Source organism: Argentina silus (genome assembly GCF_951799395.1).
Source record: "Argentina silus genome assembly, chromosome: 15".
Classification (NCBI taxonomy): Eukaryota; Metazoa; Chordata; class Actinopteri; order Argentiniformes; family Argentinidae; genus Argentina; species Argentina silus.
The window spans coordinates 3,433,595-3,560,608 of record NC_139669.1 but is presented as its reverse complement, the minus strand read 5'-3'; the positions used below and the strand labels follow the sequence as shown (position 1 = coordinate 3,560,608).

Here is a 127,014-nt window from a genome sequence, read left to right as displayed (position 1 = left end):
GCAGGAGGGGTATCGAGACATTTAGCAAAAAGATGAGAAGGGGAGGAGGGTGGGTGGGCAGGGGCACTTGCTGCTTGACTGAGACATGGTAAAGGTGGAGGGGGGGGGGGGGGTATTTGCTGCTTGCTACACTGGGACGGGGTAGGTCACACGCCTGTCGGACCTGATCGATTCCAATGTTCAGAGAACTGCTTGCGCAGAAAAATAGGATACTTTTTTCACAAAGGTAGGGGGAGGCGGGGGGGGGATATGACTATGGTAAGCTCCATAGCCAAGTAGAAAGTGAAACGTTTGCTCTTTGTAACTGGAAAAAGAGTAGGGTAGGGTGGTAGTTGGGGGTTGGGGTGACAGCACAAGCTACTGCATAATTTATTATGACTGCAGCAACAGCAACAATTTAACAAGTCTTCAACGGAATCTATGCTTTGATTGAATTATTTAGACTACCAATACAATGTATGGAATCTTATGGTTTGATTAGCACAATGACGTAATGCGATGACATCATCACAACCATAAGACATACATCATCTAGATGTCACAGCAAAGCAATTCCAATCATTCTTGGCTCTGAAGCATGCAGGTAATGGCTTACAACATAGGTGTCAAGCATTTGATCTCAGTTATTTAATGGGCTATGGTCCAAATATGGCAATTTATACACACAAAACCTGTGTATTAGGTCTGATGCTAGTAACAAAAGACAGGTTTTACATAGTAATTCAGTGCCTGCAGGGCTTGTGTTCACAAGACAGGGAGGACCAGTCTTTATCCCATTAATAACAGGTTGAAGGGGTATAGGGCCTGGGCAACACCATGTAGCCTAAAGTGTGACAGCATAGGGAGAGTTTACTTGTGTTCATTCATCACCAACTGGTTGGAGGAGAAATTGGAAATCAACTGCCATAATTGTACCTACTGTAGGTGGGAGAAATTAAATATCTTCCATTCAAACTGTCTAAGTGACTATTGCAGGACAAGCACTTAAGGGCTTGTATCCATCCAAAGCTTAGGGTTCCCTCAAATAATGATGTTGTACTACAGTCCTTCTAGTAGAAAAATGAACTTCGATTTTACTGAACACTTGGTCCTTAAAAAATAGCAGGAGGGGCGGGCATTTCATTTGAGGCATAGTATTTCATCTAGGCTGGGTGCAGACAAATGGAAACTGCGATCGATACAAATCAAACGGACTCCAACTCGCCCCAGGCAAGATGTCTAAACTTTGAGCACCGCTTCGCCCTTCAACAACAAACCGTCAGCGCTTTGATCATGCTTAAGACACAACCCAGCTTTTTCGACACATCTCCTTAACCTTGTTGTCAAACAAATGCATATGAAACGTCATCAACTTTCCCATACATCAGCTGCCTTTACGTACGGCCCTCCTGGATTCATTGGCATGACATAAGCAACCTGTGGAGTCATTAGTAAGGTAAACACATCAGTTGTTAACTGTGTATTCAAGCCGCTTTGACCTTTCTGATATAAGCAGTGCAAGTGTGTTCTTCCATAGAATGTAACATTAGCGGGCATAAGGAGGAAATAATGGGTGGCTTTGACCATCAGTTTCTGAAACCGCAGTGATGTGACGAAGACTGCAGACAATTGCCTGTAACACTAGATATGTCATACTCTACTAATCCAGCTATCATAAAACCGGTTTATGTTTGCAATAACTATCCAATACAGTGTCTAATGGCGTGTTCTGTCTGATAATCTCATGACACATGCATGTGGTGTGATTAGCTAGAGGTAGAACTTGGATTGCTTGCGCTGACAACTGTGTCACAGCACCAGGTTTATTTTATCTTTAGCTTAAAAATTAGCTTATTTGCTAACTGGCTATCCTCCTATTCACAGTCACCGGTAAGGATAATACCACGGGGCCATAAAATCGAGAGGACCTTTCCTGACATGTTATCAGTGACGAGCACAACCCTACGAGCGCATGCACGGCATCCTGCAGTACTCACCCTCCACTCGGGAGCGAAGATCGGACACCGTCCTCTGAACGGGCGGCATCTCTCCCCAGAGCCGAGCTGTGGCACCTGTCAAACGCGGCTTTATGCTCCCCGTTAGCGTCCTCTTTTCACCCGTCTAGGAATTTCAGAATCTGTCTACATTTAACGAACTAACCTCTCTCGGACGGACGGAAATCGTATCTATAATATCTGACAAATGTATTTGGTATAAACATTCATCTTAGTATGAAAAACCATGTCCTCACATTTTAGCAAGTTCCTCCAGCATCTCTGTAGACATTGGATTAGTGGAAAAAGACAGTGTCTTGAATGGCAAGTAGCGAAACGAGCTCCTGAACTGAAACGAGGGGGCCGATGCCGCTTCGCAATATGGAATGTACCATCGTAGACGCAGGGGGAGGAGGAATATTGATTAAACCATATTTCTGTGTTGTTTACCTCAAATTGAAAGATCAATTTTTGCAACGCTGGAGTAACGTGTAACAAAACATAACATTTGAGTATTTTGTATGAGATTATATATGTTAGGTAAAATTAAAGAAGTAGTTAGTACGAAACATTCCCCAACATGCCAGATGCATTAGCGATTCCTGTGGAGATTCCCCATTGCAGTTCAGTCGTTGGTTGGAAGTGGGGTTGCGGAGAAATAATGACTCTTTGCAATTTCTGTGTTTTAAATGCTCTTAAGCTGTCACGACCATTTATTGTGCCATTATTCTTATGTCGATATTGAATTTTATGTATGGAATCTAAGTGTTGCAACAGTTAATCCACTGTATTTGCTTTATAGTTGCTTAGCTCTGGTCCAGGGCGGAGTGTAGTAAGTCATGCAAATATTCTATTATATTCTATTTTTGCTGTAGGTCATGGCCTATTCTGCACAACTTAAATTAACAGAGTCTTGTCAATGAAATGAGAAATTAAGGATATAATTCATTGCTTCATTAGGCGACTCAAACAAACAACAACAACAAAAATACCCAATTGATAGTCCAATTGCCCCCTTACCTTGTGTTGGTGAAGCGCTCATACTTCGATTAATTGATTACGCTACTACACTCCTACTACATTATAAGCATACCTACTATACACTGTAGCATTGGTGTGCTACAAAATAAATCTTCTACTGACAGAAAACTTGCTAAACACGGACAGAATGAGTAGTACCGTAGTAGAGTTTCTATAGGCTTTCACTCAGGCAAAGTTTGCAGCATGGCTATCACACGAAGGGAATTAGGAGTAGTAGTAGTAGCAGCAGCCAAGTTATTAGGTGATTACCGTCTAGAGAGATGCTTAGTAGACTGTCTAATCCAGGGTGACTTACATAGCTTACACAACTTCCCTTAAACCTTTTGTCAATATCTGTGGCTGGACACAACCGAGATCTGTGTAGCCTCTGGAGATATGAATGAACCTATGTTATGTGCAGTCTATGTCACACACAAAATCAATATACTAGACAACACTCTCACTGTTCTTTGCATGCAGCCAGGAGAAGGTCTCAGGGCTAAAATGTTGTTGTAATGAAGCGTTTCACCTTTGTTTATTCAGTCTCTATCAAAGGCTACAATGAAACATGATCTCAGGGATTGTGTTTCTGTTTTCATCCTAATCAAATACAATTATTGCTTTATGCTGGATAGAGGAGGAGGAAGCACACACATGGCCTACAACCATATATGCCTCCTGTCAGCCCTCTGATCTATGGGAACCATGTTTGGGCTGGGGGGGTGATCCTTTAAGTAGAGCGGTATCTCTGGAGGTGTGTGAGCCATGCTAAACGTGTGAACAGGCTCTACTTCAATAGACAACATATCCACCTAATTGTCAAATCCATGCGACCATGATATGACATAAGGTTTGTAATGTGAATAGATTATCTGAATGGTGTCTTCAGAAGGAACAAGAGAAACCGTACTTACTACCGCGCATTCTGTAGGCCTACGACACGGGGACCTTGAATTCATGTAAATAAACACTTAAGCAGGCTTCTCCAGCCTTTCGAGAGACGGATCTCTCCCAAAGATTTCCTTTCTCTCGTTCTCTCCACCTAATTCAACATCAGCACACCACCACGGGGATTTGGCTCTATGGCTCCTGAGGTTGCTTAGCAACAGTGACAAGAAGCCTGCCTCTCCGATTATGTGTTCTATGTTTCGGCGCATATCAGTGTCACTAATGACTCACCCTCCCTTCTGCATCTCTCCCCCTCTGTCAAATCAGCGTGAATTACACAAGCCATGAATCCCCACTGTAATTTTGTTGATTAGTTGGGTTTTGCCATTATCACGGGAGACTCCCACTAAAATGGCCATGGGACAACATTACAAACCCTTTGCTAAGGGTTAACCGAATTAGACATAGGCCTGTAGACATATTGTTGATGTTGAGTGCACAGAGCATTAATTATAGGATAGGTATTGTAATGACAGTATTGGTTGGATTGGTTGACAAAAAAGATAGTATGGAGTATGGAGCAATACAGCTACAACACAAATATTGATATATTGCCTTGGATTCAGTTTGCATACTCCACAAAAAATATGATACGATAGGCTCATGCCAAGTGATATACAGTATCTAATATCACATGTGTAACAAACCATTATCGAAGGTCATCGGCTGCAACCTGCCATCTCTCCTGGACCTGTTCCACTCCAGGACCAGTAAGAGAGCAGGAAAGATCATCGCTGATCCTTCCCATCCTGGTCATCACCTCTTCCAGAGACTTCCATCCGGCAAAAGGTTCCGGTCAATCAAGTGTCTTCCCCATGGCAGTGGGGCTCACAACCAAGCCCCCTGCCTCTCTCTGACCCCCCCCCACCCTGTCACACAAACGCATTGACAGTGTAATTTAGAATTATTTAAAATTATTCTAATTTATAGTGTACATGCCCCACAACCATTTCACAGGCTCTTGTGCCTACAAGATGTATTGTTCTGCTGCTCTTTTTTGTAAATTTGTAAATTTGTTATTTTTGTCAATATTTGCTATTTGTTTTTTTATGTCCACGCACCAACCTCACCAAGTCAATTTCCTGTATGTGCAAATATACATGGCCAAATAAAAGAATTCTGATTCTGATTCTGATTCTGATCTGTTATGATCCCAGAGATTAATATCCAATGCTTGCCATATTGCAAGAACAACTTGAGCAGAGTACTATTTTAAGATATGCTCTGCTCATAAATGTTTAATGTTCACTTCAGGCAATAACAAAATGGCAATTCAGAAGATAATAGGGCGACTTGATTGCCAAAAAGCTTGGAAAGAGTCAGTATTGATAAACATGAAGACGTTCCATTGCATGAGCTGCACCACAGGGACCTTATCTAGTAGTTTTGCCTTAATATCCTCTTTTGAGATCATCAAGAACATACAGTCATTTTGAGAAGAATAGGCCTGTAGATAAACACAGTCACCATTCAAGCAGGAGCTTCTAGGGCATCATATAATGGTCACAAGTTAGTTGAGAGGCTATCATGGATTGGCTTGTTTCATGGCTTGTTTCATTAATATCACATAACTGCCCACAAATAATATAATATATGCCATTTAGCTGATGCTTTTATCCAAAGTGACTTACATTGCAGTGAGTGCATACATTTCAGTATATATGTTCCCAGCAGGAATCAAACGCACAAGCCCACTCTCTTTGTAATGGGGTCTGCACTTTTCTTTGCCTGCAGGCAACTATGGTCAGAGAGATCTGTGGTCTGAAAGATGGGCAGTCTTGCTTCTGACCCCAGGCTAAGACAGAGCTGCCGACAGTCCATCTGACCACACAGTTATTACTGGAGATCGGAGAGATCACAAACAAACCCAGGCCTAAGTGCTTTTGTGTTATACGTAATATATTTTTGTTAAATTATTATTATTTATTTACTGTATTTATCAAGCTCTGAATGTACATACGTATGGGGTGCTGTAGAACAATGGAAACTATTTTTGACAGGATAACACTTAATATACAGTATATGATTATTTCTGTCAGAGACTCATTTCATATTTTCTATTCTGCACTCATTGAGATTTTCTAATTATGCTAATAGGACACATCAGTTACAAAGGCATCCTCTTCTTTATGTATTTCCCCTCGGTGGAAGGTGCATTGTCAGCTGCTTCTAATTTCACAGCTTGTTCTTTGATCAGATAACGGGAGCATAGTCAATTCCGAGTATTGAACTGAAATAATGGAAGGAACACATGATCTCGATAAAGATCTGAATACTAAGAGGACCTGAATGAAAACACCTCAGCTTCCATAGGTTTTAGGAGGTGGTAACACGATGCGTCCAGTTGTTACAATCTCTGGCATCCTGGTGTCTTCCTGAGTCAGGAGTATGGCTGTTGTCTGTTGTCGTCTCTGGCTGAGATGTAGTCCCATTGCTCCTGTTCAGTGAGTTTGAATGATTTTCTCATTGAAGGAGATCGATCTCTTGTGCAGCCCTGAGGCCTGAGCTGAGCCAGCTCATACTGTACTATACGGCCATCAGTCATTGTCTCTGCCCCTTGTAGAAGTGATGGGGCAGGCTGACAGCTCACTGCAAATTGAATTGTAGCCTGCCCTCTGGTGGACGTTGTTCCATTACCTCGTTCTAGGAGGATGAATTAGTTTGATTTCAATGCAAAGGGGAACGCTTGAATGGATGAAAATGGTTGGAGTCCTTTAGCATGAACCACCTAAGACCAGTGAAATAGATCTTGTAGTAACTGATGTGTAATCAAATCGTCAGCTCTAAACACTTGAAATATAAACTAATTAATGAATGGTGTATCCTAGATTGTCGACATTGTCCCTTGGATACAATGATTATGAAACTTATGCTTATTATGGAACTATGGATCTCACAAAAGCCCTAAATGAGGTGAGACACATCTGTTTAGTATTGTAAGTTCATCAACAAAAATGATCATAATTCAATGATGGAATTGAGATAAAAAGGGGACACTGAGGCATCCATACAATTAATAGTGCCAACTGTAAATGTTGAAAACTTGCTGTCCATCTGAGTAGCTACAACTGTGAAATTGAAAACATTTCTCACACAGTCTCTTCCAGCTTTGTCCAGTCAGCAAGTATCTGCAGGCGTGAGAAACGGCGATCAAATTAAAACGGCACTAAACAAACCATTATCTATAATAATGGCCGCTGTAATGGCAGCTGAGGGGACCAGCTAGGCTACATTGTTGCCACTGATGAAGAACGCCGAGAGGAAGAGCCTCTAGGTCAGAGATGCCACACTCACAGAGGCCTCTTATCTGAATCTGCTCAAACGAGAGAAAATGGCCCCTGACTGACTCAGCAATGCAGGTGGGTTCCACGGAACTCAGTGACATGTCTGTGATCCTCTGTGGCTCATTTGGTAGAGCATGTTGTTAACAACGCTTAGTTGTGAGTTTGATTCCCGCCGGGACCGTATATACTGAAAAATGATAGCACTCACTGCAATGTAAGTCGCTTTGGATAAAAGTGTAAGCTAAATGGCATATATATATTACATGCCAACGCATGTATCTCAGAGGTCTCTATGAGGTATCTACTTCTTCATGTGATTCTTTTTACTAATCTAGAGTCATCTTGTTGAAGCCTTGAGTTTAGGGAAGACCCGCTGTTGGTTGTGTTGTGATACTTGTCAACTGCGCCCAATTGATAAGTTGAGAGGTCCAGAGGTCCTGACTGTAGTTTGATGGTGAATTCGTCTCATAAGAAAAGGCATGATCTCCAATTCTGTGTCACCAAGAGAAGCAGGCTTCTCTAGGTGACTCAAATATGACGCAAGGAAGAGTACGGAAACTCCACTACCATGAACACTTTGTGTCCTATAGCAACATCACCTGAAAGAACACGTGAACTGCTTGCACAGTAGTAACTAAACAGCCTCACAGGCAAAATAACAGCTCCAGCTTTACTTCAGCTCAACTATACAGTACTGCACGCAATGTCGTTGTCGACCGTCCAATTCGCAGTATGTGGGATCTAATCCATGAGACGCATGCTGTTCTTGTCACTATTCCATGTTGGCTTCTCACCATTTTATATTAGGCACTAAGTTGCACTGAGAAGCCTTAACATGCAACGGGCCTTTGCGTATCATATTCTTAAAAGCTGCTTCAGTGCTCTCATTACAGGAGAATGAATGAAGAAATATCTTCTACGAGACAATAAGAGCCGCTTTCGATCAATAGGAGTTGGCACTCGAGCCAAATCCACACTATTGAGTCTGAGAGGTGCCAGTAAATCTTAGTTTGAGACATGAGACTTTTCCTTCCTGTCTTTTCTCCCCTTGTCAGCAACAAGAAAAGGTGGAGAGGCGGCGGAGGGGGCAGGCCCTCTGTACCTCAGTGGCGTAACTGTGCCACTCAAACAGAGTGGTATTGTCACAGCTGCAGCTGACGTGTCGCATTTCTAAAGAGACACTTCATCACCTGTGACACAATAACTGGGCAAGGTGTCTCTGCGGACAAGGTATTGTGTGCCTGTGACACATTATATGGTCTGGTCCACCTCTGCTGTGTGGCGTTCAGTGAACACCTGTCCTTTCTACCTGCCTCCTGGTCTACGTTGGCTGTAATAGCAGCTTTGCTTCACTAGAGTGCACAGGGAGGGAAGTGTAGACCCATGAGAACAAAGGATACACATCCCCTTATGTCATTCATTCATGTCCAGCAGGTGTGTTCATGTAGTCACAACACAGACGGGACGAGGCACTTACTGCTCAGCACAGTGTTCCTCCATGCAATTCAAAATGGCCATTCAGAAAATGAACTTGACTGCCTTGCTGATCTACTGTGCATTTTTAGACAGTGTTAAAGCTTGCAATGTGTTTGCTTGAAATATATTTGAAGTTAACATTTCATCGAGCTTATGATTATAATGAGATACTGTATCTCTGGTTATTTTGAGTCGCAAAAATGCAATGTTAAAGTGTGCTTTGATCAGAGGAGAGTTACTGCACACACTGTTGGCAGATTAGAAGCACTACTGTGTGAGACTGTGGAATAGATAGTGAGTCAAATTCATCAGATTGTTTTGAAGTATCACTTAGTTATCCTAAATTATTTTACTAGTCCACCCTACAAAAGAAAGAGAGATGTGGTTGTTAAATTGAATGAAATAAAAAAAGTTGTTCAAAGCTGTTTTGTCAAAGCTTCAGAGAAAACAGCGCAAAGTGTGATGAATTATTCAACTGGAGCTATCGGTTTACTTAAGGTTGGTTTCCTCAGTTACCATGGTAGAAATGCATTCATTATTTACTGGTTCTGGGACTCTGACAGTAAGGCAGCTTAGGCTTTCCGTCTCTTTTAGGACCGTTCAAACTGTGAGGATTACACCCTCGAGTAATCCATGAGAAAAAATAGTTTGTCTCAGGTTTACAGTACGTCCACGTGCGAGTGAGAGACGGGGACTGCAGAGTACAGTTCTGGACCATGTAATCTACCACTTGTTTTCCAATGGAGGGGACAATGTTGACGCCGGGAGAGGAGAAGCCACAGAAGCGGGTGAGGTTCCGCGTGGCTTCAGGGAACAGTGGCCGGGTTCTAAAGGAGATGTTTAAGGATGAGGGGCCTTCAGACTCAGTGGATTCAGACTGTACCAGCAGCTCGGACGCGGACCGGGCCAGCACCCCTTCTACCAGTGGAGATGTGAACGGACACCTGTACGGGTTCCTGGGCTCTGAGCTGGACGACAGTGAGAGCGAGCTGGATGACCTGCTCATGCACGTGGGGGCTTCTAAGGACCGAGTGTTCAGCACCAAGAGGGTCAACATCCTTAGCAAAAACGGAACTGTGAGGGGGGTCAAACACAAAGTCAGTGCCGGTCAGGCATTATTTGAAAACCTCCCCAACGCCAATGGAGTAAGTGTCCTTGGTGAATGTGTGATTGTGCCTCAGTTACCTCTCTGTTACGTTTTCTTCCGTTTTCCATCTAATATTTGTTTATTATTTCGTATTTTCTAAGTATTATAATGCTTAATGCGTCTCCTACTTGCAAATGGCAAAACTACTGCAATGATCTGTTGTTGTTACTGAAATCATACATGTGATTATGGAGTCTGCACTAACTTTGTGAAAGGTCAGTACCTCCTGGCTGACATCTGCTCAGAGGTATTCTCTCTCTCATGCCCTGAACAAATTAACAAAAAGGAGGACAAGGTCACTGCCTGGACAATTAAAGATTAATGATACATTTCGTTAAGTGTTTCTAGCCAAGCTAATCAGGTTAATGAATTCTCAGGACTTCGCTTTCTAGTAGTTTCTGTCTGTTTGTTGTTGTTAGGTAACAAGTAGTAGGCCTAAAGTATTCACAATATATGGGTATTCTGAGTGACATACTGTGCAATGGAAACCTAGCTGAGTTTTACAATAATGGACTGAAGCCTGCAAATACCCCAAACTGAGACTAGATAGTGCTGAAAGGCACCAAGTAGGATTAAGTAGTTATTCAGGAGTGCAGTCAATTTCCCACTGGTCAAGGCTGGCTGTAAAGTCACACACAAACTGCCACAGAAATAAATGACTATACCTGCTTATGCATGGGCAAAAACAACTTGTATCTTTTAGACGTTTTCAAACAAAGTGGCTAGAATATAAAGTCATGTCAATTTCACTTTTAAGCCTCGAACAGAGAGATTGATGAGGGACCAATGGTAATGGTAAAGTTGTTTTTCACCTCCATAGACAAAAAACTGCTTTTAAACATTGGTCTGGCTATTGCTATGGTAATCAGATGGGAACCTTGGTTGATGCGGTTAAAGGGCGGTGGAATTGGTCTCACAACTAACGAGAGTAAACAAAAGAAAAAAAAGAACAAAGCTCAAGGCCAAAGTAAGTCTGATCAAAATATTATGCATAATTTATGACATTAAACTTCTGTTGAGAGCGAGGCAGTCTGTCAATTGATGCAACCAAAACCTGCAAAGAGAATTACATACAGTTGTATCTAATTCCCATGTTCTTGTTTCTGTCTCCCCTAGCCAGAGCTGACACTAGAGTTTGGGAGGATAGTAATTTACACCACAAGCTTTCGTGTGGTACGGACCACCTTTGAGCGGTGTGAGCTGGTCCGAAAGATCTTCCAGAACCACAGGGTGAAGTTTGTGGAGAAGAACATCGCCCTGGACATTGAGTATGGGAAGGAGCTGGAGGAACGATGCAAGCGGGTGGAAGAACCGCCTTCGCTACCTGTTGTGTTCATCGACGGACACTACCTTGGAGTGAGTGTTTCACATACGGACAGTTCATTTTTATGTCATCAGTTGTATGTTTCAAACTGCTATACTTGCTGCTGTAACACCTCAATGACTTTTAACATATAATCATACATCTTGAGCCTATGAGGAAGTGCTATGACAATGTATGCAATAGTATGACATTTTCAGATGAACATGTGATCTTACTCTAATAATTGATACCTGTCACCATTTTGCAGGGTGCTGAGAAAATACTGGATATGAATGAATCCGGAGAGCTTCAGGATCTTCTGACCAAAATTGAGGTAAATGTTCATGTATCAATCTACTTGATGTGACTCCTAGAATTGTGTTTCGCTCTCGATACTTAGACTATTGGATTTATTTTAATTGTCAGTAAAACATGAAACACTACAGTACATTGTCTTGATCCCATTGAAATAATGTATTTGTTTGATTTATCTGAGATGTAGAAATATAAATATAGAATGGAGCAGCCCGGCAGTGAAGAATGAAAAATAAAGTTATGGCATCAATTATGCATCAGTAAACTGACATAAAAGATGCATGTGCATCAATAAATGTCCATCAATAATGGAAGACCCATTATTGATTCTGCAACCAACACATTTGTGAGGTCATAATGCTCAGTGGTGCAAATTTAGAGTGTGTGAACTGGGCTTTTTCGATCAAAGGTGAGGTAATGGCAAGGGAATAATGCTGCAATAGAGGGTCCTGTATTAGTGTATATTTAAGCCTACCTCACAGAAAACGTACAGGGAAACAGGAACAGAATACAAGGCCATGTCAGCACGCATGCCAATTAGACCTATGAAGCACGCAAACCCTCAAAGGTCATACATATAGTATTATGCTAATTATAGTCTCAAATACAGCCAGTGACGTGTGTGTGTGTGTGTGTGTGTGTGTGTGTGTGTGTGTGTGTGTGTGTGTGTGTGTGTGTGTGTGTGTGTGTGTGCGCGCGTGCGCGTGCGCGTGTGTGTGTGTGTTTTCTTTTCCCAGAGGGTACAGCACCCCCACACGTGCCAGATCTGTGGGGGCTTTGCCTTCGTCCCGTGCCCGATGTGCCATGGCAGCAAGATGTCCGTGTTCCGCAACTGCTTCACAGACTCCTTCAAAGCTCTCAAGTGCACTTCCTGCAATGAGAACGGCCTGCGGCCCTGTCCAAACTGCAGCCACTGAGGACCTCCAAGTGCCTGACCTCAATATTCCCCTCCCCCAGGCGCTTATGGACCACATATTGGTGCATCAGAGACAAGGCTCTGTACACACACACACACACACACACACACTAGCTAGTCAATGGAGATTGTGAAAGACATTTTGCAAGAAAATGTAAGTAATTGAATGGATTATGGTTCCTGCCCCCTCTACTGTTTTTAATACATATTCATCTTTGATACAATTCTGTTGTCTGTCTCTTGAATATTCATGAAGTGAAATTAGTATGGCGTCAGGGTGATACCCCAGCCCTAACAGTGAAGGTTTGAGGCAGATTACCATCAGTCCCTCAACCCAAGCTAGGACTGTTCTCTGAGGTGTAACACAATCTGTGATATGTAACGGTGTGGTAGAGTACTAACCTCATCTCTAGTGACCTGAAGCTTGTTAGATAATTACCACGGAAGAGTGTCCTTCATTAACAATGCTTTCATCACTAATCCCGCTGCAGCCAAGGGTGAGGGTGACAGACTAGAGAGGGAAAGTAGACTCCTCTATGTATAAAGTACGCAATTGGGCCTCTCCTCTCAATATCAGCTAACACAAAGGTGGATGACCCTAATCAAAACATAGAATGTCAAAGTCGGGCATCAAATACACTTTCCTCATAGTCTTGAAACCCATGGAGTAGATGAAAAAGTAAAAACAAATGTTACTTCAATGGTTAAGTATTTAATCAATGCTTTGACACTTGGGGAACAGCAGATTTTACATACAGTACAGGATATAGGTTCTTACAGTACTAAGAATAAAACCAGGCTTCTTCGTAAGAGGCTTAATAATGTATATGTTACCTACGGATTTATACAGTTAGGTTTCCATTGAATTATTCAAGGCATGAGAAAGGCCTTTGACTGAAACATAATCCCTTATAATGATGAGAAAGGAGAGGAACCCATATATACTGTCTCTCCTTCAAATGTCTTTGTGCCTTGTGTCCATATTGGCACAGCACTGCTTCCGAGAAAAAACAAACAATTCCTAGTAATTCAAGAGTAGCAGGGTTAATACAAGCTGCACTATTTCACAACCATGACCAAAGTAGAAGCATCAGAACTCCACTGTTGTTGAGTCTGCTGCTGTATTTCTTTTGATGGGGGGTGATGTCATTCTCTGGCTGGCATCCAGAGTGTCAATGTAGGCAGCAGGCATCTCTGTGGAGGAGATCTCTATGCTGTCATAGCCCTGTACAATGCTGCTTGAACATGATTCTACAAGGCAGCACTGTAAAGAGGCTGAAAGCATAGAGCAAGATGCATCACTCGCTCTCATCCTCGACTGTTAACTGGACAGACAAGGCAGCTACAGTCATACTGTCATACTCACTGTTCAATAATGGCATTTACATGTTCCTGTTTCAAATGCACAGTAGGACTACAATGCATCTGCATACACCATCAGTGATATCTCATTAAACGACTTAATCATAACCAGAGCGTTTTAGAATGATACTATAATAACGGGTTGAACTGAAAGAGACCCCAAAACATGCACAAAAGCGGTCAATTGCGCCCCCAACTGTACCTTGGACAATGGACAAGAAACGGAAACACAAAATACACGCTTGAATAAAAGAAAAAAAAATATTTTAAAAATGGCATCAAAGCCATGATCTCTATTATATGCAAAATGCAGTTTCCTCTTAACGGTAGGTGCAGTTGGGGAATAGCGTTCACAGCGCAGCGCAGGTGATAATTAAAATATTGTGATATTTTCAAGATGCGTTTATAAGCGCGCGCACGCTCTCGACAATGTTTTATCCTCAATGGTTTTGCAATATAAGACATAGGCTATCATTCAATAAAGTCGAGGTTCATCACGCATAACAAGCGCCTGATATTACCTAAGGGAGACAGGGAGACATGAAAGGAAACGACAAGATGGGCAGCGGCACAATTGACTTGGGAATGATATGACGAGACATGACACTGAATGACTGATGCCCTCTTAACACCCTGTGAAAATGTGTTAGACAACATTTAATGACGAAAAACCTGGAACGAACGAAGCGCGTCCTTTTTCAGCATATTTCTGCGATGGAGAGCAATTGTTTCAATCGGTAACGGTCCCTCTGCCGCGATGCTGTGCGTAATGTTTCTCAATGGTTGGTCAATGCGCAAGCTGGTTGGAAATGACTGTTTTTTTTATTGACGTCAGCGCATAGGCTACCGTTTTTCCTCCTCATCCCTACAATTGCACCATCTAACGGTCTACCTTTACATTCTTATTATTTAGATTTGGAGGTGGACGAAATCCCAGATTAATTATATGAGTTTCTTTGGTTATTTTCACATTCGGTAGCCTATATTGAACATAGTTCAATAGCTTCAGCAAAGGTCTCCTATATCCTCCCCTGTCCATACCCCTTAGAATTGATTTCATCCAAATAATTTTAAGAGGGCTTAACCAAAAATCTACGAGAACTATATGAAACTATGGGCAATTCATACTGTAGCGTATGATTTATACTACTGTATGAATGCAAGATGTATGAAAGCGTAAGAGTCGTGAAGGCCACGCTAATGCCAACACACCTTTATCCTACCAAGGGCACATCAACCTGCACCTCTGCTCACCCGTCTTGCATTCAACAGTGAGTTACACAATGTATAATATATAATAACATATGCCATTTAGCTGACGCTTTTATCCAAAGCGACTTACATCGCAGTGAGTGCATACATTTTTCAATATATATGGTCCCAGCGGGAATCCAACCCCCAACCTAAGTGTTGTTAGCGCTCTACCAGCTACCATGCTCTACCAGCTGAGCCACAGGACCGCATTCTTCTTCTCCTTGCACGTTTTTTTCTGTCCCTGTCCTCAAACCAAACCTATTACAGGAAACATTCAGATGTCAATGTAAAATGGCATCATTAAAACATCATGACATTGCAAAGAAACAAAAGACAAAAGATGATTTAATAAATTAATTGAAATTTATTTAAGTCCTTCAGCAGTACAGTCATTCGATCACTCTAACCAAAGGGAAATCTTACATAATCAATAGACGCCTTTAAAAAATATATATCCCCCCACCCCCCACAAAACTGAACTCTGGCCCACCTCTTAGTAAGCAGCGTGCTAAGGCTAAGCCTGCAGAGGGGTCCCCTGCAGCGGACACCGGCCTGCCTCCAGTCTGGAACATCAACACAGACGTTGTTAGCGCAGAATGAGAAGAAAAGCACAGTCACTGAATGCATTGCAGGTTTGAGTTAAAATATCAAGCTGGGTAGGATGACTATGGGACAACTGCTGTACATACATCACAATCTTTTTTTTCTGAATTGTCAGAGCATACTTATTCCACGGACTACTGAATGATGGACGTGACGTGCCATACAACTGCTATGACTCTGTGCTTTATACTGTAGGGCCCGTGCTCCTTGTTGATAAGATGTCTTTACACATAACTGTTCAGCATGAAACTTGAAGACAGAGTTTATTCTTATGCATTTCACATTAGGCTCAGAAACAAAAATGGCCGCCCACAGCCCACTATTATTTACACTGGTGAAGCCAGAGGGCGTTCGCTCTGTCGCTTTGTCCAAAGAGAACAGCTACTTCATCTTTGGAGCAAAACATTACATACAAATCGGTCGTCTACTGACAAGTCGCTGAGACAGCGAACAGAGTCACCCCTCTCGTGTTTGTGGAACGCCACAGCGGCGTTCCGACGGAGGTCAGCGGCGGTACTAGCGAGGGAAGAGAGAGGTGAGGGTTGGGAACACCGCAGCCTAGAGTTACATCGGTGAGATGGTGGAGATGTACTGTATCTGTATGGACGACTGATAACCACATCAGGGGCAGAGCACGTCTCTGTGAGCAGCCTCTCAGCTGCTTCAGGAATTCACACAATGGCAAATACATTAGTTAACATTGTACTCTTTGGAATTTCTACTCCACACTATAAACAAGTGTTTTTAAGTGCCGATTTTGATATTGGATTGGTCTACTTCTTGGAACATATGCAAATTGTAGAAGTACAGGACTGTATTTTCTCAGCCATTTCTCAGGATTGGCTTGATGTTCATTAAGTGCATTCAACTGTTTTCAAGATCAGTCAAATCAAACATTCTTATAATATCTTTGAACATCTCTTCTCTCATCACTGGTCTGCTATTGAAAACTGTTATTGTAACATAATCTAGTCGTCATCACAAATTCACAATTCCATCCAATGAACTGGTAAAATGCCAACATGCCACCTTTTTCTGTGCATAAGTACCTTTTCACAATATAAGGGAGAAAAAACAAAACTCTTTCTAGGTACTTAAAACCCATACTCACAAGAAAACTCTTCTCTGCTAATTTTGTGAAGTGTACTGGTAGTTTTTGTTTGCGTTGGGTTCGGGTTAGGGAATAACTGCAGAGGTTGTATGAAGCTTGATAGCTTTAACTGATAACAGATACTGGTCCTCTTTGACTCTGAATAGTCCAGACATGATTTGAACTGACTTGTTTTTTACGTTCATGCAAGAAACATGAACAGAAGTCATCATATGAACTATACTCAAAGTTAACTGTACATTAACTGAAAACACAAAGAGACCAAGTCCCATAGAGCTTAGAGCGAGACAGTCAGTGCTCAGAGCACTCGGTCTGCATTGACACACCAGGTTTGTCTGTGACAGCTCTGCATTTCTATTTAAACCACTCCGAACATGGTAATGGCATGATTAAATCACTAAAACAAAATAAGGAAATATAAACACTGTCCCAGCTGGTGTGGCTGGCGCTGATGTGATGTCAGACTACTCTACAGTAAGACTTCTTCTGATGAGCCGGTTGGAGTGGGTGAGGATGAGAGACGCTGCTGGGAATGGGAGGCAGAGGTCAGGGGTCAGGGGTCGACTAGGCCCTCCTCCACGTCCTCTCTCTAGCTTCCTTCTTGCTGCCGCGGGACATCCCCCGTATAGAGCCGTAGTGTTATAGAATCTCCAGATCCACGTGGCGAACCTCTGGGTTCCGTTGCTGTTGAGGGACAAACAGGATTCATGCATGGAGGTATGAGGATACTGTGTGTGTGGCGGAACTGCAGAGAGGTACAGTAAGAACAGAGCATCACATGAGGAAGGAGAACCTCTCTACGGTACCTTGAGCTCTTTCTCCAGGCGGTCCACCTCGGCCCCCAGGGTGTCAATGATATTCTCCCCGTGCTTCAGCATGAAGCACTCCAGCTCCTCAGGTGTCTTCACCTGCTGGATGTCCTATGTAACAGACAGAATAACCAGTGTCACTATTATTTTACTGCAAAAAGAGAAAAAAAGTCCTACACAGCCCGAATTACAAGTCTTCAAATATATAAATCAGTTGTACTGACAACTGCTCCCTTACAAAACAATGCAACGACCATACGAGTGGATATCTCTAGTCTATCCGCCTGTCCAAGACAAAAGGGCAATTGACAGCAAGGTAAGATCTAAGCCTCCTTGTGTCAAAGAAAACCTGGCACTTAAAGCTTACACTGAGGAGCTGATCGATGTCCTGCTTCTCCAGGTAGGACCGCGTTACCACCCTCCCATCGAAGTCAACCTCCGCCTTGAAGCGCACTTTACTTAGCCCCAGGTCTGTGGCCTTCACATCATGGATGGCCCTAGACACAGACAGAGTTCCATTCCTCTTATTCACAACATATATTTGATTCAAGAGCAGTCCTGGGTGGATTGAAGTGATTTTAGTCCAGGAGAGGGCTTCACCTGGGTTTGAGAAACCAGCCAATTATAGTACCAACTGCAACCCGACTGCTTCCCTTTCGGGTTTCACACAAATACAGTACATAGACAGAAAACAGAAAAAGCGCCACCACACTCTACGGTGAATAAAAACCTGCTTTAAGACAACTACTTGTTTGTTGTGTTATTTTTTGTTGGGGAAAGTTTAAATGAATGACTTCGGCAACCAGAATACACCACTGCCACAGGGTAAAACTGAAAAAAAAAAAATCTTCTGGTGACTACATTTACTTAATTTCAACTTTCTGCAACGACAAACAACACAACAAACAAGAAGGATATCTAGAAGCAGGTTTTTTTTCAGCGATAGAGTGTGGCTGAGTGTTTTTTGTTTTCGTCTATGTATTTACCCGAATGGGAAGTTTTGTTGCAGTTGCAGCTAGTCAGCTATATGTATGGAAGCAGGTCTCAGATCTTCGCATTGGCGTCCTTGGTTCAACTTTATGACAAAACGCTTTCAGGCTTAGCAACATACAGTCCTTGGCAGAGTGACAATACTTCCCCTTCAGACTTCTTACAGGCAAAGCATGTACAAGCATGCAGTGGAATAAATACCGGGGGCCATTTATAGCCCGTGCTAATGCTTTAGATCAACATTATCAAGGTGTATAGGGTCACCGTGCTCAGGGTGGGGGCGTGCGGGAACAAAGGCTGGGGGCACTGAGGTCGTGGGAACGAGGGAGGAGTCGGCAGGGTACGTCACTGACCTGACGGCGGGGTCGTTCTCCAGGAACTCTGTGAGCTTCTGCACATGCTCGGCCTGGATAGAGCGTCCCAGCAGGGCCTCTGTGTTAGTGTAGATGAGGAAGGCTGACACCGTGCCCAGGAGGGTGCCCACGCCCAGGGAGCCCAGGCTGTCATAGTATGGGTTACCTGGGGGAGGGAGAAAAAAAGGGAGGGAGAGAAAAAGGGAGGGAGAGTCAGTGCACTATGAGCTGCAGACTAAATAAGGCGAACAAAAGTAAATAATATGCCCAGAGACTCCTGGGTTAAGATTAGGGTATCCCAGGACTACATCTGTAGTTGATTAAAAAGGTAAGGAGGAAAAAACAGTACACAGTGTGGTCCTAAAGGACTGAAGTTGCGCAATGTTACTCAACTAGAGGGGCCGTGTTTTTAAGAGTGCTTGTTTACTTACATATGTAGGAGTGAATAGTGCCTGTGTGTGTGGGGTGTGTGTGTGTGTGTGTGTGTGTGTGTGTGTGTGTGTGTGTGTACCTGTGAGTGAGGTGAGCCCCATGCAGCTTGCAGCCATGATCACTCCCAGCACAGCAGCTGCATCCTCCAGCAGGACCACGTTAGTGCTGGGGTCCCGACTCTGCATCACTACACATTAGACAGACATACATACTAATACACACTGTACAACGGTACACAATTCAGCAGCTTGTGCAATTGCTCAAATTCAGAGTTTCAATATATAATTGGATAGGCAATGAGTAGTATGCCTAGTTTGCCTACATTGATTAAAACATACGCACCATATTCGTAAAAGGACACATCTTGCTCTTTGGCACTCTTTTTGATCTCATTGATGGCCACCAGCAGTGTAGCTGAGGAGGGAAAAGCAAAAAGAAGCATTTAAATCTTGGGTCCGATAGAACCACACACATACAGTAGTACCCTATTCAACTTGTACCTCACCAAAGCCATTCTCAACCTGATGAGCCCAGTCTGTATAACCTACCTCCTTCAGAGACCAGAGAACCTGCCAGAATACAGTAAGCCTGCAAGAGAGAAACACAAATCAGCCATTAAGAGACCAGGCATTAGCAGCGCATGGTTCCATCAGAACGAACACAGGGGAGTAATTGGTGTCCTGATGGTCTTTCCTCTCTTCCTTACATCCTCTCTCCTCTCATTCTCAAGAAGCATCTCTTAGGAGAGGAACCTAGATCTTCCCTTTCAGTGAGGAACAAAGCATAGGCTACGCACCCATAGTAATAACACCAATCCCAGACGGTCAGTTGTAGCCACTCACCCAAAGCAGAGACTCCATTTGCTGCGGATGCAGCAGTCCCATGATGCCGTGGTACCAGGAGAGCCCCGCCCCCATCATGAAAATGCCCACCCCGCTGATGAGGGAGGCGATGTAGCGCATGTTGGAGAAGCCATACCTACCAGCCAATGACAGCACCAGGTGGTGGTGTTACGTGAGAATGGACATGGTATCAACATCTACATTCAAGACAGTTACAAGTAAGAACTAGTGTTTGGAACATTGACAGTGACTGGCGGTCTCTTCTAAGTTACAATCACTCACTGTGCAACTCTGCTTGTTTTAAACCAGTACTGCCTTTTTCAATAACAACAGTTATGAAACTACAGTAATAACAACAGCTGACAATGTTGTTGAAACGGTGTTCTGGTCCTTACGGGTGTACAGCATCAGGGTTCCGGATAGACTGACTGATGCCAAGGGCAAGAAGAGCCTGCAGGAGACAGAGAAATGGAAAGTGATTATTATTATCTAATCACCCTAAAGGTCACCCTGTGACCTTTAAAAACCCGGATAGGCAAGGGTGTGGGTGTGGGTGCGGGTGTGGGTGCGGGTAGTGCCGTGCCTCACCTGGTTGCAGGTGTCAGCCAGCGAATGGATGGCCTCTGAGAACATGCTGGCTGATCCAGTGTACACCCAAGCCAGGAGCTTGAAGAAGAAATTCAGTCCATTGCTGAGGGCAGAGAGAGCAACACAATTAACCTTTATAAAGCTAAAAGAAAACCACAGATTTTAATCAGAGGGCATGTCGTCAATTATGCAAATCTGCAAACCTGATAAAGCAACTACAGGTGCATAAGGAGTGAATAAACGTATGAAAACTGTAAAGGAAATCTCCATGCAACACTGCTAACAGTACTTGTATCAGAGGGCATGTTAAAAGCTCATCATCTTTGACATAAAAATGTTCATGTCAATGCTACTGAACAACTGATGAGGCATCCAAAGGCTCGTACTGTGTGACTGTGGTGTAAATGAATTAAGTCCCATACTTCCTGGCTGACACGGGAGGTCAATGTGAGCGCAGCCAGTTGAGAGGCCTGGTTTGGCTCTCCTTCATGTGACTGGCACATGCCTGCTAACTCAATAGGCCCTAATCCAATAGCCTCCTGACACACGGTCTCGTGTGAGAACGACCTTGGATCAACCACTAATACATCTATGCTGTCTTTACTTACTTCCATTTAAATCTGACTAAAAAAAAAACTTGCAATATAACGACAATTATTTTGAAAGGCATAGGTTTTTCATGATTTTATAAGTTTCATAATGACTCGGGATTAACAAAAAAACAAGTGTTTGGGCTCCAGAAGAAGAGAGGGAGCTGTACCAGGAGAGACTTACATGCATATGGCCACCATCACCACCTTCCCTGGCCCCTGTAGAAACACTCTTTTGCCTGATCGGGGCTACACCAGACACGAGAATGGAATAGAATGATCAATCAATCAATCAATCAAACAAACAAGTATGGTTTCAGGTGTTATCACAAGTGATTAAAATGAGGTGTCTATCTAATACAACAAATTAACAACCATACAATTACCAGGTAATTATAAGACCTTATTTTACAAGGGTTATAATACAACAAAAACACTAAAATCCACATATTTCATTTGACCATAAAAGACTCTCCTACAGCTAGCTAGGTCAAATGTAGCATGTTGTAACACAAAAAGGAAGCACAGTATAGAATTCACCATAACATGCTTGTGGGGGAAGGGGGGGGCCGTGTTATAAAGGATCATTGAAAGCAGACCAGCGTAATACAGTTCAGAGGCACGGTGTGAATGACATTGTCATGTAGATGCAGTGCTGCAGGGTAATGAGGTCAGAGGTCATGTGAGGACACTCTGGTGCTGGGTAGCAGGACAGGGAAAGGCACTTTTTTCTGTGAATGTCTCAATCCATCATGCAACGTTTCTGTTTTAGATTCTTTCTGTCTAAGTCTATCATACAAAGTTACTGATGTGACTGCAGCTTTTATGTGGTAAATGGAATTGTGAAAACACAGAAATTCAGAGAAACTCAGGTTAATCGGTGACAAACTATCTCCAAAGAATAGCAAAGATTGAGGGTCTTCCAAAGGGGATACCATTGCACTGCTTTGGGGTCACAGAATGGTGCTCACCTTTGTGTTTCCCCAGAAATCTTTGTATTCCTTCAGCAGCTGCTGATTCCGGAATATATCTGGAAGTGAAATATGAAAAGGGTGATGAGAGCACAGTCTGAGGCAGGGGGAACAAGCTTGCAACTCTCTCCCCTGTGATTCATCTCAAAATCACAGGACAACCTTTGAGGAACCAGTGAGCTTCAACCAGGTGAGCAATAATGCAAACAAAAACACAGCAATTTCACAAAATAGGTTGGGTTTGGTTACTTAAATACACAAAGCATGTAAACAAAGCACACGCCTGTAAAGGCAATCCCCCTTGTTTTTCAAGTTCAGTCACTTAGTCAGTCAGTTAATTTATTACGTGCAGTCAGACAGTGTCAGTGAATAAGAATGCTGTGCTGGGGGACACCTACTTTCTTCGTACTGTCTCTCCACCTCTTTCCTGAGTTTCCTCTCTCTGTCCAGGGCTTCAGTGCTGCCCCACACATCTAGAGCTCTGGGGGTCAGAAAGAGATGGAACTTAAAAATCTGTCATAAGAAGATTTAAAAAAATCTTCTGACCAATGGAATCACGCTGCACAAGGATGGCAATGTGCTTGACTGTAGCTGCTGCTGCTACTACTACTACTACTACAGTTGTGTTCTAAAAAGTGCTTTTAATGGCGTGGTGTGACAAAAAGTGGAGTCAGGGAGTAAAATGTACTGACTTGGCCTCTACGTCTGATCGCAGGAATACAGTGAAAGCTTCTGTGTCGTCGTGGGGACTGCGTCTGCGGATCTTTCTCAGCTGCTCCAGGTCACTGAGGTCAGACAGCGAGAGAGAGAGAACGAGAAAGACATAGAGAGAGAGAGAGAGAGACAGAGAGAGAGAGAGAGAGAGAGAGTCACCACAGCCACGTTAGCCACGCTTAATATGATAATCACAGCAGTGTGTTTACTCATTAGCTCAATAAAATGCCTGCAGAGATTGCTAAGATAGCAGCGCTAGTAGGTTCTGGAGAGATATACTAGATACAGAGAAAAGCACAGCTCCATCATCTGCAATACGCAGTTATAGCAATGATTTAACTAGCTTTTGAGAAGGGGGTAACCAGTGTATCCAGTTACCTTGGTTTGAGGCAGAACTCATTCATGGCTCTGACTGCAGTGATAAAGTTGTTCTGAGTGTACTTGGATCCATAGTCCCTCTTCTTCAGGACAGCCCGCACTGAGTACATAATCACAATGTGTAGGTCTAAATATCATATTCAAAAGGGATACTCAGCATAATGCCTGTATCTTCAACATAGCCCGTGGAGACAATACTGTACAATGTGTATTGTTTGATCATTACCTTTCACTTGGATAGTCTCAGTTTTAGTCAGGCCCTGAGGTGTTGGCGCTGAGATCAAAGAAGATCACAGTGACTATCAATTTGACTGCTTAAATACAGAGTATCCAAAATTAATAAGTCAGCATAAAGATATAGCACAGTGCATTCTTACCAGAGCTACCCCCAGCTGCTCCTGGGGTCAGGGGTGAAACATGTTTGGGGAAAAGACGACAGGAAAATAACAACATTAGCTACAACAATCAGACTGCTTGTGGCTAATATGCTGCATGTCCTGTCCAGAAAGTAAGAAGGCTTCAAGGACAAATTCCTCCCCATACCCAGTGAACCTGAAAAGGATACAGCCATTCCAGGAGAAGAATTGGTCACAGCCTACCTGATGAGTCTGCGGGGGGCTGGACAGCCCCTGCTAGCACCTGCTCTGCTGTAGGTGGACTGTCAGGGCCTTGCTGTGTAGAAGGAGGGCCATCTTTACTGCTGCCCGATGTAGAGTAGTATTGGACCTGGCCCGATGCTAGAGAGGCTACACGACAGTCAGGGAGGCTGAACCACAGACTGTGCAGCCCTCCACTCTGCCACCCTATAGGGAATGCAGGGCAACAAAAGTGGTTCAAATTCTACTACTACTACTACTACTAATAGTGTCCTTGGATAAAACTAAGACTCCAACATGTGATCCTTACCATAACATGGTCGGGCAACCCTGGGGGGCCGTTGTGACAGGGGGGCTATATTCTGCAGGTAGACCCTGCAGAAGACTTGCCAAGGTCTCTGGGCCAGGCCGGGGAACATCCTCGCTGTGGAGGGGCTTGGTACTAGAGCAATGCTGGAACTTGCTGTATGATCACAAGACAGAGCTGTCAGTCATTGAGCACCGGGTACCGGTTGGGGCCTAAAAAGTCAGAGACGTCTTTATTCAGTGTCGCTAGCTAGCTAGCTAATAGGACATATGGCTAGCTAGGCATCCCACCACAATAACAAGCAACAAATCACCACCCTGCCAAAGGAGAAACAAACGTGTACCACCTAGAATGCTCTCTGACAGGTAGCTGGCTAGCTAGCTAATGTCATGATCACCAGACCAGATAGCCTCATTTGTGACTAGACTTACTAGTTCCCACTTGCCGGTTGACTTTCTATCAAAACTTCGAATGACAACACACTACTAGCCTGACTTATCTTGCAATGACAGCACCAAACTAGGCGACACTGTCTGTGTATAGGCACGATAAATAAAAAAGGCGACCAAATGAAAAGCTAGGTAAGCTAGCTCACTGACTTGGCAAGCAATCGATGATAAAGCCTCCGGACGGAACGAGGCCAAGCGGGTTTGGAAACGGCTAGCCAAGTAGCTAGTTACGTTACATTAGCAGACACACAGCTACCCCGGCAAGCTAGCGATCTAAAGAAGGAGCCCAAATACATGCGTACATTATGCATAATACAATCGCTTTCACATACATAACACGTTATTTTAGTACAGCCATAGCTACCTTTCTAGGGTGATGTTTGCTCCTCATCTCAGTCCATTTTGAGTGCTGTCAGACCGCTAGCGAACCACTGTGCGACCATCGCGTCAGTGACACAAAAACACATACAAGTACAAGTGACGCTGCTCTCGCGAGAGTACGGTGGGTTTGATGAAAAAGGCACCAGAAGTTGCCTCACATCGCGAGTACGAAGTTAACACCATGTAAACCAAGGTCACTATTTTTTTTTTTTACACATGTTTAATGATGTAACAACATGACATTATTTCTCTGAGATTATCACCAAGTCTATAGTCATCAAGCCTCTTTCAAAGGAACCACAGAATATATTACTCGATAGAAAATATCTGGTATCACAGTTCAATTATCCTCATCATTTGACAGCAAACTGGTCCACACAGTAGATCTGAAGTAGACAATAATCCATTTATTATGGGGGTTTTCTTTAGGGGTAAGGTACACCTTAAAAATGTATCTACCTCAGGGTATGTGGTGAATGGTTTACCACCTTAGTGGTGATAAGCTACAAAAATAGAGGCCCATAGCAAGGCTCCTAGTTTCAAAATATAGTCAATAGGGTGGTAAAAGAAAAACAACATAGGCTTTATCATCCTGTTAAAATGTATTGAAAGAATTAAAAATGTATTTTAAACAAAGTTTGATTTGACATAGGTACATTCTTTACTCAGCATTTCCATTTAATTAGAGCCCAAACGGATTGAAGGATTTCAATGCATCACTGCTCTCTTCTTGCCAAAGTTGTGTATTGCACATCAGTAACCTGTTATCCCTCCCTTCCCTTCATTCCAAGTTGTATCAATTAGCAATACATTGTACACTTATTATTGATTTCAATGTGCTCAATTCATAATCAACATCATAATGCAGATCTACTGTAGTCACCGTATTTTACAACAAAATATTTTTTAAAAAGGACAGAAACAATATCAAATGAGTGACAATGAAAACTTGATACAACGCATAAGAAAAACTGCAGGTTTATTAAATGTATATTACAATACAGTAGTGAAATTGTGACCTAGCAGTGGTGGTAGGTAATTGGGGGGCAGCGTTTGCTGTTTTCTTAAACAATGACAGACAACTGAGGTTATACTGTACATACACAAGGAGAGAGGTTTCTTAACTCCCTACGCAATGACTTGACAACAATGCCTGTAGATCCATCACTTCCATTTCACAATCATTCAAACAATCCTGCATGTGTAAGGAATTGATGATCACTACTTAAACACCCACAGTACAATTCAAGAAAGCAGTAACTCAATTGTCTTGGTCCATCTGGGTTGATCTGAAAAATATTTGTAGAAAAAAAAAGCGCACAAGAGAGGTCACTTAAATGAAAGAAAATGGAAGTAGAAGGGAATTTCTTGAACATTGAGTAGTCAAGCTGTTGCAGAGGAAGATCACTCTTTCCTGGTATGGTGACCCTTGCTGGTGCTATAGAAGAGGAAGGTAACAGAGGTTTTGCATTGAGTTAACGCATCGTAACCAGCTCCTCAGACGAGGTGGGGTGAATGGCAATAGTCTTGTCAAAATCCTCTTTGGTTGCGCCCATCTTGATGGCAACTGCGAAGCCCTGTAGCATCTCGTCACAGCCCAGGCCTTGCATATGAAGGCCAACCACCTGGGGGACAGAGAGAGACATGGGTCAGATGTAACAGAGACACAAGCTAGCTAACCGAACTTAAATAATTTGCACACTGAGATGGCACACTAAGTTATGCAGGCTTTTGTTCCATTAATTTACCATAAACACACCTGACTTAACCAATCCAAGGCTGGAAGATTAATTGAATCAGTGGTGTTGGGCTAGAACAAAAGCCTGCACTGCACTCCCTGTGAGTCTCCAGGACCAGAATAGAACTTCTGCTGAGTCCAGTTTCAGAGGGCTCTTACCTTCTCCTCCTTGCCCACACACACCAGCTTCATGATGCACTGAGTCTTTTTGGTGGTAACGGCGTGATACATGGGGGTGAAGGAGGTCTTGTAACTCTTGACGTTCTCCTTTCCCCTGCTTTTAATGGCCTCCTCTGTAAAGCAAGGGCACCAATAGTAAGAATATAATCTATATATAATCTATATCAACTTCTTAACGGAAATGCAAGTACAACTGTGGTACAATATTGTAGTTACTGGGTAAATTCACACAAGAACATGCTGGTTATGCAGCATTTGTCCGAAAGACTGGCAAAGGCACACCGACTCCACACTCTTCCCCAACTCAACTCAGTGGAGGACATTTTTGTTGAGGGCACCACCCACCTGAGGACATCTTTGGTAAGGGCGCACTCACCTTCCGTGAGGCCCACCGTGCCGATGGGTGGGTGGCTGAACACTACCGTGGGAATGTTGGAGTAGTCCACCTTGGATTCCGGCTTGCCCTCAAACAGTCTGTGTGCCAGCTTTCTGCCCGCAGCAATGGCAACTAACCACACCCAACACAATAAATGTCACAATGGAGACTTGCAACCCCTCAAAACAGTCAGAGATATTGAATTACACAGCAAGACAACACTAAAGAGTAACAAAATGTCCTTTCTTAGCCATTATATCATCTATACAAATCAAACTAGCAGACAGGATTCGAGGTGAACTTTACAATGTGTAGAGGGAATAAATAAAGCCTTTATCTCAACACGAATACAGTTCATACTGTCCAGACAACCCTAATGACTGCCAGGCCTTAGGTGAACATGCAGGCCTACCAGGTGTGAGCAGGGCCTTCCCACACACGTCCCCCACAGCATAGATGCCTTGGCGGGTGGTGTTCTGGAATTCATCCACCACGATGTGGCCTTTCTCATCTATATCCAAACCCTGTCAGAGACAACAGACAACCAGCCTCCAGTCAATAACCTCATTACATACACAAACACAGAGAATGACTGTAGTATTGACAGCAAAACAAGTCAAAGATGTTGCTAAGCACTCAGGCAGCGACATGATCCTTACCATCTGGCTGAGGTTGAGTCCAGTGGTGTTGGGCTCTCGACCAATCGCCCACAGCAGACAGTCCACTTCCTGGATGGTGCTGATCTTTTCCTCATCATTCTTCTTCTCTGGGTCTTTGGTGACAAGTGTTACCTCCAGGCCCTTGTCTGTCTTACTCACTGATTTTACCTGCCAGCCGATAGGGATACAGCTAGTAAGATATGAACAACAACAACAAAGAATAGACTACAGTCTGTTTACATGCACAAACATTTAATGTTGATTAAAGATGTATTCAAAATCATTGTGTTGCTATTACTAATCAATAACAATGAAAAACCTAGCAGTAGTTACACAGCATCAACATAAACTGTGCTAGCACAAGTAATGTTTTTACCTGTGGCCTGGGGGGGTCCAGTGGTCTAGCACCATGGCCTACAGTGCACACATATGCCCACGTCGGCATCAGTTAGAATCCGCCCCATGCCCTTCTGACATACCCTCTCCTCCTTAATTTCCTGTCTTTCTCCACTATCTCTATCCAATAAAAATGGAAAATATAAGAATGTGACTGCCCAACTAAAAAAATAATAAACATAGTAATGTTTTACCTGAGTATTCTTACACAACTCTATGCCAGAGTTAACCAATTCTTTGGTGCAATTTGAGCTTATCAATGCATCAAAGTTCCTCAACACCTGTGGGGAATAAGTGAAAAGGATAAGATCTTGTGTCTGCTGCTTTTGCATGGCGCCACTATAAAATATGAAAATCATCACATTGGGTTGTGGTGTGTGAATATGACCCATTGTCTTCTTACCCCTGTCTGTCGAAGGATGATGGATGTTTTGGAGCCCAGTGTGGACAGGATGCCAGCCATTTCCACTGCAATATATCCTGCCCCCACAATGACACTGCGTCTGTTGGAAGCAAAATTGAAATGTTTAGAACACAGACCTATTGCTTGCAAACAAAATACTTTTTTGAAGTTGTATGATTTGAGATAAACCTACTTAGGAAGGTTTTCGAGTTCAAAAAAGCCATCACTGGTGATGCCAAGACTTGCCCCTAGAATTACATCAACAAAGTTAATACATTTTCGTGGACTTGGTTTATCTATTGACTTAACTGATGCAGATAGATTAAATAACACCAGATGCTAGGGAAAGGGAAGCCTGGGACCTGTGGTCACCAAGGTCAAATTCCATTGCAAGTGTATATATTTTCTCTGGGAGATCAGACTCCCAGAGAGAGATAACCTGCTAACCTGAAACATCATTTCCATGTAACATCGAATAAAGTACCCTCTCCAAAAGACGTTGACCTTCAGATCTCTTTCAAGGACAGCACAAGTTACATTTACGTTTTACTTACCTGGAACATCATTGTCACTCAAGATGGAAGGGCGCCCTCCTGTGGCAATGAGGATGTGCGGTGCTGTGTATTTCTTTCCATTCACCTCAACGGTGGGTTCAGGGTCATCAGTGAAGCTAGCGTGACCTTGAATCGTCTCAATTTTAGCCTGTAGGACACCAAAGGTTAACATTATTCTACCTGGAGAGAACATGTGGGCTCAGGCGATGAACAAAAGCATTACATCATACATTTGTGAGCTGTATGGATATTATTATGGTGTAGGTACTACTGAAGCCTGCTGCTTGCGCCAAACATGATGTACAGCATGATGTACATGATTTTCGCTTTGTCATTCTGGGGTATTGTGTGTGGATTGATGGCAAATTATTTTAATTTAAGCCATTTTAAATTGAGTCTATAACACAACAAAATGTGGAAAAAGTGAAGGGGTCTGATCACTTTCCGAAGGCACTGTATATGAACTGATTAGGGCATACAGTACCTTGTCAAGGTTGTTGCGGTAGATGTGATTCAGCCTACTAACATAGGCATCCCTTTTGGTCTTAAAGAATCTGCACACAACAGACACATAGGTTAGGGGATTGTTTAAAGAAGAAAATCTCAAATAGTCACACAAATAGCCAACAAACAACCTACTGTTCTTTACTTTTAACTTCCCACTATTTACTCTGTTATACTGACTGAGGCCTCCCTAGGAAACACATGTCCAACTGTTTCCACTGGCCACTCCTTCCTCTACCTTATCACCGCCAATCACCTTGAGTAATCCATGGGTGTGGAGCGGGTTGACAAATACCAAGACAGAGAAATGGGCTAAAGTGAAGCAACAGAATGCTGTGTAAGCTGAGTAGGAGGACTGGTGTACAAAGTATCTGATGTTATCACAGAAGAATGACTCTGTCAATGCCTTGTCACGCCTTATGAAAACAAAAGAGAAATGCTACCTTCCCTAAAAGATAACTGACAAAAGTATGAGAACACACAGACACACACACACAGACACACACAACTTACTCCCAGCTGAAGTGAGCGTGTCCACCTTCAAACCCATAGTCAGAATGATCATGGAGATACTCTGCATGTACAGCAGCATTCCACATAACCTGAAGAAAATAAGGGACAAGAAAACACTTTACTGTCTAGACTACATACTGGACATTTCAACAAACACACAAACTGTGTGTTAATAATATGCCATAGTTGATTCAGAAAGATCAGTGCTACACAGTGAAAACTATTCCATGTGGCTACTGTATAAAGTATACTAGGAAAAGACATAGATAGTCGGACATTGGATATGAGAATGACTATTCACTGTGGACATTCAGTCTCAAAAGCTTTTCTCAGAACAAGTTTCCTGTAACCCAGGAACATCCCGTCCCCCAGGACTTAAACAACAGGTCTGTCTACTATGCCCTTTCTTTTGCTTTTCATATGCCAATTAGCACGTCAACCCCCGCACACATGCCCTTTAGGGATGGAAAGAAAACAGTACCTTCTTAGGTACACAGCCCACATTGACCTGAAGAAGAAAATAACATCATCAGAACAAAAGATAACAAACATATTGCGGAAGATTGTGATAATTGATCAACTGATTATTAATGCTATATTCATACTTTCAATTAATAATATGATATATTGGATATTGATCATTTGACCTTTATACATACATATGTACAGTGAACTTTTGACTTGAGACTCATATTGACTTTTTCTGGCTACTGTTGCAATAACACATTCCTGTATTCCATATGTAGGGGTGAAAGGTTACCTATGATTTGCATATGTAGAGGTGAGAGGTTACCTCTTCTGAGTATATGGAGAGGCGAAAGGTTACATCTGGTTTAAAGATTGAGAGGTGAAAAGATGGGAACAAAGAGGTGATTTGGGAATAAAACGGCTGCCTACAGAGGAGATGTTTGAATTTCTCTCTGCCCTGTTGTCGTGTGTAGAGCATCTCTCTCTGTGCATAAGATTTCGGTGTATTAAAAAGTTTCTGTCAACTTGGCATAATAAAATGAGCTCAGAATTAACGTTGGTTTCTTGATCACAGAATATGTAGTATGCTAGATTGTGACTAACCATAAGAACTCAAGTTTGGAGGGGTTTTTCTCCACAATATGATATGGCATCACAACAGCTTCAAAAACGAATGCACATCTTCATTGTCTTTATCATTTAGGAGATCTGTTACTCCGATGGAGGAGGTAGAGGAAATGGAGGGTGTTGAGGGAACTAAACAAGGAGGAACCTCATAGGCTCTCTCTCTTGTGCAAGAATACTACAACTTCCTCAAATTGTATTACACAATCTGGAAGGAGAACTAAATCATGTGAAGAGCAAACAAACGCTACTTTGTACTCATACTGTACACCACGGAAGTGAATTTGATTTGGATGCCCAATTTGGATTTAACCTACATGAAGGGCAATGATATGGATGTCGGGATAACGAGCATGCCTTACATGACAGACATATTTGTATAGGTGCTCTGCTTGCTTAAATGTTAACTGGGGTAATGCCACTACCTGCAGCCATCACACTACCACCTGTTACACAAAACTGAAAATGATTATGTGCCAGAAGAATGCTTATGCACCCTATCCGTGACCACTGCTTTTAACAAAAGTGACCACTGCTTTTAACAAACCACAACATTGCGCACAAAAACATTCCACAAAAAGAGGATGGTCTCGAGGCTTCGCTATGAACCCGTTGTTAACTACACGTGACAGTTAAAAGGGAGCAGAGATGGAGACAGTAGGAACGGCGATGACATTTCGTCGTTACTGTTGTGAGTAATCAGACAGTGGCTATAACCAGGATAACTTTTTACTCACGCAGGTACCTCCGAGTTTGTGACTCTCGATCACGGCGGCTGTGGCCCCGAGCTCCGCCGCCCTCCGTGCACCGGCTAGTCCCCCAGATCCACCACCAATAACCAGAAAGTCGAACCGGGTTGCCGAGTCTGAGGCCATACTCCGACGGATAACTTTATGTCTGTAAGGAGGTGAAAGTGATAGCCGGCGTGTGATAAGTGGAGCCTGGTTCCGGGTAAACTGTATTATTATTGCCATAACCAGGAAGCCCGCACACAACCGGACGCTCTTTTTAGGCGAATGGGAGGGTCAGTCCCCCAAGTAGTGCTTAGTCATTGTGAATTGCAACAATGGTCTGTAAATCCCAGAAACAATTTTAACAATAGTCATAGTGATAGCGCCTATAGTGACTTTTTAGTATTATATCAAGGCCTCCTGAGAGATGAAATACATACCAAATTATAGAATTAAAGCATTCTGGATTTACTCTGCAACATGAATTACTGGACGCTGTCTCATTCATCATGCGGGATATCCTCCGGCTAGTAAATGATTGTGGCATTCACACGTCTAAGGGATTAGTGAACTGTCACAATCTGTTTCACATACTGCAAAACACGTCAAGTGTTCAAGGAATCAATGAGTCACTCACCTAACTGGTGTTGTTGTCAAAGTCACATGTAGGCCTGCTGTGGTTGAAAGCGACTGTCTGCACATTCTGACATACTGCATGATTAACCAATATTATGGTCTGGGTAGCCTACTACCTCATCTTTATATGAATAATGTGTTCACTACTATGCTACCTATCCGTTGCTCCTCTTTTCGTTTTTATCACTTTTGTGCCATGTAAACACGTTATTAAAACACTTCCTGTGCCCTTGTGGAGAATATTTCAAATTAAAAGCCCTCCTGCAAACGAATGTGGAACATATTCATTGCCAGCATTGAGAGAAAATGGAAAATGATATACGGGCCAATTGTGCATGTGTAATGCTTCCCAAAATGTGCAGTCTAAAATGCTGGTCGTCTTTGTTGGTCACCTAACGTTTTTCTTTGATTCATGCAAGGGGTTAAATTTCTTTACCACGCAGCCAATGAAAACCTGGCAGGTCCTTTACGCTATCGTTACGCACGACGCGTATGAAATAGTCCACTCCCTAGCTTGTGTCGCTACGAGAATGCGATTTTGCAGAAAAGAGATTTAATCAGAAATGTAGCACCATTAAGGCTTCTGCATTTGTTGTACAACGATTCATAAGGGGGTTCAACTTGAAATCCGCTCATCGACTTCTAGAAGACTAGTTGTGTGAGCGTTGCTGGTAGAAGAAACATGGAGGTCAAAACAAGCGTTGACAAAGGTTTGTCCATATTTTATTGGCCCAAAAACGACATGAACGCCAGGCGGACGATAACATTGCCGTGGGCCTACTAAACCGCTACATGATCTTGGATGTGTTTCTCCTCAACATTGACCATTTTTTCCTTTCAACGTTTTTCTTCTATGTACATAGACCCACCAGTGCAGGTGACCGTCGTCGTATTATTCATTTCGTTCAACTTAACGGTGAACGAAGGAAGCAATACGATGAGAATTGATGCAAATCCTGTCATCATCTCACACACAGGCTAAATTTCTGTCACATTGCTCTGTTTGTGGAATAATTATATATTATAAATCAAGATCCTCCAAATCACTCATGTTTTCTCTCATTTTCTTCTCTACACAGACAAGAAGACATATAAACTCTACCTCTGACACAGACGGAAACAGGATCTGCATTTTTTTCGCCAGAATTGAGTTTAATTTTCCACTAAAGGAGGGAAGGACCTCTACCACATTGATAACAGAGAGGTTTTTAACAGGTGGACCTATCCAAGATGAAGCAGACTGCATGTCAAAAGGCTCTCCCAACATTCTCAAAGGATTACAGGCGTGAGGAGTTTGACTTGCAATGTGTGGTGAATTCATCAAAAGCATGGCAATGTGAAAAATGTGACTTTAGGGCCACAGACTTTGCCCAGTTCAAGAAACACAAGTTGCAGCATGATGTACAGCTGATGAGATTTTACTGTTTCTATTGCAACCATGTCTTTTGGAGCAAGGAAGAGTTAAGCCGTCACATAGAGAAACACAACAGATTGTTCCCTTTCAAATGCCATTACTGTGACTATGCAGCTGAGAAGGAAGCCTATGTTGTAAGGCATATGAAGCAGAAACACAATGCACCCTCTGACAAAAGACCCAGTCAACAAGTCAGTGGAAAACTGACAACTGCTTTGCCTCGAGAACCCAGAACTAGCATCCACATACCACCAGTGAGTCCAAATCCAAATTTCACACCAAATCCAAGTATCACACCAAATCCAAGAATCACACCATTACGGACGAGGAATATCATGACCAGAGTGGGTGAGGAAGGACTTCGGGTCGGGACAGTGGCTAATGCAGAAATGTTGCCCAAAGGCCAGATGGAGCTGTTAGCCCCTTTGAATGAACCACTCCAATACAACAGGCCTTTGACTGTCTCTTTCCCGGACGAGGTGAGCATTCCCCCTGGCTGCCTTGTTGAACTTGTTGAGGTTAAAACTGTGAATGGGGCAAAGGAACTGAAGCTGAGACTACTCCCACCAGAACTGGATGGGTCTTCAGTGAAAGACTGCAGGGGCACAACCTCACAAAATGCCACCTCAGGAAAAGCGTCATCCAGGTCTGTGTCTAACATATCTCCACACAGATTAAAGCTAGTGAATGACGGATCTTGCACAGCCAACAGATCAACCCAAGAGTCAATGAACCTGAATCAAAAATGTCCATCAACTGCCCCCTCAACAAATAGTGTGCAGTTGAGAGAAACCTCCAATGAATCGAAGCTGGTGAGAGTGAAGGATGAGCCCAAGGAAGTCAATGTGAAAACCAAGGGCAGCGCCAGTCAGCCATTGGACGTGACTCGCATGGAAGTAAAAGAAGAGCACCGTGGTTTTGAGCAAAAACCACAATGCTTGACATCAGTCTCTCCTGTCTCAAGTGTGTCTGTTACTGTGAATGTCCAAGGTACGTCCTCCTCCGTAGTATGTAAGGAAGAGTCATCCTGGGTCCTCCCCTCCACCGCAAACCAACCCAAGAAAGTGGAGAAGAGCATTCATCTTTCTGACCCAAAGACATCTGTTTGGATCCAGGCTGAGGGATGGAATGAGAGATCCATTGAGTGTGAAGGTCCAGAATCCAAAAGTTTCCCAGTGATTTCATCTGTGTTTTCACTGAGTCAGCCACCCGACGGAGGCTGCCCTCCGACCTTGATGGTGGCTCTCCGGCGCATAGCAGTGGATGGAGGTATGTCCTCTATCAGGAAATCTGTGGTCCTTGACAAGATGACAGCTGTGCTCACTGGGCATGATGAGAAAGTAAAGGCAGGAGAGACTGAAAATGTGGCCACAAACAATATGTCCACTATTCACGAACCACAAATGACTCCACAGCCCTGTAACCAGGTAGAGACTGAAAATACTGTTAAGTGTTCTCAGCACACCCAAACACTGACAGAGAATCCTCTGAACGTCAAGAATGAAAAGCCCAGTTTCACCATAAAAGTGAAGAAACCTGCACTGAAGCTCAATAAAAGCAAGATGAAAACTGAAAGGTTTGTGCCCACGTCAGTTCAGCAAGAGGGAACACCTAATAATACCCCTCACACAAATAGCTTAGTGGCTGAGTGCATTACAGCGTCAGTCCCAAGCTATGCAGCAAACAAACAGGATGTTTCTACCAGACTCTCGTTCTCTCTGAAGCCCTCGCTGAAAAGGTTACGTTTAGAGGATCAAAACAGTGGAACACAGACACACAGGCAGGAATGTAACACACCCATCTTAAACATCCAGAAGAAAAGGAAAAAGCAACACAAGGTACCGGTAACAAAGACACTCACACACATCTCATGTGGTGTGACGGCGGTTCTCTGCCCAATCCCTCTGAAAGAGGATCAGCTGGTGAAGCAACCCGGCCCCAACCAACCTGTGGTTGTTCTCAACCACCCCAAACCACAGGCCCCGAGGGGGCAGGCAGGGGTCCAGACTGTCACAAACAGACCAGCTTCTCAGGAGGTTGTCCCCAAGTGCCATATCATGAAAATGAGGTTGAGCAAAGTCATGGGACAGAAGTATGAGGTGATTGGATGTACTGTCAGGGCCACGCCATAGTTAGGATGATGGTAAAGTATCATCATGAAAGAAAAACTACAGAAAATGAATGACGGGAAGAGCACAATAGAGACGAATAAAGTATTGCCACTTGTATTTATTTCATAAGATGTGCAGTTTCATTTGAACCTGCATTAAAGAAGTGTTGCTTCTGCGATATCATCATTGGGAGCACAGATGTACAAATGATGACGTATGTAAAAGGACAAATATTACATTCAATGTTTTAATCTTTCAGATTATTTATCTTGAAACATTGTAACTACTGTCCTTTTGGAGAGGGCAATTGTACAGCATATGCCAGTATTGCCATACCACCATTTGTTTATTCTCAATTGGGAGTTTGTGTTAGGGTCCATGTCAAGACCTTTTTAAGTATTCTTGAGCATTTATTTTAACTCTAAAGCATGGTGAATATAATGTTTACAACTTTCCTTTTGAATTCTGACTGGTGCTTTTGACATTGGTGTATTAGAAGAAAGAATGCTAGGGTATTAGCTTTTTCACCCTCATAGTCTCATGAATGTTGGTGTTTTTTCCACAGAACAACACAATAATGGTAAAAATACAAGAATAAGGATTTTAATCTGTGGTTTTGCCTTACTTTTTAAAGACCCAGTTATTACATAGTCCTAGAAATATCTTGAACTTCTCCCGAACCATCTCTCCATCATCTTTTAAAAAAAAATGTTTTTATCATTCATGTTTTCAATGTTTTACAGTAGACATGGTATTTGAATTTATTTCCTTAAGCCTTTTTCTATGTGGTGGTTATTTTAGTTTAATAAACAAAGAGAAAAATCTGTTACATTTCAGATGTTGATATACAGTGTTCTCGCTCATGTTCTGTACTATATGGTATTGTTGTAAACTATGTTAATCTCAATGTGCCCTCTGAATAAGAAATGTTGATTCATGTCATTTCTGTATCATTTCAACAAGTGTTTTCTTTTATTCCGTGCATCCTTTTGAATAAAACATTTATAAGAAGTGAGTATTATTATTATTAGCAAGTTATCATGATGCGCAATGTACTGTGGATACAGATGTTCGTTCTCTGTGGCTAACCTCAGCAGAGTGGATAAGTTAGGAAACATGGACACATCATTCAACAGACGGTTGAAAAGACAAAAGAAAGTACACAAACAAATCTAATAGATTAACTCTGAAAATGTAGATGTTTTTTATTCACTTCAGTTCCACATGCCTCTCATGCCAACAACAGGCTAACATCCTCTTTTGTAATTGGGTACGTTAACACGCAGTTTCCCTGATATTTGTTAGCTGATATGTTCCTCCCGTCGATCAGGACCACCGGGAATATAGAGTGGAATTTGATGATGTCTGCCACAGTGTCAAACATCTGAGGGAAGAAAAGTGAATATCATGTCATGAGATCCCCAGTTAGTATGCTTGGCAAGAGATACTTTAGAAATAGGCCAGAAACCATCCCTATGTCATTCTCTTTAAGCACTTCGCAATATTCCAGATCTAAAAGGATTGAATAGCTATAAGCAAGATGGTAGCCATCTCACCCTGCCCTCTAATAGGCTAGAGGGCATTTTGGCCATCTTGCTTATATCCATCCGATCCTCTCAGATCCACACAAGAGTTGAGTAGCGGCTGGTTGTTTCTGTACAGGGCTGTAGTTTATTGTGTCTGTCTACTCACATCATTAGATCGTTGCCTGTTCCCAAGTACATACTTGCCGGTGCTCTCAGTGAACCGAATTTTCACATTGAAAACTCTCTTGTCATGATACACTACCAAGACAAAGGGCTCACTGGGAGTATTCTTTGAGCAATCACGCACCAAATATGCCCCATCCTGTTAGTGAGGGATTATAAATATATAGATCATCACAAACAGTACTAAATACTGAGGTCATATAGCCTACTGTACAGCATGTCAATACAAATACTTTTTGTCTCCATTCAGTTCAATTACTCTATAATAGTAACTCTCGACACGTTACATAAGCAGAAGCAATACCTTGTTAACTAAGTGTAAGGCATGTTCAGCCTCTGCTCGATCGCAAGGTCCTATGTACCAGTCCTGTGCATTATACGTCTGTGAAATAGAAATTATACTGGACTGTCATTACAGTAACAAGCAACGCATGTTGTCAGTCAATGCTGTAAAATTACGTCACCCATGTGGAGATGTGTGTAGTGTATTCAGGTAGCATACTGTACCTGAAACGGTTTTGCCATGGCAACAAAGTCATGTTGGTTAACATCATCTTTGGTCTGAGGCCACTCGTGGTTTTGAGGCCTCGTTGTGGTTCTCTCTGCATCGCAAAAGATAGAGGGCCTTTGAAATGCATTTACACATGCAATCAATCAATCAATCAATCAATGATAGAGTGGAATGTAAAAAGGAGATGAAGTAGACTTTTAACATATTGAGATAGAAAGTCAATGTTTACCTGTAACATTGTTTCTTTGATGTAACCTAACAAAGGATCAAATAGTGTGTTCACATAATACAACACAGACACACACTGTACATGCAAGCCAAAGCGGCTGAAAGGGTCTTCACAACATTTTAACAGATATCCTCACATTCTTACAGTGACTGTATTACTTACCTTTCTGTGTCTTGTGGACAATCAAGGTCCAGAGAATATCTTTGGGTATGGTTAGGCGGCTCAGTGTTTGAACACTGTATATCTAGAATATAGTAGCATGTATCTGGTTATTACTGTTGGAAAGTATGTGGCTTACTGTAAATGTTGAAATTAACCAGTACTAACCTTCAGAGGTAGTAATGCTTGCCACCTATAGCGAATAACCAATGTGTATAATGAATACAAAGGGTTCATTTTTACAGGGGTTTCACAGTTTTTAGCCAGGACCTTTTATTGACTGGCACACGGTAGCAATGGCCTATGTAAAGAATCAGCATGAATTAGGCCTAAGCAGGTTACTCAGAAGGTGCTGATTTTTGCATTGTGTAGGTAAATCCACCACTTACATTGTGTGATCCCCTCTGCCTGCTGGAGAAGGAAAGACACAACATTTGCATTATTTCCATGACATTTGCATTGGTGCACCCTTTATGGGGTGGGTGATCACGATGGAATCACATTTGACCAAGAGGTGGCACTACTGAGTCCCCCCAAAATGCCACAATAGAACAGTTCTCACTCTCTTCTGGAGGGTGTCTCTAGGTCCAGTCCAGACAGGAGGTTCTGCAGGTCCTTGGTTAAGAACTGAGGGGACCTGAAATCAAACAGGATTTATTCTATGGAGGATGCACAGTCACAACGTACTGTGTACTTTATAAGTACATTGGAAGTACTTTAGTAAACCCTGCAGACCGTTACCTTTGTGAGATGTGCATGTTCTGTAAAGAGGCAAGGTAGATAACAATGAATAACATATGTTGACAAATGATTTGCTGATATTCCTTGTATGTGTTGTGTTCAGTCATTATTTTCAATTTTACAAGACTGCATGTTTTTCGTTTTGAGGACCAATTTATATTTTGTACCTGTTTTCTAGACTTCATGACCTGTGTCCTCTCATCTGCAAAAACAAACATATTTCAATTACTTCATACCCTGAGTATTTTTTATGTAAATAAAGAGTTACCGTAGTTACCTATTGGAGTCCTCGTTGGTCTTCCTGGCTTCAGTTTGCGGTTGATAGCAGGTCCTGGGTTTCCTGTTCAAGAATAGGAAGTAACTGCTCCAGAAATAACACAAAACTTGACTCAAATTTTACCATATCTCTATCCACAAACAAAGTAGAAGTTATTGGATTATAAAATACAACCATGGGACTAGAGACATGACCATGTTCTAATTTCCAACAAAGCAATTTATCTGAGTTTCAAAGTGTTTTTTTATATGTTTCATGTCCTAGATGATCTGTAATCAGTCAGTTACCTGGGATACAAGGGATTGGTCTTCTGGGCTTTGGACAGGGTATAACAGGGCTGCCCTACAAGGTAAGACATAACACATTAATGTAGCTTTTAAAGAGTTGTTCTGAAATTTGCATTGATCCTAAGTGTACAGAGACTCTCTTTCTCGTCAAAGAGTGAGCCACAAACTCCAGGTGGGCTGTGTGTATGCGGACTGCACTATACAGTGCCTTCGGAAAGTATTCAGACCCCTTCACTTTTTCCACATTTTGTTATAGACTCAATTTAAAATGGATTAAATTAAAATCAATCCACACATAATACCCCAGAATGACAAAGCGGAAACACGTTTTTAGAAATTTCAGTAAATTTATTAAAATTGAAATACAGAAATACCTCATGTACATAAGTATGCAGTGTGTAATTGATTCCTATGCAAATCAGAGACCCTATGAAACAAAGATATTAATTCAAAAATTACATGAACTATAATCCTTGCATTAAGATGGACTCAATTCAACTTATTGAGTGATTTGTTGATGACATTATTTGCGTTTCAGCTAATTTTAAGAGTTTCATAGCAAAGCGTCTGAATACTTATGTACATGAGCTATTTCTGTATTTCAATTTTAATACATTTACTGACATTTCTAAAAACCTGTTTTTCGCTTTGTCATTCTGGGGTATTGTGTGTGGATTGATGGCAAATTATTTTAATTGAATCCATTTTAAATTGAGTCTATAAGACAACAAAATGTGGAAAGAGTGAAGGGGTCTGCTTTCCGAAGGCACTGTAACGGGGAAACTTACATTTGAGCAGAGACTCTGAGTGGATGAGGATCTCGGAAGGTCCCTGTCTTCAAAATAAAAGGAAATACCATTATCAATATCAAGACTAGTTGTAGTAATTCTGGTGGTAGATGAATTGGTAGTAGTAACAATAATACTTTGGATATCTTGTAGTTCGTCAAAAAAAAAAAAAAGAGCTCCCCAGGCAGAGAATGCATCATACGTAAGAGATCCCCTGAAAAACGAATACACCGCCTTTACCAATCCCTCTGTCACGAAAAGGTATGCTTAGTAAACATCATCCTGATACCATGGCCAGAAATAGAGGATACCACTCTTGGGCAGACCGAATCCGGCCTGATACGACCAGCTGGCAGATGCAAGCAGCCTCTACAAGCCAGAATGGCCGAGATAGCGAAAGAAGCAAGAAACCGCTCCACATATCTCCCCTACGGAGTGAAGACTCGCCAGGTGATGAATTGACCTTAGCCATCGAAGCCATTGAGAGCCCATACTCGGTTTCAATATATGCACCGGACCATGAAGATTCATATTGAAGTAGAAGGCGTAAATTATTACAACCACGTTGTACTAAGGAGCGCTACAAGACTGCCTGCCGCAATGAGACTACAACTTAGATATATAAGAATATTATTATTATTATTATTATTATTATTATTACTACTACTACTACTACTACTACTACTACTACTAATAATAATCGTAATAATAAAGTGACGCTTATGATTAAGATTTTGTAATCATTATATGTATACACAACACATAATTGTGTGAAAACCAGTGAATTTAAGAATCTAAATCATTATATACGACTCATAGTTGTGAAGGTATTTGTGAGTTAATGTAGAAACTATAATCAGAAGTAGCCTGTTTTGTGTCTCTGAGTAACAGGAAACGCTCTGCGGCGTCAGCGAACAGGAAACACCTTGCGACGCCAGCAGGCTGTGCTGCAGATCCAGGAGTGACCGGCTCGCTGAGAGAGCCTCGGCTGCAGGAGCGCTACGACTGAAGAACACTAACTCTGAGCTGATAGGGAGGCTAGGCAAACTAATCAGCCCAGCTTATCTACCCTCTCTCCAACCATTTGTATTATTTTTACAGTTTTAAGAATAACTTTTTTTTATTTTTTTATTTTAATTTTATATTTTGATCCAGACAAGCTGTATCACTGCTACCACAGTGCAACCACATCAACAGACATCTCGCTTAGAGAACAGCCGCAGTTAACTGGGGTGGCCTTGGGCACCATATCCGGCTACGGGGAAGGCACCGGGACGTAGGTCAGAGGCTAGACGAATCAGCCTTTGTTATGTAAAAAATGAGCCTGTTAAATAGAGAGCTGAACTGGGGCCTTGTACTGGGTCTACCGAGAGACATTTTGTAGTAGTAGTAGGTAACAGTTACTAAGGAGCTCTTGCACTCCATACGGTCATTGAGAGTTACACCAACAGATGGAAGTAGTGCACTATTCCAACAACATAACAAAAGCGCTCTATCTGCCTGTACACTGTAATCTATAATAACTGTCAAAAAAGTGTACGTAGACCAGCCACAGCAGTAGGGCCCTTCGCTGTGATATAACTTCATACCCAGAGGAACATATAAGGTGTTTATTCACTCTCCTCATGTCTTTAGTTTCTGGATAATAGTCTTTCTCCCACCGTGTGGGCTGGCCAACAGATGATCCCTAGAGATTCACTCACAGGCCTTTCTCAGCAGCATGACGTCTCTCTCACAACTCCACACTCAGTGCCACTCTGCTCTCCTTCTCACCATGGCTTCCAATGGTACCGCCAATTTTTGCCTACGCTTCGTTTTTTCGTTACCTCTAAATTAGTTTGCTCACAGTGGAGCATCTGGTTGGGTCTACTACTGTGTTTGAGTATTTTAGAATACACAGTAGATTTAGCTCTTAAAGTAAGATCAGGAGGAAGAAGAAATAATGAACTGTAAAATAATGAACTAATGCTCAAGTTACTGTAGCAGATGACAGGCAAAAGAGATTACTGGGAGTCGTGTGTGGGTGTCATGACTATTGACTAACCTTACTTTTAACTTAAGTTAGAAGGAGTATAGAGTAAGTCTATTTCTATGAGATAAATCCCTATTTTCTACTTTTTATCTCTGTTTCTCAAATTCGGTGCATTTCTATTAAGAGTGACTAGAAATCCTACCTGCATATTGTCTATCAGATTGTGTGGGTCTGGCAGGGTGAATGTTCACTTCCTCCTGGTCTTCTGCAACATGGTACTCGGGCTCCTCCACGTTGCTATAGCGACCATATCTCTGTTTCTTCTTGTTGCCTCTCTTGCAAGGTTCCTGTGGTTAACAACAAGCAAGAGCCTCTTACATGTGTGAGAATAGACACAAACTGCCTACAACTCGTGGTGAGAGTTTAGATTTTTCTTAAGATACAGAAAGATTAATGTAAAGCACCAGACCCAACCTTATTTTTACAGTCTATGGACCCAATATTAAAACTCCAGTATTGTCTCCTACCAGCCCTGCTCAAGCAAAGCTATTAATCTGTGTCCTTATGCTCTGTCAGACACTTCACTGTTAATCTGCCTCTGTCTGTTCTGATGTGTGAGAGCTGGTGTTAGCTAGGTCATGTTTTGACATGAGTTAGCTGACGATACCCAGAATGAGACTACGAGTTGTGTCTGAGCACGGCTCACCGCCCTCTCTGTGCGTACTCTGCCACCACATTATCACCTCACGCCCACTTCACTCTGGCAATGGCTGCAGGGTTGGTGGAGGGCCGGGGGGCAAAGTCCGCTAGCAGAAGCCATGAGGAATACTAGCGCTGGCGCTATTGCGGCATTGACCAACGAAGCAGTGATATGTCACACAAAGAGTTGCTGGAGTGGAGTTTGAGAGAGTTTGTGCTCAAACAACAAGAGTAGAGATAGCACCTTATATTACACAATCACTGCATTGAAAGGTGAGATGCAACACTCTCTCCGTAGAAAAAGTCGGAATGTTATTGAGCGGTTCTTGTTAGAAATGTGATGTTTCGGTCGGCATGATCAGACACACCTGACCTTCATCCGCGTCACTGCCAGCCGTACAGGAGCTGTATCAGCCCTCAGCCATTCACTGATATTTGTAGAACACAATACCAGTGAGACAAAGACAGCAAGAAGATAATAACACATTCAAATTGAATGGTAAGTTGGACTGCAGTCTACAGTGAATCCATTTGTCCTTGAACGTCTGCGTATCAGTATGCCTTATGTGTGCCTCGAAGAGGACGGAACAGTGAAGAGGTAATTACAGAAAGCGTTGCGAGCTCTTAAACATTCCCCCTCGGGAACGATGATGTGGAACCAACAGGTAAGAGTGTGGACACAGGAACCATTACTCACCATTATCACTGTCGACTCATAGCTGTTCCCTCTCTCTTGAGCTAATGAGATGGCAAAACAAAAACGAAAAAACATCATTAGCTTGGCATTGAACGCAAGGCTGCGGATTCCAAAACAGGGCGCTCTTGGATTCTTTTATCTACTGAACACATGCAGAACTGGGAGGTTTTGTGTTTCTAAAAAGGATTTTTTCATAGGCCCCATGCTGTTTCTTATGACTTGTATTCCATGTCTTTAAACTTTACACAAACACACAAAGCCAAACTGCCTACAAAGTGTGAATAACAGAATGACAAGTTTAGAAATTAGCATGCACCTGTGTCGTGAAGTTGGCCTCCTTCTGAGGGATGGGCGGCACAAGCTGTGGTGGAACAGTTTCTAAAACACAAATCAATGACTAAACAGTGAATACTGTATGACATCATAAACTCCCCACAACATACTAGGTGTAAAGGCAGAGGCAAAGGCTATTTTGAACAGGATGCACATAGTAAATGGCAGTTCTTTGCTGGCAAGTTAATATGAAAGTCAGGGATGACATTGCTTAGAGATTTCCAGTCACGTTTGGTATCAACAAGCTATAACTCAATAAGTCCCACTTCCTGCATGGTTCCCGCCAGAATGAACCCTAATCAAGGCTGACATGGAGTTAATTGAGTGGCGAACAGAGGACAGCTACATTACTGCCTTGCTTTTGACCTTTTATTGCTGCCCTCAAGGGGGAAAACAAACAATTAAAAGCTGTGCTTTGTTGGGGTTGTAGCCATCTAAATTGGTGTTGTCGACTTTTGGTCAAAAGAACATTATTTGGAACTTTTATGATCAAGGGTGAAATCATTCAGGTTTTTAAAAAAGGCAGCTTAAGTATCAATAACGATTTGTGTCTATATGGTTTATTTGGATTTCATCACTGATGGGCAGTTTAATATCTGTTCCTCAAATAATCCACTGAAGCTTTCATTTACTGGGAAAATACCATAGACCTCAACAGTGCCATGTATCCATAAGGCAAACAGAGGATAAAGTGAACATTGCCATTGTCATACATTTACAAGTCACTTTTGCTAAACGTCAGCCAGAAGCAAACAACCGTGAAGGAATGAAACAGAGCCCTCTGCTTGTACAGGTGATTGAGATGGTAGAGCATCAACAAGGACAATGGATACGAGGGGAAAAAAACCCATATATTAAAAAACAAACACTTTCAGTGCTCAGCAAAGTTGTTCTCAGATGTAACAGCCAGGACTAAAAGCCCCGGGTTGCACATTTTATTTTTCTGTGAGTTTCAAACCCTCTCTACTCTCTTTGTATCCACATTTATTTTCCACTACAGCCCATCAATTATGTTTGGCTAGGCTACAATGCTGCTTTTGCATGTTCACCAAATTAGACAATGCTGGAAAACAGAAAATAAGAGAGTCAACGTCATCTATTAGTCAATAACAAACTTCCTCTACCTCTGAACATGTTTACAATAGTAGAACAACCACAATATGAGTAAAACTGGTGTGTATTTATTAAGTTTTATCTGAAACTAACTGTAAAACAATTAACAGGGAATCAACTGTACATACCGATAGGGTTTCTTACAGCCTTTTCATGATTTCTGAAACATTACAAATACGTCATTCTTTGCAAAGAAGTCTACCTGAAAGCTAAATTTAGCAGCCCACTGCAACAGCCACATAATACTTCCTGTCGTGGTGATCATTTCCTTCATAGGCCTACACTGAGAAATGTCAGACTGCAGACACATGGGCTAAGGGACATCCGTGAGATGATGTGGTCGAGGTAGACTGGTTTGGCCTCAATACTGAGAGCACTCAGAGTTCTGAACAAAATATAGCGACTGTATATGATTTTCTATTTGAGTTGATGGATTTAACAAGTACATGTTGCAGCCTTTTTCGGGTGCCACACGATGCTGTGGGTCACAGCTGAATGTTATGGTTTAAAACTGCTCATCAACAGTTACTGCCATGCTACCATGACGGCACTAGATCAATAATCACAGACACTCATTTCTCATATGAAACAGACAGTGTTGATCACTCATATCCACTCATATTTCTGAAATTATAATGTACCACTCTCAGTTATTGAGGTTCAAAATAGATGGGCTGCAAATGTCTTCCCTCTACAGGTATTGGTCTTAGGCTTAATTTAAGCCGGAGCATCATGACATTTCAATACCTGCTCACCAAGAGCAAAGGGGTGACATTTACTGTTTTCACTATATTTACTCTCCATCTGCGCTGACTGGTATTTCAGAAAAAAAACCACTCACACCGATGTATGAAGAGAAATGTATATTCAATCTTAGAGATAAATTGTCATAAATAAGAGATACCACATATACCACAAAGCCGTGCCCTCAGACCTCCAAAACAAGTGTTACAGAAAAGCTTACCTCACAAGTGGGGCACAGAACACCAGACCATTACCATCCAGCAGTAATAATCAGTGATCTGTCAGTGCTATTTAAATGTTTGTTGGATTTGTTTTTGATGAGAAAGGTATTAGGACACCGTGCCTTCCTGTCTAACCCAAAAGCTGTGCAGCTGCAGTAAGAGGCAAGGCATGCGCTGCAGTACAAGGTCAACCTCTCTCCTGTGGTTTCCTCTGCTATGGTATAGCCTCACTTCCTCTGAAAGAGATTACCATCTGGCCTCTCATATTCTCACTGATGCTTATCTGTGAGCTGTGAGCACCCCCCCCCCCACACACACACACACACACCCCCTCCACACGCCACCCTCATCACCCTGTCAATCTGGCACCTCATCCCATGCCCTCAGCCCTCCAGCAAGAATTTTGGTCAGGTCTGATGTGGTCTGGTGTCGGGGCTCTGGCTGCTGTGTGCATTGAGTTTGATGTCAAGAATAGAACAGAAGCAACAGAAGCAATAGAAGGAATTCTGAATAGAATAGCCCATTCGGATGAATATTTGGGCCTAGTGAAGTTTGCATACCCAAAAGCAAACTGGAACCCTTATTCTAGTCATTTCATCCAATAGAGTCAATCATACAAGTCTCAAAGGTAGTTTGAGTTGATGCTCAACCCTGAACAGGATGATGTATATGATAAAAATGATAAAAAAACACACATCCACTTTAAGATTTAAGTCTAGATAGGAAGAGTTTTTTTTTTTATCTACCCAGTTACAGCGGAAGCATACAAACTCTTCAGACTCAGTCAAAACCCTCTATAATTTAGATGTGCCATAGCATTGATGGAGGGGGTTCAACTGAGCCGTCTAGATGCTGTACTGCAAATAAAGTATTGAGAAACTCTAACACTCTACTCTAACGTGTCTTCTGAACTTGTGCCTAAAGGTACTGGGTTGACCTAAGATCTACAGTTTTACATTAGTGAGAAAGTCTCACAGGAAGTTATGGTTTTGGGTTAGGTTGGTTAACTTAATCACAGGTAGTTTGGTATGTTACTCATAAGCTGCCCAGGAGTCGTCCTTCCCATGATCTTTGTATATGTGCACAATTAGAGTGTGTGTGTGTGTGTGTGTGTGTGTGTATTGGGGGTAGGGAGGGAGTCTGGGCAGTGAGTTATCTTCTCTGATAAGAGTGTGTGATTCAGCAGTGTGAATAATTAACGCTGGGCAGAGATAGGGATCTGTAGACAGACACTGGGGTCGGATGCTGCTGGTCTGGATGGATATCAGAACACAGGGCCCTGAGGCAGGGCCAGGCTAGGGGGGAGGTGGCTGCAGCAAGCAGCATTACTCAACCCCAGCCCCAGCCCTGGGCACCCAGACCCAGACCCAGGGCACCATGGTCAAGGTCAGGGGATGATGGATGGACGGACAGACGGACGGACGGACGGACGGATGGATGGATGGATGGCCAAGGCTAACCCAGCATCTCTCACAGACATAGAATCTGACTAGATGACATGTACATGCATTATTATTATTATTATTATTATGCATTATTTCCTGCCCAAATGCAGAACCAATGCTGAAGATATCATCAGCTACACTATTACTTAATTCACGATATGACTTCAATTTCAGACATTATTATTATTATTATTATTATTATTATTATTATTATTATTATTATACATTTTGCAACAAAGTAACACTCCAAGGATCAATAGGAAGTAAACATACAGTAGTTCACAAATTGTTGCACACATAAGACCTATAGTTCTCAGATTCTTCAGGGCTCTCCGAAATACAGCCATGACCAATGGTGGATAATTATATTTGATGACTAGGTGTGGTTGTACATTGCTTTAAAAACACCTGCTGACATATATTTTTCAGTTCATGATAATCAAAAAATTACCTTCCATTACATGTTTTTTTGTCTGAGTGTTTTTGTTCTGTGACTGTGGGGTATGAAAGAGAAGTACTTAATACTTAAGACTATAAAACGTAAACAGAACCCTTAGCTGCAGTACTATTTCCTGAAATGGCTTAGATGGCTGTAATACTAATGCATGAATGAAATAAAGCACTCAGTGACCTTGTTTTGTGTTTTGACAAAATAACCAAAACACATTTTGTATTAGGGTTCTGAGTTAAAAGTTTGCTTACCCCCTGTCTTCTGGTCTTGATGAATACATCAGTGAATACACCAGTGAGTGCCATATCCAGCAGCAGGGTAGATTGGTGTTTGGATTCAGCCAAAATGCTGTGTTCCTCTTGATATTAGAGAAGCCTCTTGTATCTCTTGTCTTCAGAGCTATTACTATTTTGGGTTAGGGTTAGAGTTAGTATTTGAGTGTGTAGTTTTTCACACAACAATTGAGTGGAACTATACTTAAACCACGAAAGGGCTATTAAAAGACATCAGGGCTATTTTATTTTCATAGGAGAGACGTATCAGCTTCCTGAGGTGGATGTGAACACCTCAGAGAAAATTCTACTTTCTCCATCAACATTTTGTGAGCTTATGCAGCAGACTAAGAACACATGCAGCTACTAAACCCACAACCACACTTGAGTGTACATATTGAAGTCTCATCCACTTGCTATGCATGCTGTGTCATTACTAACATTGAAAAGGGGAACACACACCTCAATCTAAACCTCTAAACCACGCAAAGATTCCTAACATGCGGGGACCAACATGCTATTTAACCCACAACATGCATTGTTACATTCATATGCCACACACTCTCACTACACCCATTCATGGGGGTGGTGGAGGTTTTGTGGTGGAATAACCAGCACGTCAGCTTGGAGCCTGTATCCAGGTCATATCACAGCCGGAAAAGACTCTCTGATTATCCCCCCTTATTCATCCCAGTCATTCCTCCTGCTGTGGTGTGGACTCCCCCGAAGATGTGCCTGAGAAGAGCCAAAGCTAATGAGCTACAGTGTTCCAGAATGATGCCGATAGCTAGCAGGGTGTAGCATGGTCTACAGTGGGCTAACTGTTAGCAGCACTCATTCAAATGATAATGCCCAGCATCTCACTTAGCTGCTGCGCGCTAACATTAGATCACGACTCTCTGTAATGCTAATGTAAGGGGGGCTCTCCTAATGTTTTTATTCATGTGTATCTTCACACCTGGTACCTGGTACCCGCAACTCAGGTATACGCAGCTACAGGCTAAAGGGTTTTGTAGGCTGTTGCTCTCAGCAGCAAAGTGGCGGATGGCAAAGAAATTAGATGTCTAAACTGGGAAATGTCAAATGCGTCTCTTGAGAAATGTGAAGGGTTTTGTTGCTATGATGACAGAGCGTTGGTGCTTTCCTTTGCTCTTTAAAACACCAGGCTTGAACAGTGACAATAGTACACATTCATAATGTAAAGGTTGCTATTCTGTGTCATCTTGAGAAGAAAATAAAAGGTTGCTTCCATGTAATTAGAATGAGTAAAACGGACATGCTTATGAACCCATGGTGGTTGTGCCCGACAGCCATCTTTGGTGTACAATTAACATTTTAATAAAGCATCATTAGCAACCAACTTAACTACTCATTCTAATTCTATGGTTGTTCCAGCCATGGGCTCTATATATGGAATGGAGCTCTCAGTGGAGTGTCTCAGAAATGAGAGACAACAGGCCTACCCTCAAGAGGAGACAGTGACAGTGGTGCCCCAGTTTATAAACTGTATTCATATGATCTACTGATAAGTCAATACGGTTGCATTTTAATACATTCATAATGCTGAGTAGCTCTCTGAAGCGTTTTATGAGATGAGTGAGGTGTGTGATGGTTTGAAATATGTATTCCACTTTTGCTTGCCGTATTTGAGCACAGCTCTTGAGTTGACATATTTTCCTCCACTCGAGTGCAGTAAGTGGGAAAAAGTAGAACAAATAACTTTCTCATACATATTCATGCATGAACACCGCCTACACACACACACACACACACACACACACACACACACACACACACACACACACTCAGCAATTATTATCCCACTCATCTCTGGTATAGTAACTGTGAGTTAAGCAGACTGCTCAGCTGATGCTCCATTGATTTCATATGAGCAGGCAGGTATCAGCTCAGCTGTAATTGATGTGGATGCTGACCCTTAGGTTAATGACTGTAGCCTGCGCACCATTATCTACCCTACCCTGCTCTTATCTTTACCTGCCTGGCTTGGCCTCGCCTCGCCTCTCCCATCAGGTCACATGTGAAATAGGATGTGTGGAGTAGTCGTGCATCTGTCTCTCCAGGGTACAGCGGGCGGCGCAGCGTCAAGTAAATGTACCTCTACATCACTCTGGACCTAATCCATCTACATTAACTTCAGGAGGAATGGGGTATTCCCCATTGCCCTCAGTGTCTGAGAGCTGGACAGCCATTCAATTAACAAAAGCCATGCGTTTGTGGCCTGTTAGTGAGGTAGGCTTACAGCTGTCCTAAGGCCTAAAGATATAGGGAATGAAAATGAATGGATGGGAATGTGGTTATAATGACTTGATTGAAATGAACTCGCATGTCAGATAGAGGGAGGCAATTAGCAGGATATGTGGTGTATTACAAGGGACATCTGTAACATGACACATCAGTCACCGAATAATAATAAATTAAACTCGGTGGATAGACTCAAATAAGCCATGCTTGCTCATGTGCCCTGGATCATTTGTAGAGCACAACCACCTGTGTTATGAGTGTATATTAAATTATTTCCACAGATACAGACATAGCAGAGGACCCCTGTTGCCAGGTAATAAGTCAGGCTGCAGCTCCTGGATATCCCCTACTGTGTAAGACAGTCTTTTTTTAGTAGTTAATAACTTTTTTGCCATGTAGCAGTGTGGTGAGCAACTGTCACAACTCAATACATCTCAAAATAACAAAAAATGAAATAGGAATTTAACTATAATTCCAGCCCTTGAACTTCAAATGTTGCTACCATTTCTTCTTTCACTGCTTCCTGTCTCCCCACTTTGCTCCACTGTCTTCTGTCGTACGAACTGGTTCCTCTGTCAGTAACGGACTGGCGTGTGTTGGACAAAGCAGTTTCAATGTAGTGAAGTATATTTTCAAAGTACCGTCAGTTTGACAAACAATATTTCTCTCTTCAGTGTAGTTCAACTTCTTTCCTTGTAAAGTAATTGGTGACTTTGTTAAATACATTTTCAAAGCAGCCTCCCAAACACTGAAGACATGAATACACATAGGTGTCAGCTTCACCTTCAGTCTCTCCTAAATGGATCTGAGAGGACTGCCCAGCCTCTTCTCTTTAATGCATTCCCTAAGGTGTTCTCCATTACAGCAGAGTGTTGTGTGATATGTTTTGATCCTCCTTTGCAATGGCGTCTTTGTTTTCTTTTACTACTCATAGTAACCACTAGGTGGCGCCACTAATCACACATCCTTGCTCTCTGCCAAGAAAAGATACATTCTGGCACTTTAACACTTTATTAACAGACACACAGTATATAGATACTATAGATAAACATAGCCAATCAATGTTTCCGTTCCAAGGTAAAACGTATCCTTTCGCCAAGGCCTTGAGCTACCTTATAAAAATATATATATGTATTGCTCAGCTGCAATAAATGTAACATTGTAAAGTTGATGTTGTCAAAAGAAAACAAATGCCTCAGTTGGTCAGTTTGGGGCTTATGTGTTTTCTGCAGGCTTATGATAGCTACAGGCAACTCTATACTACAGTGCACATGTCCTCAATTTCTCAGTCTGAACATGTTTAGAAAACAATAAAGTTCCCCTTTTCAATCATCCCCTGAGAGCGTACAGAGCTGAATTACACAGACCATTTCAGAATTTGTTGGGCCAACTTTTTAACACTGGTCCCAAGCCTCCAAAGTCATATGGACAAACCATGAGAATCTGCTGTTTGAAATGGGAAGCTCAGAGTCTCTGTAAGCCAGGATGATACCATCTTTGAACTGGGCTGTTTAGACTGACCTGAGATTAAGCTTCCCCTCCTCTGAGGAGAAGAAGGACTGCCAGGAATGAGCACCATTAAACACAGTACACATGTGTGTGCGCACACAGGCATGCACACACACACACACACACACACACACACACACACACACACACACACACACACACACACACACGCAGACACACGCACACTTTCCTGCAAAAGAAGTTGGCTGCCCTCACAGACAGTTTGTCACCTTTGAAACAGCTAAGGGACTTGGAGGCCTAGTGATTTAAAAATGGAAAGGTTTCGCTGTTTTTTCCTTTGCTCTAAGGTCCATTGTGGTGCAATTCAACCACAATGTAAAGTTTAGAGTTTGAGGGAAAAAAATGACTAATCACAGTTGGATGTGTCTGAAAGCCAAAAATATAAATTCCTTTAGCATGGTTCAATGCAAACTCTAACTCTTATCCAAAGAACTGATCCACTAAATATTTAACATGTGACCGCCTGGTATAGAACCCAGGAAGACAACACTCTGCATTCTAAAGTCAACCTTTCATACCACAAGATTGAAATATTATACTTCCACCCCTGGAAAGACATTTGACTTCTTAGCTGCAGGAATGGTTACTTATCACCTGAGGCTTCAACTCGGTGGTGCACAGTGATAAAAAACGTGCCCTGAAAAATGTATGCATTTTCTAGACTTTGAATGGTTTTATGAAATGCCCTCTCAACATGAATACCCTCATGTCTCTATCTTATTGCTCTCTGTGACATGTGGAAATACATTAAGTTGTAGCCTACAACATGGCATGTGTGGGACAGATGAGGTTTGAGGGTGCATCGACCCAGCGGAGGTTTTCAAGAAAAACATTGTCCTTTCAGTTTGGAACCTCTCACAGCAGAACTGTGAAATTATTACATCAAACTGAACGCATCACAAAAACATGCGGGTGCACTCATCTTATGTTGAAGGGCACAACATTTTGATACTTCCATTTGGCTCCAACAACACATGCGGTGCCTTACTAGGACTGCACTCATGAGGCCTCACTCATTCTAAAGGTGGAAGGGGAAAGCAGGTCAAAGGTTAGCTTGGACCCCTTTCATCAACGGTCCAATGGGCTGGGCTGCATTCTTGTACTACTTCTCCAGACAGCTTAAGCGTAAGCACTGCTTTAAGTAACTGTGGAACAGTAACCTCCTCCTCCCAAAAAGAGAATACACAGGAGTAGAACGAAGCTCTCCTTCTGCCCCTCTAATCCAGCAACACCCCCCCCCCCCCCCTTTCATCTCATCTCCCCATCACCACAGCATCGGTGGAATTCGAAATGGGTAGGAACATTTTTTTTTTCCGCCTGTTTTTCTCTCAGCGGCATTTTAACAATCGCATCGTGCAGCGAATGGATCTCTGAGGTTGGACCCGACCTTCATTCCTCTGTGGAGGGCACGCGGGTAAATCCATTTCTCTGGCGACGCGGTTCGCTGAATAACAAATCACGGGGGCAGACGCGGCATTCCCTCTGTTAAAGAAGCCGATTGTAGAGGCCTCTCCCCTCGCAGGACGCCGTGGCGGTAACACTGTTGGTTTATTACTGGTGGAGGAGGAAGACAAACACAGGAGACACGCTGCCTGAGGGGACATAAACACAAACATAAATACATGTTTTGCAGACACACACACACACACACACACACACACATACACACACACACACACACACACACACAAACACACACACACAAAAACACACACACACACACACACACACACACACACACACACACACACACACACACACACACATTCATGCCTGTAGTTCTCAACATGAAGTCACATTATAAACAAAGACCCTGCATGGAAGAAATGAACTTTGGATCCATCTACAAGAGAAACACATTAATGTTGATATTCAGCACACCATGACCTTGACATTTTCTCAATATCATGTAGGGAAAATTCACAACACTATTCCGCCCTCATATCTCAGAGTACAACAATATACAGTATATCTGTTTCTCATTTCCTATGTTTTCTCTCTAACCTAATCATTTTTATGGAATATCAGCCAGCTGTCAGAACCTGTCAAGGCTGTTCATATTTTATAAAACACCATATCTTGTTTCATGACCAACCTAATGTTATTTACACCCTGCAAACAAAATGGCTACAGCTTTGTCGATCCTGATAAGAGGCTGTCTTGCACAGGAACAAAACCCTGATAACCAGGCTGGTGATTTAGCTTATTTATTCCTGCGACCTAGAGGAATACACTGTGTTTCATTACACTGCGTTGTTCCATCATGTACAGACATTCTGATTAACACAAGTACGTCTATCTACAACGGTGTAAGTGCTTCTATAATGCATTATGTTTCTCTGGTGATGTTGAAGAAACATGTGTATTGCTCTGATTTTGGATAGATTGTCCCAACAGTTTGAAAGAGAAGAAACTCTCTATATTTTGTGAGGGAAGTAAATGGTGATCATTAAACGATGAAAGCAGACTGTGTTCTGTCTGAATTCTGAAAAGTTTGGGAAACTAGATATAGAAGGAAACAGTAAAGGAGTATTGATTTGAAGGCTAAGCACACATGGGATGCTGAGGTGCTAAAAGCCTTTTAGAGTCAACGTAGGATCACTGTCTCTTATGCTCTTTCCCTTTCTCCCTCTGCCTCCCCCCCCCCCCCCCTCTCTCTCTCTGCCTGCCCTCCCCCCCCCCTCTCTCTCTCTCTCCCCCCCCTCTCTCTCTCTTTCTCCCCCCCTCTCTCTCTCTCTCTCTCTCACACACGCACACACACACACACCATTTCCAGAGTAATTCTGAAAAGAAAGAATGCTCTTTTGTAGACTTTTCAGTGACACACACAGTGACAAATGCCCACACACAAGGAAGGATACACACACACACACACACACACACACACACACACACACACACTTTATACCCACTGCTGCTACAAATTCTGTATATTCTGAATAATTTATTTAACTGTATCTACTTACTACTGTTACTACTTTTAGTGTTTATATTTACTTTACTTTTTACTTATTACACTGTATTGTGTCGTTGACTGATGTTGTAGAGCTGCTCTGCCTTAAGCATTTTGTTGCATTGTGTCCTTATGTGTGAAGTGATGACAAGTAAGCTTGAACTATGAACTCACTCACACACGGATGACTGAGAATGGGTCACGCATCAGGTTAATAAATAAGTCTTACAGGGTAAAATTAAGCAGTGTGGGGGACTTATAAACTCACCGTCTGCAGGGTTGGTGAGGAGCCAGCTTCACCATAAGCAGTCAGTCACCGGGCCGACTCAACAGTGTGTGAAATTAAGAGGGAAATAGAGGAAGTGGACAGACATCTAGCCCCCCTCTCACTCCCCCTCACCCTTTCACAGACCGCGTCAGACAGTAGCTTATACAACACCCTTCAGAACCACAGACTACTGCTATCACAAACCAACAGGGTTGCATGGAGATCCACTATTTGTCATTCGGTCTGTGACACTAGCATGTATTGTAGACAGACAAAGTTATACTTAATTTCATGACACATAGCAAATATATGTAAGCCTTTCAATGAATAGATCTTGTACCGTCTTATCCTGATAACATACAGTACATGTACTGTATTGCATAGCTTTATATGTTGCATTAAAATCGGATTAATACTAGTATACAGTTACGGGTGAAGTTATAAGTGAAGATCCCTTTTGTAGACCATCATCAAGTGTATTTGATTTAGATTTTTTATTATTTTCTACATTGTAGATTAATATTGAAGACATCAAAACTATGAAGGAACACGTATGGAATTATGTAGTAAACAAAAAAGTGTTAAACAAACCAGAATATGTTTTATATTTTAGATTCTTCAAAGTAGCCACCTTTTGCTTTGACGACAGCTTTGCACACTCTTGGCAAGGTGTGTCCCAGCCTTTGACTGGTACTGTACTCTGTAACTACTCTGCAACTACACTGCGCCAAGATATGTTACCCTGGTACAAGGCCAATACATTTTAAAATGGAGCTGAATGATTGACACAAAGAAGAGTGGGAGAATAACCTAAAGGGAGGTGCAATTAAAGTGTGAAAATCCAAGGTTGTGATCAATATCAGGACAACACTGCAAGATAAATACTGTATCAGTTGTTGACTTGAGTCTTTAGAAGAACACTCACATGTCACTCGATATACAGTGCTGCTTGAAAGTATGTGAACCCCTTGTGCAATTATAGATTTTTTTAGTTTTTACCATGAAATCTTTATTTAATCAGAACTAGTCTTTTTTGTCTGACATAACAGGTTTATATTTACCAATTCATATGTTGGTTTAGAAGAAATTATGTGTGTAGTAGAAAAACTAAATTATAAATAAATTAGTGCAGGTGCATAAATAAGTGAACCCCAAGTTGCATTGGTTAAATCAAGTAGGGAAGTAGGAGGTGGGTAAATAATTGTCTGGGGAAGGCTATAAAATCACCTCAACAAGATTTGAGCTCCATCAGTCCACTGTGAGGCAAATCATTTACAAATGAAGAGGATTTAACATGACAGCAACTTGGCCTAGAAGTGGACGCCCTTCCAAAATATCCCCAAGAGCCACAAGAAAGATAAAAATCAGGTAAAAGCCAACCCAAACATAACATCTAGAGATTTGCAGACCTCCCTTGCTGCATCTCAGCTAACTGTGCATGCTTCAACAATAAGAACACTGAATCAAAATGGTATTCATGGGAGGGTTACTCGGAAGAAGCCTCTGCTCTCAGGACCTGGACGACTCCACATCATTAAGGGAACCAGGAATTCTGAGGTATACCAGGAGATTCTTGAACAGAATGTCAAGCCATCAGTCAAGGAGCTAAAGCTGGGCTGAAAATGGGTCTTCCAACAAGACAACGACCCAAAGCATTCAAGCAAATCTACCAAAGAATGGCTCAGGAGAAAGAAGGTTTGTGTTTTGGATTGGCCAAGTCAAAGTTCTGACCTAAATCCAATCGAGATGCTATGGCAGGACCTGAAGCGGGCAGTTCATGCCAGACACCCCTCAAACCTCACTTAATTGGCTGAATTCTGTAAGGAGGAGTGGGCAAAAATCCCTCAAAACGGATGTCAGAGACTGATTAGTGGCTATATGAGACGTTTACTCCAAGTTACCACTGCTAATGGAGGTGCCACAAGCTATTGACTGAAGAGGTTCACATATTTTTGCACACATGAAATCTGAGTTTTTGTTGAAAAAAAATATATATTTCTTTGTTTGTGTCCTTTATTTGGAATGTTTTTATTACACATTGGGGTTTAGATAAGATTTTATAAGTTAATTTCAATATTTTATACAAAAATAATGACCATCCCTGTAGGGTTTGCAAACTTTCAAGCAGCACTGTATTTACAATCAGGAGAAGTGTAAGATATTACAGCAATCAAACTATGAATAGAACATTTCACTTCTAAGCAGCAGAGAAAGGAACTAATCTCTATAGCCAATAACAGTTTGATTGCACTCACTGCAAGGTGCATCCTGAGCATACTGATGATATAGTATGTCCAGTTTCTTTTACAGCTACAAACAAATACATCAACAACACATTCTAAGAGTAACATTAAAAAACAAATGTTGATGTCTGATGCCTGATAAAATATAACTATAAACTTTATAGACTCCTGTCAACACAACACTACAAATGTTCACTGGGGAAGGGAAATGATGATGGTCTACACACGGTACCTTCACTTATAACTTCATTAGTAACTGTATACTAGTATTAATTAGATTTTAATGCAACATATAAAGCTATTTGCATGATACAACGTATGTAATAACACTGCAATAAAAATAGACAACTTTTGTCAATGTGTCTACTTATGTCTACTCTAAATGTTATTTACAACATCTCAAATACCTCTTCCACGCAGCTTAGTATGTTAATATGGGGGTATGTTTGTGAGTTGGAAACTAAATCCCTCTTTCTGGGACCCTAGCTCTATGAATGAAGGGAGGAGCTACATTTACATACGAAACGTCTGGGATCGAATGAAACTATTATTAAAGACATTCTGAACAGTAGCCTAATGATAAAAGAGGCAGTTGCCAAGGTAACATGTAAAATAGTCAAACTGTGAGAACTGTTGGAGGAAATGGGACTTGACTTACGGGCACAATAGAAGGGAATATAAACCTTTTATTCATTATTTCATGATGTATTACATGTTTTGTTTAGTTGTTAGATGAAAAGTGAAATATTGTGAACCGTCCAAGAATACTTATTTTATTGGACCTCGTCTGGTATAGGTGTCCATTAGTGTAAGCAAATACAAGTGAAATCAAATAGATGGTCAGAGCAAACATAGAACAATCCATTACTGGCTATGGATAGATTGCAAAGGCAGCAGCATATGACCATCTGCAAAAGGGAATTCATATGGAAATTGCAATGAGAATATTTACCGTAGAGGTGAGGTCATACATATATATCACACCATATACTGTTCTTTTCTCTATGGTTGAAGCTACATAATCACTCCTTTGGTGACAGATAACAATGTTATTGAATTGGGAGTGGGACCTCGAATCAGCAACATAACCCACTAGCGGCGCTAGCAGCAGTCTTTACAACACTCAGCATGACCTTGCAGTGAAATCAGCAATTTCAGTATTTTTCTTTTCGAGAACTATGACTAAAACGCAACAGTGAAAAGTAACATTCAAACTGACTTCTCAAATAAAATCTTTCTATTTTAAGCAATGAAATTGGGACAGCGGTTTTCCGTAGACAGACAAGGGTGCACAGTGGGCCCATAAAGGCCAGGATGAGTTTGTGTTATGATTCAGCGTAGTGCGAGGGAAGAGCCCATATAAAACCACATAGTCCAATCCCATTTTCTGAGAGACAATTGATGTCTCTGAGTTAGCGGGCAGATGCCTTTGCTGCTGGTTGGCTGAAGATCCCCCATTGGCTACTGACAGTACCATATGAAAATAACCCTATCACTTCAGAATCCCTTGAGATGGAGGGATATTGACAGAGGAGAAAAACGAATGGGATTCTATTGACCTATGGCGAACTGTATAATGTTACAAAATCAGATCAATGTCCTCACTCTTTCTTTGCTTGTCTCTGGGGGCTTTTAGTTGGAGCCAAGAGTCAGTAGATAGAAAACATTGACAGATGTGGCCAAAAGTGTTCTCAAACACTTCAGTGCTAGCAGTTGAACATTTTGACCTGTAAAAGCAAAGGACCTCGAGTCACGCTGACATTTGTATATTGATAATTTCGCTTTGAATTTACTGAGGGAAAACATCCAAGAAATAAAACCATTGCATAATAGCTTTACAGACCTTGCTGGTGGGTTCTTCTCAGGGTTTTACTTTCAAAAACATGCATAGCCATTTTGTAAAGTACCCACCTTATTAATAATACTTAGATGTTTCACTTGATAAAGAAGTGGACCTGGGTCGAAAAAGTATTTGATTTTTTTCAAACACTTTGAGCATTTGCTTGGGCCTGCCTGGAGTGCCAGGTGGATGAGGTTTGGAATTGTGAAACTCCATTCCATTAGCTACATTCCGCCAGACAAACTCAATTAAGCACAGCAACGTGGAAATGCTACAACACAGCTCATACAGATCTCATGTAGATCTCATGGACTTTTACAACATCTGAGTCCAATCAAATCCAATGTTAACAAAGTATAATGCAAGTTTTAAACAAAAGCATCTCTATAGTCTTACTCTGTTGAGCATTTGTTTGTAGGATGTCCAAATAGCCACGGGCTTTGAATTATAATGTTGTATCTGCTTTGTTTGGTTGTAAAAACTCACAGCATAATCCTTGTGGATAAGTGCTTCAAGCTGAGAGTTCTCAGTATGACATTGTACAAGAGTAGAAACTGTACCAATACATCATTTTGCAAATCATGAAAATGAAATGAAAACCATACTAATCACGGGTTGTGTTCAGAGGAAAGCGTTCACAATACATTTGAGTAATGTTGTATTCGACTCACAATAATTAAAAAAAAAGATACAAAATGCAGAAAGAGGTGAGTATGGGAATGACAGCTTTACCCTGTGCTTTTACCACCTCTCAATTGTTATGGGTCAATTAGCGAGAAGATTGAATTACCATTCCTCTGGTGGGAGGTGATATGTAAATATTACAAGTCATTGGATCTCAAGACTCTTGGGTGAAGGGCTATCGTCAATCTTGAAACCAACCAACTGATTTTCCTCCTCAGGGAACCTTATGGTAGGGGAAGATTATTTTTTCCCTCAGGTACCTGTGATTTAGAGCTCACCAGTAACGAGCCATCCCCTCCCACCTGTTTCCCATTTCCTTGATTTGACATTTGAGGCTATGAGGTGCTTTGGAGTAATGTCTATGACCACATACGTGCTACCAACTTGTGGCTCGACAACCAGAGTTATTAACAGCAGTCACTCCCTTCACTTCTTATTCTGCACATGCATGCATACCAGAGGGGAGGAAACGCTGCTGTGTGTATGAGAAACAGGACTTCCTCCTCAATGAGGGTACTGCACAATCTTGAAATAAGATAGCCACTGACCATCAACTACCAGGTGACCTAGTCAACTCCAGTTGTCATACACACACGCATGGCTTTTCTCATTTGCATAGTAACTGAAAAGAGGACTGACAACCGGATTTAGGTGTAATGTGTAAAGCAAACATTGGAGACTCAAGTTGAATTATAGGAACATAACGGGATGATCAATTATATGTTTTGGATTATATTACACTGTATATACAGTACATTGTTATTGTATTGTGTTGTATTTCGACTGAAGTTTCTTTTGGAAGCATCAGGCTTCGTAAAAAGTTGTTGGACTGCTGTAAATACAGTAGCCCTACAGTACCTCAGGCACAAAGTCAGTTTCAGGGAGTGGCTGGCAAACACCTCTCACACAGCGATACTCTATAAAGCAGAGAAGGGGAATGATGAAAAGATGTTTTCAGGGCAGAGTGAACAGACCCACTGCCAGCTGCTTTAGCTGCTGAAAACCCTGGACACTCTAAATGTGGCTGCGTATCCCTCACCCACCTGGAACTGAAGTGTCCCCCTAGCACATGTTTTCAAGACCAAAACAAGGCTGTTTGAGGACATGCCATGTGGTTCCAGTCAGTAGTAGCTCTACAATTTCAAATAAAAAGACAAAAAAGGACAGAAAAAAAAGAGAGGAATGTTTAACTGTGTTGGAATGCTGTTCACGAGTGGACTTGCATCACTGTGCTCTTTATTTTATCATTTGTCATTCAGCTTTGATGGGAACCAGATGCTACATGAAGAGCCAGTATCTCCAACCATGTCTGTTTGTAGTGGTAGCCGTCTGGACATGTTTCATTGACAATAGAACCACGCTTTCTAACAAAGAGTTACAAATAAAATGTAACTGTATAAGGAATTTGCAATGTCCAAAAAAACTCTCTTGTAAATGTCTAAGGCAAATAAGACCATGTCTCTCTCCGCCGTTTGTCTCTCTCTGCCGTTTAAAATTACAGTCCTTTAAAAGAGGCAATTTGGGTTAATCTAGGCCCTAGCAACTATTAAGACTTTGTGAATTCCTCGTAAGTCCAATCAACTGTGGAACTTATTAAATCCAAGTTGTACAGTCGCACATTTCCTTTAACATTACCCAATTAATCCGAGAGACATAATTAATTTGTCTTTCGGTCCTCCGTGCTGAGAGGGGGTGGTACACCAGCAGAGTGTACACTAGTGCCAAATAAACGGCGCTGGCACTTTTCCTGGTGCGTCCTCCCCGCCAGATTCTATGGTCTCACTCACTTGGGACTTTTTCCCTTTTTTTAGCCACATCACACGCACACACGCACACACGCACACACACACACGCATGCGCGCGCACACGCACACACACGCACACGCACACACACACACACACAGCCCCCTGGAGAGAGTGAGCCCTAGCTATCTGTGGGCCCAGTCATGCTCTACACTGACAGAGGTGTCTGGTAGCAGCGGGACTTATCCCTGGCCACGAGGGCTTATTCCTCAGCCAAGGAATGCCATGCCAGGGAATGGCTGATAACAGAGCCCAGCAATGACTGAATCGCACTGCAGTCTGACTGTGCCAGAGATGAAGGAGTGACTGCAAATACATACATACATCATAAGCTGCGAGAGCTCTGCCTTTTGCCTTCGGTAATGACATATCCATTTATGTTTCATTAGTTCTAAAAGGGTAAATAGGATTGAGAAGACAGCTCAGAGAAAAAACGAAACCACGTTTTCTATTTAATGCGTGTGTTATTTGTTGTGATGTCAAGTTAGGAAATGAAAATGCTCAAAGATATAATAACCATGCAGGGAAATTGATGATTTGTGTGCAAATCCTGTCTCCCGCAGGAGGAAAATAACTTTGAGCTATGGGCTATATTTAATTAAGGTGATTTCATTTATATATTAACCTAGTCTCATGCCAAAATAGCTATCTGTGACTACCTGAATCAGAGGGAAATATGGTAGGGGGATCTTGAATCCTCCTTGAATTTTTGGAGTCCAGTGGACTGGGCGGTATGCCGAGTTTCAGTCAGTGATGACAAGGTTCTTACCGGAATCTCCAGTCCCTAATCCACCAACTGTTTTTCCTGGGTTCCCACAGCAACTGGAGGAAGATGGGAGTCTGAACATTCCCAATATGTTCTTTGAAATCCTATTGCATCGCACTGCATTTGACTGCGGTTACTGAGAGCGTAGGTATTCTCATCTGCAGTAACGGCCTGGGTTAATGCAAATAAGTGGCAAGTGTGAGAGGAGAGGGGATGAATGAGCCAAAAATAAGGGATAAAGAAATTAAATAAATCAACTGTGCTATCATGTTTGATATAAAGAAAATGTTTATAGTATGGTCTTCAGTAATTCCTTTCTAGTCATTTAGTAAAATGCAACAGTATTGTCATTACAAAAGAAATATCCCTTGCCTCTTTGAATGATGTAATTAGTTTTTCTTACAATCAAAGAATTCTTCATCTACAGTAATTACTTCAATTACTGTGATTGAAGTTCACCATCTGATCTCTTTGCCAACTTTGTTCAATGATGCACATAAAAGCCACAGATAAGGGTGAGAATCTTCTTAAAACTTTTCATTGGGCGACTGTCCTCATCTCAAGGTTACCCTTTCTAAGCACAGCTCTGTCTTTGTTGGTGAATGTCACTATTGAATATGGCTCACTGAAAATGCTGTTCCAGAGTGGTCGATTATTTTCAATGTTCCCGTAAGATTAGAACTGCTGTGTCTTTTCACTGAGTTTTCCATCTGAAGGGTATTATGAGAACTGCTTTGACATTGGTTTGAGGACACACAGAATGATAAGTAGCAGTTCATATGGACTCTTTTATGTTCTCAAGAGTATGAAGTTATGTGACAAATTAGGTCTTTCTACAGTGCATTCGAAGTATTCAGACCCCTTCACTTTTTCCACATTTTCTTAGAATAAGTTACAGCCTTGGATTCAATTAATTTTTTTCCTCATCAATCCACACACAATACCCCATAATGACAAAGTGAAAACAGGTTTTTAGAAATGTTTGCCAATTTATTAAAAATAAAAAACTGTAATATCAAGTATTCTGACCCTTTGCTATGACATTCGAAATTGAGCTCAGGTGCATCCTGTTTCCATTGATCATCATTAAGATGTTTCTATGACTTGATACCTTTGATTGGCCAATACCATCCCTACGGTGAAGCATGGTGGTGGCAGCATCATGCTGTGTGGATGTATTTCAGCGGCAAGGACTGGGAGTCTAGTCAGGATGGAGGGAAAGATGAATGGAGCAAAGTACAGAGCGATCCTTGATGAAAACCTGCTCCTGCTCTCAAGACTGGGGCGAAGGTTTACCTTCCAACAGGACAACGACCCTAAGCAAACAGCCAAGACAGGAGTGGCATTCAATTGAACCTTTAGCAGACTTTGTTGGATATTTTGAAGCTGGCAACTGTAAGCACTGTGCTATTATCTGTTGCTATGTGGCCTTGCATCTTAAGGAGGAAAAGTAGCAATAAACATGACCCTTTTGTTATGTTTCTCTCTAAGGAAACATAAAATGGTGAGAAAATATAATGGTATAAACAGTCAATTCTACTTCTTATCGAGCTGTGCTTCTAAATCCCACATTGATTTAGTTGGTTGGTCTGACCCACAAAGTTTGTGTGTGTGTGTTTCTTACTTCTGCTGGGCTGGGCCTCACACATTGAATGGACAAACAATCTATTCTAATTAATCTGCATCCCTAGTTACCAGAGAAGGGGGTTGCGCTCCATTGGATCACATCATCCTATGAAAGGTCCAGAGTGGATGATTGTAATTCAGAGGAAACAAGCTCTTCAAAAACAGCAATAACTGACTGGCAGTGAAGAGCGGGGGTGGGGGGAAGACGTTATCCAGAATATTCCATGGTCAGCTGTGCCATGGCAGGGAGGATGCACCAGGAAAAGTGCCAGGCCATTAATTTGGCACTAGCATACACGCTGCTGGTTTACCACCCTCTTTCAGCACGGAGGACTGAAAGACAAATTAATTATGTGTCTCGGGTTAATTGGGTAATGTTAAAGGAAATCTGTGACTGTAAAACTTGGATTTAATAAGCTCCACAGTTGATTGGACTTACGAGGAATTCACAAAGTCTTAATAGTTGCTACTTTAATGTTCAATAAAGTGTGAGCTTTCAGAGTTACAATGTGGCAAACTGCCTTAAGACTTGTTCTCAACAGAGTGTGAGAGAAAGGTTGAGCCAGTCCTTGTTATCATGAATAGTTTCGATGTCAAGGTTAACCTCCCCTTTCTGAGAGCACTTTGCTCGGTAGGCTAACGTTTTCGTAGCAACTGTGAACAAGCTCTTTTCTCAAGTGGTCCCCTCTAATGGGTGTCCGATGCTTGTCCCTCAATGACACCTTTCATTCTGGAGACCCTTTCAGTGACCAGAGGAGAGGATTTTTACCAGACAGGAGAGTCCTCGTTTGACCTGGTAAGGTCACTGATGGGAGGTCATCTGCTGGAATTTCCAGGGGGAGGGGCATCTGCTGGATGCCTTCTTCAAAGAAAAAACAGCTCGACTGAAAACACAGTTTGCTAAAGCTTTCTGCCAATGCCCAATGGCAAACACAGTGAGCTGATAATCTTCTACAAATATCCCCCCCCCCCCCATCTCTCTCACCCTCTCTCTTTCTCCCTCCCTCTCTCTCCATCCCTTTCCCCTCCATATCACTCTACCTCCCCCTCCCCCATGTCTGTGACCTGTCCGAATCATGGCTGTTGATAGCATTTCTCAACACTATCCACAAAACCATATGTGACCCTAAAGGAAGTTAGTGAGGGTTTCATCCCCACTGTGACAGTGAAGAGGGAGGAATGCTTTGGTCTGCATTAAGGGGGCAATGAGGTCACCGGTCTGTCTGCAAACTCCTGAGAGGGTTTGACATGAAACTAGGCCACAATCACATTCTGAAATAGCTAGTTCTAGGAACTTAAAATCATTGAGAGGCGCCAGTGCTGATCGTTCCATAGTGCCACTGCCAAATACGATTTGAATGAAATTTAGTGTGATCGCACCCTTGGACATAAACAACTTCTCTTTCGATTTAACACAGTTCTTATTTTGTTTACCTACCTATCCTTCCACGCTCATTTTTCATTATATTTGCACTCTTTTTACCTCAAATGTAGTATGCCATAATTTACAATACAGTCATGATTGTCTTCATGATATCTCACGTCGGTGGAGTAAAAGAAGCAACAGCTGTTTTGCTATTTTGTACATTTTTTGTAAATATTTTTTCTTACATATTGTTTTTTATGTCCCATGCACCAACCTCACCAAGTCAATTTCCTGTATGTGCAAATATACTTGGCCAAATAAAAGAATTCTGATTCTGATTCTGATTCTGAAACAACCATCTATTCTACCCCACTACACTCAGCACCTTTTACAACAGAGGCAACTATCTAGAACTATCTTGACAGCTGTTGAAGGGTTCTGCTTCAGCACTGGCTTGGATGTGTGCAGTGTGGCTGAACAGGACACATAAGTCTCACACGTTATGAGAAAAAACTCATCTCACCACATGTCGAAAAGGTTCAAGTTATTAACTTGGTGGACATCTTCATCTGATACCGCACTGCCAACTGTGTGACAGCAGTACAGGCTGTCTGTCGTATCAGTCTAAGTTGGATCATCTTTTACAAATGCTTTCTTCTTTGTTTAATTATGAATTTGAGGCGAAATATATGGCATACCATGAACAACAGATGTAGAGATGAAAATATATGGTTATTGATCAGCAACGCAGGACAAGTAATAATAAAATACATCTTTATTACTATGTTAATCCTTCACTTTAAAAAATCTATTTTTTTACAGTATACACTTCACAAATAGTAACTCATGATGTGTACATAGCATGACCATAATACTTGTTTGACCCTTAGTTTAAGGATCTGTTGAGTAACAAAAAGAACACATTATATCGTATTTACTCTGAATGAATGTGCCTGAAAATGAACAAACAAAATATAGCAGCAAATAGAGACCCTTTAAAACACTGAATCACTGTCAGACAATAACTGTCTGTGTTACTGTATTCATCAGGGCCATTACATTTTCTTCGTTTTTATGGTCAAATGAGTGTTCAAATACAGTAAACCAATTCAGATGCATTTAACATATGCATCTGACACATTAACACTGTCTGACCTTTGAATACCTTTATCAGTGATCACTGCATTTCTTTGAACGGATTTCCAGCCTAATAGCCACACATGTCTTCCATTAGATATACAGAGCGGTGTGGACACCAGGTTAAGAGCCATATGAAAGACCAAATTAAGGGAACATTTCACAAGATGTTCACCACGACTCAACAGCAAGTTATAAGTTGTCTTTGTTGACTAAATAGCCAGGAAATATAAAACAAATTCATGCAAATAACTGAGAAAGTAGCCTTTTATCGGACCAGGAAGTAATATGCAAGAATGATGAAATCCTACGATGGCCATAGTGCTTTGCGACTCCCAGCCAGCCACGGAGGCGTGCCTAAGCTAAGATGCATGTTAGTGTGATGTATGTGCTAGTGCAGTGCTTATGGGTGTAAACAAACCAGGCAGTAGCTAATTCTGGAACGGTAAGCTCACTCCTCCCTAAATCTCCTTGCAGTTTTCAAAACCCTGTAATGACCCATAAATACGTCACTCAGGGTGAAATCCTGAAAAAAAAAACTAGTGATAGCTAGCTTTTGATCTACAGAACGTAAGCTGTTTTCATGGCCACACGTTCGTAAGGTGATCTGGACAACAATTTTGAGGTCAAAAATTGGTGAAGTGTCCCTTTAACTTGTACCAACATGCGATGAATGAAACCCTCAACCAAAACTGTCTGTCCTGATGTTTTCCCGACCAGAATGCCGCCACATGTTCTTCAAATAATAAAAAAATATATCTAGCTTAAATGTCGCTTTAATAGTTTACATTAGATTCAGCCTCGGTTAATTTACATGAGAAGCAGAACTGCTTGTTAATACTAACCCGACTGAAACAGACTCTGTTATTGTGTTATGTATGCAGATACAGCCTGAAGCACAGAATCATCAGCTCCCGCTCAGTTCCAGTTGAACGTTCGGCCGACCAGCTCAAAAAACTTCCTGTTAGGTTCATGAAAGAAGCGATACAGTTTGTGGAGGATGGCAGGGGCCACGTGCGGGTGGGCCCTGCCTTTAGAGTCGTGTAAACAACGCTCGCGTCCGTGGTCCCTCAGGCAGTAGAAGCCTTTGGTCTTATTAAAGTAGAAGTTTGAGGCGTTTATCTGCGGCTCCAGTTTTAAGAATCTCTCCACCCTCTTCATCTCAGGGAACGGATCCCTGATGAGCTTATCCCCGTCAACGACATGGATGCTGTCCAGGGGGAAGTAACGCAGCCAGTTCTGCATGTGTAAGTAGTACAAACTGCGGTTGAGGGCTTTGTATCCCAGGTTGATCTCCCCATCCTTCACCAAAACCGACTCGATGGGCTGGTAGCGCTTTTGCTTCTGCAGGCGGTTGTAGAAGACCTGGGTGTAGTCCGACAGGACCCTTTCCGTGGGGTCTCGGAGGATGAGCAGCAGCTTGATGTTGGGGTTCAGGTGGTGGATGCGCTCAGGGACCTTACTGGAGGTGAAGTAGGCGGGGGTCTTCTCCACTGTCAGCTGGTCTGGGAAGGCGAAGGGCATCTGGCTGAGGTACCAGGGTAGCCCCTTCTGGAAGTGGCTCTCCCAGTCGAAGAAGTGCACCTCGTTCTCCGCCGCCGCCACCGTGCTGTGGAGGCTCAACATCTCGATGAGTGCCCGCGTCCCGCCTTTCCTCACCCCGATGATGATGATCTGGGGGAGCTGCTGCGAGGTGCCGTTGGGGTGGCCCGTGGCCCCCGTGTCATTGAGGAGCAGTGGCGGGGACGGGTAGATGGGGGGCAGAGGGGGGTCTGCGGGCCTGGAGGGGTAAGGGGGGGACTGCAACGCGAAGAGGAGCAGCCCGAACAGAAAGGCCGCCATGAGGGAGGTCCTGAACCTGGTGGATTTCAGCCTGGCGAGAGCAGCAAAACTGTATCCCACATTGAAAGAGCAGCTGCCGGAGAACTACGGTCCAGGTGAGAAAGAATGAACTGTGCCTCCTCTCTGTCGATTACAGCAACACTGTAAGGGGAAAACAAAACAGAGGTTGCTGATGTCTGACATAGTAGCTGATAAACCAAAAATAGCTAATAATATTTCTGCCTGGTACAGTGAAGACTATATAAAAAATACAGAGTATATAACACTATGCCTTAGATTAGAATATGACTGCATGTTTCCACAAACTAAAATTCATCACCAGTGTATGCATGTGTTTCAAATTAGTCTAAGACAGCTCTGTAATTTTGTCCGCAATTCTTCGTTCACAAGTGATATACCTCTCCAATGTCATAATAAAACATGTTCTGCAAGGCTAAATAATTATTTGCCTACGAAATCAATCCATATTGCTAGAGAAATGATAATTAAATAACGCAGAATGACTAATCATGTAGTGTTAATTAAGTAAGCATCGCAAAATCAAAGTCGCTGGAGGAAAATAGAGCTGTATCTATAGACGGAACGTCAACTAAAGCACATCTTGATGTTGTTGCATATGCATGTTAGACAAATAAAGACAAATGTGAGAACATGGTCAAGTGAAAATAGCTAGAGAAGAAATGACACTGAGTAAATAAAAGTTGGCAGGAGAATTCACAGAAATACACGTTTGAAATATGTCTGACGGTTGCAGACTTTGAGCAGGCTTTTGTACTTTCATATTTTTATCGGCATTCCTCGCATGCTTGAGACAATGTAAGGTAGCAATGCATTCCTCGTACGCACTTGTTTCACCTTGTTTCAACTCTACTAAAGGAATGCAATAAAATGTATATTCTTACCTTGAAGTATGGTCGTCAGATCGAAATACAATTCATGTCGGACTTGTTCGAAATGAATACTTCGCGTTTAGGTAGAGACAGTCCTTGAACAATTACGCATGTGATCCAGACACATGAAAACCCGTCAATATTGCTGCAGCTTCTCTACGACGGGCAACATCGCCTGTACGTCTCTTCGTGGTGAGTGTTCCTAGCTTGTGTGATTCCTCTGGTTTTTGAGTTTCGTCTGGATAACGTAAGCTACACACACGCCTACATTACGCACGCGGCCGACCACTCCCCCCCTGTGTGACTCAGACGTAACTGATAATGTTACCTTGAAATTAAACATAATAATAATCAATTAATAAGCAACATAGCTTTCCCGTGAAATTCAGGGAAAGGACCAAAGGGCAAGTCAATTAATCAAATAAACATGTGTTCATGAAAGTGCGCTGTACAGGAAATACATATACATTAGGCTACAGCTTTGAATACAAAGAACACAATCAGTCACTGTGCGGGGGTAGTCACAGCACATTACGGGAACCCGTTCACGCTAACCCCGATGTGGACAGTTTCCAGGCAGAGGCAGAACTGTCATCTATTCCTTTCTCACACTCTTTTGTCCATGATACTTGGGATCCAAATAAAACTCTACTTTTTATTGGTGGTGACTTTGACCAGACGTGTTTGCAGGCACTTACTTAGCCTTTGCTGTTGGAAGACACATGATACATAATTAGATGCTCAAGTCCCTATTTCCTGTGGATCAGTCAGGAGTGTATACTTAGGATGGGAAAGTTTGCGTGTGAGAGGGTGATTTCTAAAGTGTGGTAAGAGAATGTGTAGTTATTTTCTTTTCGTTATTGTCACATGTATAAGAAGAAAAAAATGCTTCACTGTCCCATTACTCACGCAGGGCACTGTGTATACTTTGTGAATAGTCAATAGTGTCATGTTGGTGAGTATGTGTGATCGAGAGTTAATGGTCAACAGGATATCGGATCGTTCATCAGTCTTATGGCTGTGGGGTAGAAGCTGTCACAGAACCTTTTTCTCTCAGGCTGGGCACTCGGTAACATCCGCAAATGGGAGCAGGGTGAACAGACCGTGTCTGAGGTGGCTGTAGTCTTTGAGGATGTGTCTTTGAGAGCAGGGAGCGTGGCTAAGGATGCAGCCAGCCAGGTCCAACCCTCTGTGTTTCCAAAGTCCACGCTCAGCTCCTTGGTTTTGCTGACGCTGAGAGAGAGGTTGTTGTCCTGGCGCCACGATGACAGGGCTCTTATCTCCTCCCTGTAGGCTGTCTCCTTATTGTTAGTGATAAGTGTGTCATCAGCCAACTTAATGACGGTGTTGGAGGCTTGCGTGCCCATGCAGACATGGGTGTACAGGGAGTACCAGTGGGGACTAAGCAAGCAGGCCTGGGGGGGCCCCCGTGTTGAGAGTAACTGCGGAGGAGGTGTTGTCGCCTATCCTCACCACCTGGGGTCTACCAGAATCCAGTTGCAGAGGGAGGTGTTCATCTCCAGGGTGCTGAGTTTGGTGACAAGCCTGGAGCGCACAGTAGTGTTGAATGCTATAGTCTGACATATTGACAGTAGCGGGTAGGTCCCTTGGCAGAAGAGTCATATAACCTAGAGCAACTGTGCCTGAGCGTCAGTGTTATCGGCCTAATGTTGAATGGGAAAATCATAATACTTGGGCTGCTGTTAAAATCATCCCCTCATCAAACTGAGCAGGGCTAGACTCAGTCAAATGTAGTTAGAATTGCATTGGACCTCATGGGTGGAAAAGAATGAGAAGAATTTACATCAATTTTAGGTTGTTTATCCCAGTTATCAGCCAAATAGAAACCAACCATCTCTCCTCAAGTTTGTTACGGTCAGAGCTAAGGAACCAAAGCGCAGGACACAGAGACAGGACACGTATATAAAACCCATATATAACAGGTTTTAATGAGGGAATAGGGGAAAACGGAGTAGCAGGGTGGAATGGCAAGCAGGGTAGGGTAGCAGAGCAGGCAGGCAGGCAGGGCAGATAGGGCAGGCAGGCAGGTAGACAGGGCAGGCAGGGCAGGCAGGGCAGGTAGACAGGGCAGGCAGGGCAGGTAGACAGGGCAGGCAGGCAGGGCAGGTAGACAGGGCAGGCAGGGCAGGTAGACAGGGCAGGCAGGCAGGGCAGGCAAGACAAGTAGACAGGCAGACTTTGCAGGCAGGACAGGTAGAATATGCAGGCGAGCAGGCCGGCAGGCAGGCAGAAACCGAGAACAAAGAAGAAACAGAGAGAGCACGTTTAGACAAATACTTAGAAAAAGAGAATCTACAGAGAGCTAAGCACAGAGCAACGGGCCGAGTGCGAGAATAACATGAAAAGACAACAAACGATCTGGCAGGGAGGGGATGGGAAGCCAGGGTTTAAATATTGCATGGTGATGAGCTGAACCGCAGGTGTGAAGATCGAGCAGGTGGTGATGATGAGGTGAACTGGATGGTTGGAGCCTGGAGCCACGCCGACAAATACACACACACACACACACACACACACACACACACACACACACACACACACACACAGACAGACAGGGGAGAGGGAGAGAGACTGGTACAGGCTAGGTGGAAGTGGAGGGCGTAACAAAGTTAAAATTGAATTGTTAGCTTTTCCGTGGCGTCCCTGGTTAACATCGGGTATTTCGGTGACAGTCACGTGTGTTGACAATACAGAGGACACAGATCAGAGACTCGTGTGAGCTCGGAGAGCGAGAAAGCGATGCTTTTTTTCAGCAGCATGATGCCTGTTACATCCCATGCAAATACATTACCAGGAGTGAAGATGTCTGGGGGCTTTTCAATTGAATATGGATGTATCTGATTTTACCCATGTTGCAAAAAAAGAATCTGCTGTGTTGGTTCTCAGCCTTGACCATTATACACATTAAAGCAGTTTTCCACACAGCCCAGAAACCCTGCACAAGGTCATGGCAAAAGAAATGATCAAACCCATTCCTTCAAGGCAATCATTTTCCTATGGAGAATGCAGACTCGGGTAGTTTCCTCATATATACTAGACATTTCTTAAGTGCTGATATGGCCAACAGTTTTCCTGCATTGATTTTTATGTGCAGGTCAGTAATCCTCTAGGTTTTTTTTCTTCTTCCCTCCCTAGAAGTGTGGACTCAGCGGAGTCTGAGAGCAAGGCAGTATAATCCTACTTTGAGAATGATCAAAATCATTCAGCCACCTGCATTATCATTACAATTGCACACTTTCACAGGCCATAAAAGTGCCCTTTCTGCCACACCGTTGGCTTAAACTCTCTGACCCATCCAAAATGGACTAACCCTCTTGTGAATCACACAGTGGACATCAGATTGATAACTGATCTGTACTAGGCTAGGGGGTGGAATTGGTGTGTGGGTGGGCGATAGAGAATGTTATACGGATTGTGTGGTACAGTACAGATCACCTTGAAATGTTTTCAGTGTCGTCGTTTTTAGTTGTACTTAAAGTCCCTTGTTTGAATGACTTTGCTGTCAGTAAACAGATCACACACTGCTAACTGTGCTGGACACACCACACGCCTCCTGGGATCAGCAAACCAAACCGAAAACAAAAAAATAGTACAAGATGTCTCTCATGTGCTTCATATTGTGATGAGTATACACAACTACTGTGTGTACAGAGAATGTTCCAGAACAATACTCAACCACTCAACTTCGGGTTCAGCTAGTAGCTAGTTTGAATGTCAATGAAAATGGATATGAACAAGAAATCTATTGAGCCAGATCTGTTTGGTGCTATCACAGACAAAGAAACAGTGTTGATGATAATGTCACAAAGTAGCTAGTACTCAATAGTATTGTGTTCTTGAGGAGAAATTGAATAGGCCTACAGTACACATTTACATAAAATGTTGTGGGTCTGTGGGGAATACTCATGCTTGAAACGTCTAGAAAACTAAACAGGATTATTTGATTCAATGCGTAATATGGTGTATAGCTATACATAGTCCAGCTATTAACCTATTGTAACCCACAGAGAGGGCCACAGTTTATGCCTGAGCAATAACAAATAAGTTTAAGCCAGCTTCATGCTTCAAATGTTTCTCTTGAATAAAACAGTGTTTCTTGTTGATTATTCTTTCATAGAGCACCTAGGAAGGTATTTACATATTCCCCAAGGGCTTGTAACTGGTGTAACATTTCGCTATTTCACAGTTCACTTTATTTCTCTCTTTTATTTATTTCCCTTCCTACAATGTCCATGTTTTGATTATTAGTTCTTGATACAGTACATGCCTACATGTTTCTGCCCTGAGGCGAGTAACTTTTATGTTGCATGCATTCCACATTCAAATGAATATTCTTATTAATGAATCTGGAAATTGGAATTCCATTAAATGCTCAGGCAGTTTCATGTTATTTTTTTTTTGTGGGGGGGGGGGAAACACATTACGGTCCTTTGTTATTCAAATCAACCTGGAACGAACAACAATTATGTTTTCATTCGATGGCTATTATTTTTTATCTCCTAATTTCACTGTATAATTGTGTAATTCACTGTAACATGGTGTATAAATGATCCTTTCTCTCTCTCTCTACTACCCATAGGCTAATACAAAATTGTGTATTATAGGTCATCAGCAAGCACCAGAATTACTGATTTAATGAAACTGCATGGTTTGTTCTATACTAGGCAAAAACAAGTGAATGGGGTCATTTCATCATAGGCATTATTCATGGCTATAAAAAATGGAAGTAGAAGGAAGCAGAAATCGAAGGCAAATTGGAAACTCAAATTAAAGTTGTTGACCCCTTAGCATGTTTTAATTGGTTCGGCATTGTGGGTGTCCATACAGATAGGAGCATGTGAATTCATATAGTAAATGTAAATGCAGGGGACATATTGACAAATTAAATATGAAAAGTGAGAGTATATATGCAAATGATGCCTCACCAAATGCATAGTTATGCTAATGAAAAACTGTTTTAGCACAAATGTATACGATTAATGCCAATGTTCTTGTGTCACAGTCATCCGTATTGCTCTCTGTTCATACCTTCATATCTTCTGTCAGTCAGAGAGGACAGTCAGAGTTTCTGAGTCCTTCGGGAAGAAGACTAAGCTAAGGTGATGTCAATGCAAGAGCCCAGCCTGAATTAATAAGTTGGTGAGTTTCACATTGGAATGGAAGTTGCTCATGGTCTGGAATAGCAATATGGAAGTTGAACAGTTCAACCTGTCCCAATGAATCTGTGAAGAGAGGTGTTGTTAAAGACAGTGTGATAGTTGGAGACAGGGGTTAGATACGTCGTAAGTTATTTGGCTGTGTCTACAGTATTTCCAAAGAAAGGAGACTCAAGTACACTGGTATTCTTTGCAAAACTTTGCCATAATTTACTGGATCAAATAACCAATGTTTTGATATTCGTCAGGGTTTTGTGTCTGCAATACTACCTTCTGCTCTCCAGTATTAGTGTGCCAACACTGGTGTTATTTTTGGGATGTTGTGTTTCCATCACCCAGGGTGATTCTGAGGACTTGGGGTGAGCAGGGAGTAGCAAACTAGGGGTTACAAATGTAACCCAGGTTCTCTGAAGGAGATGAGGGTGACCCCTCACAATGGGACATGCACTCTGTGCACCTATCTGATGAGGAGGCTTGCAGGCACTTAGCCCCGCCTAGTGCCCAGGCTATAAAGGCCCATGCACAGTGTTTATTTATTCTTCAAACCACTCTTCATGAGCAAGATGGGCAACAAGGTGAGGGGCATCTGCTTCAGAGAACCTGGGTTACATTTGTAAGGCTTGGTTCTCTTTCAGTGGACTCAGTTTGACCCCTCACTATGGGATCCTGCAATCGATTGCCTGGTCCTAACAGAAACCCGTACAGATACAAGGATGTACCCCGTCTACATCACACAGTCTCCAAACCAGCACTCAGTGTGCACCACGGGGGCATAGTCACATCCAGACTGTTAAACCTTTATATATATATATATATATATATATATATGTCATTTAGCTGACGTTTTTATCCAAAGCGACTTGCATTGCAGTGAGTGCATACATTTCAGTATATATGGTCCCAGCGAGAATCAAACCCACAACCTAAGCGTTGTTAGCGCCATGCTCTGCCAACTGAGCCACAGAGGACGATAGCCACATACCTTTAAAAGGTATGTGGAGAAGTCCAGCTGGTTGCAGCAGCACATATCCCCGAAACAAAGACACCCTTGAACAGGGCCCACGATGCCACCACCCACAGGCAGAGTGCGCTCAAACGCCCAAAGGTTCAAGTAGAGACAACTGGGACGCTCTGGAAGAATCATAGGATTCTCAGTGGAACAGTTAAGCTAAGTTATTGCTAGCTATGAAAAACACAATAGTGAGCTTCAGACAGTCAGCGAGTGAAGAGTGGCAATAATAAATGAGCGTGTTATGCATGAGCCTTTATAGGCTGGGCTCCAGGCGGGGCTACGTGCCTGCGAGCATCCTCAACCTGTACAGGCGTGATTGAATTGGGTTTTCAGCGAATAAGTACTGTGCACAAAGTGCGTGTCCCCTAGTGAGGGGTTGAACTGAGTCGACTGAAAGAGTCCCAAAAATATCCCCTCGGCCCCAAGTCAGGCTAGGTCTACCGAGACCACGGCCCAGAGCTTTTTTTGGGCCAGTCCTCAGAGATAGAAACTCAAAAGTCTGTTACTTTAAGCCAAGCACTGGTGTTAAGCCCTGTGATGGAAATGCTCCATAACAGTAACTTGAGATTGCCATGCTTGCAGGAAGGTGACAGAAGATTTTTTTTTCAAACCCAAAGGGGAACAGAGCCCAGTGGGGGGTATGTAGAGCAATGTATGGAGGGAAGCGATACCTCAGAGAAGCACTAAATGAAATATATATGATATAAATAAAAAGGTATCAGAAATTCTGGTGGGACCGACACAGAGTGAGAGACACATAGTAATAAAAAAGACATTAATAACCCTAACCCTGTAAGATAAGGAGAGGGAAGGGAGAACGCTAGAGGAGAGAATATTATCAAGTTGAGGCCTGCTTGGGGAGGTTATCTCCTGTCTTTTGTGCATGGTAGGTGAGCGTAGCTGGGTCATGGGAAATGGGAGGGCAACTACACCTGACTCACCTCACAGAGCATTTTTGTCATTAATGTGCTGAAACCTGGAAGGAAGTCATCGCAATGATTCAGATTATTGGTCACACAAGACAAACAGACCCACCCACCCCACCACACACACACACACACACACACACAGAGGCTCACAATGGACAATTTTAATAAATACTCATAAAGTAATTGTGACAGGTTAGTTTAGTTAATTCATTTGCAGATAAAAAGGGCAGCAATTACAAAGTCTGGACGAGTGTTTTCTACCTGGGTTATTGGAGAATTCAAAACAAATTAATATAAATATGTTGTAACAAGTATAGCTCTTGCAGTGCATCGCTGTGCCCTAAAGGGAAAACCATTGTACAAACTTACTGTAAACATCATTATCAATCTCAAAATCGAAATGCTCCAGGTATCGATTTCCATATCTTGTCTTTCACTGACATGGGGAAGGAATATTTAATTTTTCTTCTGGAAGGGATTTTTTTTTTTTTCACGAAAACGATGAAGGATTACTTTTGATAGCAGGCTGTTAAGGCCGTCATTGGTGGAGAGCTTCACTTTACTGCCAATTAGATTCCGCCACCAGTTCTAGGTGCAAATCCTCTGCAACAGGCCTCGTTAAGATGTAGCCCGCCAGCCATAGCTCAGACGCAAGGATAATGACAGGCTAGGAACACCCCCCTCCCCTCCTTCGCTCTTTCTCCCCCTACCAACCCCCCTCCTCCCTCATCCTTCCTTTTTCGAAGCGGCGCTTCTCTCATACAATGCAGGAGCTAGCCAAAGGAGGGGTTTGATCATCTGATGCGATGCTGTGTGACAGGTCTCAGACACAGACGTGCAGTTCTCTCTCACAGCCCAACTCAGGGGCTAGACCAAAAAGTTCTGACACTTCAACTACAGCTGAAATATTCCACTACTGCAACCATCCCTTTTATCTATCCTTCTCAAAAAAAGAGCTGGATGTATTTGTTTTGTGTTTTGGCCTCTTTTTGCTGGCACAGGCTATTTTCTGCTCGCATTTTTTTTTGTTGACGTCGTGAAAATCAGCGAGTTTCAAATTAGTTTTTTAAGCAAATGAACGAAGTGAGGAAAATGAGACAAGATTTAACAAACATTTTATTAAAATAGCATGTGTACTGTAGTTAGGTATTGTAGCTATACATATGTTTTAATAAATAATGATCCTCAGTGATGTGTTCGATTTCACCTTGCTCAATACTTTGAGAATTTGACAATCAATCAGCCAAAATGAGTCTTGGTCAGGAAGGAAGAAGACTGAGAAAATGGAGATGTGTGTTGGATGATGCCCTTTATGTGCTGATCCAACACTGGCAAAATCAGTACGCAGAAACATGCACGCTTGAGTAAACCAAAACAGGTGTTTCCAGTTCTTCCAGGAAAATGAGATGTTGAAGGTCAGGGCATCAAAAGTAGCTTCTGCGACAGGAATGAGGGCTCACATAGGAGCAGCTGAATGTGACATCCAGCTGTTTGTCCAGCTGACAAAATCCAGCTGTTTGTCAAAGAGGAACACGAAAAAAGGATCTACCGAAAGCTGCGTAGACACACACACACATACACACACACACACAGACACACACACACACACACACACACACACACACACACACACACAAATGTAATTTCTCACAGGTATAGATCAATCCCAATCCCAGATATAGTAGGCCGCTGTAGTAAGCCTCACACAGGTCGACCAATGTTGCTGCCTGATCTGAAAATCGATACTCTGCATTTATTAATTTCCTGTGCACTGGCTCAGTAAGGGAATATTGCCTCCTGAAATCTCCTCTGTATTACTGTAAAACTAAAGCCCTCACCTGACCTTCTTCTGAAGAGACTCATCCTGTTTTTAGTTCGAGAATCGATTGAAGGTTTTGAGAAAGGCACCAGTCAATATCTTAGTACATTGCACAACTAGTCAAATCAAGTAAAAGTGACTTTATTCAAAGATGTCTCGATGCACTTAACAGAAGAAAGAAACAAAGAAAGACACTGTATTGCATGAAGGACAGGAGATGGTGCATTGCAGTTTATCTTTCGTGTGAATGAAAGCCATTGTTATAATATTTTTATATTTTTATATATTTATATTATATTTACACTTTAACCAGCCATACTCTTCACATATAAGAACAAGTGGTTTCCTCCCCTTATTAATGATAATGACCTACTTGAATGTTGTATTTTCAGAATTTATCCATAAAGCTACAGTAAAGTGATTTCTGTTGATGGTCTTAAAACCACATACAGTATCAGTGTAATATCTAATGCATGATGAGTGTTGCATATGGATGATATCACTGAGGCTCACATGACCACATGGATTGAAGAATGACTAGCGATGCATTGACAGACGTTACTGAGGACATGAATCAACACAGAACTGCCAAGTATTGATTGAGGGAAAAGGTTGAATATTATAACAACGGCTCTCCTTCACACAAAAGATAAACTGCAATCACTTCCTGCTCAGAATGTAAAGCGGTAACGGTAACACTTCACATTAAGTTGCCGTGTTACCGCTAGACTGTAAATACATAGTAGTTACATAGTAGTTACTATGTAAGTACAATGTTCATACCACAGTTGTTACTATATTGTTACGTACATTTAAGGGCAACTTAATGTAAAGTGTTACCTCATTAACTTTCAGACGTACTGCATAAAACTCCATCAAACTACATCAAACTACAGTACAGTGCAGGATGTAAAAGTGCAATATGCAGAGGGGGGACAAAAATAACTAAATAATTGAATATGTTGCTGCATGGCTGACTTCTATAGTAACATTGTTAAGTTTGGTCATAGAGGTTGAATTATTCCTCCAGGCACCAGATAAGCTTGTTTCAAAGAGACGTACTGTAGTCCTTGAGGGGACAGGCACCATTTACAGTAGACCAGTGTGGTAAATTGGCCAAATCTTGGAGCAAATAGCGCTGCCACAGAGGGCACCTCTCTTAAGGGTCCGGGGAGGCAGCTTACAAAGGCCAGCTGTCATACACAGGTGTTCAAAGAGAAGAGAGAAAATCAATACTGGCCATGATTGCTCTATAACAGTTCAGTCTAGGACTGTGGAGAATGGACATGGCACACTTGTGTACAGTATGTGCACAAATACACACTCACACTCACGCTCACTCGTGACACACACACACACACACACACACACACACACACATACAGTACACTCTCTCTCCCCCTAGTATCTTACTGTTGGTCCCTTTAGGTTTCCCAACGTTGCTCAGGATAGTGAGATAGTTATTTTGCATGTGAGGTTTTGAGGTTATGACGTTGATGCAGTATGACACTGATGATGTCATAGTTTTTGTTAATGTCCACAGACGCACTGCACCAGTAATCTCATGGGACACCAGGCCAAACTAAACAAAGCTCGCCCAGAGAAAGCTCACCTTCTTTAAACAAAACAGCTACTTTCCCCGGCACAACACAATCACTGCTTCTCCCTAAAACCGAAAGCGACAGATTGAATAAATGTTATTTCTGCTTGGTGGGGACTGGAAATAGCATGGAGGGTGGAAAGTTACTTTATTTTGTCACCACAGTTTGTGTTAATTTGTCACAGCAGTCACTGCCACCAGTCCACCTGATTCGGTTAGACTCCATAAAGAAATGGTATCCTAGCAACAGGGCGGCAGATCTCCGTTCACTTTGTGTGCTCTATCATGCAGTGTGTTTCTGTGTGGAAACACATGCACCCCCCCCCCCCCACACACACCCCCCGCCCCCCCCGCCAACTACACATCGACATCTCATAACCGTCGAAACAGCTTTTGGATTTATTGGCAAAAAGTTGTTAGCAGGGAAAAAGTTGTTTGCAGTATGTCTGATTTGGAGCTTTTCCCAATAGCCATGATAATGCTGTCAGACAGGCGTTGGTAAGACTTCCTTTTTTTTTCTCTCTCCACCATTTACTCTGTAACTTTGAAAGGGTCGACTTAATCTAGTTGAGAAGTTTCACTTGAGTTAGTATCTCAAAACAAACACACTTTGCCGGAGTGATGTCTGGACTCCTTTTGCAGATAGCTTGGATACTATTAAGCATTGAGAGTTTGAATCCATGGGGCAGGAATTTCTAAATCGAATTTTCAGCCTTTGAATAATCAAATAAAGCATACAGAATTCATGGAGAACGTCCAACCATCCCACGCCCCCAAGTGAGAACCCCAATCTGCCATTCAATGGAATAAATTGAATTATTGAACAGCCCCCAGGAACCTGTCTTGTTATATGGAACCTTCTCTCTGTCCCCTCTCCATCCCCCTCGCGTTCCATAACTGCCCTGTAACCGCTCCATGCTAGACCCCTTTACTTGATATTCCTCCTTATGCTATTCCTGCTTATGCTATTCCTGCTTATGCTATTGTAATGACCACAAGGTTTATTCTTGGGTTTTGATTCAGATAGAGAGGGTCCTAGCTATCAGAATCCTATAAATGATTTAGCATGATATTGTGATAAGAATGTCAACCCCCATCTAGAAACAGCCAACATATGTCTCTCTATGGACTGGAACCAATCATAACCCCACACACACCACGCCTCTCACTCTTCTCCCAATCACCGTGTTTGTCCTCATAATTGAAACCGTGTTGAGAAATTAGATTTCTGATAAAGTTAATCGTCATGGTGATTAAGCTCCCGTAATCCTTGTGGATAGAGGAATCACATGTTTGATGCCAGAGATAATGGTCTGCCTACAGAGGTAGCATACACTTTCTTTCTCCACCTACTATTTCTCTCTCTCTCTCTCTCTCTCTCACACACACACACACACACACACACACACACACACACACACACACACACACACACACACACACACACACAACCTACACACTTAAAATGGAGCTGGGCATACCTTGGGACTGCTAACATCTGTTCTTGTTAAATTGCAAAGGGGTTTTATTGATCTGGTGTGGGGGTCGCATTCCTTCACAATTTACTACTTCTGGGAGAGAAGAGGCAGAGGAGTAGGGGGCTATTAAAGAAGCACCACAGTTCAGGTGTTTAATACCCACAATCTTTAGTTTTTTCCACTCCTGGGAGATGTATGCGCCGGGAATTCAAATGAAACTGGACACCCTGCTCTCACCTGGGTAGTTGTTGTCAGTGGGGTCAGGCTTAGTGTGATTTAAGCAGGATTGTGTGGAGGCCAAATTGGCAGCAGATGGGTAGGAGGTCTTTGGCTGGCTCTGTCCTCGCCTCATAGCCCATAGGTATGGATTAGCTAAGATAAGAGGAGAAATACACTTGACAACATTCATGTATTTCTGACCTGGGAACCTAGTCTAACCAAAGCCATTTAATAGCTCAGGTAACTGGTGGAGTTTGACCTTATGGCATCATTCATTGAATGCGGCTTTTGTATTTTTCACAAAGGTGGCTTTTTTTCACTATGTTTGATAATTTTGTTATGGAGTGTATTGTTTCCAATCATTTCACCATATTCTATACTGGGAATGCTTTTTCTTGAAAATCACACACATATTAAGACCCGTTTAAAACCGGATCCCAACCAGGGGAAAAAAACAAGTTAGAATCACTCCCTCTGAATAAACATCCCTACCGACAGAGTACGGAGCATGGAGCAGGGCCCCATGTTAAAACGGTATCTGTCAATCTCCGTGATGGTGCCAACTGTCAACCCCTTCTCCTCCTGTGAACAGAACTCTGGCAATAACACCATGGAAACATGTCCACCCTGTTGAACCCTGGGCATGACAGGAAACAGTTGTTTCCTTTAATTCTCCTCTGGCTGGAATAGGAAGGCAGAACTTCTGCTAAAGTCAACAAGTACAGTTCATAATGTGCCAATCTAAAGTTTATTATCATCTTAAAAATGAAAATATTTGAAATAGAGCCATGGAGCCTTGACACCAGTGGAAGTCGTCTCGCGTAGCCAGACAGTGCCTTCAAATCACTTTGTTTTCATGCCTCCTTTGTAGGTCTGGAGAATTGTTCTGATCTGGCCTGGATTGATCCTGACAGAGTGATGGGAGAATGTGCACGTGTTGCTGAGAATACGATATAATTGTCATCAAACTACACAAGGCAATCTGTACAATTGTCAAATGAAAGCAGAAACAGGATTAAGTCAGCAATCTTATTTTGTCAAACAAAAACAGTACAGTACATCCATACTGTAGATGTATGCTTACAGTCAGTAATACTGAATGATCTATTCTGCCTGGCTGAATATTGAGCTTTATATGAGTGTTCCTCTGAGCTGATGCCAACAGGGTAGCATAATAACGTATAATGTACAGGAAATGCTACAGTAGCCAAGACGTGATAGTTGTGAGCAAATATGTAAGATCAAACGCTGGGACCATGGATGTAAGCCCTGAACATACAGCTCAATGCAACACCCTTGTGGATGACAGGAATTAATAATTACTTATTCATCTATCTGCCAAAGCAGACACCAAGGCCATGCCAATAATCAACACCCATCCTGGTGGAGATGTCGCTCTTCTTTATGGCAGACTGTTCAAACAACATGACGCACTGTCCCCTTTATGAGCTGTGCCACCCCGGTCAGGGTGTGTGTGTGTGTGTGTGTGTGTGTGTGTGTGTGTGTGTGTGTCTGTATGCTTGTGTGTGGGTGTGTGTATGTGAGTGTGCACGTGCGTGCGTGCATGAAATTGTAAGTATGTGAGCGTGTGTGTGTGTGTGTGTGTATGTGTGTGTGTGTGTGTGTGTGTGTGTGTGTGTGTGTGTGTGTGTGTGTGTGTGTGTGTGTGTGGCATGACACCTAGGGTTTAGCTCACAGTGGCATCGGGCCCTCTGAGCAACAAGCCAAGGTGTTACTTATGCAACTGAATGTGGGATTATGTCACATCCTCTTCCCTGGAGATTCAGCATGAGGAAGTGTGATTATTTCACTACAGAGGAATGTTCTAAGGCATGGCCTTAACTTCTCCCATTCGTCTCATCTCTACGTCTCCCTTATGACGCCTGACTCACAAGACAAACACCACAGAATAGAGGCGACCAGTAGTACAGTAGTTCTGTTTATGTGCCTGTATCCTTGCAAGATAATGGTGAGTTATAGTCATGACCTCATGGGCACCAAGCCACTGACATCTTTAAGTTAATGGCCAATGACATTTAATGCTTCTGTCTTGATTGATACTTTGATTAATTATGTAAAGAAAAGGTCAATTTCACATTTGTTATGATTGAGATCCATTTAAACCTGCCCTTAAGAAAACCAAGCAAGGCTTGCGTAAAAGTATCTGACATATTGGCCAATTGCAATCAACGTTAAACAAGTAATCAGCGTTTGATTGAACATTATGTTCCGTATATTGATCCTTTGCTCCCCAAGGTTTCATCAGGTTGCCAGAGTGGAGGAGATATTCAATCTGTCACACACGTTAAAGACAAATTGATTACTGAAGGGAGGGAATTGTGCAGCACTGGACTAGAAACGTAAATCAAGTAGACGGAGTTATGACTACAGATCCTGTCATTGATGCTTGTGATACATTTTTGTACCAACCTTTTTGACATTTGTCATACTGTTATTATCATTTTTTTAAGCATCACTCGTTGTGATAACATTGTTTCCCAATCTTGACCACGGTGCAAACTATGCATTTGTCATTTCAAAACATAGCAAACATAGCATTTCAATCATCCTACTTGGCTCTTGACTATGACTGAGAGGTGTGGTATAGACATCTTCATTGTTGTCTTTGTTGGATGCTGTTAGACAGGTAGGTACAGTACAGCTCATGTCAGTTTCTTTCTGCCCCGGGATTCCTTTTTATTTTTCCTTTCATTGTCTTATAAATCTTGCCAACTGTCAGATTATGAGACAGTGCTTTGAAAAGGGAATAACACAGCCTATATTTTTTTTCCCAGTCTGAAGGAAAAAGGTGGAACTTAATGAAAGCTTTGGGGCACACAGTCTTTCGCAATATTACATTTTAATAACACACCACAAGCGATTTTCCCACGATTCAAAGACAAGCTCATATTCCATTTTTTTTTCCTCACTCAAAGATGTTACGCTGATATTCGTATGGTTGCACAATGAGAAAGGTGCCCTGCAATATTTTTAATGCGCAGTTGACAACACAAGTGCTGTGTTACTAATAGTTGGTAAACTAAGGTAAAGTTACAGATACAGTGTGACAATAGCCAAACTAATATTGAGTCAATATCAAAGAAAAACATACAAATATACATACGGAAAAAACACTAAAAGTCCTTTGCTATGGTTTGAAGAAATTCTTCTGGGTATACTGTATTCTGTCATGTTAGTGTCACAACCTCCTGAACTGTATGGGGGCATGTACTCTGTGTTAGACACGTAAGACTGCCCCCCCCCCCCCCACACACACACACACACACACACACACACACACACACACACACACACACACACACACACACACAAGTGTTGACTTGTTGATTGTTGCGGACTGTTGTTGTTGAGCAAGATCCCAATGCATTTCACTGTCCATTACGGCTGTGTGGGATGTACGTGACAAATTGATTTGATTTGATTTGATTTGACACACACAGCAGAGAAGAACAGCTGGGTTCAGTTCACTGACATGGGAAAACCCAAACGTCTCAGGCCCAGTCTGTCTGTATAATTAGACGATGCCAGAGTTGTATCCGTCTGGCTGGGTCTGTTTTTCCAAAAAACGATTTGGGGGGAGCAGCTTGAAAAAAATAAATCATCCACAGCGTGTTTTGGGCCCGTCCCACAGGATTGTGTTCCCTGTGGAGGCTTGCCATCGCTCTGGTGCTATCTCTACCCAGCATGGGGGGAGGGGGGGGGGTTACACCCTGTTGTATTCCCAGAGAATCTAAACCAGCCTGGGTTAAATATGGCAGAGTCCCAGTCGTGTAATCGGTACACATGCAGGAGGGCGCGGTGGCCCTCACCCCCAGCATCGTGGGATTTAGGGAAAGTTGTCCAGAGGGAGGAGGGACGGGGGGGAGGGGGGAGGTGCCTCTGCCTCTATCAATTCACAGCCAGATGAGCTTTTTGGATGAGGATCAAAAGCGGGGATTTTGGCAGAGTAGTGGCTTTTCAGTAGTCAAGACTCACAATTTCCAGTTTGTTACTTTTTCCTCTCATCTTTTCTCCCCACTTCATTTTTATCTTTGTTCAAACTCTTCCTCTGTGTTGATCTCTACCTCAATCCCCTTTTTGATCTATTCCCTCACTTTCTTCCTCCCACTGTTGCTCTCTATGTGTCTGTGTGTGTTTGTGTGGGGATCTGTGCCTGGGTCCTGCTGAGGGCTTAGACCACAGGCATTACATCAGCTTTACTCCATTTTACTGGTCGGTCAACCGTCTCGTTCCTGTTCACCCACCCTGTTCGTTCCTGTTCACCCACCCTTCCTCATTGCAATCATGATAATCATCGTCACGTTGTCGTTGTTTTCAATGGCACCATCACCATCACCACCACCACCATCATCTTCTTATATTTCTTTTCTCCTCCGCTGTACCGGAGGAGAAAAGAAACATAACTACTGTCAATCCATCTCTCTCAAAGTGCCTGACAAGTCAGAGGCAAAAATAATTTCCTCTACCTTCCAGAAAAACATGTTGTTTTTCTTTTCAGCTGAGGTGAAAAAGAATGGACAGGTAAAAAGCCGTTCCAGACACATTGCCACCTTCGCTGCACAAAATGACAGGGTGCGGTGTGTAATTTGCTATTTTAGTGTGTGCAGGTGCGTTTCTTGAGAGTAACTGCTGAAGTAGTTTGTCATGATTGGTTGAAAATGGTGTTGTTTCTCCCTCTAAATAACTTCAGCTGCAGCTGCGGAATCATGTCTACTACAGTGGTCGCATGAAAAGTATGAAGATTGGAATCCATATTTAACGTGACAATGATTTTTCAAAATACTGTATTCTGTAGACAATCAGGGTAGGCCTACTTTGTTACATCCATTAAACAATGTGATTTCATATCTTAAGATACACAGTAGGTCAGGGTACGTCAGTGTCATGATTCAGTAGGTCACTATAAAGCGACTGTATCTGTATGTGGAACACCGTGCTGAGGACGGGAGTGGGTTACTGAGATGTGCTTGTTTGTCGGTGCACCGGAGCCTTCAGGGTTCCTTTTTAAGCTGAAACGGTGCATAATTGCACAGTGGGGAGTTCTTCTAGCCTGGAAGGGGGACTCAGACCTCCTTCAGCTCCGTTTATATGATGCTCTTACTCATTGGATGAGATATGATTTGGCAAAACCAGACCCCTTTCATCTGATGAATCCAACAGATAGGCCAACGTTTGTTAAAATTAACTGAAACGACTGAGGGTGAGAGATTTCTGCGGCTTGTCTCTTGTAATCCTGCAGAGGCGGTTGATCATTTCTGTAATGCCCCTCACAAAGTGATAGTCAAAGGAGCACCGAAGGCCATGATGTGGAAGCCCTAACTTTAACATGGTGGCAAGGCAGCACAATAGAGGATTGCTCTGAGCAGCATTTCATGTTGTTGTTGCCAGATCGTCAGTTAACCAACCCCAAGCAGAACTCTTTCATCCCTGATAGAAATAAATGTTTGTGTTTTTGTCTTACAGCATATTGACGTCATCCCCTTTCTTGTTGCTATTGGAACATTCTTCTCTCAAAATAACGATAAATGGTAACTTCAAGAGTCATACTCAGGCCTGTGTAGACATGGTCTGCCATTTTATCTCCCGGCAGATAAAGTGATGATCTACCGTCCATTACAACGGTGTTAAGACAGATGTGGCTGTGGGGCTTTACACAAACAGCAGGGAGGCATTTTACCATGGCAGACGTCTCGAGCAGGAGAGACCTGGCCGCCACAACCAGCTGGACCCAAGTAACCCACTGGGGCCTGTGTGTCTTCATTAGATTTTATTTCCATGTTAGACGATCGTTTTACTTTATTTGGGGGCAGAGATTTCTGGAGTAACTGGGGAAGATTATAAATCAGGTTGCCAGTAAATACTGTGGTGGTGTGACAATGCGCGTGCGCATTTGTTGTGGGTGTTGATTTAAGTCTTCCTTTTATGCACAGCGCAGCGTGTTTACGAGCGCCACTGTTACCATGGGTGATTAAGGCTCTGCTAGGCTGTAAACTTTTACAACGATGGAATAATTACAGACTGTTATCGGGTTATGACAGCTTTCCAAAGCATGCTAACTTATGACAAGTCAGGGAGGAACACACCTGGGAATCGGCAAGTTTATGGCTTGTCACAGTATGAGGCTTTTAGCTAAAATATACGACAAATTATCCTCGGTAAATGGTTAAAGCTTTATTTTATGTTCCATGAATCCTAGAGGCCACCACAATTAACATTCTATCATTTTTTTTCACTTTCAATTTTTCAAATTCAAGACACAGCATTTTAAATGGCAACCCCGTACGTTTGTAATTCCACACTTTTGATGAGGTGATTCTGATATAAGCGAATGATATGCTGCTGCTGATGCTGATGCTGCTGATGCTGCTGATGCTGCTGCTGCTGAACCCTATATCTGCAGTCCCAGGACAGATTCCTATCTCAGTGTCCTACAGTGACACATTACATTGCAGACACCATCACACCTTGTTGTCTAGGCAACAGAAGGCCAAGAGAGGAGAAACAAGCGAAATTATTTCAGTCATCATCTTGATTGAGTGATGTAGGAAAATGGTCAACACAAACAATGTTAAATCCTTGGAGGTCCCAAAGGTGTCTGTAACTGACAGCTAATGTCATTAGGCACTGTAGTTATTTCCCCAGTTCAGATAAGTGCTGATAAATAGTCCCTTTGTGTGTGTGTGTGTGTGTGTGTGTTTGTGTGTGTGTGTGTGTGTGTGTGTGTGTGTATGTTTGTGTGTGTGTGTGTGTGTGTGTGTGTGTGTGTGTGTGTGTGCGTGTGTGCGTGTGCGCGTGTGTGCGTGTGTGCGTGTGTGTGTGTACGTGCTCATGGGCGTGTGTGCGTGTGTGTACATGCTCATGTGCATGTGTGTGTGTGCGCGTGCGTGTGTGTGTGTGTGTGTGTGTGTGTGTGCGTGTGTGTGTGTACGTGCTCATGGGCGTGTGTGTGAGTGTGTGTGTGTGTGTTTGTGTGCAATAAAAAGGTAGAGAGAAATCGACCATGCAACTATGTAGACCATAATGCAGTGCAGCAACGTCAACAGCACTGTAAACACAAGGATGGTAGACAGTCACTGTGTAGAAGCTGAGGATTTTATTCAGTATTGTATTTCAATACATTTAAAATATTTGCTGTTGACCACTTGCCCTCGATAACCCAAAAAATACGCAAAAAACAATAACAATGACAAAATCCAGAAATAATTGCTTCATAATGGCAGGACAATGTGTTCTGGGTGTCTTCTGTTGTACTTGGAAGGTAATGTCCTTAAATGATCTCAATAGTGAATAGAATCAATTATTCAAGCGAAAAAAGCCCAGATATTACGTCTTGCAACATCTCAACTACAATTACTCTGGGTGGGGACATTATTGCAATAAATTAACTGCTGTCAATTAACTTTGAGAATATTGCATGCTAGTATTGGATGTTTGTGGTGCAATCATTCATTCAAGCTCTGGGCCACATGCGTGTCTTCTAAGATGGTGAGAGTGCCACAGTCACATGACCAGCACCATTCCTCTCGTGAGGCGTGACAATGACAGAGACAGACAATGCCCATTGGTCCTTGACGTTGCCGCGTGGTGGATGATCTTGACTACAACACAGTTCAACTGCAAGAAGTCTACAGAAAATGTGTGGAATTGTGTTTGAGCAAAATGAATCACCTGCTTTAGGAACATAGGAATATTTGTCTAGAAAGAATGACAGGAAAAAAAAACTAAAATAAGTTGAAGACAACATGCAAGAAACAATTAAAACAAGACCAATTTATTTTCCTTACAATGCTAATTCTTGCCTAGGGGCTCCCATCTGTTTGCATGCCCAAGTCTTTGCATAAGGCAAACAACCTCATCTAAAGCTAATTTATGGTGCAATAAGGTGTTTGTTTGCAAATCGCTGCTAAAAGTGTTTCCAAAATTAGCTGCATAAACCTGCAAACACAGTGTTATTGAGCTGCTAAAACCATTGTAAACATGTTAACTGTTTATCATGTTGTGGCTAAGGAAGGCACTACTTTTGTTGGCTTGCAAAGGGATTCACTTTATCATATGCAGTACAATACATATACATACTGTCAGGATCTGTCAATGGATGGAATATGAGGAAAATGTTTGATACTGTATATGTCAGTAAATTGCAAGGTTACACTTTTGTAGCAACTGTTCTATCATGTTTTGAGCATACGTTTGACAGCTATTATTCTATAAGTCAGACAGGGTTGATTTTTTAAATGGAACTGTAAGTGCAGTTAGTCAGATATCTGAAAATAATCACAAAGCACAGAACTACAGTTCTACAGTACAGAACTGAAGGACGATAGCCAATAACGGATTCATGTTTCCTTTAGTGTTCAACTGACCCCCCAACAAGTTCACCGAAAAATGATTGTTACAAGAACAGCTTGTATGAGTTGACTCAGAGATCCAAATATATTGTAAATCAGCATCCATATTTTTGTCATAAAGAGCCTTGTTTCCTGGCTAGTTTCCTGTTTGCTTGCACAACTCATTGCCCACTACCATCCACATCCTGCCACGGCTGCGGGGAGCGTGAAAACTAACCATAAAAAACAACAGGACCATAGAACACTAATTAACATCAACCCTCTGTGTTACAAAACCCTTTAATTACAGACCCTGATTGCTTTTCAGTCTAATTATTTTGGAATACACCTCACAGTGTGCCTCACTTTAAGGGTCAATATGCACTTGAAAAGGAAAGCAGAGGAAATGTCTAGTCTGCGCATTCAGTGTCTACGACTCCTGCCATTACTGCTCAGACGTCCATGACTGTGCAATCATCAGTACACGTACTCCGCGCTGTAATTAAAGGAAGGTCCTCAACAAGACCTTTACAAAAGTGGAACCAAAGCAAATAAGTGAAATTCTGGTCACGATTTCACCCCAAAACACGTTCACCACAACGCTCATTGCACCACAGTCCTCAGAATGTCCAGCCTGGTTCAGGCCCTTGCTGGCCTGTTGCTGCCTGATACCTCACTTCCAGTCCTCAGAATGTCCAGCCTGGTTCAGGCCCTTGCTGGCCTGTTGCTGCCTGATGCCTCACTTCCAGTCCTCAGAATGTCCAGCCTGGTTCAGGCCCTTGCTGGCCTGTTGCCGCCTGATGCCTCACTTCCAGTCCTCAGACACACTAAGCCCAGACGGATCTATCTACATTCACTGACCCATTATCCATCTGAATAAGGTATTATAGAGGTGTCTGCTCCTCTGCTTTCTCCATTAGATCTCTCATCCGGGTGTCATCCCTTCGCTACAGTACATTATCCTTGAAGCTAACGCCATGAGTGACTATACATCAGCTCTGAGGTAATCAACTCAATACAATCACCAATGTCCCCCTCCTCATCCGAGATGCTCCCTTTGTTTTCACCAGCCAGCACAGCTACGGTATCCTCGCTACCTGTTATTATGGAGCCTCTGTGTGCCCGATGCTTCTTCATCTATCTTTGAGTCTTTCATTTCAAGCAGACCTATTCTTCATCCGAAAGCCAGACTTTGATCAGGTGCCACCATGGCTTGAACACAAAGTACACAAAAACAAAACTGAACCCCAGTAACAAACCAATCCAATAGCATCACATAGCTTATTTTCAAAAACATCACTCAATAAATTAGTAATTATTACAGTGTAATGACACATAATAGTAGTAGTGGATGGTTGGTACAGTATGTGTAGACATGCACAGGGGACCAAGCAATAATACATGAGAGGCTATGTGTTGTGACGTCATGGCTGTGGCATCCCATAATACATGAGAGCCTACATTCTTTGTTATGCTCTTTCATCATGGCTGTGACAGGCCACCACAGCCATGATAGTAACGTCATAACACATGGCCTCTCATGCATTATTGCTTTTATACAACGGGGTACCAGCATTAAAAAGCAAGATTCATTCCCAAACAATAAATTTTTCAACAAACGTAATGCTACGCGGTTATTAAAACATGTGTTTATTCTCTCCTATGATTTAAGCTCCTTGCGTTTGTCAATGGCAATAGTGGGCAAAACTAGCTGAGAGGTTATGTTGTAGATAGAGACAAAGAGGAGATGCAGAGTGAGCATAGCAGATGTCTATACCAAGAAATGTCTTACTGGTAAATAGCGTTAATCCATATTTGTAATATTTGTATTATAGATGAACCAGAGAGAGATAGTGTGGGCTAAGTACAGGGAGCAGATGGCAGCAGGATAGTGGGTAGGGTGGGTAAACAGAGTTTAACTGGGTTCTGCATTCTGTCATCTGGCTAGGCAAGAAATGACAGACCAAGCAGTCAAATTGGCAGCCGCTCATTTGAACTAATTTGATCACCCTCAAGATAAAAAAGAAAAAAGAAAAAAGATAAATTCATACAACTTGAAACTAAAACCAGAGTTTAATAAATTCATTGTTTTGGTCATTTAACTTTGCCTTTCATCTTCCTCTCAGTGCATCTTCCCCTCTTTAATAAAGGTCAAGCAGTTGCCATTTAATTGGCAAGATGCTACAGCAAAGCAGCGAAGCACGCTACCTGAGTTTCTTTCATTAATTGCTGCTGGTTGAGTCAAGGTGGGTACAAATAAAGAACAGTACATTTGGTTCAAAAGCAAACTAACAAGTCTCATTGGTACTGCTCTATTTTCCTCTAATGACTCTAAGGAAGGGGCACAACACAGAGACACTTAATAAGATTCTAAAAGTCCTTTTGGTTGAAACAACCGTCTTTGTATATATGATGATGATTTATCATATTCTGAGAGGTTCTTTGATCTTTAGAGAAAAGCCAGACTGCAACGCAACACCTTCTTTAAGTGAAAGAGAAGGCACCCTCATTTACAAGTCAGTGTGTCATTAGTAAGTTAGCTCCAGTTGGAAGAATTCAAGACAATTACGGCTGAGTTCACTTAAACCGTAGTTCGATCAGCGCTATATAATGAGAAAAAGGTTCAGCATTTTCTAGAAAATGGTTCTGCAAAGTGAATCTTTAGTGGTTTAATGGACGATAGTTTACAATTGCATCAAAGTTGAATATAGCCGGGTAGATAAATATGTGTCCTCCCAAGAGCAATAAATGAAAAAGATCACAGTACAAGAAGCCCCCAAATGCTTGTACATGATTAAGTGGCAGCAGCGAAGGTCAAAGGTTGTTTCTGCCCTGTTCAATGGTCACCCACTTTCCCCAGGCAACAACACATCACTACTATGGTTGGCACCACTGTTCTGTTCTCTGATAGGAACATGTTTATCCACTCTGGCTCCTGTCCATTAGAGGATGTTTTTAGTATCGCACCTATCCTGCCCAGTTTCCTCCCATTTTTTGGATTTCTTAAACAAACATTTCAGCCTCCCTGTATAATGTTACTGCTTAAACCCATGCTTAAACCCATGCATTACAGTAAGTGATAAGTCATTTTAACCAACGATTTACTGTATCTCAAATGCAATTAAAATGAAATCTTACCTTACCATTTTTTCAAATCTAGCCAAGAGCCAAGAGATATTTCTCATTAAGTTTCCACTGTAACAGGGCCAAGAACAAACATCAAGCCCAACTCACATCTGAGTAAAGTGGATGTCTGTTGTTCTGACAGCCCTGGTCTCTCCTCTAATATAGAGACAGTCTCCTCTCACATCACCATGGCTGCAGACTGTACACCATATAGTTATTTACACTCCTAGCACAGGGTACAATGCAGCGGCATAGAGGTGCAGAGTGTTGAGGTGGGATTACTCAATAAGAATATTCCAAGATGTGCTTAATGGCATGGTTGACAATGGTCTAAAAATCATATGAAAGCAATGGCTGATTGCTAATTGAACAAACCCACCTACACTCATACAGTACAAACAATTCTTCCAGACTACACTCCAAAAAAAAAAAAAAAAAAAAAAAATGAAAATAATAATGGACATGAACATGAACACAAAAAAAAGAGGAAGGAAACTGTTCCTCTTCCATTCTAAATCAATACCTGGAAAGACAGTCCTTGACAAAGTTGTGTCGGGGGTCACTCAACACATTTCCTTTCTAGAGCTAGACAGGAAACAATCATTTCAGGTGCGACAGGACAATGCTCCTTTCAGGCATAGACCCCTGTTTTCATTCTTTATTCTTTTTCTGTTTCCATAAGTGCCTCCGCCAATATCGCTTTGAATGGGAGACAGACAATGGAGAACAGTAATTCGTTCTGCAGAGAAGGGCCACAGTGATCCAGGTTTCGATCGGTGGCAGTAGGAGTGCCGATACCCATCTGGCTCTGTCTAACGGCTATCCATTTAGTCATATCAGTACATCCTGTCTGGGCTTATCTACCTCACTGATGTTGCTCACAGGTATTGGCGGTGAGTGGAGGGGAATGCTCAATCAACTACCGGATCCTCTCAGCAAACTTTAGACGTGTGTCTTAATTAAAGTAAATGTTTGGTCTGCTTTCAAGCTGTGACAACTCAAAGGGCTCTGTGTTGCGCTGGCGGTGGCACTTAGGGGTTGTGTCTGAAATATTACTGTTATTTTCAAGACCAGACTTTTCAGCGCGCATGATGGCACTTGACCAGCTTGTTGTCATGAACACACCTCGATTTATTGCAACTCCCGTGCCCACGTGAGTGCAGGTGAGACAGCACTACAGTACAGTGGTATTTTCGGCTGATACCGCCGACACAAATTGCCAATATGCCTGCGTTTGGACTTGCGTCCGTTTTGTGCCGACTGAAAACAGAGCCCAATGCGTCAGCTATAGAGAATGACAGAATGAGGGGAAATATGAAAACAGGGCAACCAAGCCCCAAGCAATCCTCTTTGAGAGGCTACAGTTGTCCTCAAGTCTAAGTCATTCCAACATGGTAGCCAATGTAGACTCCTCTCCATCAATAAGACTGATAGTCAGATGGTTGTCTAAAGTTGCTCTCAAGTGATTTTTTCATTACCATCTTATTGGTCTAGTCCCACTATTGTCACAGTGGGGTACGCGTACCCCCGGGGGTACGTCAATCGATCTAGGGGGTACGCGAAATAAATCTGTGATTTACCTTCCCAAACAGTCCTGTTGAATAGTCGACTGCAGTCTCAGTACCAAAAATAAATGCATGCACCCTATCCAACAGAATAATATTATCACAATGTCTAATATGTAAGGGATAATGTTCATAGAATATCAATTAGGCAACAAAATAACCGACAGGGGGTACATGACTGTTAAAAGTTTGGGAACCACTAGTCTAGTCAATGATTGATTGTATCAGCTCCAGTTTCAGTCAGGAAGGTGATTAATTGGATGATGACTTGATACAAATGTATGAATTACAAATCATCTCTATGACCTCTTTTTTAAAACAGTTTGTTTTGGAGAACAAGAAGAAATAAGAGAATTTACATAAAACAAAAACAAAGACTTGGTTGAGTCAATCTTTGAAAGGTCTTGCCTCCTATGTCAATCCCCAGGAGTTGGAAAAAACTAAAATAGGGAGGTTTATTGTAGACTTTATTGACAACAACATTGTTATAGTCTGCTAATGTTTTCATTATGTTTATGTTTATATCCTTAGGGGAAAAAGAAATTGCCATCCATATAAAAAAAAGTTTGTAAATAATAACATTCTTACAGCCCTAACACTAAAAGGCTTATGGGTTCAGTTGTGTATTAATCTCAGTCTATGGACAATATAGGCCATTGGGGGTAACCATCCACCAACGAAGACATTTCCTCTTAACCATAATAGCTAAAGAGATTGCATCACACCCTCATTCTCCTGCTCCAAGTAATATACATTTGCATAAATTACCTTGCCTGTATAAACACCGTTATCCGTAAGAACCGTGCAAGCCTCCCATTCTCGTCATAGAGAAGGGATCTAATTGTTTCAACATCACACCTAGCAGGGGACAGCTAAGATACTAATAGTTTTTAATTGCATTGAAGATTAAAATTAAAAACAGAAAATAGTTCACCTTTGCCTTTAGTGGTTATAAAAGAAGCCGTTCTGTAGCAGATCCTTGGGAAAGGTACATTTCCTGACCCCATAGTCTAAACCTCCATCACTCACTGTGTGTCTGTGTGGAAGCCAATACCACTGACAGGGCTGTTATGGGTGACGGAAAACTCTATTAGCGCAGAAGCAATGAGAATGAAACAGAAAAGAATAGCAAGGAAAAGCACACTGTAAGAGCTTTTATAGGAAAATAAAAACACTTGAGGTCTTTGCTCCGAAGTCATCAGCACGCACCAGGTATTAAGGGCACATAGTGGAAGGTCATTCTATTGTCAGTTAAATGAAATTCCAATCAGTAGAGCCATTCTATTCTCGTTGTATTCTAGTCTTTTTCCTACAGTGTATATCTGGTCAATAGATCATGTATGTTTTGTGCGGGGTGAATGGAAGGCATGGAATGAGGAAGAGCAAAGACATACAAACCTGTCCTCTATTTCTATAAAAGCTTTTCACACTATATAATGTTGATGTTGTTGCTTTTCATGTTTTTGTAGGTTATATTCATTGTGTGTGTGTGTGTGTGTGTGTGTGTGTGTGTGTGTGTGTGTGTGTGTGTGTGTGTGTGTGTGTGTGTTGGCTTTCCCACCCCATCAATGGAAGCCCTGCCATCACACAGCCTGTTTTGCTGAGCTAGCTGGCGGGAGGGAAGCTTCCAGGCCCGCTGAACGTGCTGCTTATCAGAGACATGCATACTGAAAAACAGATCCAATGACTAACAAGGCTGTGGCGTCTCCATTCCCCCCCCTCTCCACATTCATTTACACAGTAATACATTGTGCTGTATCATAAACTGGCTCAGAGGATCAGATTCGAGGTCTACTCATTGTACAGTATTACCACTTCAACGGTAAACATCATTATTACAGCAGTTGCAGTAAGCGTGCTTTTTTATTCAGTCAACGTTGAGAGGGCCGGTTTCGGGTCTGTACTTTTACGCTGGGTCTGTCGTTATTTTCACAAATGGGAAATATGAGGTTTAGAATAAACACTGCAGGCTGATATAAAATTGTCCGACTTAATTCATTATGAATCACATTGTTGTAATTGTTGTCTTTTGTGATTGTGATGCTCTCTGCCCAGTACCCATGCTTGGCTTATTCAACCCTACAGTATTTTAACCCTGCCGTACTGTATGTTACATTGTACTGTTTTAGCTTTTATTTGGGTGCCAGGGTCATCAGCAGGGTCATCAGCAGGGTCATCTAAGTTCATGGGAAAGTTTGGCAATACACAGGTAGTGCAGGTCACTTGTTGTATAGAAGGGTACAAGCTTTAACCTTTGAAGCTGAAAGATGTGGCAATATTTCTTCTGCATTTGTAACTCGATCAGCAGGATGTCACAGCATGGTCAAGTGTTTCTTATGCATTGGGGTTGTACGGTTGAGAGTGTTTGACAGAACTTAACTATAATTTGTATGATTCATCCTCAAACTTTAATATTAATACAGTGTAGCGTATGACCTTAGCATGGAACAGTTACTGCACAGCTGCGGCCAATTAAACATATGCCAACTCTCTCTCTGTGTTCATGTTGTATATTCACACAGAAGATGACACACTTTCTGGGTGAGAAGATTTATAAATAACAGTAGAACGTTTTGTGCTGCGCCGGGCATGTTGCGAGATCTATACCGTCTTCGCTGCAGAAGTTGCTGTTAGCGGATGACATGCTTGTTTTTCCACGACAGAGCTGAGAAGAAAGTCACAATGTTGAATCATGGAGGGGACATCACTGTGTACCCAGGACGGTGGGAGGAGGAGATTTTATTTTTGGAAACATCCTGACCCTGTGGGTGATAAATGAATGAGATCAAAGTGAATCTAAAATGCCAGGAAAGCCAAAGTGCAGCAAGTCAGTATAGAAATAGTACCACCTTATCACTTCTCACAGACTGGCCCCCCCCCCCCCCCCCACCTTCTTTATCCAAGGGGGATACACTGTTGTGAGGGTTGTAAAAATGGACTACAGTCCATTTTGTCAAACTGGCTCCATCATCGGGGGGGAAGCATCAAGAAGATACAGTACATTTGTTGGAAATGACAGATCAGAGATAAGATCACTTCCTGGTTTTACTCAGCAACTCACTCCCTCAGATGAAGATCTTGTCTATTTTTAAATCCTTTTCCTCCGAGCAATTCAGCCTTAACATGCATGCACTACACTACCTATTAGCTACAGGGAATCTACACACTCACTATATTTCTCGTTTCAAATTTGTGATTGCTCTAAGATAGAATCACTTATCTCTATCAGCTGGGCTTTGATCTGAGATCCCAAGTTGTGATGGCGTGTGATCTTTCCTCAGCCTCACGTTAAGGAAAGTATCCCTGCCTTGTCAACAGAGATGCTTTCAAATTAGTGTTTATCACATAGAGCGTTTCAAAGCTATTTAATGCAGGCATTACACATTCAATGGAATGTGTCAGGTTGCCGGGGTGAGATTCAACAACAACCGTTGTAGAAGAAACTTGTGTCAGAAAAATTGATGTCATCATTATTGGTTGTGATGGTTACCACCTGGTCTCTTGGTGAGCTGATTTGGTTGCCATGTAAAAAACATGCAAGGCACAGTAGCACTCGCCGTAGTTTACTGCCACAGACTTCTGGATAAATCCAAGCACCCTCTCTCTTCACCCTCGTCCCAGCAGGCGACAACACATACATTCCTGCGGTCGACGTAATGCCTATTACAGGCAGTTATAAAGATGTGAAGGGTAATAAAAAAAAGATTTGATGGAACCTCTTCTGTTTTCATTACAACTCATAAAGGTCTGTCGTAATAAAATCACTTCCAAACACAATTTAGTTGCAAACACCTTGATTCATTACGGCTGTATCACAGTAATTAACATCCAATAAGAAAATGGTAAAACAATAAAGCAGTTGGCTGAGCCTGCACTGCCACTTTAAGGTGATTGGCTATATGTTAGATAAAGGATGAGTGTGTTAAAATCCTCTGTTAAACCCTGTTAAAATCAAAACTGATTACCAGGCTTCAGGGGCAAGACAAAATAGATTACAGTAATTATTGTGCTGTGAGAAAGTGTATGGAATGAATGAATACTTAAGCTGACAAGTTTGTTCTGTCTCAAACTTTTTCATCATTGGTCTCAATAAAGACATGGGTTCTCGTGCTCTAAGTAAAAATTAGCATTGGCTTGTCCAGAAGCCTGTTATCCAATTGTGATTGAATGACATCCTCAATACGGACAATAGAAATTAAACCACAGTTACACATTGCTAATGTACAGTGTTTTCAATGAAGCACAGTTCAATTTTACATTTTAATTTTAATAGCATTTGTAATGCATAATTATAAATTGACACGTTGTAATGATTCATCCACATTACATGACACATTCAATATGTCCGTCCACACAATTGTTTAGGGCGAAGATAAATTAATTAGACTGTAGTTTAATAGTGTCATGTATTATGGAGTTATTAAGTGGTATGATAAGCTATTCTCTGCTGGTTCCTCTAAAGTGCTCCCTTATCTTTTCAGTTCTACAGTGTGTATTAGACTGCTGAATAGTGTCCCGTACAAACTGCTTGCTTCCCTCACTTCAAATTCAATTTGCGATGTTTTCCACCTAAATCCCTGTTACATATTCATCATCCAGTGTGGAGCGGCAACTTTGTTTTTCTTGCGTTGATCGTGGCTTTTGGGCAGCGTTCAATAAAAACCCTTGGAGATCAAAATTACTCACTGACTATTGGGCTTGGGGAAATGTTTACTTAGGTTCACTGCTGAAAATACCCACACCACCAACAGTAAGTAAAAGCTTGAACTTATCGTAAGGTCATACTGTACAGCACAATGCATGCATTTTGGATACTTCTTTCCATATACTGTAGTACTGGATGCAGAGGAATGCACAGCTGACTAATGCTTTTGTTACTCTAAAATGTTCCATAACTACATTGCACATTGACATACGGTATGCTAAATGAATCCTGGACCATGAGTGTTCTTCAGACAAACAAGTCAATGCAGGTAGAGTAGCTTGAGGCTATGCTTAAAATCAAAACAAAGGTTGTCATTGGTTGGTTCTAGTGCATGTGAGCATGAACAGGAAACCCTTTGGAAAGGCATCAATTTGAGGCATACCAGACTGTAACACCTCCTTAAAAAACTGTCTCCAACAGTCCAACAGTATCTGCAAAAATTAAAAATTAAAACATTGAAAAAGAATCCTGAGGACATATAAAACTTTTGAAGACACATACTACATTCTAATTGCCCTAAGCCTACAGAATTGAATTGACATGAATTTTGTTGATGCATTGCTAATGTCCCTGAATTAGTAATCAGTGGACCCAGATGAACTAGCACAGATGTACACTGGGGGTGTTGGGACTTTGGACCTTTGTTGTGTGTTCCATATTCACTCTCTCTTTTGCCCTCTACTCAGTTCCAGAGCCCTTCAGTATGTCTGTTAGAAGCTGTGTTTACAGCTAATACAGTATTTGACCTCAGGCAGACTCAGCATACACACTTGTACACGCATGCACGCACACACGCATGCATACATGCACATGCGGGCACAAACACACTCCCACACAAACACACATACACACACAAGGGTGGAAAATCCCTCTGTGGTGACTGTGTCTACAGTACTTCTGCCCTAGACCAAATAAACCAGCTGCAATACTCAAAGAGCAAGATTTTAATACTAGTATATAGAGCTGGCTCCACAGATTTCAAACACCTGGTAAATTCCCAACCACAACATCAGGTAATGCACAGCCGTGTATCATCACCTGCACCTGCAAATATGGACGTTAGACACAGACACAAAAAAAATTAAATATGTTTTTAGGGCATTTCTGCTTTATTGGGATAGAGACAGTAGAGGTTGACAGAAAGGATGGGAGAGAGAGGAGGGATGACATGCAAGATAGGTCGAGGGTCGGAATCGAACCAGGAACCTTGCGATTACGTGGTATTCTCATACAGTAGCTGTTACAAGAAGAATCCTATTCATCAAAGTATAAGTCGTAATTCTCATACAGTAGCTGTTGATACAAAAGGAAGAATCCAATTAGGTCCATTATGAGACGTAATTGTCGATGATACAAAAGACAGAATGCTTTGGTAGGTTGGGGGGGGGGGGGGGGGGGGGGGGTCAAAGATAATGTGTAATACCGCCACGTTAGTTGTTGCTAATGCATTGGACATCTTCTATTTTGACAAAATAGGACATTGCCTAGATGTAGTATTGCAATGATACCATGTTACGATGCACCATGACAACATGCCAGTATGATGAAGGTTAATTTACCTTGTTGTGAACTTTGGAACAGGTTTCCCCTTAAATAAGCAGGCCTAAGAGGTATTTGTTTACAGTGAACCAATTAATCTGCCTCTTGTGTACTACAGAGTGCACGTCTGGTGTACTACAGAGTGCACGTCTGCAGAAGATGAAAAGGCCAGCCAATGGATATTTGTTTTGTTATATTGTATCCTGGGATTATCTTAACAGCATTATGAAAATACTGGAGGGATTATCTGGAGCATATTAAAAGTGCTTTTGTTCTGAGAAGAGAGAAAAAATACAGATCTATTTCATCTGTTTTGAATAAGATTAGATACTGCTAAGTATAACATGGAGGTTTCAAATAATTTATGGAGCATAGTCTTTGCAAGTACAGTACTTGGTGGTGTTGACATGCAGATCTGCATTTTAGCTTCACTCACAGAAAATAATTAACTACTCTTGCCTTAAGGACCCCCCAGATAATTATGCATGCACAGCAGTGGTGTTCTGTCATTCAGGGCCGGTGGGCCAGCCCCACTAGCAGATGTCTCAGTTGTGTGAATTAAGCATCACCCTTGTATCTTCATATCCTACCGCAAATCAATTAATTTGTAAAAAATAATTAATTAAACACTCACGCCTGTGCTTTAGTTTATTTTCCTTGAGTATGCAAGCTCTGAAATGCGTAAAACTGGCTCTTTTTCCGCAGTTGTCTGGCTGGCTCAGTGCTACTGTCTTCTATGGTAGTGGGGCTGGAATGAACCTCTATGAGTAGGGATGAGTGGGGATGAGTACGCATGCTCAAAATGGACCCTCCATTGAGTCAAAGGCATGCTCTAGGGGCCGTAATTTCGAATTACGAATTTAGTATTTCATTATTACATATTATTATTATGCATTTCTAAAAGGCCAAATGTTGCCAAGTAAATTCTAGAAACGCACCTTTGTCCAACTTATTGATGTAGGCTTTATTCGACTACGTTCATGACGGATGATGTGTTTTGTTTCACTGTGGTTCCACTGACATGCATTGGTTTTAAAAATGTCACTGTTGCACAATAATATAACTTTGCACATTTGCTGCTCTATGTATTTGGAGGCGTGCTACAGGATGTGAATCATGCAGGCCTGGATTTGATCTGAGTTGCAGTTTGTCATTTGTCAAAACAAATCAAGTCTGCTGTCTTCTCCGTGAGACATCATGAAGAATTATATCTCTTCTTACAGACATTGCCATGGGTCATGTTAGGTGCTGAAACAGACATTTGAGATATCAGTTTGAAACCGACTACTACTTGTGTTCTAAGACTTCTACATTTCAAACGCTCCACCACTGTTACAAGGATGGGGGTCATGCTGTGATCAAAGAAAAAGAGAAAAGTATGTCAGGTAACATCAGGTTTCCTCTTTCTGTTCATCTTAGGGGAATAACGTATTCAAAGTCCACTTCAAGAGTTTTCCGAGGCCTCGACTCAGAATGATGGATTCTTGTGAGACACGCAAAGTCATCTTAAAGTCGACTGCCTACCTCCTACCTTCACTCCTTGGACAACGCTCTGAGGAAAAAGATAATCTGCAGGTCCAATCAAATAATCAACAACAGACAGATAGAGAAAAACCCTTCTTATCGCAAACAGTGGTGGGTCTATATAATGAACCACTCTGCCTTGTGTGACCAGCACCAATTGCACAGTATCTGCCCACAAACAGCCTGGTGGATCGATACAGCAGCGGCACAAGGCCAGGTGGAAGGAGTGGGTCAGATTTCTGTCTGCATAACTTCACCACCCTGCACTGCTGGAGTCCAACCAGCATGACATGATGGGGGGAAAAGATCAATGGCTTTTAGATTTATTGTGAAAAATTGCACGTGTTCTGAAGAGTGTGAATCACTAGACTTTCTTCTTAGTGCTGCATTTATGCATCAGGATTAGTTTTAGCCTACTTGTCTATGAGTAACATAAACTTCATGTGTGTTTCCTTGGAGAGGGGAACAAAACAATATCCACTCGGAATCAATCAAGTTCGACAGGAGTCTTCATATTCTATTGACAGCAGGAGAAACAGTCAGGATGATGTGAACTAAAAAGACGGCTCTTGATCTACCTTAGAGTCTCTATGTCTTTGTTAATGTATCCTTACTGAATTTCTCAGCTTATTCTTCCTTCTAAATAGAGGATGTCTTACATTGATGGTTCATTAGCCTCTGGAAGTTTACAGTACTTAATAGGAGTAGACTCACTCTGGCCCAGTAGATAAGCCGGAGTGTGTCAGACATGGGTCAAATGTTCACTGGGGTGAGAGTCCCTAATAACCGGTGACACACTAAGTGCTTTTAATTATTCAGGACTGGAGCAAGAGATACGGGTCAGAGCCATGGCTTTCACAAGGTGGAGCAGGGCCTTGCTGTAGACATGATGCACATAAAAGTGTTCCTCAGGTTACAACCGAACGCTCTTATACAAATCCAAGCTGACAGGGATCTCTGGGGCTTAGTATGGAGGAGTGGCTGTGGTCTACCGCCTTCAGTTTACCCAGGCTATGTCTGAGCCACACACACATGCTGTGTCCCAATTCTCCACCCTTTTCCCGAAGTGGATTTAAAAGCGTAGGCTTAGTTTCCCCTGTATCTCTTACTTTACACCAGTCCATTGCTTTTAAGTCCATATGAGGAACTATAAGTGCTCAAGTGCAAAAAAGGATTTGGACGGAGAAACATTCTGTAAGAGTTTCCGAACCACACACTGCAACTAGATACTGTAATATCTCTGCAGCTGTCCATTACATTCTGCATGGCATTTATATGTTTGTGAGGGAGTTGCTCTCACTTATGGTTTGTGATGGGCTTGCCCATTTGCACTTTAGAATTTGGAATTTAGGAGTACATTTTCATGGTCAACCCACAGTGTTATGTCTCATCAACACATTGCATGGAGGTAATGAATGGAATGTTAGCACTGTTGTTGCTGTAACAAGTTGGCGCTGGAGCTGCTGGCTGTCTGTTAGCAAGTCTGGGAGAAGAATCAGTGGAATGTCTGAATTAATTACAGACAAAAATACATTAGTCCTCAGTCCTTCGAGAGTGAATTCCACGTGCTGCAGATACACTGTATTATTTAACAAGATAGATATTTAACAAGATTAGCTTGATACAACTCAATTAAATTCAATACACTTTATTTATCCTCTCAGGGGTAATTAAGAAGGTTGTTGCCATATCACAAATAATACAATTCTTCACATATACAGTACAACAAAAAGTCGGCCGAGAAACATTGAGCATTTGGCTAATTCGGTGCATTCATGGCTATTTCAGAGCGCAGTTTCTCTCACCTCAGCTGTGCGGCTGTCACACCTGGGCTTCAGAGCGTCTGGCGCAGCTGACTCCTTCTGTGTCAGGAGGGGCTTGGGGGAGGGAGGTGGGTTAGAGGTGTTGGGGGGGGGGGGGGGGGGGTGAGGGGGGAACAGACTGCACCTGACACTGTCTCAGCCATGTGGAACCGCGGGGGAAGCTGCTGATGAAAGATATCTTCATCATTACGTAGAGATTGCTGGTTCTGACAGACAGAGAAGAGAATCACGTTAATTTATGTCTAGCAGCTTGGGTATTGGCTCTTAAATCTTGGCCTGTTGTAACAGCAGTATAAGCGACCTGTCAAATTAACACTCATAAGATGGAAAGTCCATGGTTTTAAAACCAGACCAGAACATGCTCAACAAGCGGTTGGGGATGCTTGAACTTTAGTTTCTTGACATGCACATTTCCTCTGCAAAACTATATTTAAATTTAAATACTGTATCTGTTCCTTTCAAGTTTCAACTTCCTCAGAGAAGGGGTTTGTTTCTCGTAATGGCTGTTCTCAAATGCATTCAGCTCAGAGCCGCAGAGACCTCATCCGATGGTGACTCAGGTATTCAAGTATTGAATGAAAAATGGATTTCAAAAAGACCAAGATCAGCACAACAAAGTGGGGAGAGTCAATTAACATGATGAATGCCTAAATGCGCATCATCAGTGAACAATGGACAAAACATTTAAGTTACCATTTTAATTTCATAAATCAAGACACAAGGCATAATGAGCATCCAGGTACAAAGCCAACATCTTGAGCCTGTGGTGAACCGCTTTCTCTGTGTGATTAATCGAACTTGTCTCCTCGCCTTGTTCATCTCGTTCTCTGAAGAGGTGCTCTGCAGTAATGACAGCCTATCCATTAAAAACTGAGACTTTAAATGGCAATCATTTCCTCAAAGAGGCATCTGCTTTGGTGTACCATACTGACAGGTATAATGAGTCTCTGCTTCATCTTGAACTTCTGTCATCAAGTTCAGTTGCGCTTTTGATCTTCTAGTGAAATTAAAACATCCACTTCAGCAGCGTTGCGTTGTTGATGTAAACAACAGCTTAATGTAAAGTGTGAAATATTGTTTGTTTGTGTTGTAGCAACAGAGAGAGACGAAATCCATTACACATTGAAAGACACCGCACGCAAAAACACAACCTGTTGTTTTGTCAGAGTGAAGGATGGCTGACAAAATTAGTCAATTCAAGTTGTAGTCTTTATGCAATATATTGAGTTAATCGCTTTCATACATCCTGTACCAATTTCTCACAGGTAATCAGCCATGAAATGGGCCAGTCTGGGTCTGGGTGGTCAATTGAACAGTTTATCTTTTTAGCGGGGGCCGGGGGGCGGGGGTTGGGGGTGGGGGGTGGCAGTAAACCAGGCAGGATGAAGGGTGAGCATCCCTGTGTCGTGACATTGAATGGCACAGGTGTCGTCCTCTGGGAGAGCCGTAGGCCTGGCCTCGGCTATCAGCCATCATTTAATCAGCCTTCCGTGCGTCCGCTCCCAGGGTTTTAAATACATCAGGTAATGAGGTGAGGAGTGCGCTCCACTCCAACACCACACATAGCGTGCAAAGCAGGGCCGTGGATGTGACGGAATAACTGGGCAAGTGACTATAGATCGCAGGTGTGTAGCCTACGCTCTGGAGATGAGACGGATTCACATGTGCTCTACTGTTGTCAGCGACTGTAAAATGAATACACCATTGGTAGTTGAATAGAATTATGAGCATGAACCAATGTAGTACTTGAACATGAAGAACTCCAGTTAAGATTTGACTTTGAAACTGTGTTCTAGTTGATGCCAAAACAAAGCCAAACAAACAACCCTCTGGTCAGGAGTTAATTTCCCTGATATGACTTTGATTCATCAAACGAATTGCCTGTTTGATCATTCCGGAGCTCATGCTGTACCAGAAGCCATGAATGAGTTGGAGGAGGGTTGAGCAGGCCTAGCGGAACGTAAACAATTTCTCCAGACAAATAGTGTCCATCCGGCCCAAATAGAACAGGTGCTCCAAGTCAGCCATGATGGAGCTGTGCCTCCGAGGCTTCTCACAGCTGTTGGGTTCAGTATGTGTTCAGAATCAGACTGTTGCTGCAGAAACTGGCCAATTAGAAAACATCTCACTGTCGGTTAGTGTACCTATCCCTCAGGTCCAATAATAGCATACCGCTGGAAAATCAAATCAAATGAGGCTGATGATAATGCTCTTCTGTGATCCAATGATGAGTGATAATGTATAGAGACAATAGCACATGCTGAATATAATGTGACAGAGAAATAGAGGATTTGTTTCCCTGTGGGTGCACTTCCTCTTCTCCTCCCAAGCAAAAGGAAAGCCGAGCCATCAAGGAGATAAACATCAGGTGTCAAGGATACAGTACATTTGTTTCAATCAACGCTGAGCAAACACAGCTACATGTACAGCACAGTATGATCCAGAATCCAGAACATTCTATATCTCACAGTGAGTGAGGAAGTGAGGAATCTCAGGAATTTGCCTCTTCTCTTTGATTCCATATCTGCTAACAGTAAACCTTTCATAGAGGAAGATGAAGTACTGCTTATCCTGCAGGATCCGTGACCCCTATATTCCCCCATTAATCTGCACTGACATGAATATTAATCCATTATGTGACCTCCAACCCCTAGAGTGGGGAGATTATGAACAGTGTGGTAATTTATCAACCGTTCACTAGGAGGTTCACCCTCCCTGCCTCTAAAGGAGTAGAGAAGATTCCACAGAGGTACAGTTGATAGATAAGGTGCATTTTTATGTTGAACATATTTCAGAGACAGCTGTTCAATGTAAAAATGCACCTTATCTATTGTAGATTCAAGAGGGTCCATATGGACGTCAATGTCTATAGGACTGTCGGTGGGTCTGTATGTGATTCCAAAGAGGTTGGCAGCTGTTCATCATAAAAATCCACCATACTGCAGGCTATTCAGGATACCTACCTATGTGTACTTTTCAGCCTGTAGTCTGCATCTACAATATGTACCCATAAGTACCCATAAGTACCTGTGGGTCTATATATTTGGTTGTGTGTGTAAGGTTTGGCCAATAATCTGCATGTACATTATGCAAACAATATGTATGTACACTCACTGAACACTTTATTAGGAACACCTGTACACCTGCTCATGGTGGAGGTGGTGTAATGGTGTGGGGAATGTTTTCTTGGCACACTTTGGGCCCGTTAATACCAATCAATCATTGCTTGAATGCCACAGCCTATTTGAGTATTGTTGCTGACCATGTGCATCCCTTCATGGCCACAATTTACCCATCTTCTAATGGCTCCTTCCAGCATGATAATGCACCATGTCACAAAGCAAAAGTCGTCTTAAACTGGTTTCATGAACATGACAATGAGTTAAGTGTTCTTCAGTGGCCCAGTCACCGGATCTGAATCCAATAGAACATCTTTGAGATGTGGTAGAACGGGAGATTCACAGCTTGAAAGTGCACCTGAAAAATCTGCAGGAATTGCGTGATGCAATCATGTCATCATGGACCAGAATCTCAAAGCAATGTTTCCAACATCTTGAATCAATGCTACGAAGAATTGAGGCTGTTTTGAGAGCAAAGGTAGGCCCTACCCAGTATCAGTATAGTGTTCATAATCAAGAGCAAAGGGAGGCTCTTCCCAGTATTAGTATAGTGTTTCTAATAAAGTGCTCAGTGAGTGTATCCTTCCATAAGTATCTGTGAGTCATTGTGTGTGACTGTGTGTCGGGTTTGTATAGAGTCATGTGTGGTGTGTTTCTGCATTTTGGGGATAATCTGTTCCATTCTGGATGGAGATCCTGGTAACAGGTGGCTGTCCGGCTGGTTTGCAAATCACAACAACAGAGCAATGGGATGAATAGGGGGAAGCACACACAGTTGTATCTGTTGCATCTCAATTGACTTTCTATGAACACCAAACAGAAAAGACTGAATAGTTGGCCTTTCTGCACAGAGCCTGTGTTTGTGTGTGTGTGTGTGTGTGTGTGTGTGTGTGTGTGTGTGTGTGTGTGTGATTGCCTGCATTCCTTAGTTTGTGTGTATGCATGAGTATGTGCGTGTATGTGCGCGCGCTAGAGTTTTACTGTGTATCAGGGGGAAAGGGAGGATGTTGGGTAGGGGGAGAGAGAGGATATCCATCAAAGCAATGTAACAAACGTAATAGCATTTCATGACCGCTGGCTCTCCCAAAGCCCTCACTGAGACCATTTTAACACAGCATTTGCCTCCAGGCAGCGCTGCATCAAGGGCCATTACGTTTCCTTGAGGGAGGCAGCTTTGCTGTCTAAGTCATGGAGCAAGCACATCAGATGAGCACCTGAAGACCAACTGTGGAGACTGTTTCCAGAGCTGTTTCCTGTTCATTACAGTATCTCACTGAACAACTGACTCTTTGCAACCCGTTTTCTGCTATAGGACATGTTATAGTCACTGAGTTTATAGTTTAATTGAGTTAGATGGTGTATTGGGGTTTCAGGGAGGAATCCTAGCCAACCAGATTAGTCCACAAAAAATCTTTTGAAGCAAGCAATACATAATCTGTAACAAATGATAGTTGGATTTAGTAGAAAACAAACACACAGTTGATCAAAAAAGAGGATTAAATTCTTTTGAGGACTGTATTTTAGCATGGTAGACGATATAATAAGGTGATTGACAATATCCAGTTCTTGAGCTGAAATTGAAGAGCATGTTTGCCGATATTTTGAATCAAGGACAGTCTACGGTATAGTGGTTTTGAACTCTTTGGCCTGTCGGTATCTGTTTCAGATGGGGGTTCTCTCATGAGCATCAAGGTTCAACTGTTTTCATTCTTCCAGTCTATTACTCCTGCACTAGGTGCTCCTGTAACTTCACTCCTGACTGCATCCAAGCTAACAATCCTTTCAGGCATAAAATCCCAAGCACAGGTTAGTTTCCCTTAGTCAAACTAATTCTGTCTCTCTCTCTATCTCTCTCTCTCTCTCTCTCTCTCCCTCCCTGTGAGCATTGTTATAGGGCATATACAAATGTGAACATTCATATTTTTTCTAATGCAAGTACTAAAGCTATGGAGGATACTGTGAAGAGATTTGGGGTGCCTAAAGCAGTAACCTTCTTAAAAATGCATTTTACAGTTGGTTCAATAGTTCAACCCATACTGTGTAAGCATCTTCTTGTGATATTTCTTTAATTCTATAAATTCAACATTCTTTATTTAACCCAATGATGCAATGAACGAAGCAAAAGTGAAAGTCTACTGAATTTCAAGGTTTTGCTAAATGACAACCACCTGCAGTGGCCAGTTGAAGACAGGACAGGCTGCCTGCTGCCTTTGGCAAGACACTTCCCATTAACACACCTCAGCATATTTCACAAGACAAAGGCCCCAAGACTCCTCATATCTACAAAGCCAGGGCAGAGGTGGCACTTTTCTCCTTACTCTTTCAAAGTGGATTGGATGAAAGCACAATGACCTTGTAGAGCAAGCTACTGTACTCTCCAGGCTACAGATGGAATGGTGAAGTTAATTCTGCCCTCAGACGGCAGGGCTATAAAGCACTGGCATAGTCATGTCCATTTTTCTAGGTAGACTGACTTCAGGGAGCAATCACACATGGACTCATTCAATCTAAAAACTGACTCTGGCACGACTGATACAACTTGATCATTTCACAGTACTAGTAAAAGACCCAGGCTCTTTGACAACTTGTCAGTTATTTCAAATTCTCCCCCAGAAAGCAAGGGTACAATGCCTCTGAACATCATCAATTTGTCACCGCATTGTTACAAAATAACTGCTCTGTGTATGAGAGAGAGAGAGAGAGAGAGAGAGAGAGAGAGAGAGAGAGAGAGAGAGAGAGAGAGAGAGAGAGAGAGAGAGAGAAACAAAGAGTGTGCAATTGGGCAAAAGTGTCTTTTACAAGATCTCTTACACAACCATCATACAAAAATCATACGGAAACCACTTTACAGTATGTGACATCATATTCCATTCAATCATGCATATCATATCATATTGTGCAAAGTTTTTTATTATCCACAGTTTACGTACTTAGACAATGGGAGCGTGTATCCCTTGGCCTCAGTGTGTCCCTGCAGGCACAGTATGGGAGCCCATCATGCAATTACCTGCCTCAGGCCTCCGATGGGTAGTGGGCCCAGTGCAATCAATAACACCTATGGCAACACTTCAGCAAGCTTGGCGTCCTGCAGTCTCCACACTTCTCAAAGTATAGAACAGAAGTCTAATAGGGCTGGTGAAAAACAAACGTTTGAATATGGTTATCGAATGACCAATCAAACGAAGAAAACTTACGAGAAGAAAATCGAACACTCTGACACATAGGCCTGGTGTACTATAGCATACATTTTTGGCACTTCATTTCTTATATTTCTAGGAAATTACGTTGAAATGTGTTTTTGTAAGATAATAGATTTGTTTGTGTTTTATTGATAAATGAGTTTCGCCATGGTGGGTTTTAGATTGAGTACATTTTTAAATGGAGTTTTTACAGAACAGAGAAATGATATAAACTACACTTGGTTTCCCTTCAATGAATATTTTAATATCATTATCCCATGACAGCTCCATTTTTATTTGGGTGCTGTTTTTGTGTATGTAGCTGGTAAGCAATACCAACGTGATTTATTTGCAAAGTCACGGTTGCATGAAAGATATTCTTTGCCATGGAAATATAACAGTATTTGCATGGATTTCCTTTCTTTGGTCAGCTGGACTGTCACTCACTCATACTTTTCAGGTGGATAAGCCTGTTGAGTGATGACATGAAATATGACAGGTGTCATGTCAGCTTTATTGTGAATATTGGAGGATTTATGGATGCCTGTACGCTACAGTGACGCGTGTAGGCACATCCCCTTCCTTGTACTGGAATTCAGAACAATTAACTTGCACTGTCTACAGTTGTCAACAGCATACAGTCTATCCTTTCATCATTACGTCAAAATCGAAATACAGAACCAGTCAAAAGTTTGGACACACTTTCTCATTCAATGGTTTTTCTTTATTTTTTATTATTTTCTACAGTGTAGATTAATATTGAAGACATCAAAACTATGAAGGAACACATATGGAATTATGTAGTAAACAAAAAAGTGTTAAACAAACCAGAATATGTTTTATATTTTTAGATTCTTCAAAGTAGCCACCTTTTGCTTTGATGACAGCTTTGCACACTCTTGGCAAGGTGTGTCCAGACTTTTGACTGGTGCTGTATATTTTATTCATAGTGTGTGTCATCTCACGACAATGATAATTAACATTGTGAAATACAACGCATTCTAAACCTACCCAAATTAGTTAAAATATCTGTTAAGGAACTCCACACTAACAGCCTCTAACATTTTCTCTAAAAGCTTCGGTCCCTGCAGTGTTATGGGTCTAAATCATCAGCTGAACAAGAATCAACAGCAATCCTGTGGTCATTATTTCCATGTGGTCACTCCCTCCGAGGCAATATATGACCCCTCCTAAAACTGGGCCGGCGTTGGTGAACACCCTTGTAGTTAGCAGCAGTGTTTTGTGCTATGTCCTCGAGGCAGTGTTTTCATAACAAACCCAAGCCCAGCGTGTGTCAGTCATCATGGCTAACAAACCCATCCCTGTGAGGGTGTGTTAAAGTCATAGCACAGATGTGCCACATGATCTAGTATCGTCTGCTTCATTGAGTTACAAACTGTAAAACAAAGAAAGTACAGTAATAAACAAGGTCTTAAGTTCAAGAAATATTGTTTCCATGACAGAAGCCGCTATGAAGCCACTATGGAGCACTGGTTGCGAACATATTTAACCAGTGATAAATACAGTGCATTAAAATACAGTTCAAATGTACAGCTACTCTCATAATTGTATGGATACTAAAGGCCTGATACTTAACGCCTGATTACCTTCACATTTATCCACTATATTCACACTCACAGTGTACAGTAACACACACACACACACACACACACACACACACACACACACACACACAAACACACACACACACACACACATTGCTGCTTTGTCGATGTCATTCTACACTCTTCAACAACACATTATACATCTCTCTCCTTATCTCCCCACCACATGTGTTGTTTTGGCGGCAGGGCACTCATTTCCTCTTCCTTTCTAAAAGTATTTTTCAAACCTAGGGGAGAGAGAGTACCTTGTTATTTTTCTCACCCGTCATTAGCATGAGGATTACATGCACAGGGCCTAATTAGCAGTTAGTTAGCTGGCGCTGTGGACCTTTTGCCACAGGCGGGACATGGCACACCTCGCCTCCTTGTCCCCTGGTCCCAGCTCTTCTGGCTCCTTCTCCCCAGCATTCCCAGCATGACACCTTTCCCAAATCCACACAGGGGTTCTTCTTCCTACTCACCACATTCTACTTGTTGGCTCTGTCTCTGCAGCGCAGTGCGTGGGGGAAGCTCCCTTGATAAACCAGGTCAGGTTAGGCTTAAAATGGCCTCGTACTGTGCCCTATTTAGAGTATTGAAACAGAAATGTAGAAATATCTTGTATAGGTTCCATTCATTTTGGGGGGATTTTACAAAAAAATGAATAGTACCCATACATACTGTACATACATACACCTACATATACACATATACCATGGGAGGCTGGAGGATGACGAAATCGGAAGACGGGCTCATTGTAATGTTGATACCATTCTTCATTCCATTCCATGCATTGCAATGAGCCTGTCCTCCGATTTCTGCCTCCACCAGCCTCCACCGACATATACATACATACATACAGTACATACATACTGTACATACATACATACATACATACATACATACATACACACACTCACTTAACACTTTATTAGGAACACTATACTAATACTGGGTAGGGCCTCCCTTTGCTCTCAAAACAGCCTCAATTCTTCGTGGCATTGAGTCCACAAGATGTTGGAAACATTCCTTTGAGATTCTGGTCCATGATGGACATGATTGCATCACGCAATTCCTGCAGATTTTTTAAGGTGCACTTTCAAGGTGTGAATCTCCCGTTCTACCACATCCCAATGATGTGGTGGAACGATGATTGATTGCTATTAACGGGCCCAAAGAGTGCCAAGAAAACATTCCCCACACCACTACACCACCTCCACCATGAGAAGGTGTACAGGTGTTCCTAATAAAGTGCTCCGTTAGTGTACATACGTACATTGACGTCATTTTTTTTGTAAGTGACAGAAAAAAAAAATATATAGCATATGGAGAGACTGAATAAATTAATCAAATAAAATAATAATAAGGAAAAAAGAAAAGAAGGGTAAGAGGGGGACAAGGGAGGAGTGGGGAGGGAGGAGGAGGGAAGGGGTATCTAGACAATTATACAACCATGACTAGAAGTGATGTAAGAGTTACGTTTAATCAGAGCCTAATCTACTCATCTCATTCACGGACTCAATAAATGGGTCTCAAGTCCACTAAAATGTCTCTAGAGTACTTTTAAGTGTAAATCGAATCTTCTCTAGCCTAAGAGTAGACATATTGTCTCTGATTAGCTGTGGGTGTGAGGGTGGGGTAGCCTTCTTCCAGTTGAATAATATCAACTCTTGCTAAAAGAGAATGCTAGAACCCTACGCTGTCTGACATTTGGGGTAATATTTTCCGGAGTGACTCCTCTAAAATTGCAATTAGAGGGCAGGGAGAAATAGGTGTCTGAAAACAAGTAAAAAAAAAAAAAAGAAAGAAAGAAAGAAGCCCAATAGGGAGTTAGAATGATAAGGATGCCGGGGCCCTTTCACAAGATGGGTCGATGTTTGGATACATTTTAGCTCGAGCAGTCTTAGAGGAATGCGAGCAGTGCAAGATTTTAAACTGAATGAGGCCATAGCTTGCACAGATCAAAGGCTTATGGACCCGAGACAGAGTTGCTTCCCAAACATCATCCAATATAGCAAAATCAAGTTCATCCTCCCGATGCCTTTTCATGATAGAGTGTTGTGGCCAATTAATTAAGATCGTCTAATCATCCAGTAACGATTAGGTATAGTAAGAGGACCCAGGTGCGGTGCAGATACAGGGAGGCAGGCGAGTAGGTAGCGGTACCAAACAAAAGGATCTTTACTCAAAGAAGTGCAGACAAAACAGGATACAAACACGGACTCGAGCTCGAAATCAAAAGGGGAGAACACAGTCTCCAAAAACTGTACTGGTATATTCCAATAGCTGACGTTAGCAAACGGTGAACAAACGGTGAAGACTAGTGAAGGGAAGTGAAGGTACATAAAGCATCAGTGACAATTACACACAGGTGCAGGTGATAAGTTCAGTAAAAATATATACTAGAATACCTTCCTTTGCGAATAGCAAATTGGATAGAACAACATCTAGATGAGTCTTGGGTGGCAGTGAGGGAAGGTCTCGAACATTTCTTTCAAATAAAGTCTTTCACATGCAGGTAGTGAATGAAGTGAGAATTGGGCAATTACGTTGCAAAGATGGCAAAGATCTTCTTATAGGTTCCATTAGTTTTTGAGGGAAAGGGGGGCTTATAGTAAATTGAGCTGAAACTTCTTTTAAGACGTGCAGATTACCTATCTGAGAACAGCTCTCTCAGTATTGTTTCCAGATGTTTGACAGCTTCTAATCCTTTTTTTAAAAATTCTGTGATCATGTTTTAATTGAGGCATAAAACAAAGTCTAGGAATATTCTGAATTTGTATCAACCCTTGTCAATCAAACTCACCCTTATGCGCTATCGTCTGTATTTGTTTATAAGTGTGAAACTGAACAATTGAACATTGCTGTTGTTTTCTGTGTTGGTAGGCAAACAAGCATGCAATCCTTAATGAGAGTGTGTTAACAATTCACCTCAGGTAGCGGTGAGACCGCGGGTGCTGGAGCCATTAATCTGTTTCATTCAGAGGGTGCGTTTGTTCTCCCTCCAAGTCGCCACCACCTGCAAGCTGAACAGAGACAACCAAAGCAATTTACCATCCATTAACATATTTATCATATTTATCGGTGATAAGACCGCTCCTTGCCTCCCTGCCTCCCTCTCTCTTCCACACACCCTTCCCCATCGGAGCCTTGGAGCAAGTTCAGGAGGTAATTGGCTGTTAGCCCCTGAAAATAAATGAGCTTGTTCAGTGGGGAGCGTCTACTCCTTACCATAGTCTAAATAGTAAACAGTTTCAGTAGTAAAGAGTGCACTTCTGTTTATATCAAACTACACTCACCAAACACTTTAATACGAACATCTGTACACCTTCTCATGGTGAAGGTGGTGGAATGGTGTGGGGAATGTTTTCTTGGCACACTTTGGGCCCGTTAATACCAATCGATTCACAGCTTGAAAGTGCACCTGAAAAATCTGCAGGAATTGTGTGATGCAATCATGTTATCATGGACCAGAATCTCAAAGGAATGTTTCCAACATCTTGTGGAATCAAAGCCATGAAGAATTGAGGCTGTTTTGAGAGCAAAGGGAGGCCCTACCCAGTATTAGTATAGTGTTCCTAATAAAGTTCACTTTGGATCAGGGGCATAGTATGTATTGATATTGATACTGAGTTTTGTGAGAGACATTGTCTCATAAGGTTACAAAAGTTCACTTTGATTAGTTGGAAGGGAAACAATGGGAAACAATGTCTGATATATCCCTACATCCTGTCTGTACTGGTCATAGTTTCTGGGAATATATGATGATGAGAACCTCAGAACTGAAACGTGAGTGTAAAACACATTGGCAATGTTGTTAGTATCACAGGAATGTGACAGAGTATGCAGGAAGAGCATGTACAGACAGAACCCCCTTAGGGAATAGGGTATGAGAGACAAAGGGATTATGATGGTGTGTGTGTGTGTGTGTGTGTGTGTGTGTGTGTGTGTGTGTGTGTGTGTGTGCCTGCGTGCCTGCGTGCGTGCGTGCGTGCGTGCGTGCGTGCGCGCGCGTGTGTGAGTGTGTGTGTGTGCATGCGTGCGTGCGTGCGTGCGTGTGTGTGTGTGTGTGCGTGCGTGCGTGCGTGTGTGAGTGTGTGTGAGTGCGTGCGTTTGTGTGTGTGTGTGTGTGTGTGTGTGTGTGTGTGTGTGTGTGTGTGTTGTCCAACATAGCCTCCCCCTCCTCGTCCCAGGGGGGTTTCTCTGACGGGCAGAGGCTGTGTTCCAGTAGCAGATGGGTGTCAGTGTGAGAGGTGCCTCATGACAGATTTGACATATTCATGACTGTCCATAGGGACTGCAGCCAGGATGGGTATAGACCTGCTGTACGCTACTGTACATGCGTATGTGTGCTAGGATAACAGGTCCTGCTGTTTTAATGTCATGCTGGGCACCATATACTGTAGGAGTAGGACATCTACACAGTACACTTCAAGCTGGTCCCTATCCCCTAAGGAGGCCTGATCCTGATCCTGTGTCACCAGGACAGAGTATTTATTAGTCTTGACTCTTTTCCTTCCGGTAGCAGTGCAGAGATAATGAGATGTGGCACCAAGGGTTGAACACAGAGCCACAGACATCGTTCTGAATCAGTCACAGTGTTAATCATGGTGACGTAGGAAAGCACTGCCTCCACTGTCACTGTGTTTTTACATGGCTGTCTCTTTAATTGCCTGACTTGTGTATGGGTAAGGAAGGAAGGGGAGAAAAGTATCAAGGTCGAAGGTGCATAATGCATCTTCTCTACGTCAATGTTTAATAATAACATTCTCAATATACATGTGGGTTTCATTTGATTGGGAAAAGCTTCAGTCAGAGAGATATGCCTGGAGACCTTTCCCTCCTTTCACCTTGCTAGGCTGGCTGCCACTTTGACTTAAATGTTTTACATTACCCTGCAGGCAAACTTTCACATACATCCTCTCCTGCCATAAATCTTTCAGTGCTGTCCCTCTGTGGCGTACGCAGCTAGGTGTTGGTGCAGGGAACTGCATCAGCTGACTTCACCTGTTATTAAGTGCAACGGGTGAAAAAAAACCAACCGCCTGTCCAGTTGTTGTTAGCGCTAACACAATAGCGACTCCATCAACGTGATCAAATCGCGTCAGTGTTTAGCAGATAGGAAGATGCATCTGGAAGAAATCAGGATTTCAATTGTAAAGGTATCTCCACTGTTAGGAATATATTGTCAATGTGTGTTTCATCAATTGCACTGTTTGTATAGCATTAGCGTCTAGCTGGTTTGTAGTTGGTGGGTCCTTCTAAGGCTACTTGACATTCATTAGTCATTAAAACAGTACACACGATATGGTATACTGTACTGTGGAAACAACTGTTTCTGAAACAACATCTGTTTCTGAAGACTGGACTGGCAAGACTGTCACCAGTTTTGGCCAGTGTATTTGTTCTCCTTCTTAACATACAGAAATACAGTATATCTCTTAATTTCCTCTAGAATAAGCTTTGTTTTTAGTATATGCACAGGTCTGTCTGAGAACTTTTGAAACCCTTCACCCATTCAACTTGGATGGAACACATTGTCAATATAAATGCAAACCTTGGAGATTAAACATGAAGGAGGCTCTCAGCAAGTGTTTAAAGCCTCAAAAACAAAAACACTCAGACATCCACTATGTGTAATAACATGCTTGGTCAAGCATTTTGGCTGCGTTAGTACAACTTACTTGTTATATTCCAAATCTGTCTGCATGTCTGGTGCTTCAGCATCAATACAGGCCTAACCTACTCCACTGTGCAAAAACGAGAAATGGGAGCCCCTCCATGAAATAGATAGCTTAGCACCGGTGAAGCCTGAAGGAAATCATAACTAATTCTAGCAGTATGTCTTTTCTGTTGAACAGATACATCTTTATCTCTAAGTTGCTGTTTCCGTTGGCTCACAAAGCACTCAAATCTGCTTCTGTGCAAGAGCTGTGCGTTATTAATTAAGAGCTGTTGTAAATTGTGGTTATGTTCGAGAGCTGCTATATTTAAGACTTTTGTTGACACTCGATTTTCAATCTTTTGCTAATAAGTTCACATTGCGAAATGCTTCATAAATATGTCATAATGCGGTATAATCATCTAAATGTTTACTTCATGTTAGTAAATTATGTATGTAATGTAAATTATGTATGTAATGTAAATTATGTAACAAATAACCCTAACCGCAACCAGATACGATATTAAAACCCAAATTAATCAAAAAAGTTTTGAAATAATTGACAATAGGATCAAACGCGAGTTATTAACCAGACTTCATGGTACAGTCCAAGCTCATCTTTTCGTTCATCTGTTGCAAGCATAGGACGAAGGTGAATTACAGTGTCGCTTCTGGATGGATACCTGCAGCTGCTTAATAGCATCCCCTCCATTCATCCCCCTAGAATGGATTATCCTGCCTTTGGGGAGACATTCAATGGCGGCTACATTGCAATAAATAGATGAAATAAAAATGAAGCTATGTCATTACCACCTATAGAAAAAAGATTCAAAAGATTTTTTTTTTACTAATGAGATTCTTCTTCTAAGTAATGAGCACCTCCACAATGAGCTAGCAAACTTCAGATACTCAGATCAGTAGATAATTTTAACTTCATGTAATTAAAATCCTTACTTTTGGTGGTAGTGACACAACAGGTAGACAATGAAAGAATGATAGGGAGGGATAGAAAGGGAGATTGTGAGGGGGGAAAAGGAAGGAGGTGATGTGGAATTCAAGGTTTATTGTTAATTTTGTGGATGAAACAATGGCACAGCGCCTTGTTGAGTGCTCCCGGCAAAAGGAAATCAAAAGCTTAAAAAAAAAACCTGAAAACTATTCATTCAGAAGCAGCGGAGGGCCATAATCTCAGAAAATGAATAGCTTTGGGCTTTTGAAAATTAGCATTCTTTTCATTGCCACCTCAGGGTTGATGAACAAAGAAATCCTATCTGAAACCAATGCAGGCTTCTTTGAACCATACTTGTTGTTGGTAGACGACAGTCTGTGAATGGGAGGGGCTGTAGGTGGGCTGGTGGAGGGCTAAGGCCTTGGCCACAAAAGACCATACTGTCCTCTTGTGTTGGTGAAAGAGCCACAGAAACCGAATGTACAGTATCCACATTATTGTGGATAATGTGATGGGTGGCAGTCTGGACTGGGGAGGACCTGTTATACTGACAATGCATTTCTCTATGGTGGAAGAATAAGGGGAACTCCTGTGGACTTGTGCCCGGACACAGGCATTGAAGGCTGGGTAGACACAGTATGCAGGCACCCACTCCCTGCCTCGCTGCAGCTTGTGTTGAATGTTTAAATGCTGTTTTTTGTTTGGAGCCCAAACAAAAAGACTCCAGAGGTCACCTCAGTCCACAGCTCAGACCTGAACCCTGAGGTACCTTTTATACACATGGACTATAAGAAAAAGGGGCAATATGAAATAAATTATGATCTAGATATGTTTTACGGGGAATGTCTGAAGATATTATTTTTCCCCTCTCTTTTTTGCTGCTCTGAAAAAGTGTTGGTTCAAAAAGCTGTAACCTAAAGCTGCACACTGAACAAGGCAACCTTGCCAAAACGTCTACGTACACTTCTCCCTCTGTGCAGTAAACAAAATAAAAAATGTTTTAATAACTGAAAAATGAATGAAGCTCTCAACTCTGCTTTTGAGTGCAAACCCCCTTTGTCCCTGAAGCAACCCCGAATGAGTGATGTGCGGTACCTCATAACAAAACACATTTTTTGCACTCTAAGGGAAATATGCCAATTCTAGTCTCTGTTCTTTGAGCTGCAAATTTGAACTCTATTTTGCCCTCTATCTAGGGGAAGGTTTTGTGCTCTCATCATTATTGAGTAGTAAAGAGAAACCTAAACAGCCATTATGAGACAAAAGAATCCCTTTTGACCTTACGGAGATGGCATCTGAGAGCCCAAAATGTGAATTAGTGCCTGCCCGAGTGCTTTTTGATGAATGCTATGATCCGGGAGTGTGATGGGTAATTTTATTTTTACAGATCCCATGGGAGAGGGGCAAACGGAGGTGTGCATAAATGCGCTTTGAGCCCCATACAGACCGGCAACCTTGACGACGGTAATATAACCTCACACATCCCTCTAAAAACCCTCTGAAAATAGGCGCTGAATCGTGGCTGTTGTGCCACTTAACCATTTAATCATAGACACCTTGACAAAAGTCACCTACGACTGTCATTGGGATGAGTGATGTCACCCTGCTCCAGGGAGGATAAAAGGGACTGCATTTGACCCAAAACCCAGTTCTATAGAAAGTAAAATGAGGATGAATCATTTTAAGATGCTATTATTTACAGTCATAAGACAGAATATGACCCTCCAGCATCATGTCAAGATGGTGGAGAAAATAAATGCCATACAGGAGAAATGTGTGTAATTCTGCTCTCATTTATTTCGTTCAAAGGAAATCAGAATTACCTAGCACCAGAAACCAAACGAATAACAGACTTCTATTTTTGTAGATCTATGTTGAGGAAATGTCAAAACAACATGGTGATTCTTTACCAAGCTTATGTATACACATTCATAGTAGTGTTACCACTTATTCCAGATAAAGATGTTTTTAACTTTTCAATGGTTATTTCCTCACATCATCTTTGTGTATTTTCCCAAATAAAACCTGCAGTGTGATTGATTACTTTTCTCAAAAACAGCAGGCTGGTAATTTGTCTTAGAAAACACATTACATTTCCTGAGGTATGAAAGATTACCTGACGTAAATGAAATAGAACTTTAAATATGAAAGGACTACAATTTTGAAACGGTCATTGCCACTGTCAACTAAGTGAGGCAAGTGACTGCCTGGGCATTTGTAAGTCCAATATATCCCCTCTTTTATTTCCTGAAAAAATCCATGTTAGGCTAGAAAAGTATACATTCACAGCATTTTATTTTTTCGTTTAAGACCATCAAAAGGCTCTTAAATTATTAAAACAAACCTTTCTTTATGAATAATGAAGCTGAAGTATCATGTTGCATAATTGTACATTAAACGTTTTAATACATCATTCATGGCAATAGTCAGCACATGCCAATACAGTACATATTCCACTGTCGTTTAACTGAGAGCAAAACATCATTATCAAATACCAAATTATAACAATATAACTGATGAAAGACAACAATGGCCTATTTCTGATAAGGGACTTTACAGTGACTTCACAGAAGACTTTGCAACTTGCTGTGACCATGTCTGACACTTTCCTTTGATACCCTGAGTGATTTCCCACAGCCTGCTGTGATAAGGCCTATTTTTCCTTTCTTTGACTTTCTTCTTTAGTCACAGTGGCACGTCACTCTTTTCCTCTTTTCTTATTAAAGATGAAGCAGATGTGCCTCTGATAATTTTCAAAGTTTGTTTTAGGTAACGCTTCATGATTTTTTTTTTTATTAATAAAGCATTTGTAAACTCTCTGTAAACTATTTACCCACCATTTATTGATCATTAGTAAATGTCAGTAAGCAATCTATAAATAGTAATTCATGCATTCATAAACACTATTTTAAATGATTTATTAATTGTTTATTAATGATTTTTCAATTCATTAACAGTGTATTTCAGAACCATACCATTAATCACTGACCAATAGGCTACAATCACAATCTGGTCTACACTGGATGTGTTATTCGCTGCTGATCAAACCCCCAAAACTTTTGGCTACTACAGTACACAATGAAATGCCCATGTAACCTGCATGATTTATGAATTACAAAAGGGCACAGATATCAAAATTATCCAGTCGGTTAAGGACATTTTATTCATGTTCAACACATGCACATTGTTGTCCTGATATATATAAATATATAAATAAATTCATAAAGATATAGATAAAGGGAGAGCCTTTCAAATCGTATTTATATATTCATGAAACATTTATATTCACATTTACTAATGAAGTGATAACGATTAATAAATGGGGAGTAAATTATGTACAAACCTTATTACTGAAGGTTATGATAAAGTGTTACCTTGTTTTATTAATGAAGACCTTACTGTGGGAGCCGACGACTCCTTTGAGCACTTTTGTGTCTACTGTGGCTTCACGTGGCGACATTGCTTAGAATTAGAATGTGTAATTTTGGATATATTGCTAATGTTTCCTTCTCCTTTGCTTTGGCAATCAGGTTAAATTTTGGATCAAAGGAAATAATAACATGTGCTATTACTATTACTGCTGCCATTGCAGGTAGCAAATACTGCTTTTGAGCAAAAGAAAATATATTTTAAAAATTATACTTACCCTATGTCAAGATAGTCATCCTATATTTTCAGAACCCTTATAGTGGCAATATCCACAAATTAATGAATGGAATTCATTATCAACATCTACATGAACTTGAGACAGCAGCTGTAATGCTAATGGAATGAATGACTTCTTCAAGTTTAGAAACCTCAAAGTTGTGTTTGACTTTTAAAGAATGAGAGCTGCTGTTCCCACTAAACATCTTTCTCTGAAATTCCATCTGCTGTACATCCATACACCAAAGCCTTGGGATAATGGGCTTGAGATAATGGGCTTGAGATAATGGGCTTGAGATAATGGGCTTGAGATAATGGGCTTGTCTATACAAGCTCTTAGCATAGCTGTTTGTTCAAAAGTTCATCGTAGTGCACCCCTCCACTTTTATTTTGAAGCAAGAAAAGTAATAGCTGTGAGTGTTAATTGCATTTATGTCCTCTGCAAATTGACTTTTAATAATAATAATAATAATAATAATAATTAAATGATTAATGGGAGCATTAGGCAGACAGAGTAGATCTACAGAGATTAAGAGAGAGATCGCTCTGTGCCATGAAGGAGAGCCAGGAAGAGAGAGAGAGAAGGGTAATACACCACAAAAACAACTTAAGTGGTAGAAAACTAAAAGTCACATAATGGATTTCCTCAGACCTTCAGTTCAGAACAGCGCTGTATGCTGCCGCAGAGTTCCTTCATTGTTACAAGACTTTTTGAACTTCTGTAATTCAGTTTTCTTCATATTCAATGAAATAGTACATTTTCTTTATTCTGATGCAAATATGCACTCAGTTCACTGTTCTGTCCTGACATTGGAGACAGCAATTTCTCCACTCAACCACATTTCACCTCCATTCTAATGAGAGCAGATAAAAGGATCAAGAACAGGATGTCATTACAACAGATGAAGTAGAGAGCGAGGGAGAAATAGAGCAGGATGATAAACACCACAAAAACCATTTGAGTGAAGAAAAATCGTTTTAATCTGTAATTACGTTATCTCGGATCTGATCAACAGGAATGCTAATCTCCACCCAAGCTATTAACACTCAGAAGATGCCACTGGTAGATAGAAGTCTGTTCTCAACCACAATTCACCTCCACTTGACTGCAGATAAAAGGATCAACAACTGCAACAATAAAAAAAACGTCGTTATAATGTTGTTATAACATATCGATTGGAGCACAAACTGGATTTTTTATTTTTGTATTTTATTTTACCTTTATTTAACCATGAAAAGACCATTAAGACACAAAGTCTCTTCTGCACCGGAGATCTGACAAAGAAAGCAGCAGCAGTCAATACAACATTAATACACATTAATTAATACACAATGTAAAACATACAATATAATCAGCACAACAACATGATGATTACAGTCCTCCTGAACAGAGTGCAAGGACGCATGACAAACTGAGTCCAATCTCTGTAATACAGAAGAGATTGCGTGCATGTGCAATAAGTCACCATAATCAATTACGGAGTGAGTTGGACAAGCTTCAAACAGAAAGCACGAAAATAAAATAAAAAACTAATTTCAGTTTAAGCTTCCTCACAAGATAATTATTATTATTTGAATTCTGTAGTTTTGACATCTTATCATCCAACCCTATACCTAGGTATTTGTATCATGATATAATCTTCTGTTATTTGAACCCCAGGCAAATGAACCCACCACCGCCCATTATGAAGGTGCGGTGCTCCTTTAAAGGGTTTCTGATGGAACTTGAGTCCCAGGCTGTAAGAGCTGCTGCAGTACCATATCATTGTTAATCCAGTGCAGTCAGATTTACCATCCAACTTGATGATCTTCAATATGCACTCAGTTTCTAATGTCCTAAGAGGACATTACAGCTTCCAGATAAACTATTGATGGAAACGTCTTTTTAATGTTGATGCCCCCCCCCCCCCCCCCCCACCCCCCCACCCCCCCCCACCCCCCCCCCCCCCCCCCCGGGGGCATGGCACTCTGCTCTTACTAATTATATTACAGTCATACAAAACAAACCAATTTTATGGGACAGGAGGCACCATTGATTGCATCTATCAAGAAGCATGAGGAACTGTGTGGACTACTTACAGGAGAAGGCGAGTCACGCTTGTATTGGGAATCAATGATCTGTCCACACTGAGGCTGACTTGTTGTAACAGCAACAAACATCATCGATTCTTCATACACATCCTGTAGAACGCATAGCTTTGTTATCTTCAAACGATATACAGCATTGAGACATTCAGAACACACAGGAAGAGGAAAAGATCAAATGCTGGCACTTACTAGACAGACACAGGAATAACATGTTGAAGATAAAGCTGAACTTTTCAACAAGATCGGCGTATTGATACGACTCACACAAACACAGTGTGAGGCTGTAAAATAACTAATCGTAATCTGACACCTCGATCAGCAACTCTCACACACGGCTTTCGTGGAAAGAGCAATAATATGAGTGATACACAGTATATCAACCAGCTTCGTATTGAACTTCAGTTAAAAACACCTGTGTCAAAATATAACAGGTTCATCGGTAATTATTTAACACTTCAAAATCAGTATTGCTTCAGGGCTGAATATTTATGTTTATTTTTTAATAAGTATGCTTGTTTACTACAAGGCTCATCACTCATCATCATTATTATGGCACCTTGTCAGTTGTGATTGGGGGCTCATTCACTCCTCATTTTTCTGTTAAACCAACACATAGTTATCATTATAAGGAGAGAGGTGAGGCCCACAATATCAATATGCATTTGTCTAATGCCTAACAACAAGTCTATATACTGTAATACAGTAGTAATGGTGGAATAGAGATATAGTGATCTCCATTTATCTTGGTGATGTAATGTGATACAGTAATGTTCACAGATGGCCATTCAATACAAAAAAAACAATGTTTTAAGTTTGATATTTAGAGTTGTCAAAAGCCGAAAAAGACAGGAAATTCCACTGAGCATCATACAGTAACTCTGAATCTGACCGATGCACTGATAGGGTCTTCTTTCAGTCCACTCAGTTCGTTACATTTTCAAACTATCAGTTTCAATAAAAATGGCTGAATGGATCTTTCTGAAAATTGGCCTATATTTAGTCTGTCACCATTCGAGTAGACGTGCCAAACTGCTTTGAGAAATATTCAGTAACAGCAGGGTAGATGATGGGAAAAACAGCCTTTTACAATGCGATGTCCAAGAAACTCATTAATATGAATTATGACTCATCAACACTACGGCATCAGGCATGCATGTGAAATGACAGTGACTACGCGTTTATTAAAGACACCATCTGGGATAAGTGAAACTGGAAAATGCTGGCAAATAATGTAACCTACAGAGCAGTATAATACCTTCTACCCAAATCAGCATGCAGCAGTTAGTCACTTGAAGAAGTCAAAGGATGGAGTCAAGCACATGATGTTGAGAGGAAAACGATCATGCTGACTAAAATAATCACAGCATCCGATTCAAGCCTGGCATGCACACAAACACAAAGCAGGCCAAGAGGGAAGATGCCATTGCCAAGGTCCAACATTGATAACACGACGCATCACAACATAACACGAGTCATCCTTCTCTTTCAATAAAAAGAAAAAAGTCGTACAGCAGATCTCTGAAAAATAGCTTTACCTGTGATCTCTGTGTGGCCTTGCTCTATCTGCATTGACAATAATTACAGGTCAGCGAGTCCATCGCAGAAAAAGAGAGGGATAATGATATGC

The 127,014-nt window shown here is 41.9% G+C and overlaps 7 protein-coding genes across 14 annotated transcripts in view; 2 read left to right on the top strand and 5 right to left on the bottom strand.

The window, feature by feature from the left end:
* The window catches only part of atp8a1 (ATPase phospholipid transporting 8A1), a 97,653-nt gene extending 95,393 nt beyond the window's left edge, over nucleotides 1–2,260 (bottom strand). The window contains exon 1 of the mRNA XM_083686206.1: nucleotides 1,977–2,260. Within this exon, the coding sequence (XP_083542332.1) occupies nucleotides 1,977–2,025 (49 nt within the window). The 5' untranslated portion in view covers nucleotides 2,026–2,260. The remainder of the gene's footprint in view (nucleotides 1–1,976) is intronic.
* A 7,181-nt stretch (nucleotides 2,261–9,441) lies between these two features.
* On the top strand, nucleotides 9,442–12,439 carry grxcr1a (glutaredoxin and cysteine rich domain containing 1 a; the record flags this gene model as incomplete). The annotated part of the gene is made up of 4 exons (XM_083686207.1): nucleotides 9,442–9,846; nucleotides 10,965–11,204; nucleotides 11,420–11,485; nucleotides 12,204–12,439. The coding sequence occupies 4 exons, from the start codon at nucleotides 9,442–9,444 to the stop codon at nucleotides 12,381–12,383; spliced, it is 891 nt and encodes a 296-aa protein (XP_083542333.1). The 3' UTR covers nucleotides 12,384–12,439.
* A 3,408-nt stretch (nucleotides 12,440–15,847) lies between these two features.
* On the bottom strand, nucleotides 15,848–25,184 carry slc30a9 (solute carrier family 30 member 9). 2 transcript variants are annotated; one of them, XM_083686356.1, is made up of 20 exons: nucleotides 25,096–25,184; nucleotides 24,286–24,438; nucleotides 23,979–24,182; nucleotides 23,757–23,777; nucleotides 23,606–23,653; nucleotides 23,380–23,479; nucleotides 22,980–23,072; nucleotides 22,686–22,768; nucleotides 22,288–22,346; nucleotides 21,501–21,565; nucleotides 20,727–20,829; nucleotides 20,534–20,589; nucleotides 20,139–20,274; nucleotides 19,845–19,884; nucleotides 19,639–19,710; nucleotides 19,376–19,483; nucleotides 18,865–19,030; nucleotides 17,889–18,018; nucleotides 17,519–17,632; nucleotides 15,848–17,396 (listed from the first exon to the last, which is right to left on the bottom strand). In XM_083686356.1, the coding sequence occupies exons 2-20, from the start codon at nucleotides 24,392–24,394 to the stop codon at nucleotides 17,352–17,354; spliced, it is 1,752 nt and encodes a 583-aa protein (XP_083542482.1). In that variant the 5' UTR covers nucleotides 24,395–24,438; nucleotides 25,096–25,184; the 3' UTR covers nucleotides 15,848–17,351. The 2 variants fall into 2 exon arrangements, with proteins under 2 accessions (XP_083542482.1, XP_083542483.1); XM_083686357.1 differs by having other exon boundaries at nucleotides 23,757–23,771.
* Nucleotides 25,185–26,065: 881 nt separating this feature from the next.
* On the bottom strand, nucleotides 26,066–33,177 carry gsr (glutathione reductase). Of its 4 annotated transcripts, XM_083686590.1 has the most exons (15): nucleotides 32,896–33,127; nucleotides 32,265–32,424; nucleotides 31,196–31,263; nucleotides 30,917–30,943; nucleotides 30,436–30,524; nucleotides 29,903–29,972; nucleotides 29,419–29,566; nucleotides 29,058–29,112; nucleotides 28,865–28,964; nucleotides 28,656–28,742; nucleotides 28,066–28,233; nucleotides 27,819–27,930; nucleotides 27,407–27,538; nucleotides 27,010–27,143; nucleotides 26,066–26,737 (listed from the first exon to the last, which is right to left on the bottom strand). In XM_083686590.1, exons 5-15 carry the CDS (start codon nucleotides 30,519–30,521, stop codon nucleotides 26,588–26,590), a joined length of 1,242 nt encoding a protein of 413 aa, XP_083542716.1. In that variant the 5' UTR covers nucleotides 30,522–30,524; nucleotides 30,917–30,943; nucleotides 31,196–31,263; nucleotides 32,265–32,424; nucleotides 32,896–33,127; the 3' UTR covers nucleotides 26,066–26,587. The 4 variants fall into 4 exon arrangements, 3 of the variants coding, with proteins under 3 accessions (XP_083542716.1, XP_083542715.1, XP_083542717.1); XM_083686589.1 differs by lacking the exon at nucleotides 31,196–31,263 and having other exon boundaries at nucleotides 32,896–33,136; XM_083686591.1 differs by lacking the exon at nucleotides 31,196–31,263 and having other exon boundaries at nucleotides 32,273–32,424.
* Nucleotides 33,178–33,426: 249 nt separating this feature from the next.
* znf518b (zinc finger protein 518B) lies at nucleotides 33,427–36,998 on the top strand. Its single transcript, XM_083686130.1, has 2 exons — nucleotides 33,427–33,604; nucleotides 33,974–36,998. The coding sequence occupies exon 2, from the start codon at nucleotides 34,125–34,127 to the stop codon at nucleotides 36,438–36,440; it is 2,316 nt and encodes a 771-aa protein (XP_083542256.1). The 5' UTR covers nucleotides 33,427–33,604; nucleotides 33,974–34,124; the 3' UTR covers nucleotides 36,441–36,998.
* A 132-nt stretch (nucleotides 36,999–37,130) lies between these two features.
* Nucleotides 37,131–47,038, bottom strand: clnk (cytokine dependent hematopoietic cell linker). 4 transcript variants are annotated; one of them, XM_083686131.1, is made up of 18 exons: nucleotides 46,899–47,038; nucleotides 44,805–44,866; nucleotides 44,489–44,529; nucleotides 43,295–43,439; nucleotides 41,121–41,167; nucleotides 40,333–40,387; nucleotides 40,046–40,108; nucleotides 39,936–39,970; nucleotides 39,769–39,788; nucleotides 39,590–39,664; nucleotides 39,417–39,438; nucleotides 39,196–39,220; nucleotides 39,031–39,112; nucleotides 38,869–38,894; nucleotides 38,636–38,730; nucleotides 38,433–38,510; nucleotides 38,112–38,267; nucleotides 37,131–37,803 (listed from the first exon to the last, which is right to left on the bottom strand). In XM_083686131.1, the coding sequence occupies exons 3-18, from the start codon at nucleotides 44,489–44,491 to the stop codon at nucleotides 37,651–37,653; spliced, it is 1,080 nt and encodes a 359-aa protein (XP_083542257.1). In that variant the 5' UTR covers nucleotides 44,492–44,529; nucleotides 44,805–44,866; nucleotides 46,899–47,038; the 3' UTR covers nucleotides 37,131–37,650. The 4 variants fall into 4 exon arrangements, with proteins under 4 accessions (XP_083542257.1, XP_083542260.1, XP_083542258.1 ...); XM_083686134.1 differs by having other exon boundaries at nucleotides 39,417–39,435; XM_083686132.1 differs by lacking the exon at nucleotides 46,899–47,038 and adding an exon at nucleotides 46,063–46,154.
* Nucleotides 47,039–67,165: 20,127 nt separating this feature from the next.
* hs3st1 (heparan sulfate (glucosamine) 3-O-sulfotransferase 1) lies at nucleotides 67,166–70,474 on the bottom strand. The gene is made up of 2 exons (XM_083686529.1): nucleotides 70,290–70,474; nucleotides 67,166–69,528 (listed from the first exon to the last, which is right to left on the bottom strand). The coding sequence occupies exon 2, from the start codon at nucleotides 69,385–69,387 to the stop codon at nucleotides 68,464–68,466; it is 924 nt and encodes a 307-aa protein (XP_083542655.1). The 5' UTR covers nucleotides 69,388–69,528; nucleotides 70,290–70,474; the 3' UTR covers nucleotides 67,166–68,463.
* Nucleotides 70,475–127,014: the final 56,540 nt, after the last annotated feature.

What these genes read in the sequence shown, in the direction of transcription:
- slc30a9 (XM_083686356.1), bottom strand. Translation starts at nt 24,394, where the DNA reads ATGTTCCCCGGCCTGGCCCAGAGACCTTGGCAAGTCTTCTGCAGGGTC. An exon ending in GAGTTCTGCCTCAAACCAAG is followed by an intron (nt 23,073 to 23,379) that starts GTAACTGGATAC and finishes GTCTGACCTCAG; the next exon opens with TGACCTGGAGCAGCTGAGAA. An exon ending in CGATCAGACGTAGAGGCCAA is followed by an intron (nt 22,769 to 22,979) that starts GTCAGTACATTT and finishes TCTGACCCCCAG; the next exon opens with AGCTCTAGATGTGTGGGGCA.
- gsr (XM_083686589.1), bottom strand. Translation starts at nt 32,975, where the DNA reads ATGCAGTATGTCAGAATGTGCAGACAGTCGCTTTCAACCACAGCAGGC. An exon ending in ACCGCAACAACCTTGACAAG is followed by an intron (nt 29,567 to 29,902) that starts GTACTGTATGCC and finishes GGTGTCCTACAG; the next exon opens with GCTAAAATTGAGACGATTCA. An exon ending in CACGGTGGGCCTCACGGAAG is followed by an intron (nt 27,144 to 27,406) that starts GTGAGTGCGCCC and finishes CTTGCTTTACAG; the next exon opens with AGGAGGCCATTAAAAGCAGG.
- znf518b (XM_083686130.1), top strand. Translation starts at nt 34,125, where the DNA reads ATGAAGCAGACTGCATGTCAAAAGGCTCTCCCAACATTCTCAAAGGAT.
- clnk (XM_083686131.1), bottom strand. An exon ending in ACCAACGAGGACTCCAATAG is followed by an intron (nt 39,971 to 40,045) that starts GTAACTACGGTA and finishes TTGTTTTTGCAG; the next exon opens with ATGAGAGGACACAGGTCATG. An exon ending in GAGACACCCTCCAGAAGAGA is followed by an intron (nt 39,439 to 39,589) that starts GTGAGAACTGTT and finishes TTCCTTCTCCAG; the next exon opens with CAGGCAGAGGGGATCACACA.
- hs3st1 (XM_083686529.1), bottom strand. Translation starts at nt 69,387, where the DNA reads ATGGCGGCCTTTCTGTTCGGGCTGCTCCTCTTCGCGTTGCAGTCCCCC.